Genomic DNA, 121,896 nt, shown 5'->3' on the forward strand with positions numbered 1-121,896 from the left:
TCGGCGCACGTTAAAGATCCCCAGGTGGTCAAAAATATTCCGGAGCCCTCCACTACGGCGCGCCTCATCGCCTGCGTTGCGTTCGCGCGTTATACCCTACAATCAATGAGCAGTACGTATATATGACATGTGAATCGGATGTAAAATACGCGCACTAAGTCTTTGTATGAAACACGTCCGTATTACGCAATAGTTATGTATGCGCAGTACGTATACATCACATATGACTTGAATGCAAAATGCGCGTACTAAATCTTCGTATGAAACACGGCCGTCTTACGCACTTGTCATGTATGTGCAGTACGTATATATGACATATGACTTGGATGTAAAATACGCGTACTAAATTTTTGTATAAACATGTCCGTCTTACGCACTTGTTATGCATTTGCAGGACATATGACGCGGATGTAAAATACACGTACGAAATCTTAGTACAGTGCACCAAGCTTGTTGACGTCAGTGCATTCAATGCTTGGAGGACTCGTCCAACCGGTTGCTATGCAACTTTCCGAAGCCAACCATTCTGCAGGTAGAGCCGCAACAGTTACACTAATTGCTGGTGTGCAGGAGAGGTTTTAAAGCACTGCGATTTTGCACGTACACAAATTCCCGCTAGGTTTGAGAACACATGCGCTCACAAAGCTTGCGAGTATAGCCGTCTTAAATATGTTCTATCTAACGCTTACTCTTCTCCAGGAAAGGTACCTCTGTCCTTGCATCTAGCGTGGCATGGAACTTACAGTGAGCAACCTGGGATGACGTGTCACGTCATTACGCGCCGCTATCTTCCATTGATCCGAACTGCAAATTCAAAATTACACCTGTACTTTTTAAGCGGGTAGAAGCAATTCTACATCGCATGCGGTTGAATGTCGCATGCATGCGCAACTTCCTCCAAAGATGAAACGAACTACGTCACCACTCTGTTCACACTGCGATGTGCGAGAAACCCTCTAGCACCTGCTCTGTGAATGTGCTCCATTTGGTGCTCAAGCAGTGCCCCTCGCAGTGCATCGGGTACTGCCGCTTTCCGTGGGCATTCAACTAAAGGACGTTTTAGGTCCGTGGGCATGTCCCAAACGTGCTTTACGGGCTACCAAAGCGCTTATAGAATACCTAGAACACACAGGTAAAGACCAGACTCTGTAAATAACTCAACGCTCTGTGCGCATCAAGTTCCTCAACACCATCACCATCATTTTCATCAAGTCATCAACTGGCGTAGCAAGTTGGGCATTTTCATAATAGTTGAACTACAAGTTAGGCTTCATCAAATATTGTTCTCTTTCTCTATATGTGCCCATGTTCTAATGAACACTGAAAATTCGCCAGGGCACTGAAGGCGTTTTATGGTTATGCACTCGCTACGGAATTTGGCAATGAAGGCGTCTTTGCGTTTGTGCTAGAACACCAGGTTAAGATACATTTTCAGTCCGTAGACGTCTTCCGGCATGGAGCTGCGCAACAGAAAATTCCTGCTGTGCTTTCAGCGGGCACTGATTTTATGGACATCCTGTAAGTACTTCGGCACAAAGCTGTTTTCAGCTTGTCTTGATATACCTTCTATGCTTTTCTGCGTAAACTTCATATCATCGTCATCCCCATCTGGCGTACCTGCTGCCAGATAGACCTGTCAGCTCATTAAAACATTCTTTCATTTTCTCCCATCGCAAGCGGTGTGATAAAGGGGCAATGAAGACAAAATACAAGTTCGGTTCATTAAAAAAGCTGTTTTTATCTCGATAACAATATACTAATTTTGTGACTATGTTTAAGCAAGTTCTAGAGATACTGAAGAAAACATAATCAACAGTGGCGACTCCCTCGTCACTTTCCTACGCTTTTTCTATGCTGTCACAGAATCTTGTTTGTGTGATTGGCGGCCTCCGATCTTAGTCACGCTGAAAAAAAGAAAAGACTGCAGGCCTCTAGTTCTGTTTGATTTGATAGCTTATAGATGCTATAGCGCGCAGTTAACACACTGATAAGCATTCTTTTAGCGCCGGTCTATAACATGTCACTCCTACCCATACTATCCAATCTACCCATACTACATTACTATAGCGCGAAATTTGAAAGTTGTTCAATATTTTTTTTTAGTTGATTCAGTTAAAAACGTATTTCGCTGCCGGAATGGAGCAGAGTGAGCTACAAAAGTCTGTTTCTTTCAAATGGAAAAAAGTTGTACTTTTTATATGACAGCCCCTACCATGTCGGTAAGGCATTTCGTAATGCCTGTGCAAAACAACAATGCAGAAGAAAACAACATTGGTGAGATTGAGCAGAAGAAGGTTTAAGCGGGCGCTCCGAGCGATACGTCGCGTGTAACTCAGACGGAAAACAGAAAAAAAAATTATGTCGCAGAACAGGAATATCTGCTGTAAAACAGGAAACTCTGTTGAAACAACAGGATGGTCTGTTGTGCCACGGGAACATCTGTAGTTGGTTTTCAGAATGTCTGTAGCAAAAGAAATATTTCTGTTGTTGTGACGACAGAATGGCACATTCCCTTACAGGATGATCCTGTCGTATTTTATATCGTATTTTTCGACTGGGATACGCCACAGTAAAATGTTAATTTTCACGTTTCGCTCGTAACACCGTAAAGAAATGCTCCAGGTCTTCACTACGCCGTGAGCTTACCCATTTTGGCTTGTTTATGCGATGGTGTTCAACAACCAGCGGCCGTTTTTTTTTCTTTTGAATATGATCTGCACTTCCGTGTACTTATGCCAGCAATGCTTTCTCGCGTTTTTTTTTTTTTTTGCCGGACTTTGTTCGCCTGACTGCAAGATCGAAGCAATGCCTTCTCGTGAAGTCAGACCAAACAGCGGAAGGGCCCAGGCGCCCGCACTTGCAGGCATTCGCGAAGTGAAGGAAGAAGGTGCGCGTTCGACGCGGCTACCGTGCATGCATCCGCAGAATGTCGTCCGCGGATGGGAAGAGATGACAACGCCCAGGACATCCGCTAAGGACGCCGCCGAGGCTGCCGTCTGTCTCTATCGGGAGCCGCTCCCTTCCCCCATGCCGGCTTCCTTCGCGATGAACACGGTCGCCGCTGGCTTCGCACTTCTCGCGCGACCGGTGCGGCTTCGCTGAGATGTACGTGCCACAGCTCGCTTCAGGTACGGTACCATTATTCTATTGATTTTGCAAATTTCTAGGGAAACTTTAAAGAAAAATTTCGCCTCTTCATCCTTGATAAAATAGGGACATGTTCTGAATTGCGTTGCGCGGGCGCAGTTAGTTAACTTTGCCGAGAATGCCAATTGGAGTGCCGCTAGCATTTTTCACAGAAACTATGGCTGCTACCAGAAGGATAAGTTTGAAATGTTTATATTTCGCGCTTTTGTGCAGTTTTAGGACATTCACTGCTCCTTTTGCAACTCCCTGGCGATGACCGGTGCCCTGTAGCAAAACCGTCGCCCACGATGCCACGCCATTTTCTTAACAGTATTCGGGGCGAAATATTTACGTCTGCAACGTCAGTAGTTGTGCTGCTATTAACCAAGCCGGCGAGCGGAACGTAGTTAAATCTCAGTTTTCGTAGCACCCTTTGCGATCTCTTGCAGCCACTTCAGTATGGCAATTATCAACTAAGCCTAACGCAAACAAATCTGTTGCTGTGATCAAATTTCTGTATAGTTTAGTTGGGATCAGTTTCGGGATTCCAGGACAATCAAATCAGTATTTTTTTTTCACCTCCATGCACATTTTGCCTATTTCAGATGTATTGTGGGTTGTTGGTGGAAGGCGGGCACGTCTGTGTTCGCGGAGTATGAATTTCATGAAAAAATTTGGTTTTCTGCTGCCCATAGCACGATGACCACCTATAACTTCACCTTCGACAGGGCGGATCTTGTTTTTAGAGCACATCTAGAAATTGTTCACATTTCAATTACGTAACTTTCACGGAATATATATTGAAGCGCGAGCTATAACCGCAACCGTGAATTCCAACCCTCTCAAAAAACCCATGCATTTGAAAGAAGCGAGCGGCGGAGCTTTTTTTAACCTATTTCCAACGCCACTCTGAACTCACGATTACCAAGAAAACGCGCGTGGGTCGCGTCCTAGCGGGAAAACGTGGCATAATTCGTTTGACGAAATCTCAAAACGTGCCTTTCATAAGTTGTATATTTTAGCCTCTGAGTAGAAAATGTGCATGCGGGCGCGCACATCAGCTTAGATCCATGTTTCCGCCGAAATCGTTTAATGTGTGGAAAAGCGAGAATAGAGCGCGTGATGTCGCGGACGATTCGTGCTTTGTAGAAACCTTCAAGACGACGACGTACAGCCTTGAGGAATTTAGAGGGCTCATCTTGGTGCGGCGGGGTCGGCATTGCTATGAAAAGAACGCGTGGTGGCGCTTCCAGGAAATTAGGGCACGCATCGTGAAGGGGGAGCCTCGGTGCTCCAAAGACACATTTTCGTCATTGTCGTTACTTGTCTCAGCTTCGGTAAACCTTCTCTCTCGCACCTCCCCCTCTTCTTTGCATTCTTGGCGTTATTTTACGGGGCAATCTTGAAAAAAATCACGGTGTACGGAGAACAGGATACGCAGGAAGAGGAGAGAGAAAGAAATCAGAATGAATAATATCAGAAAGAAAAAGCCACAGACACAGCAGTTAAAACAAGCAAACGCCAGCAACAGCGGAGTCGGCGGAAAGCCGTCTGTTCGTACACTTTATCTACACTTATTTTTTACTTGTGCCAAATTCTACGCGCGCACGCCTTACATATGCCGCGCGTATACGCGCTGGAAAGAGGAGCGAATATTAAACTCCTCCCCATTTTTTGCGCACAACCGCCAGACCCCACCTCCGAAAAACACGACTCTAAAGAGAAAGGGAGACGCGAGAAAAGGACTGCGAAGCTAAGAGAGGAGAAAAAAGTAAAAAGAAATAGAACGCGTTTTCTTTTCTTCCGCGCCTCCTCTCCCACAAATCAGCGTTCCTCCATTGCTCTCACTCGCGCCGAAACGTCGGCGGGAGCAGTCCTCTCCTGCGCGCCAAGCACGCACGCGGAGGGGAGGAGGTTACCGCGTCGTTGCGACAGCGCAACGTGCAAAATCACGACTGAAACGCCGGGGGTGAAACACGTAAGCTGGGCATGCCGTTTTCGGTTGTTGGGACGGAGGAGGTCGGGACGGAGCATACGGGGGTGCGTCCGTGTTGTTACTTAGGGTCTCTAAAGTGGAGAGGGTGGCGTTGTAAATTGAGAGAGGGGGAATAAAAGCGGGTGTGTTGGTATCAAAATGCGGGCGTGGAGAGGGGAACCGAGCAGCCGAATGAACTGAAATAAACGATATTCTCCCTCGGCTCCTCTCTCACTCGGAACTAAAAAAAAAAGTAAAACGAGCCTAGAGAAGCTGAATCGTCGGGATGCTGTAAAATTAAGCCAAGTGAAGGATACACGTATAAGGGAGAGAACGAAAACAAACTAAACATCAGGAAAGAAATAGGAACGCCGTGTGGCGTCTCCCGGTTGGTCGCCCGTCGGTTTTCGGGGCTGGATCTCTAGCCGAGGCTTGAATCCGGCATTCCATTTTGAACTCAGGATTGAAGCGGGCAGGAAGGAGCCTCTGGCGTCGTTGGACCCCAACCAAGGCGTTGGTCTAGCTCCGACTCTGTTCATCGGCTGCACCGAGTTACCATGGCGCCAGGAGGGACTTTGATGTTTTTCTAGTAGTTGTGGCTCTGAACTTGACCCCAAGAAAGTCACCATCGCCAGCGGCGGTTGCGTCTCAAAGTGAACAATTATTGAATCACCGGAAGAGACCAGATGTCGCAACACTGCACCAACGGTTCCAAGGATTCTACCACGCCGAAATTCAGGCCAAAGAACATCGCAAGTTGAGACATAACCGAAGACTCCTTTGTTTGAAGACTGACACGCGGGAAGAATGACTTGCTTGGATTGTGACATTGCGAAAAACTTTGACCCACAGGATTGGTTACTGCCCAGAGACATGAGTCTTTGACGGAACCCTAAGATTTTCCCCCGGTCGCCGGTCTATAGGAGTCATTGAGGTGAGATCACACGGCGTTTCTTCGATGACGTCAGCGATGTTCCACGTGCTGCGTTGAGAATTGTCAAGGTAAGCCTTATGGCCAGCGTATTCGCTGGGAAGCACTATATCATCATTTTCAGGCTTCGCAAACTGGCTGACTTAGCGGATCCTGAGCGTCATACTTTCTTGCACCGCCCTGTTTAGGAAATAGTGCTCATTAATTGTTCTCATGATCCAGTACTGCTGCCGGAATTGATCGTTTGTGGTCTGCGCAGAAGCGTCTGAGATGCATTCTTGTATTCATGTTTACCTGTAATGCATACAAGATGGCCGAACTTTGTGGATAGCATATGAGAGTTTCAAAAGTGGTCTATGCACCTTCGCGCCCTTTCTGGGGTAGCCGTACTCGGTTACAAGTGTCTGCCTTACGAGCGCATTAGCTAGTTAGAAAGTTTAGTGATTTCGTGTGCAAACGTGTTTCCTGGTTAACAACAACGGGGATTGAGGCCATGGTTGACATCTTTTGAATGGCGAACGAGCAAATTAGCAGAAACAGCAATCACACTGCTACTATTCTTTCGTAAACTGTTGGTATTGCACGCACAATGCGTGCAGGTAGTAAAACTTCAGTACGGCTTGCCGCACTTGAGTTGTTAGAACGACGAAGTTTTGTAGAAAATATCCATGTAAAAATCGCTCCACTGTACGAATAAGTGGCGTTATACGGTCATCATCTCAACAAGAATTTTAATGCCATAGAAGTTTCCGGGGGTACGACATACGACTTTATGTTGGCGAGCTGATACCCTTATCCAAGCAAACATTGATCCGATTTTCTGGGTATCATTGCTCTCTTTGCTTTCCTTCTCTACGCCGACTAAATTTCTGACAGTGCCCTACACATTTCAATCGCATTCAACTATGCTAATGGTCCTACGGTAAAACTTTAGTACGAGAAACGTCGCTGTGCAATCCCTGTCAAAGGGACAGACAACCGATTTTTGTGAAGCGCACGTCCTCTAGCTCATCTGAATGCCAGCCTTTTGTATACTAGGGTAACTGCAAGGTATTTCTAAATAAACAGGCCGAAATAACTAATTTTGCAATGAATTTTCTGAAGTCCGAAAGGTGGCGACGCGTAGTGTCTGAATGTGACGCTTCTGTACGTGTCCGAACAATTCCGTCGAATTCAACACGCGATTCAAAAACCGCATGAAGGAACATAGGAAAAGTTGCACATCATTGTTATTTTAGCCGTTGACAATGTTTTAAGTACCTCTTTTAATCTCACGTGCAGTTAAAAGTATGTTGCAGCACTGCTCGCTGACATTGTTGCCAGCATTACGTTTGGCGGGAAACTTATGGCTGGTAGATCTAAAAATAGCGATTTCAAAAGTTGTAGGGCTCTATCAGCAAAATCGTTTCGCGTTAAGGTGTTTTAAGTGATGCCCTTTCGTTCGGAATAAATGAATAAATAAAATATACCCGACCAAATTCGGTTGTCTGCGCTTTAAATTTACTTTGCTACAATCTGTGATTTATACGCTGCTACCGTGTTCTTCTTATTAAGTGTTGGAGGGTTCGCTTCGAACGAGAAGCCGATAACAGAAGGTCTGTTTTGTGAAGAGGATTTAATGTCCGCTGTGCTTGGGGTAACTTTCATATAGGCGAGCACTCTTTTTTGTGTGCTCCTGAAATTGTTTGAAGTCAAGTTTCACTCCATGTCTGGCGCTTTTTTTTTTTGCCGCAAGATATCATTGCTAACGTTGATACGTATCAGCGTTCTTTTTGTCAGTCAGCGAGCCGTGAGTTGGCGTAAAATGAAGAAAAATAAAAAACCACGGCGCCGAGTATCCTTATGTTAACAATAAACATCCGGGATTTAACGCAGAGAACATTTCAAAAAAAAAAAAAAAAACAGACATTGACGCAAGTATAAACATGGTTGTTAAGCCTAACATTGCCATTCCTCAGTTGGCAACGTTACGGACATAACTTCAAAAGTGCGCACGTGCTAAGCGAAGATCCTGTTTTTAAAAGATACGGCGTGGTTAAAAACGTAGGTGTTATATATGTTCGGACTTCTGTAAAGATTGCGACCTCAAGCAATGCACTGTACAACACACTGGCTTTTGACATTATTTTTGTCAATCACGTGTTTCCGTTTCACAATCAATTGTTCAGCCCGGAACAACACCTTCGATAGCAGCGCCCCTCTGTGTTAATTTAGGTCACGTGGTACGAGAGGGGTGTTTGTGAAAAACCAAGCTATACCAGCACAAATTCGATAGAAAATATTGGAGATACTCCCAAGCGCGAATTGTTCAAAGGAATACTCAAGCAGATCAGCTAAACAATGAGCCTCTGTAAAGTCGGCTTCGCTACTGCCCACATGCACTGCTGGGGAGACATCTGTTCAGGCGCCATTTAAGCAGTCTCATTAGAAATGAGGATAGCGTCTTTTATTACATGCCCCCATACGAACAATAGAATTCTTAAAAGCGCTAATACCGAGCTCTTTTAAGGTGTCTTCACTATAATAAAGAAATGCTACGCTAGAAAGACATTTTGTTTTTTCACAGAAAATATAACCTGTCTTTCGAGAAGATATGAAGGTACCAGGGCGTTTTATTAACTTAATCTACAGGTCTCCTTCTATCTTTTGAAGCGATTCACGCCACGTCCCGTTAGAGTAGGTTTTAGTACTGTACTCGCGTGTATTGCCAGGAAGACATTCGCTTCAGGCAAAGTTACGCCACTTGTAGCGTTACAGAGGGACAGACGGGTTTCTTCGCTGAGGCCCCTTTGAAATGCTTACGCGTTTAAACTTTTTGACCCCACACAAAGATAAGCCCAACGGTGGAAGCCAAATTGCGCACTTTCGTTGGTAGCCATAAAACATTTCAGCAACTACCAGAAAGAAAGACCAACGGGAAGAATGTAAACCGACGTTGAGTGTCTATTTATTTATTTATTTAAAAATACCTTACAGGCTTCACTACGGAAGGTTGCGTAAAGGGGGTGGGTACACAAGAAATAGGCAATGCTAATGAGGGAACCCAGTGCCACATTGCAGAACAACACGCTGGAAGAACTAAGACTGTTCAAAAGGCGAAATAGGGGGAATAAACAAGAGCAACCATAATACAGCAGCAAGTTGAAACCGAGAGAAACAGTAAAAACAAATTTAGGAGCAAATTTAACAAGTTCAGGGAGAAGACGGAATGCAGGGGCGGCATCTCTTTCCTGACGGTACTTGCCACCGACAGCAGACGGAGTCTCGTTACCAGAAACGCGGGCGTGGTCGGTAGCCTCGTCGGTTAGCGTGCGAAAGATGAATTTCCTATGCGTTGCGAACGAGGAGAGCCGCCGGACGGGAAGCGAGGTAAATTGCATTCCCGCCCCTTTCGGCGCTAATGGAGTGGGCGGTTGCTGAAGCGTTGCACTAAGGCAACAGGTGTTAACGCTGCTCCTGTTGTGTTTGTTTGCTCTTTAACAGTGAATAGGCTCTGCTGGATGAATGAGCTAGAACAACCGTCGTTCTACCGTACAAACTCTAAGGCTAGGAATAAAAACAGAACACTGAGGTAGACCGGCTGAAGGTCATGTGATGTTTGCTTGCACTACCGCTTTTACAATGATAAACTACAACAGTACTGATTTCTAGCCCTTCGTTCCGAAGCACTACCAGCTGTTCGTGAGTTGGTCACGGCATCCAGGAGCGGTCTATGGCTGATACGCACCAGTGAAGAGGGAAAAAAACAAAGAAGGTTTGGCGGACCGTCTGCCCCTTTAATTGTTCAGTAGGCGTTGTAAACGAGCCCTTTACGTGGAATGAAATAATACTACAAGGGCTATTGGTTGAGACCCTGTGTCTCAAATAGACATGTATTCAATGCCGTGGCGCTGTTTATTCTAACAAACGTGAGTGGTATTGGTGTTTTGATTCCCTTATAAGCGATAGAGCCTGAAGGAGACTTCAGATGCGGCTGCGGGCACGTAACAATAATTTGCAGTAGAAGTTACATGGTTTTTCTTAGAGGCCCTACAAAAGCGCAAGTAGGTACTTCCACACACGTATTGTAATACACTGTGCAAAACAGCCAACCTAACCCACCATAGCACAGAGCTCTCATGAAAAAATGAAACCATATCCCCCTTTTTGGCAGTTAGGCTTAACAAAAGCCTAACATGACTTGGCCATAAGAGGCGCGCTTATTGTCTTTAACCTTAGAAACAAACAAACGGAGACACTAAGCAAAAAGGAAGAGATGGTGACAATGTGTTTCGATTTTCTGTTTCCTAGTACACCACGCTGCTAGCGTAAACGTTTTCTGAACGGTTGAATCGTAGCATTTAGCCATATTTGGACGACCTTCGTCAATTGTAACAACTCCAATGCGTGCTTATATCCTTGCCCGACTCCATGTTGGGCTGGTGATTAGGTTCCGGCCAATGCAGCGTCGCATGTACCAAAATACGTAACAGAATTAGAAGGGAATAACAACTGCAATGCGTGGTTATATCCTTGCCCGACTCCATGTTGGGCTGGTGTTTAGGTTCCGGCCAATGCAGCGTCGCATGTACCAAAATACGTAACAGAATTAGAAGGGATTTTCTCGCTGCCTCAAACGGTTGATCTCTTGTTTCGTTGGCTATTTTGTTCCAGGGCGTTCGTTCTTGACTAATTTAGGCCCTACGAGACGTTATGGTACTTCCTTGGGTTTAGGATCGTCATAACCAGAAAACTATCTTGTAACATTGCCCTTGACGTAAAGTTACCTTTAGTAGATGATGGCAATTACGAGACTGGAGGGGCTGCATACTTTTTAAGGTTGAAAAATGTTTCCTAAAAATTAGTAGCTACTTTATGGTGGTTCCAATCACATGGATCGAAAAGAACAGTACACTTTATGCTATGTTAACACAACCGACGCAAAAGCCTCATCGCGATCTATGGACGTAAAAAAATGGCAGCATCTCCACACCGTGGATGATGGCGAGAGAGCGGAGTACGGGGACTCGAAATGACATCCAAGTTGCGCCTGGAGTGACATCCGATTTGCGCCCCGACCGTCATTCGATTTGAGCCGTGAGTGGCAGCTTGATTATTCGCTACATGAAACTGCAAATCTCGGCTCAAATCGCATTGCGCTTGATTTTCGCTTGGTGGTGGTGTGCGCACGGATGGACGCCGACGGACATTGGGAGGTCCTAACGTACTCCGCACCGTTACAGGCGAGGGAGTAAGCCGTTTGACTCTCGGGTACTAACTCACGGTCGTAGACCAATGGGTTAGACGACTGACCCTAACTCTGTCTGGTCTACCAGACGTAGGCTCGAATCCTCCCGGTGCCTGCGTGATTTTTTGCGAATGTAACTTCTATGCGCACGGACGCGGACGAACATTGTGCGGTCCTAAGGCACTTCGCACCTAAAAAACGGCGTGTCACGCAGTTCGGTTGGCTAAGACGTGAAATACCGTCATTCTTTGTAGTTATTACGGTTGCGGTAACAGCCTGAACCCGGCCTTAGACGGGCAAAAGGTTTTTGTTGACGCCCCCCAAGCGGTCACTCAGCCGCTACGGGCCTGTACTTCTGAGTACGATGATGACAGGGGTGAAACTTAGGTGGCGGCCATCTGACTGACGGAGGTTCAAAACGGAAATGCCCGTGGTTCGAGAGTTCTGCAAGGCTCAGGAGTACAAATTAAACCGCAATCCTCCACAACTGCTCCCATCAGAGCCCAAGCACCGGCTCACTGGGTAATACCCCCATTATTTAAAGATTTAATTGACCCGGTATACGAAGGTAGGTATTCTTTTGCATTCACGTATGCGATCATGCATTGGCGCATGTGTTTGAAGTTGTACACGTGCTCCAGTTGAACAGATTGCACGAAAATGTTCTTTCTGACGAACCAACTGGCGAACACATGCGACAACATATAACTTTCGCCCATCCCTGCGTCTGGCATTCCGTGTGCGGACGTGAATTACGACGGCATGGCTGCGCATTCTACGCCTCTGCGTGCATGAAGCTGTAAAACAATGAGCACAGAAGTGCATGCTGGCACGCTAACACAGCTTTCGCACACGGATGCCCTTAATCTCACTTACAGATGTGTTGTGCGGGCTGTATCAGGGGAAACGTAACCGGTAAACGACGGAAACAGTTCGAAGAATGGCAGAGAAAAAGGAATGAGTGTGGAGGGAAGCCAGCGTGGCTGTTTTATTCCGAAACAGATGGTTCGCGAATCGTGGTTGCAGCAGCCATCGGCGGCGCGCTGCTCGGCGACCCGTGACGGAATCAGTTCATCTTCGTTTCTCTCGTGTTCGCGCCGATTTTCGCGCGGCTCCGACCCACGGTTGTTTCCTGCTCTCGCTGTTTTCCGCACCGTAAGTGTTGGGGAGGTGAGACGGGAGGTGTGTGTGCTTTGCTTCCGCCTGTCATTAGGCGTCCCGAGCTTGCGTGTGCCTTGTTTATTCGCTAGCGCTCACAGTGACCAGACCCAAGGCATGGTGATGGTCTGTTCTTTTACCTGTACATGATTATGTGGCGCCGAACCAATGCGTTCAAGGTCGCTATACAAGTATTTTATTGTTTTTATTTTTTGTGATGTTTATCGGCCTTCTCAAAGGTACTGTCATGCTGTATCCCTCGTTTTAATCGCATTGTACAGTCGTCATTGAGCTGCCGCTTTGGCTCCCTGGCCCCGTCAAGCTGTAGAAACAGCTTTCTTGCCAGGGAGACCATCGACATTGTATTATATTGAGAGAAAAAATAAATTTGAATTTGAATTTGAACGCAGCTGATATGATCTGCGTCTTATACTGTATGGAATGCATTTTACCTTAGCGAGAATATTCATAAAATAAAACAAGCAGAATGCCTCAAGCGGGAGTTGCCGGATAATGCGTACGCGGTCACCACTCAGCTGTAAACATACATGGAACCGCTTAAAGTCGCCTTCACAATTATAGGCAAACGCATTGCTAGGAAGACATTTTTTCGAGGCGTGATGTAAGCAGTCTGATATTAAAGCACGAAAGCCCAGGGACCTGTCATTAAATACAATCGTCAAACCCAACGTATCCCTATTCAGCCCTCTAAATTCGGCGTAACTATTGACTATACACAAGTGTATTGCTGATAATATATTTTTCCAGAGGCAATGTAAGCGGTATTGAATGAAGATCGAGGGCTCTATGGCCCTTTTATTAATAGAATTTTTCTACACAGCGAACATGTTGCGCATCAAGCGTTGCAACCGGTTGAACTGTTTCCTCCTTGAATACATATAGAAATGCTTATGCACTCAAAAAAGGAGCTTTTTTCCCCCGTGGTGTTGTGGCTATGGCAGTCGCAATGAATACTATATGCTTAGCGTCTACCTCCTAGAAGCTTTCGCAGATAATAAAGGTTTCGCGCTTTCGAGCTTACAGGCTAACAGAAAAATCCAAGGCTTGCGTTTGCCCGTGAAATGCTCAATCGTCAGGTGACGCTGGATAAAACTGCGATAAATAGCGCGGTCGCTGCGCTGTTTTCAAACCTGCGAGCCGCGTGTGAAAGAATGCTTTTATTCTGTGCTCTTCGAACACAAACTTGCACATACTGTCAGTCTCAACACAACTCTCGATAGCAGTCCCCGCAGTCGAAGTAGCAGTATCTGCAAACTTTTGCTCATGCCCCGATGTCTCAATGGTACTATACTCGGTGACAACTTAAGAACGGCACCGGAAGTTGCCGCTGTGGCTTATCACCGTAGCCGGATGTTTCTCCACGCGGCGCAAGTAGGGCGTTACTGGGAATATTTTGAACATGGCGTGAGCCGTTCCCGTAATTTTTTGGACTTGTTATGCTTATAAACGACTCCAGTGACGACAAACAAACTGCGTGAGCCAAGGCAGACGATATCACGCACTCATAGCAAACCCCTTTCAGAACGCGCGCGCACTGACGTCAAGGGTCCAGCGCTTTGGCGGAGTGATACACTACATGAGGTGGTGCCGTTCGTGAGTTGTAACCGAGTATGCCTGGACCCATGGGCTTCCCCAATAAAAGAAGAAAAAAAAAGAAGTGAAATCGCCGCGTGTTCTTATGCTATTCTCGGCCGATCTCTCAAGCACGGTTGAAATACTTAATTTTTCGATTCACCAAATAGAACTTATAGGGGCTGCTGGGCGCGTGGCCCTAGTTCGATAATTGAAACCAATAGATGGAGGTTAAATTTATTCTCGAATTATTCATGCTTGCGGAAAATAGTCTTCGATAGCAAGCTGCACGAACGTTCAATGAACGCTCCCAGCGTAACGCCCCTTTTGGCGGATCGGTACAGTTGCGCGTGTGAGTTCTCTCAGGCCTTCGATGCAAGCTTGGCTAGACGCTTGTGGACAAAACCGCGCCAGCTCCAAAAAGATGATTGCACACAAAAAACAGTGGCATGAATGCGTTAACTCTGTAACAGTACGCAAGCAATGTTTGCGCTACCCAAGCATTTCCATAAAGCTTATCGTTATGCAGTAAAAGCTCGCTAATTCGAACTCGAAGGGGACCATAAAATTACCCGAATTAAGCGGAGTTCGAATTAGCGGGTGGACACTACTATGATTGGAAATCGCTCCGAACTGCTCGGGCGGAACACAAAGAAGCCTTTTTTGGAGTCATTATCGTGAATTAGATGCTACTAAACGTTTGTGGCCGGTTATTTCGTAAAAAATGTTTCGTAAACGATAATGGCATGCGCAGGAGCACTGGAGCCGGTGGCGCGGCGCCCTCTGTAGGAGCGAAATAAGCTGTTGCAGGAACGCAGCGAGCTCACCACGCTGTTGTTTTTCTGTTTCGTTGTTTTCCATCTCGTAAGTCTGGTTTTTTTTTTTTTTTTTGATTTGCAACACATTGTAATCGCTCATGGCCGACTTCTTCTGCGAGGAGCGATGGAAACCAGGGGATCATAGTTTGAATTAACCGTTCTGGGTACCGACGCGTTCGAATTATAGGGAGTTTTCCCCCCTGTGAAATATACAGGGCTGTGCCGGGACAAAGGCGTGAGTTCGAATTAACCGGAAGTCTGAATTAACCGAGTTCGAATTAACGAGCTTTTACTGTACTACATTAAAACACGTCGTCTCCCAGCTTTCGGTCATGACGAGAATAAATGAACGATCGGAAGAATTTTGAACTGCAAACGTCGCTCATCGCCATCGGGCGTTCGGTTCCCTAACGGGTGTGACCCGACGCAACTTGAAAACAATAAAAGAGAAAGGGGAATACTTGTAGTAGTAAGCAGGCACAGCCGGTCGACGCACCGTACAAATACATCACCTGCGATGTCGCCGTGCGCTGAAAGAACGTCACTGGGTACACGAAAAAGACGTCACTCGAAAGCGAAACCGAAGATGACGGAGTGGCCGCTAATTCGCGCCTGAATGCCCGTGAACGAGCCAAACGACACCGTCGCGTTGCATGACTTGCATAATCTGACGTCGATCCAAATCCGCGTGGCCAAAAAAAGGTCCGCATCACGCTGTACTCTTTTATACGGGCGCAGCACTTCGCGAAGCGAACGGGGCGCGTCTGTCCGACGGCTAAATGGCCTGTCCACGCAGCGAATCAGCTGGGCGGTAGAAATACAAAAACACGACCTCTCCTCCCTGGACACGGCGCGTCAGTGGCGGCTTTGAGCTTGAAAGGACGCGGCGGTGGCAGACAGGAACAGGCGAATGGCCCCCTTGTCGCCACTGCCCTCGGGACATGAGGGGTTTGTCCGGGGTCTTCGTGCGGGGGCGGTAGGTGTTGAATGGGCGGACAATGCCCGCGGGGGTCAGAGTAGAAAGGGCCGAGCCTGCAGTTTCGGCTTTCGTCCACTGCTTTCCCTTGTTGCCCTTGTCACCAAAGTACGAGACGCGTGGGCGGGGGCGCCGTCTCTTAGCCGATCACTCATTCACCTGTTATTCATTCATAGTCTCTTCGCGTAAGATCGTTCTTTCATGAATGGACGCACGTTTTGCCCTTTTTGTTTACCGCTGAAGACCTGTGAGACAGCATACCTGAATACATGCGAGATCTTTAAGCAATCGGGTGGGAGGGAACTTTGCAATTTCCTTGAAGCCCTCCGCAGTGGCATCTAACCTGCGCCGTTTCTCATTGCTCCTCTTTAGACCCGCCGCGGGTCGCATTTAATTGCGCTAGTGACTAGGCCTTTCTTGCAGAACAGTGTTAGCCCTCATTCACACAGCCGTTTTTCACCCCCTCACGTCACCGTCACGTCACCGTCTTTCGTCATGGGCGACGGTTTCTCGGGCGATTTTCTCGCCGAAAACGGTGCGATGGTGATGGGAAGCAGAGCTCTATACGCTTCCGTTCCGTCAACGTGACGGTACCAGGCCCCGCGCTAAACCGACCAATCAAAAGACAATTTTTTTTCGGCTAAGTTTAGCGAAAAGTGAGCACACGTAAAGATCTAAGCCATGTTATTTACTTTTCAGATTGAGCACGCTGAATTCTATAGGGGAAACTGATCATCAGGCAGACGACCCTGTACTCTGACGGAGAGCTCCAGTACGAACGCTACTCCGTTTACGTCTCCGTCGCAGTTTCTTGAAGTGACGGTGCCGTGACGGAGAAGGTGACGGCTGTGTGAATGAGGGCTTGCCCGTATCCACGTGACCAACGTTGCTGTGAAGCGCCTCTTCGAATGGAGAATGCGCGCCGCTCGCTGCCGCACGTTCCTACGAAGGGCAATGAAAACCCAATTGTCAGAAGCTCCGTTCATGATAAAATGAGGCCGTGGTTCCACCAGGTTCGTCGCAACTTGTAAGCGGCTATACTAGAAACTGTACTTGCTTGCTTGGCTTCAACCTAACATAGGAGAATGTTTTTTTCCCTTTGTGCCGGGCCGGAGGTAGCTAATTATCGTTCAGGTAAAGTCATCCGCATCAATTATGGATGCTGTTCGAAAAGTTATCGGCAGTGTTTAGTTATCGAAAAGTTATCGGCAGAACAAGTTTTACGACGCGCAGAAGGACGGGTGGTGTGGCTATTTAGGTCGCGCTCACATATACAAGAGCAGCAGGGGTCAAAACGGCAGACACAACACAAAGGACCACCCAATCCTTTACCGACAAAGAAAACAGTTCACCAAAATAACTCTGATGAAATACAAGAAAAAAAATTGCGCCCACCTCCCCGCGAGGGGAACCCTGTGTAGATGCGACGCATCGTGGGGTTCACTTGGTGTTTCCGTTGGATTCATTCTGAAATCGCGTGAAACGTGTCGGGAACGCGTATGATTATTATGTTTTATGATTATTATTATGTTTTATTGGTCAATCTTGGTCAATATCTCTCAGTGGTATGCTTGGGGCTTCGCTGTCGCAACGACCTTTACTCATCATTTGTTTCTGTAAGTGGGAGCTTCTTTTCTTTTATTGCAAGTGTTAATCATTGCCCCATCATGCGTTGTATCATCTTGACGTAGTTTGAATGAGTCAAGGATATAAGGCGCGTTCGTAGCATTTCATTCTGTCTCGGTTTTGTGGCGCAGTGGGAAGAGCACCATGTACCTCGCGTTCCGCCCACAGGGTCGTGGGATCGAAACCGGGCGCCGCTAACTATTATTTTTTTTTATAGTGTAGGGGGAGGGATGTGGACGGACAACAACGCTGTATGGAGGGACAAGGCGAGTGAATGAGATGAAGTCGCATCTAAAAGATTGCAGTAGGCATCATTAAGGTTGGATCACCCATACAAAACAACAACACCATGGGGAATTGCCGTATCCGTTTTCTCGTCCTATACGACGCCGTGTTGATGCTGTGGTGGTAACATTCGTAAGCTCTGGTGCGGAGCTTTCGTGATGTGGTTTAGCTACTGGAGAATGACTCCAGCCATGTAGTCAACTCCAAATGTTTATAGGAGGTTGCGTGTCGACGTCGTGCCTTGTTGGGGACGGCCAAACTTTCTGCTTATATATATATATATATATATATATATATATATATATATATATATATATATATATATATATATATATATATATATATATATATATATATATATATATATATATATATATATATATATATATAGCGACCGCTCGAAGAAGTCCACAAAATTTGCCGCAGAATCTCGTTACGCACGGTATAGAGACCGCGGCCTTCATCGTGATCCATATGCGCGCCACAATGCGAGGTGGGACAAGCCGCGGGCCAAGTCATCCATCATCTTCGTTATACCGATCAGGCGCCGCCTTTCATGCGGGAGGAGCAGAGGTCGGCTGCCATATCGGGGATCCGAGGCAGCCGCGGCTGACTACTACGCCGTAGACACGGTCTCCACCGCGTAGCTCGCCGCAACAAGTCGGCCGTTCGCGGCGTTGTTAGCGCCCCGCGATGAAGCGGGCCTAAATTTGGTTATGTCGGCGGCCTTGCCGGGCGACCTAGAAACGTCGGCCAGATCTGCCCCCGACTCCCCGCTCCTGCGTCCTGCCTCCACGTTGTCGTCAGTGTTGTTCTCCCAGTCACTTCTGATCGTTTGAGCTCGGTGCACTCTGAACTCTGTATTCTAGTTTTGCGTTTGAGCTGATTCATGTGGCAGAAAGAGAGACAGAGATAGAGAAATAGAGAGAGAGAGAGAGAGAGAGAGAGAGAGAGAGAGAGAGAGAGAGAGAGAGAGAGAGAGAGAGAGAGAGAGAGAGAGAGAGAGAGAGAGAGAGAGAGAGAGAGAGAGAGATGGACAGGCAGACGAAAAAAAAAGTGGCTCCAAACCACGCAGGAAGGGTGTTGGACTGCGAAGCTGTAAACGACACACGCAGCGATTGCCTATGCGGCGTCACTTCAATTCACACACGTGGCTCTACAAGCAGTGAAATTAGAGACAAGTGAAATGTACTTAACCACACTTTCTATTACTGCACAACGACATTGACGATCGCTTTATGTTCTTCTTCTGCAGTTGTTCTTTTGGCGTCTTTACTTTCTGTGGCCCTACCCAAGGTAGCCTGGAATGAACTGAAGGAACGGCTATACCGGGCTCCGGTTTTATATATAAAAGCGTTGTGGCCTCACTACGGGATTTGCATGCTGTTGAATACTTTGGCCCTCGGAGTACCTTACGCGACCGTAATCTTTACCAATATGGCCAGTTCCCCTGGGTAGGTATGTGACGCCTTCTAATGATGATAGTTTCCTGCTGACATCGCCACGAAAATTTGCTCCGGGGGTAGACGTATACTGCTTCTCTTTAAACGAAAGAATTGATCTGATGAAGTAGGGCCTATTCTGTGGACCAGTGGATGATGATGATCATGAGCACAGGATAATGTGCAGCATTATTCTCTGGACCCGACCGTAGGGTAGTTTTCAGGTTTTATCCTGTGGCCGGTACCACGGTATAGTTGACCTTATTCGTCTAAAGCAATCTAAAAGATGCCAATCCAAACTTATTTACGTAAATAATGAGTAGAATCGACTTAAGAGAACATGTTACAGCAAGAAGTTCGCTTGAAAGAAAAACTACATAATTGCTCGGACTCGAACCCAAGGCGTTAGCGCCAGAAACCAAGACTCTAGCACTGCGCCACGGAAGCCGACGAGCGCAGCCCCTTTATAGCAGTAGCTCAAAATGGAACATAACCCTGTGGTCTGGAGCACGGAATAAAGCCGAACATTATTCTGTGGTCTGGTCCACAAAATAGGCAGTACGACCTTTTGAAGGGGTAGAAACGCTGTTGCACAATTCCCTAGCGCCGCTCTACCGCCGCCGCTATACTGCTATACCCCCGTGGTGGCTCAGTGGCTAAGGCGTGGTCGCGTGCTCAATTCCCAGCCACGGCAGCTGTTTTCCTGTTGAAGGTGGAAACTGCCAACACCCGTGTGTCGACTTCGGCGCACATAAAGAGGATCCTTAGCTGGTCTAAAAGAATCCGTAGTTCTCCACACGGGCGCCCCTCATAGTCCACGCATTACATCGGCGCGTCTATTGAAATTAGAGTTTGATGCTGTGCCCTCTTAGGCCATGAGCAGAACATCGTTTGGGAGACTATTGAGTGTGGCAAGAAGATACGAGAACGGGCGAGCAGAATGTGTGACAATGGTCTGATGTGTGGAATTTTCAATAAACCATTTCATGGCCAATAGTTACTTTTTAGCACTTCGGTGCATGTTCAGCGTAACGGGATGCGAACTACGGTTCACCAAAACACAAAGCGAACTTTCTTCGCGCTGACTTCGCAACTTTGTTTGTGATTATTTGCAGGCAAACGTGACAGCGACCCCGTACGCAGCCTCAGCGTGGCGTGGACGTGTACAGCATCCTAGCCCGTGGACAGCGGTGTCCAGAATGGCCGTTCCTCCTTCTCAGCTTTTGATTGTTGCTCAGAAGGCGTGGTCATTGGCAAGCCTTCGAGTAACGATCAAATTTTGTGAAGTCGCAAATTCATCCGGCTACTCTCCCGCCCTTTCGGCGCTGTGCCACCACGAAGCTGAAGGGGTGTTTTCCAGAACATTACCAGCAAGTACTTCTTCAGCGCCAAAGATTCCGTTCTGGTGAAGGTATGTTTGTCCTGCTGGCGAAAGTTTCAGGAATAAAAATTCGTTTCCTGCATGGCGATTTCTTAGAGAAGGTAATGCAGAAATGGCCCCGCCAGTAAATCAGACAATTGTAAAGTATAGTAGACTCTCGATAAACGGAACTTCAAGGGACCAAAAAAATTAGTTCCGTTTAACAGGAGTCCCGTTTACTGAGAGAGATGTGCAAAAGTGCAAATTTATGTGCGTACACACTCTGAGGTGCATTTCGTGGAACTCTAAGCGCTGGAAGGTGAATGTAGCTGATGGATTTTTTTTTCAGAAAGCGAGAAAACATTCACAAGGTTTATTTGTCAACAATTAGTCACCGTGCCCTAAACTTGCATGAAAATGCATCACAGAGCCGCTTTCGAAGTCAAGAACAATGTCCTATTTTTTCTGACGTAAGCGCATGGTGTGCGCGCCCCAGGCCTCGACTTAGCGAGGGCTTATGAGCCACCCAACGTAAGACGGAAACGCGTTAATGAAGCGCGAATAGCACCACGACGGCACGAACGAGCCGGCAGGAGGTAAACCCTGTAACCTCGGCGACTTGAATCGAGACCGGACGACTAGAACAAGAATTTTCGTCGCGCTAACACGACTGACTCCTAACGAGAGGAGGCTTAAAGGGGCCATGAAGACAAAATACAAGTTTGGTTCATTAGAAAGACTGCTCTGTCGTGATAACAATGATACCGATTTCATCGCTAACTTCGGGAAAATAACGGAGATATTAAAGAAAACGCGTGGAGGAGTGGCGACTCGCTAGCCAGTTTCCGGCAACTTTTCTATGACGTCAGAGAATCTTGTTTGGGCGATTGATGGCGTCCGAACTGATCAATCCAGAGGACACACGACAGGACGATTGTAGTGGCACTAGTTCCGTTTGATCGAATCACTTGAGTGCTAACCTGCAGTTAAGACACTGAAAATTATGTTTTTAGTGATGCCCCATATGACGTCACTCGTGCCGATAACACGCCACTGTGGCGCGAAATTTGAAAGTTCTTAAATATTTCTTGCGTTTTTATCGTTAAAAAACGTTTGTTCGTTGCCGGAATGGAGCTGAGTGAGGTACTGAAGCCTAACTCTTTCAAGTTAACCAAAGTTGTATTTTGTCTTTATGGACCTTTTAAGAGGCTAACGAGGATGAAAAAAGAAAAAAAAGACTAAACAGCCGGAACCTAAAAACGCTGATGCTATTTATTGCCCATGGGTTTAACAACAAGTTCCATTTTCAGTTCCGTTTACACAGTGAGGCGGAAATTTTAGTTCGGATTGCCGAAAGTTTCTTTTTACTTTATTTAAATACAAAACCTACCAACCTACAGGCTACAGTTCCGTTTGAGTGGCTATTTCGTTTAAGCGATTTCCGTTTACCGAGATTCAACTGTAGGTTGTTGCGTGCTCTCGCCAATTAGGCAAAAATGTGTTTCGCATAATTTGTTAGGATATTTTTTATTGCTGCTTGAATGAGCGAAAGGACGCGCTGCTTTGCTCCCGATTACTTGCTTTATTCTAAGCAAAAAAGAAATAAAACAGGTCATTAGAGACCAGCTACCGCCGCTTTGTTGATATGCTACCTGATGAAGTAGTTTTGTTTGGCGTTGAACCAGCCTAGAAAAGGTTTAGTTCGCCAAGTAATATAAACAGTTTAAATAACACGCCGAAGCCGTTTATTGGATTCATGTTGGTAACTTTGGTAACTATGGTCACTTTGGCGGTGAAAAACAAAACAAAAAGGCGGCACAAACGCCAGCGTCACTTTTTGTTTTCTGTCTCTGTGTAGTGTGCGCAAAAATTACCACTATGAATAGTAATTTATGCAACGTCTGGTGTCCGTTTAAACGTAGGTCAGCTACTCCGAAGCATAAAGGCACGACCCCCAGCTGTGATTAGCGATAAACATACAATCTACCAGGGTGTGCATTGTACGGATCCTGAGTAGGACTTTGATTGCTTGGGAGAGCCCGCTCAGCTCCACGGCCGGCTTGTTTCAGAAACATATTATTGTAATAATTCTTAGCAAGGGAAATTGAAATGTAGCGTGTATGCATTGTGCTGTCGACCTCGCGGCGGCGCCACCTGCGCGGTGGCGCATACGCCATTCGTATACGATTGCATTCTTCCGCGCGGGCGGCGTGTTTCCCGTCGCGAAAAGCAGTTTGCGCCGTGCTGTTGGCAGGAACGTTTGTGTGGTTGGTGTTTTTTCTGCGTGATTCGTGGGTTTGAGAGCGCCTTGTTGTAAGGAGTAGCCAGCATTGCTTTCCTTTCGAAATTCCGGAATGCTTTGTTCGCGCTTCATGCAACCGTAGACAAGAAACAGGCCCCACAACGAAAGCAAGCGTGTCAGTTTTTTTTTTTGCTGTTTTGAAGCGAAGGCTAGGACAGTGCTTGAAGATGGTCGAATTCGCAAAGAAGTTATCGATGATGGGGCGAATCAGTGCCTAATCTGCGGTGCCTTGTTTCACTCCAGGTGCACGGGGATGGTGCGGCGTTGAAGCTTCCACCACACACCTCGTCGCAGGCTTCAAACACTGCGTATGGCTTGAAATTTTCTCTCAGTACGCTAGCCAGCGTACTCTATGGATGAGACGAGCCCGTATAGGCGTCCGGGCTCAACCTGGGCAACTTTGAGTGTTTTGAGGTGAATGCGGGTACAGGCAATGTCACTTGTAAGGTAATTGTGGGCATCCAACTCTTTGTCGCCTTCGGGTGTTCTCAGATGACGAAGCGTTCCCTGATACGAAATCTTGAAAGAGAGAGAGAGAGCGAGCGAGCGAGAGAGAGAGAGAGAGAGAGAGAGAGAGAGAGAGAGAGAGAGAGAGAGAGAGAGAGAGAGAGAGAGAGAGAGAGAGAGAGAGAGAGAGAGAGAGTAAACTTTGGTCTAGTTGGGTTCCCCAATATGACTACTTCGAAAACAGCGTAGAGACCAAGGCGCATGGAGTGACAAACAAAAGCGCTGATGTTTGTAACTTGCCTCTGCACTGTTTTTGCATTAGTCAAAGCGTGTTCCGTGATCGTGTTCTGCCAATAATTTCCGGTTCATCCCCACACATACACAAAAAACACTTGAAAGTCATCGGTGGAATCTTTCTCGCCCCAGGTAGACTCTGTCCTCACCGCCGCCCCTAATTTTATCCCGAACATACCTCGCCATCGTTTCCACCCAGACCCTTTGCGAAATCTCTCACCTTCAATGACAGCTCAGGTGGAGGATGGTCACGCGTTCAACTCATCAGAACACTGTCGACTGAGAACCTCCGTGTCTCTCGTACTCCTCAAGGAGCGCGTAGTAGGCCTGGGCGTCAACGTGAAACCAGCGCCTCGTCTCACACGCCACCACCACATAAAATATCGGGGCAGCCCTGGGTGCAGAAATTTTCCTAACTCGAGCCGCGGTCGTTTGAGGCAACGCAAGAAATAAGGAAATCAGCGCACGGGAAGGACACCGAGAGAAGGCGAATAGATTCGCGTTACCCGCGCCGCTGTCCGCGCCTGTCCAACCGTACAAATGGAGTCGGCGCCGCCGCGCAGGTAGCGCCGCCGTGCGGTGAAGTAGCCAGTGCATACAACCTATACAGCAAAAAGGAGCTCGGATAAACGGCAGCTTTTTTATTTATCAGGTAAGTGCTTAAAAGAGAGCGGTGAGATAAAGAAGAGAGAAGTCAAGGGAAGGGTACTCAGAAGTTAGCGCGAACAGGTGACACACAAGAGAGAGAGAAAGAGAACTGCACTGTCGTTTCTTCGTTTGTTATCTTATAAATACCATGAGGGCAAAACACAAGTTTAGACAATTGAAAAGATTACCATGTCCCAGAACAATGATGCAGATTTTAACGCATAGAAGAAATATTCTTGGTAAAACAAGAACAGATGATAGTAATGCCTCACGTGACTTTCTTTCCTTCCCCACGTGCTGGCACCTATTTTGGAGCACTTTGGAGCACCTCTTTTGGAGCACTTAGCACTTTTGGAGCAAAGCTAAGAAATTGCCCAATACTACAGAATACCGCTTTCTGTGAGGATGCGGAGCCAAGGAGTAAGGAATGTGCTGACATTTAGCGTGATAAGGGTGAAGCTAGGAACCCTTCCAAAGTACTTAGTGTTCCGCGCTCGGTGGGATGATAAATTCGACTGTCTCCGAAAAAAAAACACTTGGTCTAGTTTTCTGGAGGTCCGTAAAGAGCTTAGTTGGGAAGTGTTGAGTATAAGTCGCATAGGAAGGCTAGACGTGGTTAAGGCTCCCGAAGAGCAGCTTGCTTACGAAGAGCTACGGCGATCTCGAAATGTTCATGGCTACTCACTTTGCGTGGGTTACTTGCAGGGGCCCGTAGCGTTTCATACTAATATATACTAGAGGGAAATCTGGCGCTGCAATCTCGGGCCATCGTGAGCGCTGCCATTGCAGGTGGCGACGGTCCTTAACAAAAAAAAAAAAAAACGAAAGGTTGACATTTTTGTAGCATGAGCTACACTGGCCGAGGTTGAGCAGTTTCGCGCATGCGTGAGGAGCAGTGACGTCACACGGCGCACAGAACGTTGCTCGCTGCCCGGCGTCTCTCAGACACCCCACGCGCCCACCGTCTTCGCCGACCTCCGTTCCGCACGTGGCGGCCCGGTACACTTGATGATCACGCGAGGGGTGGCCGGGGAGTGGAACCAGCTTAGCTCTGGGGCGATTGGTGACGCTGCGTCGGAACCGCTTGATAAATATACCTGTGTCACATAATGCGTATACCGTGTGTGTGTGTTATTGAAGCAGCCGTAAGCACGATAATCAAGCTACTCCTAGACAACCAGGCAAGCTAAGCATAACCAGCTGAACCTTAGCTCACGCTACGTACATCCTGGCATAGCCGAGCTAAGCCACTGGCAATTTTTTCTTGTTCCTCTTGCATAAAGCTTCTCATTAATCACTGACAAATAAATCTTTTTGAAGCTTCAATTTTAAAGCAAGTGCACACATTTGAATAACCCTTTACAGTTAGATTGTTGCTTTTTTTGCAGCCAGAGGTAACTATTATGCTTGTTCCTGAGCCATGCCAAGGACAAGTGGAACGTGCCTGCCCGGTACATGAGCGAACGCTCGCTGAAGCGCGGCTAAAGTTGTTTCTCTCTCTCTCTCCCCCAAGCAGTGGCGGCAGATTTCCCTGTATTATATTTAGTATGAAACTCTATGATTGGGAGCACCCATGTGGCAGCAGTTAGTGATTTCAATATGAATGAGTCGGTACTGAAGAGGGAGTGGTTTACATGCGTCTCGTTCAAAACTGTTGGCCTGCAACGCCACAACAACTCGGTCCAACCGATTAGGAAGCGGCGTAGGTGATCCAATTCGATATTCATCAATAATTTGTCAACAGTTTCGAATATGCCGATCAGTGTATAGCATAGCCAACACAAGGCCATTGTGAACGTCGTTACTGAGTGAGAAAGGTTGATACAATGAAGACTTCACAAATGTTGCGGAGCGCACGCACGTGTGCGCGGGCCTCGCGGCGACCACCCGACAGTGAAAAAAAACAAGACAATGCCGAGCGACCGTGTGTGCGCGCCTCGCGGCGACCGCCCATCGTCCCCTGCGCATGTTCGTCAAGCCAAGCAAGCATACCCGCTAGGGAGATCGGCAAAGATTGCGGCGACCGCCTGGCAGTTAAAAAAAAAGAAGAAAATGCCGCGCGACCGTGTGTGCGCGCCTCGCGACAACCGCCCAGCGTCCCCACCGCACGTTTTTGAAAGTGCGCATAAACACTTGGGGAAATTGACCATGATTGGCCAGAAAAAACTCCAGCGTTCGTCGTAATCGTGAAAAGACTGGCTCGGAACGGGAAAGACCCCAGCATTCGCCGTAATCGTGGGAAGTCTTGCTCGGAACGAGAAAGACACTTCATAGTGTACGCACCTCCAAGCTGATGTCCAATGATTATCGCTTCAAAAAAAAAACAAAAACAAAAAAAAAACAAGAAAAACGCTCACACTTATAGCAACAATGATGTAAAGGTCGTTGCGGCAGCGAAGAAGAAGCAAATCGGCTGCAATTATGGACTTAGACGTTCGGGATGGGCGTGAAGGTTGTGTACAATTTCGCCACCTTCAAGTCTTGTGCGTTAGTGTGAGCTTCCTTCATTTCTTTTTACAACGACATATTCAGCTCAGCTGGTCAGGTCATCCATCTTCGAAGGGCAGAGTGACCGTGAATGTGTGCGTCTATGTGACGGTACTTATTCGCCACGGGCGTCTGAAGTCATTTCTACGCCACTGTGGCTATGATCTGGCGACAAAAACAAGCAAATAAAGAAACCCCTGCCCTCAAAGTGACTGCATTTTCTCTTTTCTAATATCCCATTTTAAAGACACAAACAATATTTCTACACACATATACAAAACGGCTTTTTGTAAGTGGAAATAAGTATTCGAACCCAAGTACTAATACACTTGTGCAACAATGCTTTTAATAACACATGATTACCAGCCTTGCTTAAGGAGTTTTTAGGCTACTAAGGAAGTGCACAAATTTTTGCGGGAGGTATTTCCAAGTTCAAATATTAAGAACGTATCGTCATGTCCTAGACTCTTCTGCACATGCGCAGCTTTAGCATCTTGTCAACTGGGCCGATTCAATCTGCGCTTGCGGAGATCAGGAATAAAATTGTTTCTCCCTGGAAAAATAAGTTGGAAAGGCCTCATCTCGTACGAAATTTGCCTCATTCGTGGCCATTGACGTTTTTACCCCTCCGACTTGTGTCACTAGATAATGTTACAGAGTGTCGGCACTCTTTTCTCCTATTGTTCCGTACCGCCGCCCTGATCATTGGTCAATTCGCATCACGTGACATTTGTTTACACTGCGACGGTTCATGGGCACCGCCATTTTGTTGCTTATGCGTTTTCTGTCGGTCAACTGTGGAAGTCTCAGCTTGTCCTCCTAGCTCTGCGGCTGCGCACGACTGGCGTCGTTCCGAACGTGATTCAAAAATACGCGCTTCGAAGCATTTCAGCTGTAGAAGTGCGTCCGAAGATGCCGTGTTGCTGCGTTTTCGGCACTGTTGTTTACAAATGACCTCGTCAAAGTGAGCGTCGAGGCCGCAGAAGCGGCAATTTGGCAACACTGATTAAAATGGCCGCCGTTGCTCACTTGCGTACATCAGGGACGGTACTCTGTAACTTATCTAGTGACACTACCCCCCCACCCCCCCAACCAAAAGGAGAAAAGAAAATTTAAACCCACACTACGCATCGGCTCAAGAATCATTAGGTTCGCCAGTCGTGGGGAACTAAGAGGCCAAATTTGGATGATCACAAAATCTTGTATGGACGCAACCACCAGCCCTTGATGTCTGCGCAGTGTGCGGCCGCGGTGCACTGTAGTACGCGAAGCGAAATAAGGGAGAGAAGGAATCAGCCGGGAACAGCCGCCGCTGTCTGCTTTGAAGGAGGGCGCCGCTGGGAGGGGAGTAGCCCTCCGGGGTCGGAGGTCACCAGGGTTCAAGATGTGGGCTGACTTCGTCGTGTCCGCTCCTCAACCGTGGTTCGCCGATCCCCCTCCGGAACCTGCCCCCGAAGCGTTTTCTTTCACACGAAAGGCAGAGCGGCGCACCGCCCTCCCTACAAGCCTGGAGGGGCTGCCAAAGCACAAAACAAAGCGACAAAAAGAGCGCGAGACGCAAAATTAGCACGGGGCGACCGTGGCAGTGGTCCCGGCGAGGCCCGTCCTAAATACGAAAACGAAGAATAAATATGAAGGAAGCTCGCGTTTAGCGCCTCAAGATGATCTCCCTCCCCGTGTCTTTCCCAACAAATGATTGTTAGTCTTGTTTTTTTTTTTTCTCATTCTGTGGACTTCTTTCGTCTTGAATTCTCGGTTCCCCCTCTTTGAGATCGCTCCACGATGACGTCGCCGTTTGGATGCGTTATCATTTATTAACGCTTTGTATGTGGCTGAGATGAAGCAAATATTAAGTAGAAGAGTAGCGAGGGGTGGAGAAGATTGAAAGTTCGGGGGGGGGGAAGCCCCGCGGGGGGGGGGGGGGGGGTGTCAAGAGAGGGGCAAAGGAACGGTGACCCCGCTTTTCCGTACGACCTTTATTCCGCGTTTAACGTTTTGTAAGTAGGGCACTAATGTTGATTCCGATTTAGCATCTCAGCTTGCGCCCCCCCTCCTCCCTTCCTTCCTCCCCTCACGCGGGCTCCGAAGACGCCACTCCCCGCGCCGTTTTGTTGCTTCGCGTTTCTTACAAGGCGCCCTTCTCCAGATTGCGATGGCGGCGGACGAAAAGTAGGGGTGGGGAGGAAAGGCAAAAATAAAGTATGAGCGTCTGTTGGCCGGCGGGAAGCGGTGGTGGGACCCAAGGAAAAGAGCGAAAGTTCCTTTGATCGCGCGGTGCGGTGTGGGCCCGGCTGCGTATCACATGCGAACGGGCATAAAACGAAGCGTGGGAAAGAAAAGGCGCCTAGCGGTACCTCGCTTCCTCCTGCTCGTGGGTCTCTTCTTTATTCTTATATTTTATTAATCTCCCATCTCGCCGCAACGTGCACCATCTTAACCGTAGCATCCTCTCAAGTTGGAAGGGAGGTAAAGCTAGAGATTTTCTCGTGGTATCCCGTTTTCGGCCCAGGGCTGCGTGCTGGCTCCGATGCTTTTTGTTTGCTCCGAATATATTTCTCGTTTTCTTTTTTTTTTTACTTATCGTGTACTTGCGAGTTGGCTTTTTGAAGCGTATTTTTCAGTCGCCCCCAATCGGCTGTCTCCGGTTGACAGGCCCGTCGCTGAGGCGGTAGAGGTGCGGCGGTGTCGAAGCCATTGTGCGGAGGGTGACAACGACGCGTTACGTGAACGCTTTTACGCAAGCGCCCACTGCGGGCGACGTGGTCGCTGAAAATCCATCGATCACGGGGCCGTCAGCCGCTCGTATAAGGATGGTCGATGGACGACGAGCTTATTTTTGAAAAGCTGGCGTCTGGCCGGACGTGCGACCGGCAAAAGGTCGAATAGGTTCACGGAGGTCAAACGAGGGTTCAACTTCACTGGTACTTTTAACTTTTGAGCTGCAAAGTCCGAGATTTTCAATACAAGTGACGGCTCACCCTTGGTCGTGTTACCGTTTTAAACCATATGGTGCACTGGAGATGGTGGGGGGGGGGGGGGGGGTGCGGGCAGGTTGGCACTACGAACTAGAAAGCTTGCGTATTAAACAGCGGAATTCCTACATGAATAGTGGCAACTAGGCCACTAGTTTAGCGGAAATGTTCGAGAAGGAGGAAGTTTCTGCAAAGCAAACATTGACATATACATAAAATGCAGCCACGCGGCTAGAAAGAAGCTACACAACTACCTTAGAAAACTTCAGAGTTGGAGTAAAGTTAGTCGTGGTCTAGGAGGTTTTCCCGCAGACGCATGGCTCAATTTCAGATAGATGCCAACTTTTATTTTCGCAGATACGGGCGACCAAAATCGCGAAATGTATTCCTTTACCGTCGTCATGGCGGCATGAAATTCCTATCGCGCTACCCAACACAATTTTCACATTTTTGTTCCAGCGGCCCCCTGCAATGCGAAAAAATAGAATACTGCTCCGCACCAACAATATCAGGTGCAGGATTGACTTTGATTGAATAAAGGTTCTATGCAACATAACAATATTGCCTTCCTTGATTGCTTACTTTGTCGGCGACTTTGCTGCTGGCTTTATCAGTCATCTGCTTCATACACATTGAAAAACCAGCAACAGCTACCATGTTTCATCACCTGAGGAAGTAGTTCATTTGTAACTTCGCCCTAACAATACAGAGCAGTTAGACGTCAACTCCCGGCGCCAAAATGTATCCTAAGGTGACAATAGCAGAACCAATTACAACAAGCACTGGCCGGAACACTCGAGACGCCAGCTAGGATACATATCCTTACATGTGTTCATAACTAATCACAGCGCGGAAGACGGGACAGAGAGAAGAATTACCACAGGACAGGCGCTGACTCTCAACTGAATTTATTGAAAACCCGCCACAAACATTTATACCGAAGGCAAACACGCCGAAGGCAAACACGCCGAAGACAAACACGCCGCACGTGTGAAAGTAGGGTACAAAAAACAAAGAAAAACAGATAAAAGAAGAAAATAGGGGAACATGAATTATTTGTCGTTATTCATGAACTGGACCTTTTTATGAGAAAGCACCGCTGAAGGATGGCTCACGCACTCTTCTGGGATTAGTTATGAACCGATACCTGCTCGCCCAACCTCCCACGGCCCTTACATGCGGTGTAAATACAGCTCTACTGTTACCTTCCCAACGCAAAACCATCAGTAACGAACCACGCATACATTGGGAGGGCCCCCAATGCACCAGATTCAGAAAACAACCCACTGGGAACTGGCAGACGTCAACTGGAAGAGGATAAGAGCAACGCGAGCTGACGAACTTCGCTCAGGAAGTCTTCAGCAGATATGCATAAAACGGGGCCTGTGAACGTCGCAGTGCTCCCGACGAACCTCGACTTACCCATCCTATCATTCAACAAAATGTTCTCTCCCTCTGACTCTCGACGTCTTTGCCAGAGAAAGTTCAATTGATTACTTTTTCAGAAGCGTGCGGACGCGTCAATCTTCGAGTATTTCGCAAATAGTGTTTGCTATTGGCTTTATTCGCAACTCCATTTTAACGTTCGGAGCGTTCAGAATTTATAAAAGTGTAAATTTACGTATAAGAAAAAAATTAGATTTGGTTCTTACGCAGGGATGCAAATTCTTAAGCTTTACCCCGTGGCTTTTTTCATTCGTTTGCTGTTTTCTCAGCAGAAGACCTATTAAAAAATAGCACGTGTGTCCTACGCTAGCTGAAGTGAAACGCCACCTGTATAACATTTGTAAGCCGAAAAACATGTTTTCTATCAACGCAGCGACAAGAGCGAGGGATGAAGAGTTACCGTATTTTCGCGCCTATAACTCGCGCCAAGAATGCGAAAATTTCAGTGGCAAAGTAAATGTGTGGATAATACGCCGGGTTTTTCTTTTAGTGCAGCTTCACGGCAATGCGTATTGTGCTGTGAAGATGACCACGTGTACAACAGTGATAACTGCGTCTCAAGTGATAGCTCTAGCGAGAGCAGTGACACTGAGTGAATTGTGACTTTCGCCTCGCAGTCAGTGCATGCTACTCGGTAAATATACGCGTTTTGTGTCTGCATAGTATGTGATGGGTTGCTTGAGCAGTAGCTTTGGTGCAGCCTTTCCTGTATCAAATGTGCGTGTAATACGCAAGGATATTTTTTTTTGTTTTCCGATGGGCTGAAATTCGGGGTGCGGATTGTATGAAATGCGGGTTATACGCGAGAAAATGCGGTATTACTCTTTGGCTAGCAGCAAAGATCATACCAGCCACTGCACGCCTAGCATCTTTTGTAGGTACTCGTCAAATATGCTTTTTCTATTCAGCGGATGCTGAGGGACCCACATTTCCTCAGGACAAATGGTGTTAGATGTTTCATCCGATACCTTGGTATCTTGTTCTAATCTTACTTTCAATTTCTTGTACCATTTTTTTTATCAAGCCTTAGCACAAACCCATTCAGCTGTATTAAGACTTGACTACCATTGCTATAGTTTTTGTAGTTACGTTTTAAAAATCATGCACAAACTACACGAAATGCATTCGCATTCGAAGATATTCGATTCTATTCTAGATGTGTTTCTACTATTCGTATTTGATTCGCAGTCCTAAAATTTCTTTATCGCACACCTCTTTATTTTCTTGTTTTACCTTTGAGGGATAATGCGCTTGGAAAATGGCGGTTCTGAAAGACAAAAGTAGAGGCCCTTTCTGATAGCCGCGCTGAACACTGCTCATTTGGACGGGACAGGAGAGATTGCATCCAAACCGCGATACAAGATCAACCGCGCACAACCGATAAGGAACTTCCGTGCTTTCAAGAGGCCGGTTCCTGCTTCGGCTACCTCTTACACACGTATCGGACGCTCCCTGTGATTGTTTATTGTTTATTGTTTATTGGGTGGTGCCCACCAACAGCACTAGGCCTTCTTGGGTGGTGCACACAAAAAGGACAGGGCGACACACAGATAAACAAACGGTAAAACATGGAGACTGGTTATGAAGTGCAGGGATCACAAAGTACATAGTACCACCGCACACGCGCGTGCTCGCAGGCACGCACACGCACTCACACACACGTAAGCACGCACGCATGCGCGCACGCGCACACGCATGCACGCACGCACGCACGCACGCACGCACGCACACACGCACACACGCACACACACACGCACACACACACACACACACACACGCACACACACACACGCACACACACACACACACACACACGCACACAATTTATACATTTAAGGAATTGAGATTACAGTCAGGTACATTAGCACGCGCTGAGACAGGGCTTGTGACAAGGTATACTACAAAGTACATTGGCATACACGCAAGTTCAGTACAATCCACCGTCGTAACTTACTGGGGAACGTGGATACTGGTAATAAGTACATATAAAGCAAAATTTATATGTATGCACGGCACATACGCTCGTGAGTGCAAACAAAACATACATACACGCATGCCCACGCGGGTGCATGTGAAGGTGAACAAGTGCAGGCAAATGCGCACGTGCATGCATGCACACACATCTGCGGACGCACATACATAGGTGCACGGGAGTATGTGTACGGCAAACGGTGCAAGTGTAGAAAATGGGAAGGGAACAGAAAACACCAACACGAGATAACTTCTATACCATACTGAATGGGCAACAGCGGCTTCAAATGCATGCATTTTTCAGGGCGCGTTTAAAAGAGTTAACATTGCCGGAAAAGACGTCCAAAGATGAACGAAAGTCATCATTGTACACACGTTGCACACGGCACACTGGAGACAGCATCTCTGAGGTGGTCACATCAAAGCAAAGGTGGGGGCGGAGAGCTCGAATTGGTGCCCTTAGCCGAACAGAGCTCACTAATTTCGGGCTGTCGAATCTGGAGTGGATACACTTGAACAAAAACACTAAATCGCGGTTTGTGCGTCTAGATTGCAGTTCTTCGAGCTTCAGCCGCTTGATTACATCCTTGTAAGCGTATTTCTCGTGTAGGGTGTAGCGGCGAGAGAAGATGCGCGTGAACCTTTTCTGAACCCTTTCCAAGCGCAAAGACGACGACGCACTCATGCAGTTCCAGACTGCCGATGCAAACTCCAGCTTTGGGAGTACAAGGGCTTTGTACAGAGCAAGGAAACACGAACCTCCTGAGAAGTCCCTTGTTGCACGAGAGATAGCGCCCAAAGTCCGAAGAGATGAGCGTGCGAGGTAGTTTACATGCGGTGTGAATCGTAGTTTCGAATCCATCAGAACGCCCAAATCACGTGTTTCGCTTACTCTTCTTATCGTCAGAGAGTCGAGGTGGTATGGGAAGGTTAAAGGAGAGGTTTTTCGAGTGTATGAAATTGTAACGGTCTTCAATGGATTCAAATCTAAGTAGTTAGTTTTTCACCAGAGGGAGATTGCTTGTACGTCGCGTTGAAGCTGGGCGCAGTCCGCCTGTGATCCCACTGCGCGATAGAGTTTCATGTCGTCTGCAAACTGCAATAGAGATGAATGCTTTATAATTAACTGCACATCATTCACAAATAAGTTAAACAATAAAGGACCGAGAATAGAGCCCTGGGGAACCCCGGACGGTACAGTGAAGCTGCGAGACTTAGCACCAGCGTACTGAACAAAGTTTGTTCTCTGTTTGAGGTAGGTTGCAAACCACTCGCAGAAAGCAGGAGCCAAGCCATAAGAAGACAGTTTGCGAAGGAGCAAATCATGGTTTACACGGTCGAAGGCCTTGCTGCAGTCGAAGTAGATGGCATCCATTTGTTGACGTGAAAGTATGTACTTGCTGGCGTCACTCAGAAAGCAGGCAAGGTTTGATTCGACGGACCGGGCAGGTATAAAACCGTGCTGATTACTATGAATGAGGGGCCGGATTTTGGACAAGAGATAACGGTGTACTACTTTTTCGAAAACTTTTGAGAAAGAACAAAGGAGAGATATTGGTCGGTAGTTCCCAGGCACCGACGCATTTCTGGACTTATGGAGAGGAAAAACAACGCCGGGTTTCCAATTTGTCGGAAAGTGCCGCTCTTCAAGCGAGAGACAAAAAATGTGGCAGAGCAACGGCGCGAAAATGGCAGAGCAGCCTTTTACAATGAAGCATGGGATGTTATCATGGCCTGAGGATTTCTTCGAAGGTAGGCTGCGGATAGCAGCCGTGACATCCTCAACGGTTATGTTGGGCGTGTGTATGACATCACCTATCTGCGCGAGCCGAAGCGGGAAGCCGCTGTCGCGTGACGAGGAGTACGCGGACGAGAAGTGTTTTGTGAATATTTCAACAATGCTGGCTGGGTCGGAAACGATGGTGTCGCCATCCTGCAGAGTAATCCGCTCAGGGGCCTTTCTTGTGCGCGTGCTAAAGATCCGCCAGAAGTCGCTCGGGGATCGGGTAAGCGAAGATTCTGTGAAGTCCGAAAAATGTTTTTTGTCGCGAGCGAGCAGCACTTTCACAAGTGAGCGCTGTTCTTTGAAGTTAGTGTCGGCGGACGTGTCGTTTTTAGCTTTCCTTAGTTTGTGGAATCGACGCTTACTGCGCAGCGCGCTGCGGAGTTCTTTGCTGAACCAGAAAGGGAATTGATGAGGGCGCTTAGACTTTTTTGGTATGTGCTCGTCCATTGCTTTTTGGACAATTTTTGTGAGCAGCTGCACCGCTGCGTGTGCATTATGCGATGTGTAGACTGGTTCCCAATTCGTCTCCTGGAGCGTTATGTAGAGGGCATTGTAATCGCACGGGGAAAATCAAAGAATGGGGTCTCCATGCGCCGCTCATAGGCAACCGGTAGTAAAGCCGTGACAGTGAATGGTTCATGCCACGGGTCGACCGGAACAAGGGCTTCTCGAGCGTGTTTAAGGTCTAAGGAGGTCAAGTTGGAGAAGACGATGTCAAGGACATTTCCTGCGGGGTTAGGAGGAAGTGCAGCATATGCCAATCCAGCGAATGAGAAAAAGTTAAACAAGTGAGCGGCTTTGGTAGAATTGCCAACATTTTCCCCGGGATTCCACCACCGGCCGGGCACGTTGAAATCACCGAATAAAGGAATGTTGTACTTTCCAGGGTCTATACTTTCTGAGAGGTGCTGAAAAACGGACGCGAATGCGGGGAAGTCTAGAGTTGGATGCATATAATACACGCCAATGAGCAGGTTTTTTCCGCGGTTTGTCTTTGTTTCGACCCAAACGCATTCATTTCCCAATTCGAGATCAGCTCGGCGAAACGCAACCATAGATTTTCGCAGGGCGATTAAAGCTCCTCCACCGTACTTTTGACCGGTGCGTTCGTAGTCTCTGTCATGGCGAAAGACAGCGTACTCGTCCGGGAAGTAATCTGTAGAAGCAATTTGGTCTGAGAGCCATGTCTCAGTAATGCAGTATACGTCGTGATCGAAAAGAACCACATTATCAAAGAACTGTTGCGCTTTTGTCCGTAGGCCTCGTGTGTTTTGGTAGTAAAAATCATTAGGGGTGGTGGCGTTATCTTGAGGAGGTTTCCATACCGGCGCTGTTGGGGTTCCCTGAAGACGAACACTCCAAATAAAAGGCCACACCATTGGTTATTTCAAATTACTTGCTTGCCACCACGTTGTGAAAGTTGTGTACCTGGAATCTAAATCACCACGCGATCAGTAATGGTATTTCGTAACGCCTTCTCAAACACTGTCATAAGCTCCGGTAAACTGACCAAACGTAACACAATAAAACATTAAAAATTGAAAAATGGCCGCGTATTCGCTTTCTTTACTGCAAGTGAAGTTGAAAAACGGAAGAGTTTCTGCAAAACCTCCTACAACACGCCTCGCCCCCTTCTCCATATTTACCGCCCTGATACCCTTTGCCTCCCGTACACGCGTCCTTCGCGCCTTTCACCAATACCCCTCTTTTTCTTTCCCTTCCCTATTCCATCCTTCTCGCCCTTCGTCCTCCTTCACCTCCTTCCCTTCACGCCATACGTCACCCTCTCCTTCCTCACCTACTTCCTCCTTACTCTCCTTATCCTCAGGCCTGATTTTTTGACCAACGAGTCGGCATCACGCGACTTTAATCTCGCTGCTGGCTTCCAAGGCTGACATGTTGGGGTATTATTAATACATTTTCCCTTTTCCCCCCATGCGGCCACTAACAAACAAAGTTTTTTTTCGATTTGACTCTCTCCTCCTCCTCCAAATTTCTTTATCCTCCTCCGGATCCCGGCCCCACTGCCGTTCCCATTTCACTGCTCTTCAAATCATCCCTATGTCTTCCCCTATTGCTAGATGCGCACTATCTAATGTTCCTATCCGTGCGCCTACTCATCGTGTCCTCCTCTTACTCTTCTTCTTTGCTCTCCCTTTATTCCACTTTCCTTCCACCCTTCTTCGAGTCCCGTGATCTACTTGTGTGTCCCGTAAGGCGCCGGTGATCCACTACTGATCCCAGGATATGTCACTAATTGGCCCCCCATGGGTCACGAGCATTTTGTGGTTCCTGAATTGCTGAAAAGTTGCGTTAAAAATCGAGACAGACTACTTGCTCTCGTGCAGGATGTACGGCGCATGCGCAGAGAGCAGTGGTGACCCGAACAACGGTTCAAGAAACCTCGCCCTCCGTCACCGCTTAATCATGTACGTCCGCAGGAAACGTTGAAGACAGATCACGGCAACCACAATAAGTGATACGCTATCGCGTTATCAGCACAATGGTGCACTTTAGCCACCCATTCATACTTTGTCAGTTAGCGCTAGCATTGTGTTTGCTTAACTTAGACTCCGCTATTCGGGCTGTTTTTCGCAACAAACCTTGAAACGGCTATAGTCAAGAGCCACGCCCAGCTGTCTACCACGTTTCCGTAGGCACGTAGCGCTGATGACCCCCGCCTCCCAAGCAGCCGCATCGTTTTAGACATCACGGCGGCGACTCTTTCCGCTCATCTGTCACGCTGTTTCATTCCCGTCCCGTTCCTCCCAAGATAACACGCTAGAGGTTTGCTCAAGTCAATTTAAACTTACCGCGTTCCACTGCGCCAAGTCAGGTGTCTCGATCCCAGCGCTGACTACGACGCTTATAGGACAACGTTGCCCTACTCCACGAGCGTTCCAAGCCGAAAGTGGATCCCATATAGTGGAGACTTTTGTTGCTACTGCCGTTTGATTTCTTAAATTGCGCCAGGAGGTAGCCCTCGCAACAGCAGGAGACGGTTTTCGCCGCTGATGTAGTATTTAACTTGCTGTCGCAAAAACAAGCACCCATGAATTTTATAATAAATTAACACTGCAAATATCACTTATGTATTGGCTTGTTGCTTATATTTGCGTAATGTCTTGTTCTTGTTCAACAATGTTGACAAGTATGAACACTGACACCAGATTTACATGTTTAGATTTGGCTGTGAGTATATAAGACTATTGTGCAGCTTTCGTTTCACTTTGGCCGGGTGGCTGAATAGAGTCACAGACAGACAGACATACGGACAGACCAAAATTTCTTCTTTTAAGTAGCCTAAGAAAGACTATCATCTTTAAAAAAGAAATATTTGTTTGAGCGACAGAGTTCCAAGACGTTTGTGGCGGATTTTGTGAACAGCCAATCAGGTAGTGAATAAAAGCAGGCAAGGTGATACCGATGTACACCCGCCCAATTTTTTACCAATATCACGGGAGCGTTGACCGTTCGGTCGATCAGCGCCGCGTGATGGAGTGATACGGTAAACTCGGTGAGAGTAGCCGCATGCGCACTAAGCAAAGGCCGCTGCTGCCGTCATCTGCTAGGCTGTTCCAAGAGCAGAGGGCCGCCCCGTATTTTGTTATTCGCTTATCAAACTTCCTGCCATACTCGAAATTTTTCTTGAAGGCCAGGCACGTGGCGCCAACTGAAAAGAGTAATCAGCGTTTTAGAACGCGAAGTTCGTTCAGCGCAACGTTCGTTCGGCAACGCTGATTCCTCTGTTTTCAATTGGCGCCACGTGCCTGGCCTTCAAGAAAAATTTCGAGTAGAGCCGGCTGTTTGATAAGCGAATAACAAAATACGGGGGTGGCCCTCTGCTCTTGGAACAGCCTTGCAGACGACGGCAGCAGCAGCCTTTGCTTAGTGCGCATGCGGCTACTCTCGCCGAGTTTGCCGTATCACTCCATCACGCGGCGCTGATCGACCGAACGGTCTGCGCTCCCGTGATATTGGTAAAAAATTGGGCGGGTGTACCTGTTGTGTTTACGTTTAGACTGAGCGTTTACCTTTGCTTTATTTGGTTTACCTGCCAGATTTTCTATCGCAGATTTACGGCGTCCACACCACGGCCTCCGCTCCGATTCCTTCAGCTATGCGGTACAGCAGATCTACATATTTATTTATACTTATGGGTACGGCGAACTTTAACAGAAAAAGGCACCGTTAAAGCGAAAGTTTTCATTTCCGCATATAGGAACGTCACGCTAATGCTTGCCTCGCAAGCAGCAGCGCCGTTTTTTATATTCTGTTGCTTCGGGGGGGTCATTTCTGTTGTGAAAGATGGCACGCATATCACGGGATCGGTTCGTAGCATTCATATTACGTAAGTGTCGGCGCTCTGTCCCAGACACCAACAGCCGAAATTATCACGAGTCACGCACGGACACCCACACTAAGAAGGCATCTAAGGTAACGTCATGATAAGAAGGCGGAGAATAACGAACAGCTTAAGTGGCGCAGGCGAGAGTACGTCAGTCGCTGCTATTGTATCCGACCAGTCAGATTGCAGATAATGCAAATGGCAGGGAGGAACCGATGCATTCATCATGGCCGTCTTTCTTTACACCGTGTCTCATTGTCAACCCCATAGATCGTCGCAAGGCATGCTGCAGGCAGTGGGTGATAATTGCTCGAGAAATCGCCGCTCCTTTATCGATGCCCTAGCGTGCGCTGCAGACAACTTTAGTAGGAAAAGTGCTGCGCTCACAGCGGCCTCTGTGCTGTGCAACGTGCCTATACCGGTTGGTCGACCGAAAAGCTCTGATATGATCATTGGACACACGGCACGTGCATGAAACCGGGATTCTATTGTGTCAAAACGGTTATCGCGAAAGAGGAACGCCTCTAGATAACACAACAAACGCACCTATTACGAAGGAGGAGTACAATGGTATACCTTTATCTCATAAACCACGTATCAGAAATGCGGTTAGATCGCTCGTAGAGGCGATTTCTGTTTTCGGTCTTCGTTTGCGATTTGGGTCTTCAAAGGTCTGATGCAATATTGACGCCGTTTTGAAGTGAGGAAGTTTTCGCGCTTTTCTCAACTTTCTTTAGGAAGGAATGGTGAAGCGTTTCTTTTTAGCGCAATCCGTCGAAACCTTTGCCGCAGCCCTGAAAGCCGCTGGGTGAAAACTCATTGAGAAATTCACTCGTTTTTTGAAGCCCTAGTGTGCATGCAGCCTTAATTTTAAAAATGCTGCCCTCACGGCTGCCTCAGCCCACTGCAGGGTGCCTATAGCCAACTACAGTTGAACCTCATAATAACGAACACTGATATAGCGAATTATCGGCTACAGCGAACTAAATACGAACTTTCTAGGTCACGCTTCATTTCAGTGACACCGATTCTCTTATACCAAAAGTGAAACTGTGATAGTCGGTTCAAATATCGGATGTAACGAAGAAATATTTGACCAGTAGGCTGAGAAGCTACTTGAAAAAACTCCCCGGTGTCCGAAACTGCAGAAGTAGAAAAGGCCCCTTTCTTCGTAGTCAGTGTGGACAACTTTATCCTGCTCAGTGCTGTGAAGAGCCACCAGGTAAAGATCACGTGCTTTCCGAAAAAATTGGAACGCAGGCCTGTTTTGTCAAATGAACTTTGTTTTGTTGTAATTTCCCGTTTCGTTGAGCTTGGAATGCCACAAGGAGGAACATAAGGGTTATCTTCTTTATAGCAGGTTCCAAGATTACAATTGTGCGTTTTTGTATCAAGGAACCAATTTCTAGCTCTACTCTTACAACGAATATCGGATATAACGAACTACATTACTGTCCCGATTGTACTTCTTTACGACGAGGTTCAAACAGTACTGTGAACGCAGCATTGCGAACACAATTCTCCGGCAAGCCACGACTTGGGACCTCTCCATATTTCCTCCATAACGCGAAAGCTCCAAATCGCCTAAAAAACAACGCGTCAAATGACGCCATCGCGTTATTGAAGCTTAAAATCTATGCTTGTCGTTTATTACTGCTAACAAGGAACCACACTTTCAAACCAAGTAGAATAAACCTGAGCGCTAGCAGCGCGGGAGTCTGAATGGATGGATTCAAGGGTTCCCGTGGTGTCGTACGGCTCGTGAAAGGTGAGTGGGCTTCGCAAATCATCCTTTTTAACCGCGGAACATGGATGACAGCTGTAGTGTGTGCGATATTCCCTTCCCTTGTGGGTAGCCGCCGCCATCTGCCCGGTTGCTTGAAACGCCCTTTCTGTTGTGTTGAGAAAATACTATACGAGCCCCGCTTTTAGGCATAGTTGCTCATTGTGTTTAGTTTTGTTTTCCATCTTGTAACCAACTGATGTATACGCAAAAGTAGCTGTAAATATTTGTTGTAAATATCATGTCATACATTTCCTATAGTGCAATAAATACCACGCGAAAAAAAAAAAACGTAGCTTAGAAGTACACTCACGGGCTGTGGCTCGAACTAGCTGGGTTCGCGTTGCAGCAGTGCCAAAGATTTTGAAAGACGCGCGATATTTTTTTAAGGACGATAGTTTTTCTTGAGATTCTTAAACCGGGAAAATTTGGTCGCAGGAGGTTACTAGTTGAGCGTCCACCATGGCTGAGGTAGTGCATTCGTGTGCCTTGGTGGCTTCGGCCATCTACCGGTAAAATAGGTACCAGTGACTCGCCGGCCTGGCGCTCGGTCCTCGTGTGGGACTGCAACGTTGGGGAAGTTGACCCGGCTTGCACGGGAAATCGACCCTATATATTGCGGCTGCTGCAAAAGTACATGCAACTTTTTTTTAGATGCGAAACATCTCATGCTCGGGGCTGTGTCCCTCCCTCCCTCGTTTTCGTTGTCCGCCGTCCGCACTCCTCTGCGCATGGGCGTCTCTTCAGCCCCGTCAGCGTTTGGGCTGACGTCAGCGCAGTCCACTCTAAAAAGAAATAGGCGGCGCCCGGCTTCGATACCACGACTCTCTGGCCGCAACGGGAGGTACGTGGCACTCTTCCCACTTCGCTATACAAACCGAGACGGGAGCATGTGCTACGAACGCGCCTTATGTACTTCAATCATTCAAACTACGTCAAGAATCTGCTAATACAACGAAGACACGCGAAGCTGAACTTCAACGGAAACGACGAACTGAAAACTAATGGGAACTTCAGTCGACCCCATGGCTGCTTCGCATACTACTCAGGGTTCCCTACGGGAAGATGGTGTAATTTTTCTCTGAATGTCCCTCCCTTCAGCCATACGGCCAAAAGTTAAAATATTCTTGAACGAGAAGTTTACACAGGGAAAACTTCTCCGAAACGCTAAATCTGTAAACACACTTCAGATTTGTCAACATTGTTGAGCGAAAAGAAAAAAATATAGGTGTATTTGGGGCGAAATATCACTGCACAACTGGTACTCCCACTTCTAGTAAGCTCCATCAGGACTGCTGGAACGAACACCCCGGATTCGAGTCCCAGTAATCTCAATATTTCATTGTAAAATGTTCTCTTACCTCAATTCTGCGCATTATTTACCAAAAAAGTGGTTTCGTGTCTCTTAGGTTGGTTTAGAGGCCGTCATCAGCCTGTGTACGCCAACTGCAGGGCAAAGGCCTCTCTCATATCGTTTAGTGGTAAAGTGCGGCATATTAACACGTTTAACTAACTATTTGAATTGCACCGGAAGAACCGGGATTGTGCCTATCTTGGAACGAAATGTCCCGTGGTCCGTGGAGGGCATGGTCACCATCATCATCAGTGAATCCCGTCATCATCGCCACCTCCTTTGCGGCGCGACCATCATTGTATCGTGCTGTGCCGTGCTCGAGTAAACATGCGATGTTCGGTGGGGTGCGCAGAGCGCGTTGGATGTACAGCCGGTAAAAGGCTTGTCTATAACACAGCGTTCGTACTCTCAGCCCTATCCTGCCTCGCCGGAGCGGGATTTGAATAAAACTACTGCGGAATTCTGAAGTCTTAGCCCTTCGCTTTTGCCTCCGACATGTTTGGAACGAGTATGTTTCGGCAGTTTTCGGATGTAGCCGGTTGAAGTTGAAATTGCTGTTATAGACAAGCGTTTTACCGGCTGTACCTATATGCGCTCATGAATAAACCACTAGTCAGTTGCTGTTCTTAAACCCAGCGTGTCAGACTGACCTTCTCCATCCAAGATGCCTTCCTGCAGCTAAAACATAACATACTAGGGAACAGTAACTGCAAAGATCAAATCATGTAGCATTCGATCTGAAAAGGGCTTTCTACAACCTGTCACATGAGGTGATACCCTAGGCAGCGGAGAAAATAGGATGCGGCGAGAAAGTATATGACTACATTTCAAACTTCCTTTCTAACAGGACAGCCACCATAGGAACTGGGAATACTAGATCCGGACCTTTCGAGATGCCTAACAGAGGGACATCACAGGGCTCTGTTGTTTCCCCATTGCTCTTCAACATGACCATGCTAGCAATAGGAAGAACGCTAGAAGAGAAAACACAGATTGGAAAGTCCGTCTACGTAGATGATATAACAATCTGGACCAAAGAAGGCACTCTAACCGAAAAGCTAAATACTCTACAAGAAGCCATAGACAGCATAAATGGTCCAACACAAGACAACGGCTTAAAATGCGCTCGAGAAAAGCCAGAATTAATTAGAATCAGCCCATTCAAGGAACCCATTCCCACAAGAAGCATCCAAATAGATGGCAAAAATGTTCAATTCAAACCGACGGTCAGAATGGTGGGCATGCACGTACAAAAAGACAGAAAAGCAACCACCACGCTGAGCAACCTAAGAAAAACAACTCAACAACTAGCCAAGGTCATCAGACGCATCACACGGACCAAAAAAGGTATGAGAGAAGAAAACACAATCAAACTCATCCAATCGCTCATAATGTGCAAGATCGCATATAGTCTACCGTTTCACCACCTGGACCGAAGACAAGAAGAAGGAGTAAACGCTATAATAAGAACGGCTTGCAGGATCACCCTCGGGTTACCCATCTACACCTCCAACTAGAAGTTCTGCAACCTCGGCATCTGCAATTCATTCCAAGAAGTCCAAGAAGCCACCCTCGAAACACAGAAAGAGGGGCTATTGAAAACTAGAACCGGAAGGGAAATTCCAAGAAGAACGGGACAGACCATTCACACCGAGTTCGTACAAAGAACAACAGAACTGCAACCAGAACAACGCAAAGGTCTTAAAATTTTCCCCTTTCCTAAGAAAATGAGCGGCATCTATAACAAAGGTAAAAGACTAGCAAGAAATAACTATATTAGGAGCACATATGGGAAAAATCCTGATGCAGTATACACGGATGCCGCCACCAACCACCACAGAATATCATCAGCCCCAGTTGTGGATGCACGGGGCAAACTCCTGGACTTGCTCATGAGCAGAAAACAAACACCTCAAGACGCTGGAACCACAGCCATACTACTCACTGTAAGATGGGGGAATATAACAACGAAAACTTCATCATGTTCACGTACTCTCCAAGAGCAATTAGAAAACTAATATAGCGGCCTTATTCCCACGGAAACCAGGAAGATCCTACCAGCCGAACCAAAAGGACAACCTAGAACATTATGGAGCCCAGCACACGAAGGCCTTGAAGGAAACGAGAGAGCCGACTCCCTAGCGAGGCAAACCACTAGCCGAAGGGAAACGGGCCACTCTTACACCCTCCCTTCCTTCATGTCGCTTAATGAAAGGCTTTTCACACAAAGGCAAGCGATAAAGACCATGCTCGCACCGCATCACAGGTTAGATGCCGAAAAAGCAAGAAAGATTAGGAAACTACAAACCAACTTTTTCCCACACAAATACAGACTGTCTCATGTTCCCAGAGAGATATAACGAAGAATGCCACAAATACAACTTAAAAGCAGACTTATTCCCCACAGAGTGGAACTGCCCTATAATTTGGCAACAGAACACTTACCAAACCTCTAGAGAATCGTGGGATTTAGCACTGTCCAGCTCGGACCTTTCGACACAGTGTGAGCTGCTAGAGAGAGCCAAGCTGGGATGCTTTGCTACTGGAAACAGGACGTCACCCATAACGCCTTCTACATTCATTTCTCTTTATTTTCAAATAACGTTTACTCTCTCTGTCAAGTTCTTATCAGCCGAATTGCGGCCTATACAACCATGAGCGGCCACCCTCATCATCATCATCGGTCTACTGGTGGGTCTCGGGTGGCTCTGGCAAATTGGTGCAGAAGATCGTGCGAGTGGGAGCGCGAAGTTCTGTGCTTTCGTCTTGCCTAATTGATTTGACTAAACCGAATCCTTGTTGGCTAATTTCCCCTTTAGGGTAATGCACCATTTATTGCAGATAATCATAACTGCCCTAATTACACTAATCCATATTATGATACTCATCATCAGCAGCTTCATCACCGACATCGCCATCATCGTCTTTTTCATCATTTGACCGTTTTCTCGGGAACTTCAGAAATTCCAGTGGAATGCCCGGGTGCTGGGTAGTCAGTGATCGGCTGACGCCCTCCAGCTGTTGCATTTCCTAACATCCAGTTACGGCCGCCAGAACCGCTACCGCGCCCAAGGTCGCCGACGATCTTACGCAGGGCATCGGCCGATACGCGACTAGGACGCACCACCGGCCTTGTCACGGCAGGCTACACCCCGCGTCGGGCACTGGCCGCGCGCAGCACTGGAGGATGTTGCGCAGCACAGCACAAAGACCAGACCGCCCCGTAGTGTTGTCTTGTATATCTAGCGACTACTCTTGTGACATGTTCAGTGAGCGCTAACGTGACTCACCCCATTATCAGAATGTGATTTGCCTCAGCCTCGGTTGGTTATCAGGGTGTGTATCTTTTGCGACACAAGAGGGCAGGTGTGGTTGGTTGGTTTACTGGCCAGCATTTGCACCACAATGTCGTTCGTTCTTTTCACCCTTCCACGTCGGACCATAAGCCTCGTTTAAGCTTCAGCGCTTGCCTGCAGAAACCAGCGGTTAGAAGACTTCCATCTCTCGATGCAGGAGTTATTTCTCGCACACGACACCGCATAGTATAAGTAAGGCGTTGAGACTCCGTCGCCGCAGTACCTACCAGGCTATAGCGCTAGTGTCCCTAGCTTATTTAGCGGCTATAGCTTGCGGTAATTCTGGAAACACACACACACAAAAAAAAAAAACTGGTGTAGCTGGCACTAGTGGTGCAAGGCTGGAGAAACAGCAGAGCCGGCGGCGCCTCTTCGTCGCAGAAACGGCTGTTATACCTCGAATGGATTTTCGAACTTCCCGCTGAAAGTTTTCCATGACTGCCAGGCCCAGATCGTTTCTTCCGCAGCCTTTCACATGTCTTCCAAAGTGGACCACGTTAGCCCGCGCTAGAACCGGCGGCAACCGGGTTCGCGAACTAGCGTCTGTGTAGCGCGAGCTGTCATGTGCACGCACGCACGTGAACTCGCGAAGAGGAGAGCAAGCGAGAGATCACGCCACGAATGGTGCGCAGGGTGTTCTGAAAGGTCGAGCTGGACGACGCCGGGTGCTCCTCACGAGGCGCACGCTTATGTGCGCTCGGTATTTTTTTCTCGGTATTTGTTTTGCGAACGCCATCAGCGGATCAAGTTCAAGCGTAAGCAGCTCTGCTGCTAGAAACCGGTTGCATCGAACTTTGTTGCATTTAACGTAGACCTTTCTGCTCCGAGCGAATAATTGAGGTGTGGTCTCCCGGCAGCTTGTTAGTCGAAAGCACCTTTCTCGGGTACCTTTATTTGCTAACACGTTTTTTAAAAGGCGGGATTAACCAATGTGCCAATTGGAGATCACGTTGGAGGTCGTTTTAGTAATTTTACAGAATGAATGTACCGAAATGTCAACATATGCTTGGAGCGAATCAGTAAATGCAGTGGTTAACAACAATAACACAGTTGGCGCCGCGGAAAAATGTTTGTTAAAATTTAAGAAGCGAGTCGATGCAGGATGCCTGCAGTTGTGCAAAGCGGAGCTAAATGCGACCATACAACCAAACATCAGACATTATGCAAACATCGGGGTTATCAACGTGCGTGATGGCATGTTAACGTTTCGGTGCTAATGGCAATGGAGCTGTACTTATAACGGCAAGTTCTTGCACAGAACTGCCGAACATTTAGGCAACCCAAAGTTATTTCTGAGAGCTCTCTTCCAGACGCGAGAAAAGCTTCCTGAATTCTCCATCTTGGCAGAAAGCGCTTTTATATGATTGAGAGAGAGAGAGAGAGAGAGAGAGAGATAGAGAGAGAGAGAGAGAGAGAGAGAGAGAGAGAGAGAGAGAGAGAGAGAGAGAGAGAGAGAGAGAGAGAGAGAGAGAGAGAGAGAGAATAAACATCTCTAAAGCAGTCTATTTCTAGAGACTGCTTTATTAGGACTTCATTAGGACTTTATTAGTTCGAAATGTAGCTCTACCTTCGGTATTATTGCCCCTTAGAGTCTACAAGCATGACAAGCCACATTACTTTTTATTGCGTTTGTCGTTGTGCAGTTTTTCCCTCCTCCATCCTGTACTGTATATCGTCACTTCTCTAGTGTGTGATTTGTTTGTGATCTTCTGTGTGATTTGTGATCTGTTGTTTTGTGTGAATTCCCCCTGACCCACATCAAGTGACTAGCATAATTACTGACTTCCATTCAGGGACACCGAGAACAAATTTGTGTTTGCAGTGTATTGTGTGTGGTCTACTTGACTCCATAAACTTTGCAAGAGCTCCCCGGAAGAGCTCACCTCACCGAACTGGGCAGTGAGTTTGAGACTTTTGAAATGTCTTCTACGAACAGTACCTTACGTGAGAAAGAGTACCCGGCGCTCCTATAAGGCGTCAACTTCTCCTATTTTTTCACCATGTAATAAAGAAAGAAGAACATCTTTAATTTCGAGCTTAATGGTGCAGGATGGTGAGAGCACCGGTGGGGCGCATAAGCTAGTCCGGGATGCCCTGGTCCTTGCTGGCTGCTCGTACCCTCTCTATCAGCATGCGCTGGGTCGAGAGGATCAAGCTGTACAGCCGGTCCACCCACTGCTCGCACGTGGGACGGGGATTGGGTGTGAGGGATGGGGATTGGGCGATTGTTGGCATTTTCAGAAGAGACGGTACAGGGTGCCTGGCCAGGGGCAACAGTGGGAGGTACTACAATATTGGGTTGGGTACATAAGGTGGAAGAGGGTACAGGGGTGGGGGGATGTATGAGTTCGTTTGTAGCCGGCGGAGTGTGGTCGCTTCGGCTCTGGAAAGGTGGGAGGGGGTAGAGCTTGGAGGGAACCGTTGGGTCTGACGTGAGAGAGGATGTCCACGTAGCTATCCAGTGTGTGTGGGGGGGATCTTCTCCGTGTCTTGGCTCTCTTCATAAATGAACCGGAGGTTGTGTACTCGAGCAGCGGCGTGTGCCGCCTCATTTCCGTTGAGGGACTCGTGTAATGGGCCCCAAACGATATAGATGTCGGGAAGCTGCAAGATAGTATTAAGGACTTTGAGGGCGAAGGGTGATATGCGGCCGAGCTGGTAGTTGCGGCATGCTACTTGCGAGTTTGTAATGACTGTGATGCATCCGCTGTTTGTTGGGGCTGCTAGGGCGATGGCGATTTCCTTAGCGGCGTTTGTAGAAGGAAGGAACTTTTATTGTCACACAGAGCGCGTTAAGCGCCCGATGGGGTGGCTCCCTCTTCACGGGTTCTATATGCATCCAGGGCCGCCTGGCCCCTGTGGATCAGTCGGAGCTGGTCTTCCAGGGCGGGGCTGGATAGCAAGATCTCCCATCGCTCGTCAACGGTGAGGATACTAGGGGGATTACTTATGGGTATAGGTGGGGGGCGATCTTTGGAGAAATTGCACTCTCCTATGACGTGCTGGAGAGTGCCTAGTACATTGCAGTGAGGGCATCTGTTCTCGTAGATTTCAGGGTACATTTTATTCTGGAGGCAGGGGTGAGGAAAGAAGCCTGCCTGTATTTGCCTGTATATCGCTTGTTCTGCTCTAGTCAAGGAGTGGTGGGGGTGTGGGAATGTCTTCCCACCGTCCCTGTAATATTTGACTATAGCTGTGCTATAACCGTGACTGCGTGGGCGGGTTTGCGGGTGTAGCATGTGGCGTCCATGCAGCGCGTAGTTGGGTTCCCTGCGCGCTTCTTCGTAACCGCATTGACCCGTGCTTTGCAGCGTGCTTTGCTGTAAAGGGGGTTTATAATTTATGATTTATGATTGACTCTGAATATTTTAACGCGATCAACTCATGTTAAACACCCGGAGGCAATTAACAAACGTTACTTTCAATCAGACCAAGTATCCAGTCCGATTGGAGAATTCACAAATTTTAGTGAAGTAGAGGGCCCTATAATAGGTGAGGCAACCTTACCCCTATCACATAGCACGTGGTTCAAGTCCTCGTGTACGCGGTATAGAGCCGACAGAACGTCCCTTTTAGTGTCCTTGGGTCTTCCGCTGTCTAGAGGCCTAACTCTCAGTGACGTGCTAGGCCCTTGGACGAACTCTAAACGAGCATCTCGAGCGACAAAAGCTCTACTGTCTTTCCTGCGAAGCACAGGACTTGATCAGACTTTTTAAACAGGACTCTCTTAATGAGCGCGTCATCTTCATCACAGTCATTATCATCACCTCTTCATCGATTTCATTTTTTTATACATCTGGTGTAGCAAGCTAGGCGCCTTGGCCAGGCTAACCTCACCAGTATCATTAAAGACTATTCTCTCTCTCTCTCTTACCCCTATAGTTGTTTAAGTATAGGCTGAGCGGCTTCAACGCGATCATAAACCGAACATGGGCGGCTGTTTTGGCCTTACAAAGCACCTTAAAATGCAGTAGAGGATGTCTTCATTGGCACCCTTTTTGTTCATTTCAAAACGCAGGGGACGGATTCTTTGCTTTGGTTGGCAGAAAGAAAATAGCGAAAAACTATCGAGACTCGAAATGAAATTTGCGAAAGGTCACATGGCTGCTATAGCCAGGCGAGATCACGTCACAAGACTGAGAGTCAGTGGTTGATCTTTAGGAATGCGTGAGCGCCACCCATCTCTCTTGGCAACATGAAGAGAGAGAGAGAAAAAAAGCTTTTATTAAATATATGCACGCAGGCCCGCTTAGTCTTCACGCTGCGTACATCAGGCAGCGGCTTGAAAACGTCACCAGAGGTCCTCTTGAATGTGAGGACTAAGCGGGCCTGCGTGCCTATATTTAACAAAAGCTTTCCTCTCTCTCTCTCTCTCTCTCTCTCTCTCTCTCTCTCTCTTCATGTTGCCGAGAGGGAAGGGTGGCGGTCACGAATTCCTAGCTCCGACCGGTGGCGCACGCACTGCGCCGGCTCTAAAATCCGCAACAAATCGCCCCTCGCCGGCCATGCCAATTGTACTTCGCGTTCTAATCGTTTCAGCGGTCATGGTTGCTCGCTTTAGGACAGGTAGCGGCATCGGCTACCTGTCGTTTCTTGTGTTGAACGCCAGTATAATAATTTAGTCTGCTTCGTTCCAATTCCGTCCTGTTTCGACGCCTACTCGGCCCTTCACTCGTTGAACTCCGTTTCACACTGCCTACAAGCGTTGAGACCAGGGATGTCAGTTTCTCGAAGAGATACCCGCAATTATTTGAGTCACATAGCCCAAAATTAGCCTATTTTCCACTAACGAAAATAGCCCAAATAGCCAAATCGGAAAAAGTTCACACAGTTTATTTGAAACGTTTATCCAGATGTCTGTTGCTAGTAGTTGGATATTTTTACAGAATGCAAGCAAGTTATAAAACGGAGGATCATTCGTTTCGAACAAAAACAGCTGAGCTTGACTACGTCGCGATGGAGGTCAGCAGCTCCAAAACGATCTTTGATGGTGTGAAGTCTTTACAACAGTAGCTGTTTCTCGTTGGTCCAAATTTTACACGCGGGTTGTTCGCCAACGTATCTAGGAACTTCTCTTGAGCAAATGGGCTTTCGTTAGAGTTACTTGACTCAAGCTCATTCCACCGCAGCATTTCAAACTGGCAGAGTGAGCAGTGAAATGGTTAGTTCCGACAGCAGCGGAAGCATTTGAACAGCAGTACTGTACGTTATTGGCACCCAGGGCGTTCTTCGAAAAAATGTTGACGGAGTCGTCAAGGAGGACATCAAGCCTGCATTGCAGTAAGCTGTATTCTGACACCATTTCATAAATATTTTATTTGATTGGTTGCAGGGCTTGACGCGCCGACGCAACGCAGGCGATGAGGCGCGCCGTAGTGGAAGGCTCCGGATGAATTTTGACCACGTGGGGATCTTAACGTGCGCCGAAATCTCGCACACACGGGCGTTTTTGTTTGTTGCCTCCATCAGAAAAGCGGCCGCTGCGGCCGGGAATCGAACCCGCGAACTCGTGCTCAGCAGCGCAACGCCTTAGCCACTGAGCTACCGTGGCGGGCATAAATATTTGAGGCCGGAATAAACTTCCCGAAAGCCTTGAACAGAGCATCGAAAGAGAATTCACTTATGTTGTTGCAATGAAAAAGTTGGAGGTCGCTTGACGGTTTAAGATTGGATTGGAAGGCGCTTCACGGCGCTTTTCACACCTGCGATAATAAATGAACGGCAGTGGTCAAGAATGACGGTCTTCTTCTACTCACTAGGGGAAGACCTTCCCTAGGCGTCACAGAAAACACTTCCCGGTTGGCAGGCTCAGACATGCATTGAGTGGCTCTGCTTATGCACTCTCGAAACGGCCCAGAAATAGCCAAATAGCCAACCAACAATTTTGTCCGCCAACCACAAGAACGAGTAGTCCAATTTGGCTGTTGATATAGCCCAACCTTGCAATTCTGGTCGAGACCAGAGTTCGGCTGACTCACTCATGAGTCCACTCACTCTGACTCACTTGGACTCAAGTTTACGCGTGAGTTTGAGTTTGAGTAAGCGCGAGGCTAGTGTGGCATGGTGAGTTTGAGCTTGAGTGAGATTGGGCCGAATGAGCCCGACTGAGTTTGAACTCGACTGAGTTTGAGTACGCCTGAAAGCGAATGAGTTCTGAGTGCATTCTGAGTTCTGAGTTCATTTTGAGTTTTGAGTACAGTTGATTTCTGAGCTCATTTTGATTTTTGAGTCCATTTGGAGTTCTGAGTACAAAGTGAGTTTAGAGTTTGAGTAAGTTTGAGTTGTGAGCTCATTTTGAGTTCTGAGTACATTTTGAGTTTTGAGTCCATTTGTAGTGCTGAGTAGGCATGAGTAATCCCAACTACATTTTGAGTTTTGAGTAGATATGAGTTCTATGTTCATTTTGAGTTCTGGATACATTTTATTGTTAAGACCGAGGGAGTTTTGAGTTCATTTGAGTTATGAGTTCGTTACGAGTTTCGAGCTCGAGTGGGTTCCGAGTTTTGCGCTCACTGGAGTTTAGGTTTGGAGCGCAGATGTGCTGCTCAGCAATGAGTGTGAGTTTGAGTGAGTGGTGATTTCAAAATAAATTTGTGAGTGAGTTTGAGTGAGCCTCGCCAACTTTGCCGAGGTATGGTCGAGACATCTTGTGACGAGCGCGTTGGCAGAGGAGGGGGTGAGCCGTGCTTCTACTTGAAAGTACCCTAGCAACTGAACATGGTCGGCAGTGGTGTGAGCGCGGCGATGCGTGTTTCCGTCTCCAAAACGCTGTACTGCAAAAACTTCCGGTGACGTCACACAAAAATAAAAAACAAAAAACAAATAAGCAGAAGCCGCCTATGCAGTAAGTAGTAATAAGGATAATCATAAAAAGTAAAAATATTGCTGTGGGTGTAAGCATTTGCATCGAAACGTTTCACGCATTAACGAAAGTGGGGCGGATGCGCCACGAACGCCTACTAGTGGCAGAAAGCACCCGTAAAAAAAAAAAACAATGGCGTCTTGTGATGTGTGCGATTTGTCATGGAGTTGTATACTCTAAGAAACTCTATGCGATTTGTCCACGAAGTTTGTGTAGGAACTGTTACGAATGTAGTGCATCGTAAGGCTCTAAAGTCGTCTGCGCAGCGCGATCATCGTACAGGAGGCTAGCGCGCTGCTTGTGTTTACATTCTCGAGTGACAATGGTTGTGATGGTTTTGATTGCATTCTTTTTCAGCAGTATGCCAAGCTTTTCACATGGACCATTTCAGTGCGGTTGCTTGCCCCGAGGCCCGTCGCCGAAGTTGTAATTATCGATGTAATTATTAAGAGTATTTACTAATTAACAGTGAGTGGTAGCGGTATGGTAAAAATGCACACAGACTGCCTTCACTGCGAGTTGTGAGCCGGGAACGCTGTTTGGCGTTCTGCCTGGACAGAACAATATAAGCAAGGGCTTTCTCGAAATCCCCGTCACCTTATCTACGCTTGATAAAGAGCGCATCCTGCACCTGTAGTAACTATGTTTAGTCAAGTTCACGAACAAAAACACAGCCACCGAAAAAGTTGTAGTTCTGGGTATTGTATTTCTGAAATGCAAGGGCGGAAAGTACATTGCACGATTTCTTTTCTTTCTCAGCCAGCTAACAAACGATGATATAATCGCAGGAACAATACTGCAGCATCTGAGTTGGGACCATTTTTGCAGGGGCCGTGCTCACATTTCTCGAAATTTCTATTTTCCCAGAACGCGTATGTGTCAAAATTGGAAGGTTAGCAGCAAAAGTAGATAAAGAGAGCATTAAAATTAAACTGCACCTGTTGACTGTCATTTGCGAACGGTTTTGTTTATTGTCCGTACCATCTAACAGTGGTTCAGAGACCAGAGTCACGTCACTTTGTTGGTACAGTGTAGGGTATGGGGCATCTCCTAGCACCATTCCCTAGTAGGCTGCATTGCAGGTGCTTAAAATATAAATTATAGACTACATCTGAGAATGTAATTCCCAAAACCTGTGTCATCGAAATCATGCAGGTGCCATTGATAAAACTTTTTTCATTTATTCTCTACAGCTCCAATGCCACTATCTACCACCAGCTCAGCTCCAATTTCTAAAGTTTCAGTAACTGGCGACAGTGCCAGGGTTTCAGTAAACTACTTATGTACTTTATTGCCGCTTTCCAGTTTTCGCTACAATTTGCGTAGACTTTTTGTCCCATTATTTGCAATTTTTTTAGGTGAAGATGTGCGCTAGCAGTCCCTTTTTCTTATATTGATTTGATCAATCGTGTGGGGACACAAACAAAAAAAAAATGGCACTTTCCAGCCACCTCATTGCATAGAGGTGATTTTGTGTACAAGCTGGGTCAACTTTTCAAGTGTAGTCACACGCCAGGAGCATCTTCTAGTGGTAACTAGAGCCGAACACCAAGCTTGTACCTATTTTCTCAATAGGTGCCCGGGACCACCAAGGCACACGAATTCACATGGTGACTTCCACAGCTACGCTGCACATACTCTACTCAGTAACCGCCTGTGGTAGGACATGCCGCCAGACTCTTCCTCCCTTCGGCAATGCGGTGTTGTAGAAGGCCGGCGCCCCACCAGATTGACAAAGGTCAGAAGCTCTGCGCAAGGGTAAAGGCAGCTTTTCAGGCGTGAGTTATCCTTTCAAAAGTCCGCACTCGACCAGGGACACCTGTACCCATTAAAGGAACCAGTGGGTGTCCGGCGGTGCGCAGATTCGAACCCAGTATTTCCCCCATATGAGGCGAGTGCAGTACCTGTTGAAGAACCGCGGCGGGGACCGCGGGACGTGGGTGATTCGTTTTAATGGCGGATGGAACTGTACAATGACGATGATAGTTGAAGGCAGCTGCGAATAGCCACCTCTTCCTCTTGTAATATTTTTAACATCCTCCCGGCCGGCCGATAAGTGGAGGAAGGTTCACTAAAAATTAGGAGTTAACTTTTGCAGCCAACCCCAAAAAACTATTGCCCTAGTTCACTAAACAGTCCGTTGTAATCAGAACCGACGTCATCTCCGTGTAAGCTGCACATTGATAGTTCATTCTTCTGCTTCCACGTATGTTTCCACCTTCTGTGGCACATGCGTTTTGTGGAGTTGGACCAGCGCACGCGGCTTGTCTTTACCGTGGTCTGTCCTGGATGACCTGGCAGTGTTCGTGCACGCTTCGTGTGGCATGAGCGTCCGATCGTTTGTCATGTCGAGGAATTCAAGCGCTGCCTGGCTCTTTCCATGCGTAGAACGATGCTCCTTCGTGAGGCTGCTCTTTTCTTTCTCGTTGTACCGATCAGTCGGCATTTGGTAACGTGCTTTGATGAAACCATGTTTGGGGAAGTTGCGCGTTCACATCGTAGGCCGTTCCAGTTTGGCCGTTTTCGCGGCATTCGTTTGGACATAGGGGTATTCAGGTCTTTCTCACGCTCTACCATGGTAAACGAAATTCTTCCTGAAGCCGTGCTGCTGTGACGGCATCTATCAGGCGTCTCCATGGGTGAGCCAGAGTTCCTTCTGTGGTTTCGATAGCTCTGCAGTGCTTCTGAACCTGTGGTTTGTGTGGTCCTTCATTAGGCCGCTTCTTGGGCATTGACCTTGTTGTCTTGTCACTAAAACTTTGCACACCAGACGGCTCGGCCGGCTCCTGCTCAGCGTTCTCATTGATCCGATTATTCGTCATTTTTGTGGTCGGTAAGCTAGCCATTTTATCTTTGGGGTCGCCGTCGTCTGAGCGGACAATGCCAACAGGTGCCTCCACTTGGCTATTCCATGAACTAATCTCTTTCTTGAAGGAAACAGCTTTTTCACTGATTTCTGGCTTATGATGAGGTTCTTTCAGAGGCGTCGTCAAATTTCTGTTATCGTTCAGAAGGTGACTGTTCTCCAAAGTCGATGCGTTGACGTTTACGATACAATCCTGCTTTTTCAGGGCTGTTGTAACAAAGTCATCGGTACAATACTTTTCCAATTCCGGGAACAATCGCTCCATTCTAAATTTCGTCAATAGGATAAGATCTTGGAATTCATAGGCGGCTTCATATTCTTTTTCTAAATCACCCAGTTCGACGAGCTGTTCAATTTCACTGTCCAGTTTCTTTAGTATTTGATATTTTTCCATCAGGCTCTTCTTGAGGAAAATTAGCTTACCGATTGATGGCGTCTCGGCATTCATCCGTGATTTTATGTCGTTGATCAGTGTGGTGGCGTCGTTCCGGATTAGGTTTCTTCGTTCGGACAGAGCCTCCATGTCGATGCTCGGCGTCGTTAATATCTGTAGGTCGCCGAGAAGAGTCATGGTAGGCGAGAAACCGAAGCCATTGATTTCGTTGGTCCCCGTAGGCGTCCGTTCGGTAGCGTTGGTGAGGGCGCCTGGTCGTTAGGTGTCTGGTGAGCCCTCAATGAATCCGTTGGTAGTTACGTCCGCCTGCGAGCCGTGGTCAGCGGTCACCGTTCAGTCCCATCGCAGCCGTGTCACTCGCGTCATCGTTGATGGCGGTCCGCACACTTCGTTCTCCAACTGTGTAGATCTTCCCATCCTGGTCACGGCACCATTTTGTTGAAGAACCGAGGCGGGGACCGCGGGACGTGGGTGATTCGTTTTAATGGCGGATGGAACTGTACAATGACGATGATAGTTGAAGGCAGCTGCGAATAGCCACCTCTTCCTATTGTAATATTTTTAACAGTACCTCTGAGCCATCGCTGATGAGGCATAGCCACATTACGTTTCTGCAGGGCACTGCAGAAAAGTTGTGTCCACGTAATCCAGGAACACATTGACCGCCAGACTCGTAGGGTTTTCTGCAGAGGGTTTTCTGACACCAGTGCTTAAGGCAGTAGCAGACTGCCTCCGTATCAAGTTTAAAAGTCAAAACGAATGTGCAAAGGCCCGATGAAAACAATGTGAAAGTGATGCCTTATCTTCATAAGCCGTCGCACAACATAAAGAAAATTATTTCATGGCGCAGTGTTCAAGTAGTGTTTTCCGCACCATGAAAGCTGTCCAGGCTGTGCACGCTTATTGAAAACGCCAATACTGGGAGAGCTGGCAAAGGCGATGGCGGAGGTGTGGGTCCTATACAAAAATTACACTGTTGTGTTCATGAGAAGCACCAACTTCACAGTCTCAAGGCCTGGAATGTTCTCTCACCGCGGCTTCATGGCTGTAAACAAGAGGTGTGCTTGAGAAGCAGCGGCTTTACAGCCAGAGGGCCTCAGATGAATCCATTCCAGCGTACTACATAAGTCTGCAATTCTTGCCGTAGCCTTCTAGTCAGAAGCAACAGCCCACCTCTGCAAAGGAGCAACATTAGCACCTCGAAGGACTGACATCAAACCATTGCAACCTGCTGGGCAACTGGTTCCTATTCTAACTGCAGCTGTACAGCCAGAATATTCTTGAAATGCAGCAACATGAAGCGCTAAGGTCCTGAACTATTCTGATATGCTGCATCATTTTCTATTCTTACCGCAGCTGCATAATCAGATGCAACTGTGCATGCTTGAAAATCAGTGACACAGCACTCTAAAGCCCCTCCAACTCGTCATAGTTGCTAGAACAATAATAACTTCCAAGTGTATGGAAGAGGTGTTGAATCTAAACAAACTAAAGATTTACCGGAAGTCTCTGAAAAAATTGTCCCACTTGGTAGAATAATGGCTCTGTCGTTGTAAGGGGACGCTGGACACCTGACTGTTTGCCAATAGACTTTGTAAACTCCTTTGGAAAAAATTATGCTCTACTGTTAAACTGCACAAGCACCAAAATGTAATCATGAAACTCCAGCCATCACTATGAAGCACAATTTCAAAAGCACATTTTTATTGCTCACGAAGGTCATTCTACAAACTCTGAAGAAAAATAAAGGAAAGATAAATTGCTGGGTTCATTCCTCAGAAATGCACTGCACAATTCCAAAATAACTGTAATAGCTGACGATACTTCAGACAGAATCCAACACTGCCAACAAAATAACGGCAATTTGAGATCAGTACACCCTTATTCGGCCGCTTTGATGCCACCTTCATTAGCAACGGGAACAACGAACCAGCAGCGTAGCAGGCATAATAAAACACTGCGTGTGTGTGGATTTTTAAAATCAATTTATCAAAAACACGTGAAGTAATGCCGCGGGGCCACATACTTTCAGATTTCTGCAATGACGTGGTCGAAATCCAGCAATGTCTTTGGTTCCTTTTTCATAACTTGCAAAGAATACTACTGTAGTGTCCTATGTAGTGGCTGTCATCCCGTACTCGAGAAACACAGCCGCGTGTAGAAATTGCGGCGCACAAAACTGACAACTGTCTACCTCCGTAGCCCGCGGTTGAACCTGCTTCACGTGTGGCCACCTCGAGGTCACTTTCAACAGTACTGTCGAAGTTTGCGTCACGGGCGTGAAAGAGGCTGGCCGCCGAATTGTTCCAGAGGAAGACGCTGAGAGTGTCACGGACATTCTTACTGTTCACACTGATAATTAAGCGTACGGGTGTCTACTTTGACGTCGGGGTTCAACCTGTTTCTCTGGCATCACCCCGGCGCATCATTAAATTTTTAGTGGACACTGGCTCAGCTGTATCGATAATGGGAGAACAAAGCTTTCAAAACCTATTCAGAGACCAAGTTGAGCTGAAGAAATCGCAACCAACATTACTGGATTTTTCACGTCGAAAAATTCCTGTGCGTGGACAGTTCCCTGCCCTCACTGTGCACAAATCGGAAGCAGCTGTAGTGACCTTCCACATTACCCAAGGTGGAACATCACTTCTGGGTATTGATGCCGTACAAGCTTTTGGTCTCCAGATTGTGGGCACAGAATTACACTGCCTTACTATGGCCAAACATTGACACAAACCAAGTAAAACGTTTACACAAGGCCCCAAAATGCATCCACAGCACTCAAACAAGTTGTCACCGCCCACCACGAAACCACGCGAGTCTGAAAAAATAGTGTCTCTGGTGACGTCTGTACATCAAGATGAACTGAGACAAGCGACAGTGGAGGATAACTCTCTCCGAGAAGTTTCCCGTTACGTGCAGACATCGTGGCCGCCCCGCAAGAATCGAGCACCTAAGCCGACTCCACACTATGAATTCCGAAAGGTGTTGGCAGTTGTTGAGGGCATACTCTTCCGTACTAAGCGCATCGTAGTTCCTGTCAAGCTCACAGCGACTTTTGTCCAGCTGGCACACAAATCCCACCCTCGTATCGTGAAAACCAAACAATGCCTACGAGAGAAGTATGATGGCCAGGGTTAGGCAAACATGATGAAACAGCTATCCGCAGTTCTATTTGTCAGCACGCGGAAAAAAGTGCCAAGATCTCACCCACACCACTTCAGCCAATTCCTCTTCCTGACAAACCTTGGGACAAGATAGCTATTGACGTTGTTGCTCCTTTTCAGCGTGCACCTGGAGACTACCGATTTGCCATTTCAGTAGTTGATTATTTTTCAAAATGGCCAGAAGTGGCTTTTTTGCACTGACGTTACCACTCACACGGTGACGAAGTTGCTTCTAGCACTCTTCGTACGTGAGGGTTACCCTACTGAAATAGTGTCTGTTCACAGTCGACTTCACATCAAGGAAATTTCAGTCCTTCCTTGAAGACCGTGAAATCAACCACATCTTTTCTGCCGTGTACAACCCACAGGCAAGTGGTCTCGTGGAGATTTGATCGTGTACTGAAGTCATACATTCAACTGGCTCTGCTGGAGCAGCGTCCAGTGAAGGAAACTGTGACTGAGTACTTGGGAGTATACAGAGCCACCCCTCGCAGCACCACCGGTCTCTCCCCCGGCCGTTCTTCTACATGGCCGACACATGAGAACTTCTTTGGACGTCATTGGTCAGCTGACAGCTCACTTCAGCACAAATCCTTCACAGGAGATCAGTCCGCTCGGAAAAAGAGTCGCAGAGTGGGAACGAAAAAGTAAGGCATACGCTGAACAACACCGAGCTGCAAGAGTCCCCTAGTTCCAAGTTGGCACCTACATACGAGTGAAGAAACCAGTTCCTGGACCAGTTCCTGGCTCCAAGTTATGGACCACTATTCAAGATCCTCAAAAAAATTGGCCGCTGGTCCTTCTATCTGGAAGACGGTTGAACTTGGAATGCTTCACAGCTATCAGCGGTACCAAAAGAGGCATCACCAGGGCAAGAAACTAAGGACAACTCTTGCACGTACAACATGCCCCCGTTGACGGACTACCAAAGTAGAGCTGCACCATCGAAGACTTGGATCACTGCACCTGGGGGTCCGCCACAAACACAATCTGCGAGTTCATCCGCAGATCAACCTGAGTCTTCACGCGCTGTACCACCACATGTTCCACCGAGCCCATCACAGCCGCAATGTTTGCAGCTACAAAGTCTGGCTCCAGGCTCTGGCACTGAGGAGTGCAGTGTACCGGTAGAGGGAAACGGACTCAATGCCAGGGCCACCACCTGACCGGCCCAGGAGAAATCGCAGACCTCCAGTGCACTTCCAAGATTACGTGCAGTGATTCGACAGCTGTCATTGCTCATACAGACAGTGACTGTATTGGTGATTTCTGCGCACAAACGGTGACCGTATTGGTGATTTGTGCAGACAGGACTGTCTAGTCTAATGATTGTTTGTTCTCCGGGAGGGAAAGATGTAGTGGCCCGCAGAAGCACCAGGTGCCGCCATATTATCCGTCGATGCCAACATGTGGTACCACCTCTGTAATATGCGTACGCACGCGCACATACACACACACACACACACACACGATGTGCAGTGCAGTGTATCTGTACAGCCGACATTACTTATGCTTACGAACCATAGTCCATAGCAGTCATGAAACACTCTATATAACGCCAGCGCATTTGATTACCTGAACAATATTCGCGCTCATTCATACTGCTTTGTTTGTAAGATACGCAGTCTCAGACGATTGTGTACAGGATAAAAACGCATCGTTGCTCCGATTGTACTACCACCCAGAGCAACCTGCGAAACCACTCCGTAAAGGATACCTTCCGTTGTCAGTAGAGTGAACTAGAATGTCAGTTGTAACACCAGCTACGTAGGCCTCACGTTTAACGTCGGGTGAGCCCATGTTCACAGCCAGAAAAAGAACCCTTGTAGCTTGTCACCACTGCTGTCGTAGAACAAAGCCACTCAAATTCCATCAGGGAGATTTTACACAGACACACAACACACCAACAACAAATAAAGCCAGGACGTTCTCGGCAGGAGATAGGTGACGACGCTACGAGTAAAAACAGCCCACCACGACTTCCTCACGTACAAATGACGATTCGGCAAGACACACACGGTGCAGACGACTTTATAGCCTTATGATGCACTACATTCGTAACAGTTCCTACACAAACTTCGTGGAGAAATCGCACACATGAGAAGACGCTTTTGTTTCTTTTTTTACGGGTGCTTTCTACCACTAGTAGCCGCTCGTGGCGCATCCGCCCCACTTTCGTTAATGCGTGAAACTTTTCAATGCAAATGCTTACACGCGCAGCAATATTTTTACTTTTTATGATTATCCTTATTACTACTTAATGCATAGACGGCTTCTGCGTATTTGTTTTTGTTTTTTTATTTTTGTGTTACGTCACCGGAAGTTTTTGCAGTACAGCGTTTTGGAGACGAACACGCTGCGGCGATACCGCAGCCAGTGCCACCGACTGCTCGGTGGACGTCACCCCTCTTCCTACGGGCTCCGTAGTTCTGTTGTTCTGCCGCTCTCTGACCGAGGATAGACGACGAAAATTTTGCCACATGCCTTCGCCACAGAATAAAATATTTTGGACCTCTTGTATTTTAAAACACCTGCCTTCACACAAAGGTGAGAAGAGGGCTCTCGCTTCCGCGATTAAGATAGGCGAGGTGAGCAAACCCCTATGACGAACGCAGAAATCACGGCCAATTACAGCGCGGCAAACAGATGCACAACGCGCCAGGGAAGGTGTTTTCGACATACTTTATCCGTTCCTGTTGGCGTGGCGTCGCTGTAGCAGCTGTGTATCACGTTCGCCAACGCTTTGCAATCGCTTTCCGCCTCGCCAGTGTTGAACGAGCCTTCACAAGTACTGCAGCGTTCCGTGTTGCATTGCTTTATGATGTGTGCTTAGTGGTCGTAAGCATGTGCCGCGTTAAATGGTTTCGTACGATTGGATTACTGAGTGCTTTGCACAAAACGCCGATTGCATAAAATCACACAAAATTCAGAAAACACATTTTGTCCTTGAAGTGCTCTGTCCACGATTGATCATGAGTAGAGGATGGTTTAAGGGCACTATTGTATGAACAAACTTTTCTTTAACCCATTACAAATAGGCTGTTGTGATTAAGCGTTACGGTGACATTTAAGCTTAACGGTGCGATGAATACAAAGGAAGGGTTTCAACGACAAATTCCGGTTCCCCATCCAGTTGGTTATAACTTGGTTTGGTTGACCTGGCGTAGGCATTTGTGTTTTGGAAATAGTCTTTATCAGGCCTATTTTTGTGTACGTCTAGCTTTCATTGCCCTCTTTCAATGGGTATCCAATTAATAGCCGAGAAAAGTCCGGCGTAGACGAGATAAGAGTATGCCAATTAGAGACAAACAATATCGTTTGGCGCGTTTGTTGCCACGCTGATCAAGAATGTCAACGGTATTTCGTTATTTGATCAAAGTGTTTTATCATCCGGCGAATGTGTAGCGCAGATACCAAAGATAAGCAAGCAAGAGGTATTTCTGGAAGTGTGTACAGGTGTCCATAAACGTGTACGACCGAAGAGCTTGTCAAAAAATAACGTAGGCATAATCTACCTCCGAAAGCTGTCGATCCTTCCGTAAAATATGGTGTTAGTCTACCTTGTGCATTGCAGTTCCAAAAAAAAAAAAAGCGCTAGAAATCTTGCTGAAAATGAGAGAATTGTCTACTAAGGCGCAGCATTCTTATGCCGTTTGTCTAGAATGCGAGTCCTTTACAGTCAAATTTTCTTGTTTTTCTGAATTCTGTTCGACCAACTGACTCCCTTCGCGCTATTATAACGACTACCGGTGGAACTTCCGCCAAACATCCATTTTTCTGGAAATGCACGCTGTTACACGGTTCGCCCCTATTCGCTATTTTTCATATTTCTTGGTTTCTCAAAATTCCGTTCGACGTCATCTCCATTTACGCTATTATAACGATTACCGGTGGAACTTCCACCAAATCTTCATTTTTCTGGAAATGCACGCTGTAACATGGTTCGCCCCTTTTCGATATTTTTTCCATTTTTCTTCTAGTTTGGTTTTTCGAAATTCCGTTCGATGCCATTTCCACTTACGCTATTACAACGATTACATACAGGAGAAACTCCAGCCAAATCTGTATTTTTGTCGAAATGCAGGGCGTTACAGAGTTTGCCACTTTTCGATATATGTTTCTATTTTCCTTATTTATTGTTTTTTTTTAAATGCCGTTCAACAAATGATCTCCATTTACCCTATTATAACGATTACGAGTGGAACTTCCGCCAAATCTGCGTTTTTGTGGAAATGCAGGGCGTACACAGTTCGCCACTTTCCGCTATTTTTTCTATTTCTGTTATTTTTTTTCCCGTTCAACCAATTACCCCTATTTACGCTAATATAAGGATTACAGGTGGAACTTCTGCCAAATATGCTTTTTTTGCGGAAATGCAGATTGTTACGCGGTGCGCCCATTTCGGCTATTTCTTTCTCTTTTTCTTATTTTTTAGTTTTTTTAAAATTGTGTTCGCCCAATCAGCGCTATTTGCGCTACTATAACGATTATAGGTGAAACTTCCGCCAAATCAGCATTTTTGTGGAAAAGCAGGACGTTGCGTTGTCCTGGATGGTGGAAGGGGGTGGGCACATGGAAAACGATGCTACGCAATAAAAAACAGGACACAGCAAGGAGTAATGACTTGAGAGTGCTCTACAATAATTTCCACAGCCTCGGGCTTAATAGGACAACGCCCTACCCACCGAGGCGGGCGACATCACATTTGGAGACCGAAAGTAGGCTATTGGAAGGCCACAGCCACCTGCTTATGATTGTACAGTGTTCCTGATATTCCTCACTAATTTCGGAAATCGAAAGACAGCAAACCTAACAGACAAACCTTTCGCTCGGGCACTTCTATTGGACTTTTGGTGGCTGGATTAGAAAGACACCCAATGATGCAGCAAAATGGCCCACGTCACCGTTTCGGCGATTACTGCATGAACATGGCATTGAAACTATGTTTATCTTCTCGCTCCCCTCAATTAATTTCATTTATTCTCCTTTCAAAGGATATCAGTATTTGATATCCGATCCTGTATCGAAAGCCCCTCCTCGATTCGGACGCGATATTTGCATCTCTGCTCTTAACTTACGCAGCCGCGAAGTTATCGTTGCCGTTCATATCCAAACCAAACAGGTTTCGCACAGAAAATTTAACCTTTGTTTTATCGCTGAACGTTTACTTCGTGCATGCGTAAGCCAACAACACATGACATTTGCGAATTGTCGACTCAGCAGAGCCGTCGCAGGTGGTGCGAACAAACTAATTAATGCTGCGCCCGAGTGCCGGCATCCGCCTTTAGAGTTTAATCAGCCACTTCACAGTATCCTGGCGATAATACCGGTTGTCTAAATGAAAGGGGTTCGTTTTGCTTTGTGCCGTTTTTAATATCTTCGCTGGTGTCCGTTGCAGCTGTCCTACCTTCGCGGTCACACCGCATTTCGTAATGAGAAAATCCTGCCTACGATGCTCGCTGATATAAAGCGCTTGCACTGACGAGCCTCGTCAGCGCATAGCACACAAGATTGGTGTACCGCCACATAAGGTCTCCGCGCACAGGCGACAACAGGCCCCCGAAGGTAAGGTGTGCCTATACAATGCACCAGAGTACCCTCTACTTTTCATTTCCCTGCTGAACGCGAGCGCCCCGGTTGGCTCCTGACTGCGGCAACCGTCTTTTTTTTAGGGGAAGCTGTATGGGGATAGGGTCCCGTACAATTTGCGCGTCCGTGGGCAAAAACTCTGAGCAGTATTCTAGGAAAAGCAGGCATTGTTATCGGGTTGCGCATTATCCGTCAGCAGGTTTAGACAGCTGTCAGCGTTACGCGTGCTCCGCAAAGATGGATGGGGTTCGTCCTAGGAAACAGAGGCCAGTTGCCATCGAGCTTCTAGTTGGTAGTGTAGGTGCAACTAGGTAAGAATATATAGTTCATACCACAAGCTACGTGCAGCCCTGTGGAGGCTAGATTGCTGTCAACAGCCCGCCCACTGAGGGCGCCTAACTCACCATGGAGGGGGCTTTGAAAGGACTCTCCCCTCTAGTCAGGTGGAACGGCAAGGCCCCTGCGCCTCTTGTCGCTTCCTTCGTGTTGAGTTTGGCGCCCTCAGTGGGCGGACTGTTGACAACATTGTTGCCTCCACAGTGCTGCACGTAGCCTGTGGTATGAACTATAGTTGTTGGTCAGTGTAGAGTATCTGTTGCGATCAGGAGGCCATGCAAATAAAAACCTTGATGTTTATTCAATGTTTTTATATCTAGAGTTTGCGGCCCGGCAGAGGCTGGTGGCACTTGGGATGAATGCCACCAGGCGGGTGTAGCAGCCATCATGGAGCGAAATTCCGCTATAATTGGCCTTCGAGATGGACTCTTTCCTTCGTCCACACGTCGTAAAATGGGGGCCACTTGTGTGTGTTTGAGGATGTTTCGGTTAATGGAGGTTGTGCGGGTTCGGGTGGGGCTTGGTTGGTTTGGTTGGTCGTTGTGTTCTGTGAGTACGGTCCCCCTACACCCCGCTCTCACCGAGTGAGAGTTTAGGCGGAGTAGTCGGTTGTGACGGTTTGTTGTTATAATTTCTTCCATGATATGGAGACTAGGGGAGAGACTTCGTTGTGCTGGCGCTACATGGCGTTCCTAAAGAAAGTTTTGTTGCTTCCTGGATAATGTGTTCAGCCTATTTTCCAGGGTATTGGCGAGGCTCGTTTAGGGTGTTCGATATCCCATGCTCGTGGAAATAGGGGCGTCTTTGGGGCGGAGTAAGTATGTCGTCTTGAGTCATTCATTTCTATTGGACATTCCTCTCCTGCTGAGGAAGGTTTGCTCCCACTTCCGGATGATTTGATTTGCAGCGTTGAGTCCTGCTTTTACACCCGTTATGTACGGTCCCAGAATTTTCATGGAGGGCTTGGTGTATATGTCGATTTTTTCATGGGTGAATTATGAGGCCGGACCTCTATCGAGGATTTTGCACTATACAGCTCCGACTTCTCTGCGGAGCATTCTAGTCCGATGTTGTAGGCTGCTTTTGCTACTGCGTTCAGTTCTAATTGCAGGGTGTCTTGGATGCCGCTTGTGTTTTGCTATTCATCCAAGAGGTTATATAGTCTGCATAGAGAGAGGGTTTTATGCCTTAAAGCGTGCATAGTTTTCTGTGGGCCTTGAGCATGGTAAGATTGAGCATGCAGTGATGGTGAAAGTGCTGACCCTTGAGGTATGCCTCTTCGGGGGTGGGAGTAGTGAGTGGTGGAATGATCGCCAATGCCGATGGCGAGCTGCCTTTACAGGACTAAGTTTTTTACATAGTTGTACACTCTTCCCCTTTCCGCCCTCCCCTCGAGCAGCGTGCGGAAAAGGGCCACGGTGCAAGAAATAGTTGAGAGCTGTTGACCCTGCGCAGGGCGAGGTGACTATGCATTTTGTTTGGCGTTCCGGCGCTTTTCGCTCGCGCTGGTAGATGACACTAGTGTATGGGGTCCAAACACGATGCTGCAAGTTGTGCACTCTTAAAAAAAAGGCCGTGACACTAACGGAACACTAATCAGTTACTTGTCACAGTACACACTATAGGTACTTAGTGCTTTTACCAACTTTTTACTTTTACTTAGTGTTTTTACTGACCATAGCCTAGTTAAAAGCTACGCGTGACAATGCGGATCGGCTGAGCATGCAGCACGACATAGACAAATTCAACAAGCACGTATCTCACTTAACAAGAAATAAATTGAGCAAGGAAACCAACGGCATGCACAAGAGCGAGTATAACTTAGTTACTTAAGAATACATCGGCTCTTAGTTTTAACGCCATCACTGGAAACCCCTCTGACAGAGTCGGTAGGGTTGTCGAAAAAATCAAATATATAAGCGGTAATTTTAGAATTATGCAGTGTAATGTGAGCTATACAAGTAGCATGTGGATTTGCAAAAACTTTTTAATCGGGATTCGGATTGGGAAAAGTGCTGTAGGCATTATACTCAATAATTCAAAGAATTTTGTTACTATCAGTGAATGTTAGTTACAAACAAGAAGCATTACTAAGTGCACGGTCTAGACCACTAACGATACCACTTAGGTTCAATACTTAGTGGCAGGACCTACGTACCGTTATGGGGATAGTAAAGTTCGTGAGGAATTAGTAAATACAACAGGTTACTATTTTTACTAGCCTTTTTATTAAGAGTGCACTCTTAAAAAAAGGTTGTGAGGTTGTGGCATTCACTAACGGAACACTAACAAGTTACTTGTCCCGGTATACACTAGGTACTTAGTAACTGGAGGTTGCAAATGCAGCACTTCACTCGGTTACAACTCAAGAACGGCACCACCTCATGTAGTGTATCACTCCGCCAAAGCGCCGGAAAGGGGTTTGCTATGAATGCGTGATATCGTCTGCCTTGTCTCACGCCGTTTGTTTGCCGTCACTGGATTCGTTTATAAGCATATTAAGTCTTAAAAATGACGGGATCGGCTCACACCATGTTCAAAATATTCCCAGTAACGCCCTACTTGCGCCGCGCGGAGAAACATCGATGATAAGGCAAAGCGGCAACTTCCGGTGCCGTTCTTAAGTTGCCACCGAGTATAGTCATGGTTACTAACTGAAGCAGGCAGTAAGCACCACTACCTTCACCAGTAGAGCCCTAGCGACCACACCCTTCTAAGCTGCGTGCGTTTAATAACTAACCATGCATAACGTGGTCATAAGAACAATTTTGAATCTAGTGTATAATAATACTTCCTACACTCAGTTAATTTTCTAACCATGTAGTTGCTAGTGGCAGAGCCTACGTACCGTACCGCGGGGTAGTAACGTTCGGAAGGAGTTAGTAAATACCGTCGGTACAACTCTTTTACAACCTTTTTTTTTTATTAAGAGTGTGTGCCTGCTTGCACGTGTTTTGTCGGAACGTGTAGGAGGAGCCCGCAGGTGTCCTAATTGCAACACACAGCTTTATTGGCCTTGGTATAAAAATCTTGCCGGTACGTTAAAAATTCACTCGCCGCTCCAAACTTAGTGAACCCAAACGATAGGCCGGGATACCATAGATGATGGGCAACGTTAAAAGCAAATCCCCCGTCACTAAGTTCGGCTAGCTTTGTTGTATCCTGTTATTATGTTTTATTACTTTTATTATTTATTGACTGCGCGTAAATGTCGTGGAGGCATTCTAATCGCTCATCTCGTGCGTAGTGCGGGCGCACGCCGGTTCCAAAGCGGTCAGGCATTATGCGTTCTGCGGGCTCGAAGGCATCGGAATACCTGTGCGCCGCAGATATGTTTGTATAAAAAGGCTTATGCAATTCTGCTTAACGCAGACCTGAAATTTGGTCCGAAATGAGCAAATTTGTTGTGGCAGTTTTCCAGGAATTGCATACTGAAACGGATGGGAAAGTCTATAGTCATATTTGGCGTGCGGCGGAGAGAAGTAGATTTTTTAGAATATTTTTCTTCGTGGTGCTTTACTTGTATATGCGGTATAATTCAGTCTAATACAAAGCATTAAGGAATGCAAGTGGTTGCCAGTGCTATTGAATATTCCTGTTTCATCGGTGCACTAAGTTTAGGATAATGTAATTACTATCTTCACTAATGCTGTGCCTTTTAGGTGCTTGTACAATTTTTATCTCTGTGTTTTGTTTCTCCGGGTAACAAATGTTTTTTTATCCTGAGGGACAGTAAATAAATAAAATTGATTCATTCTGGGGTTTAGCGCGCCGACGCAACGCAGGTGATCAGGCGCGCCGTAGTGGGGGCCTCCGGATTAATTTTAACCACCTGGGTATCTTTAACGTGCGCCGAAAGCTCGAACACAAGGGCATTTTTGAGATTTGATTTACTGGGGACAGCTCATCAAGAGACGTACTGGGTATACCATGAAATATAAAAAAGGGGGAGTTATTGGGCGGATACATATCAGTGTGCGTGCGCGTGCGTGCGTGCGTGTGTGCGTGTGTGTGTTTCTGGGTCCATATCTATATATACACCCATCTATTAGTGCACCGAACACATTCAAAACGCCATTATATATATACGATATTGAAATATTTTGTGATGCGCCTGCTACAATATCAGTGAAACGTTGCACATGCGAACACCTTGTGGTCTCTACCTCACAATATGCACCACCCTAGCATTGCATAAGGCATGCACTCATGCACATTGCGAGGAGCCACCGCGGGTTCGAGCTATTTGAGAACGCTCACGGAACTGAGACGCCGTCGCGCCAGCTCAACACCGCCTCTGTTGGGCAGGTGGAGTAGAGGGCGACAAAGGAATAAGCCCAGTGTAGTACATCAGAAGGCGTTTATTCGCGCCAACCCCTTCAGTTACAGTTCAACATCCCCGTGGGTGGAAGGGGACGATGGGCGATCTGGCGCCACGCGCAAGTGTGCGCGTCCTCGGCGCGCTGAACCGGTGGGCTCAGCAATAAGGGCAAAATCTGGGGTGCTGGCCGATGGGCTCGCAATAGAAAGACACTGTCCTTCCGTTCCCAGGCGCGTACCGCACGGCGCGATCGTTGAGTGTCAGGTACGGCTAATATGTGAGTGAACGGACTGAGGATCAACCGAAGGCACGGGCCGGCAGCCGGAAGGGCTAGCGGCTTAGAGCCGGCGCAAAAGAGCTGCGACCGGGCGGTGAGGAAATAGTTACGCACCTTCGGCTGTCCTCCTGAGCGTCTCCCCGAACGGACCCCCGCGCAGGGCGCGCGTTCGCCTCCCGGCGAGAGTCGGGTTCGGGCATCGTTCAAACGGGCCAATGAGGTGAGGTTAGCTCCGCTACCAGGGCGGAGCGCCCGCTGCGTGACAGTGTTTTATCGCCGCAACGGTTGCAGGAGTTTTAGAAGACGGCTCGGCTCTACACAGTGGCGCCGAGACGAGCCGGCAACTCGAAGGAGAGAGGGGGAAAAACGCCGCGCCATGACAGAAACCTAGCGATCGCGCAATGGCTCGGGCGCCCGGATCCCCACAACCTTTATTCAAATACCGATAGCCAAGTACCTGGGAAAAATCTCAACAAACTATATGATCATTAAGCAAAACCCAGTTGCAAATCGGTGCTCGGAGAATGTGCAAAAATGTGCACACATATAACTAAATCTTTGTAAACAATAAACGAAACCTTCCTTACACTGTGCTTACCAACAATGGACTTCACATATGCCAATTGCTGGATACCTATGATGAGCACAGAATTGCTAGCTACTGCTTCTGTGACTACATATTCAAAGCCATGATGACCTGCTGACAACGATGCCTCAATCGCATGCTTACATAATAATACAGCAGTTGCGCCATCACTTGTTCGGGCTCAGGGGATGGAATACATGTTATTGTGTACTTGTCGAGCACGTATTGAAAAGAAAAACGTGTGAAGAGTGGCACTGGTTCTTCTTATCTTCCCCTGCCAAAATTTTAGTTCCGAACAAAGTACTTTTACCCTTGCCGGAATCATTCAGTACCGCAGATCAATTTAACACATCACGCTGATATCAGTGGCCACAGCACGACAGCGCTACACATCACCAGCCCTTGCGCCAAGCCGCGCTCGCCGCTCGGTTAGGGCCCCATGCCATCGCGCCCTCTACAATTGCGCAATCGCCGCCGTCGCTAGCTTTGAAAACGATCTGGCGCGGTATTTTCGTGTTTGTCCGTTTTGAAAACGTGGGTTTTGCGTCCGTTTTATTGGGACGTACTTCCGGTTGAAGGCGGGCTTTGGGTTGACGTTTGCGCAACTGTTCTTGTAAACGCATTGATTGATTGATTGTAGGGTTTAACGCGCCGACGCAACGCAGGCGATGAGGCGCGCCGTAGTGGAGGGCTCCGGATTAATTTTGACCACCTGGGGATCTTTAACGTGCGCCGAAATCTCGTACACACGGGCGTTTTTGCTTTTCGCCTCCATCAGAAAAGCGGCCGCCGCGGCCAGGAATCGAACCCGCGACCTTGTGCTCAGCAGCGCAACGCCTTAGCCACTGAGCCACCGCGGCGGGTGTGTAAACGCATTTCAAGCGACTAAACATATTTTAAACTATCTTTTATGTGTTTATTGTTCCGCCAGCGAACCAACAACAAGGCGACTAAAAATCGTCTGCTCTAAATCGTCTGCTCTGAGAAGACGCCTCTATAGCTCTGCCGTGCTTACATGGCGTCACATCCGGGTTATCGCTTTTAGCCAATCAGGGCTTGCTCAAAACGGACACTTTCGAAACGGACACAAAGCGAACAAAACACGAGAATACCACCCCTGGTCACTGCGGCTTCCGACGCGACGGCGGAATGTCATCGCCTAAACTGTTTCATACACCGTGACAAGGACCAACGGGGGGATCAGCGGAGGAAGGTCATAAGTGACAGTGCGCGGCGAAAAATAACAACGTCAAAAATTGTGTCAGACAACCCGGTATTGAGCGGCAGGACTAGCTGGATGAAACGGGATGAAGGGTGAAAACAAGACGCGAAGAGGAAAACGGGATGAAGAGACGCAATTGTCACGCTACCAAGGCGGAACAGCTCTAAAGGATCGTACGGGAAAGTCAAGAGAGGCTTCCTGGGTAGGCAATTCGAATGTAATTAAATTGGGTGTGCTGGTACACACTTCAATGATGGCAGCGAAAAATAGAAGCCACGGACGGACACAGGACGACCAAGGTGGCGCTAAACTTCGAACTCAGTTGGAAGTTCACCGCAGTGCTTGTGGTCCCGTTTTAACAGTGCAGCCAGTGATGTTCCGTGCGTGGAATTTTTCCTTTTTTGGGAACTTTCCAGCTGTCATTTCTGCCAAAAGGGAAAAAGGGAGCCTTTAATGGATTCGGGGAATTTTAAGGGTGGTTGAATAAAAGGAAAAATAGTGTCAGTAAACCGACCTCCTATCATTTATTACTTTGTTTCGTTTTAAAAAGTCCCCGTAACATTTCGTTGAATTGATGTTCAAATATCCGCAGTCGTGTTTCCGCCAGCCACAAGAATCCAAGGTCACTTCCAATCTAGTTCAGGAAACAGGAGGGCATATAGAGGAAAGAATATTCCATTAAAAACAGCTAATAAAATGTGAAGCGGCGGTGGCTCAAGAGCTATAGGCACGTTCACGTGAATTCCTGCGCAATATGCAAAAACTTATTTTGGGTGAACCTTAGGGTGCTGTCAAAAACAGATACCGCCAGCAGCTCCTGAGCTCAGATAAAATTATCTCTCTTACTCAACAATGTTTGTTCTTTTTTATACGGGCAGTTCTAACTTAGAGGTTTAGCATGCGAACTAAGCATGCATTTTGGTACAAAACGTGAAATGCCAAGTCAAATGCTACAGAGCGGCCAATGCGCTGTGATTTATTTTACAGTAGAACGGTTATTCTCTGAACGACGTATGCGTCCTGAAGCCCAGGGCTCCGCGAAGTTATTCGCTTTGGCTAACACACAAACCCGACGACGAATCCACGTTAAGATGTTTCAGCTGCAAAATTAGAGCGGAGGGAAATTTTCACGGAATTCTTGAGAAACCTGCTGGGAAAAATAATAAAAACTGGGAATTTTTGAAACTAGAAACGAGAACTTTTTTCCCCAGTACGGAAAATCCCTGAGTGCAGCTGTTTTACAAGTCGTGAGGTTGCCGTTGTAGGAAAAAAATACACATGAAATGCTGAGCGCTGGTGAGCACGTGCCGCGCGGCGACCACGTGGACCCGGCTGGCGCCGTTGCTATAGTAAAAAAAAAACAACTCCAGCGCTAATGCTGAAGATGAAAAGAAACCCTGCTTTAGAGAGGTCCCCGCGGCCGCCGAATTCTCTAGAGGCCATTATTGATAACTGGAGACGTGGCTACAAGTGCGCCACTCTTTCGAGAGACGACTTGTAGATCCCGCCACCGCTGCCTCGAGTCGATGACGAAGAGCTGGTTGAAGACTACGATGCTGAGGATGACTTTGCCTCCACCATACGCCGCGAAGGAGAAGAAGACCTTTTGGATTCATAATTATATCACAGCGGTTACTAGCCCCCCAACTATGCAAATAAACAATGTTACTGAAACCAAACTATATGTCCAGCAGTGCTGACTTACAAGAGCTTCGCCATGCAAGTCTTGCGTGTGAGGGCAAGCTTACCTGTATTTTTTGTCCATGGCCTTTTTTTGCAGTGATATATCTATTCCAAGGGGAGTAGGGGAGAGGGTGACAGGGAGAAAGAGTAAAGGCACGTGACAACAAAAAATGATACAAGGAGGCGCTGGACGAATCCATGTTCACTGTACGTCCACGCCTACAGCGCCGACTGCGCCGAGCAGCGTCTGTGTCTTCTCTTGCGGTGCTGTTGCGGGCGCGCTCACTGCGCAGAAACTGACCTATCGCTCGACAAAACTTGTTTAATTGCGTTGAATAACGACCATGTACTGACGGCATTAGGTTACGTCACTCGCGTATTCCTAAAGCAATTTACGTTTCTTAACTTTCTTGCCGAGACACATCGTCGACTCCCTTCGCCCTCCCTCTAACTTGTATACACCAAATTTTAACACGGAAGTATTTAATTTCCGGAAACACAAAGATTTCAATGACGTCATATCCGTCACGGAAATGACGCCAGTTCAACGAACGAATCGGCCTGTAAAGGGTGCACCCCTGCACACCGGGTCGTCTTGCGGGGAAGCAAGCTTTAGTTCTAAAGATCCCGTTATTCTTAGGGTTTTTCGTTTTAAGGTTTTATATTTTAACACGAAGATGTTCTATGCCGGGATACACCAAGTTTTCACTGACGCTATATCTGTCACGGAAATGACGCCTGTACACCATTGCCGAAGCGATCCGCCAGCAGGACGTCGCTCATTAAGCACACCCACAAGGCAGCCACCGACCCGCAAATCATGCTCAGCTACAGATTTCACAGCACATTTCAAATTTGTGTTTTACCGATTCCTATGACAGAGGAATCAGCCAAAGTTTTTTCCAAGCGTCATGTAGCGTGACTCCATAGAACAAAGCAAACTGGTCTTCTAGATGTTAGAAATGGCCAAAGATGCAGGGTAAGCAGTGAATGGTTCGACTACATTTTGAGGAGGTTTGACCAACGCATTTTTTTTGCAACCGACTTGACTTCTCCCCCACGCACACTACTACAGCTTTGTCCAACAAATCGAAAATTGTTCCCGCTTCCCTTGAAGCAAGCCGCTCTTAATTGATTAGAAGTGCCAAGTGAGCAGTTTCCATTCTTTAACGTAATAAAAAGATTCTCCTGGCGATAAATTGATTGTAGGGTTTAACGCGCCGACGCGACGCAGGCGATGAGGCGCGCCGTAGTGGGGGGCCTCGAACTAATTCTGGTTTCCTGGGGATCTTCAACGTTCGCCGAAATCTCGAGCATACGGTCGTTTTCGCTCTTCGCCTCCCCAAGAGAAGCGGCCGCCGCGGCCGTGAATCGAATCCGTGTCCTTCGGCTCAGCAGCACAACGCCTTAGCCACTGAGCCACTGCGGCGGGTCTCCTGACAGCAAAACAACTTCTTTCTTATGCTGACACAGTTTCACCTGATTTGAAGCTGAGCACGTGCGTTGTTGCTTGCCTATATTCTCCTGCAGGCCAAAGCATGACAGCGCTACTAGGGATGGCGGCTGGCCTTCTTGTCCTGTTCGGCACAAGGGCGGCGGCGCTCGACGTGGACCCCTCTGACGGCGGCTACACGGGCTTGTCGGTGTCCATTCACCGGAACGTCCCGTACAACGAGACTATCGTGGAGAACATAAAGGCATGCAGTTTGAGTGCTTTGCAAGTTTTCGCATCTCAGGTCGGTCGTGGACCGACTGGTTGCAACGGCGTACGAAAGGGGGTGCTGAGGAAGCCGTGGCCCTTTCGGAATTTCGGAGCAGAGGAAAAGGTTGGAAGGGTGGGGGGGGGGGGGGGGTGAATGCACGATGACACTAAATCTGCGTGTCATGAAATTACGCCGAGCGATAAACCATTTTTCTATATCAAGCTACTCACCAACCTAACGAGGCTTCGATAGTTCCTCTCACGACGACCATCAGCCATTTTCGAATACCCCTGAAAGATAACACAAATTAGCACAACAATCAGAGAGAGAGAGAGAGAGAGAGAGAGAGAGAGAGAGACAGAGAGAGAGAAAACTTTAGTGACATAGCTATCGGAAGGTTGCGTATTGTACGCCTGCTGCCGGCGTTTTGAATTTCTATTTCAAAGAGATTTTTGTAGGGAATGTTTTGTTCTTTGTTCGCTTTCTCCCCCCCTCACCGCAATGAAATCCTGAACACGCCGCTTACACGTGTGCACAGACGTGTGCTCTTGGCTAAATAGCAAGATTCAGAACACGCAAAACAGTCTACAGAGCTATTTGCAGTCCAATTCACGTCAATGTAATATTTGTTAGCTTCGCATGAATAAAAGCACTCCTCCTGTCACTGGATCAAGCGGCTCGGGTCAGCGCTATATTCCGTAGGGTCATTACCAAGGTGTAGTAAAACACTCCATACAATAAATCACACCACTGGGTCAAGTGCACCGAACAAAAATTCAATAAATTAATAAATCTATGAAGAACTAGTTTGTTTTCCCACAGCTTCAGAGAATAAATTAACCTGATGCTAAAACCTACCAACGAAGAGAGGTTAGAGAAGGCTAGAAAAAAGGTCAATCAAATCAACAATATAATCTATACCTATAAAAAGAAGTACCCGACTGACTGACTGACTGACTGACTCATCAACGCCAAGCCAAAACTGTTAGAACTAGAGACTTGAAATTTCGCGAGTTTATTTGCGTCATTGAGTAGGTGGTCACTAAGGCGGGTTTTTCAGAAATTGCACTCCTTACCGAGGAAAAGGGCGAAATTGTGGTTTCCCGAATTCGTGATTTTCTCGGTCGCCCATTCACACATCGAAGCGCTTTTTGCTGATATAAGTAGCCCTTAAGAATACCTAAAAAGTAGTTTTTGGATTTCGCCCTAACCTACACTAGCGAGGTGATTCCGCATTCCGGAAATAAAATGGTGTTACTAAAGAGCATCCTTCATATATTCTGAGATAGCACTTTCTACGACGAAGAATACCCCTCACCTAGCCTGCCTCAATCATGTGTTCCCAGCGCAATCTCCTGCCGAATTAAAGTTGTGTTTCAACCTGGCGCTCTTCCTCATATTATAATAAGAGTGCAAGCAAACCAAGCTCCTCCTTCTTCCATCCACTTTTCCCAACCTTGAGCTGTGGGTGAACCTGGTGACTAACAGCAATCTGGATGTCCCGAAAATTCTTCCTCCACAGCGAAGGCTGCCCACTCATCACATGGCTTTCTGAAATTCGGAACCACTCCCACTTCGCCGGCTCAATAAAACTTTTCACTCACTGACTCACTCGCTTGCGCGTGCCATACTGGTGCAATTTGTTTAGCGAGAGTTGGAGTAAAACACAAGTCGTTTCACACGAGTCGTTTTACATTACCACGTCACGCCTGCAGTTGGAGGGCATGTACTGACAGTAGGCAGGCGTTCCCGAGTGTGTGCCACTTCCCAATGAAGTAGCCTAATAAGGCGACTAACAAAAAAAAACGAACTTGTGTTATACTCATTGCTGTCCTTAATATAGTGGCCCACCCGGGCACCGCCGGGCACTACTTGTAGTCCTAAATATAGTAGTCAAGAACCTAAATCAACCATTCAATCCATCAAGCAATCCGTCTGTTGATAAACCAATCAACAATTTTCTTGAAAAATATTCTGAAATCGATATCAATCAATCAATCAATCAATCAATCAATCAATCAATCAATCAATCAATCAATCAATCAATCAATCAATCAATCAATCAATCAATCAATCAATCAATATTAATTAGTCAGTCAATCAATCAATAAAAATGATCCATCAAATAAGCAATAAATAATTAATAATTCAATTATGATAACAAATCTCAATTATAACTTTCCCTGGCGCTGAATTCGCAGCCCTCCTGTGTCTGACTTTCTAAATTTTTGTTTTGTTCACCCCTTTCCCCGTTCCCAAATCCCGATGCACGCAGGCCCTGTTCCAGTCCTCGTCCGAGTTCCTGCACAGGGCCACCAACGGCCGCGTCTACTTCAAGCAGGTGACCATCAACTTGCCGGAAACGTGGCCCAAGAGGCCCAAAGCGCGCCGATCCCGTGCGGGGTCATTCGACAAGAGTGACGTGCGCGTGGACTTCTCCACCACCGCCAGCAGCATCGTCAACAGCAGCAGCGACTTCGACGCCGACCAGCCCTTCACGAAGCAGATCATGCGCTGCGGCCGCCCTGGGGACTTCATTCAGCTGACGCCCACGTTTCTGCTCGAACTGAACGCTTCCACCGCGCAGAAATTCGGGAATCCAGGTATGCACATGAGGCTTGCAAGTCCAGGTCTTAGTTTCGGTAAGGAATGACAGAGGGATAAACAGCTTTACGTAACAGCTTCACACTGAAGGGTTCGGCAAAATGAATCGAGCTCTAAGCTTATACGCGAAGTTGAAGATGCCGCTGGTCATCTTCGCTGGTCATCCAAAATACGACTTCGCACAATGCCTGAGAAAGTGTCGCCACTTATTCTGAGATCTGGGACGGGCGGGATTTTTGTGTGCCTTGAGAGGGAAGGCAGTTGCCGCAGTGAATTCATAGATAACGATTGTACTTACGATCGCCAGCAAAGTATTTCTATTTCCGCCATGCCTCAGAAAAGAAAGGAGCACGCAGAAAAGACTATGGATCAGATTCAATGACCCCTTGAATGCAACTGTAAACGCCATGTCAGATAAACCTCCGAGGTCTACGAGCGGCGTTTCGACATTTCAGGGAGGACACATAAAGACAGCTTACGGCGAAAGACCGAATACAACAAACGCAATACGAGTGAAAATTCCAAGGCTGTCGGAGACAGCGATGCAGGCAGGAATGAGCGGAGCTGGCTTCTCTGGTTTCCAGACGAAGCTGCGATTCGCGAAGTCGCGCACGCTCTTTGAAGAACGTGCAAGGTGACATTTGAAACTGTATGAGGGGTGCTATAGGTGACCGACTATATTTCGAGAGTACCCCTATATAGCAGGTGTGGAAAGGGCCTATCCGTAATCCACGTGCTCATTAAATGCTGGGCACTCGATACAACACGAACTAATCTCTTCAGAGAACTTTACCGACAACATATTCCACAACATCCGTCACTCTTTTGAGCTGAACATTCCATGATTCCTTTTAAGCGCACTTCTGAGTTTACCACGATATCAAAATTTTTACAGCTAATTTTTTAACACGCATAGACACAACCTGGCGCTCAGCACCAGCCATCTTCATTGCCTGTAATTGATTTCCCTTTTTCTCTTTCTGACCGGTTTCTGTATTTCCTTTTAACCTCTCTTATGCAAACCTCTCTTTTGTGGCTGTTTACCCTAGTTCGCCTTGGGCCATTATACCCCAATAATAATATTATAAGTCATCATCCTCATCATCCTCATCTGCATCGTGTTCTGAGAGTGGCATGCAGATGGCCAATCATGAGCTCTGTGCACTCCTATCCTGCACCTTCTTTAACGAGGGTGTTAAGCGGGCTAGATGGAACGTCAACTTTATGGTGGGTAATCACGTGGCGCCTTCAGCTGTCCGGTATATGACTCGGAGAGCTTTGGCTGCAACTTAGCTCAGTTGATTTGATTTGATTGATTGTAGGGTTTAATGCGCCGACGCAACTCAGGCGATGAGGCGCGCCGTAGTGGAGGGCTCCGGATTAATTTTGACCACCTGGGGATCTTTAACGTGCGCCGAAATCTCGTACACACGGGCGTTTTTGCTTTTCGCCTCCATAAGAAAAGCGACCGCCGCGGCCGGGAATCGAACCCGCGACCTCGTGCTGAGTAGCGCAAAACTTAGCTCAGTGCTATGGCGCTTTCACTGATGGGTTATTCCGGAGATTTGTCAATTTTGGGTGACCTGCTACTTTCCTTGTGGTTCAGATATGCCACTAATTGTCTGGAAAAACTTGCATGTAATGCGTAAATATTTCAGTTGCTTTCAGTTTTAATCGCAGCGTATATTAACCTCCTTGTCTGCCTAATAATAGTTCACATTTATTCTTTGTAGTTTTGAACCACTCTAGTTTATATTACTGATGGGTCGTTTAATACCTGTGCTACCTACACGAGTGTTTGAAAGAACATTGCAGTCGAATGGCCTTCGAAATTTCAAATACCGTTTGAACTGGAAAAAGCACTGCCGATATGCACAATTCTCAAAGACAGCTGAAAGTTTCCGTGTTCGCCCGCCATGTTTTGGTGTCTCCCCTGCTGCCTTGCTTACTTCATGACAAAAATTTAATTTTGGAGTTAAAATGGGCAAAAGAAACAATTATTAAAGATCAAATTAATAACAAAATACAGGAGCGCACAAAACATGCGGTAAGCGACAGCCTTTTTTTTCTTTTTAGATGCGGCGCATTTCTTGCTCTGAGGCATGTCCCTCTTGCGTCGTCGGCGTCCGTCCGCACGCCACCTGCGCATGCGCGACTCTCTTCCGTTAGTCTCTCCCACAGCTGTGCGCAACACTCTCACTCCAGCGCATTAGCATAACGACAGCTGGCGCGCTTGGTTGGCGCGCGCTTCGCTGCGTTAACGCTGCGTTAACAGCTGCTCCGGTGCGCATGTGCGCGCATGCGCGACTCTCTCCGGCGGTCTCCTCTCCTTCAAGCGCTGTGAATATAAAGCGGGTGTCGCTCCGCGGCGGTTCAGTCAGCGCTCGCTCTCGTTCTTCTCGAACATCGACGATGAAACCAAGATTCGACCACTGCTGCGGCAACCGCTCACTGTGCACTTTACTGACCATAAAGTCATCATTCTTAAATGCAATAAAGAGCTGGGTGGTGGTCGATAAAACACGTGTACTCTCTCATTTCGCGTATGCATGCGGCGCATCACACCAGGGTTCCCTCGCGGGGAGATGGGGGCAATTTTTTCGCGCCTCCGGTGTTAAGAGCACCGGGTCACCTTGTAATTGTACAGCGAGTGACAGAAAAGAAAAACAAGTGAAAAACCACGAAGATCGTGCAACTTAAACGTCAAGTTTTGCTCGTAATTAAATATTTGTTTTTCTAATAACGGTATGCAGACATTGCTCCCGAAATTGCGACCGTTCACGTTTCAAAGATTTTTGAGAACCCCAAAGTACGTTAGCGGTTCTCCTTTGACTCAAATGGAACACCAACCAAAGGACTTTGAAAAACATCGGGTAGCAGCTCAAAGGTGCCATTTGAGTCAAATGACATTGGACTCAAAGGCCTTTGAAACACACTTGTAGAACAGGTATATTACAGTTTTTTCTTTTCGTCAGCCACGATGTATGATTGCTGCTAAGCCTCTAATCTCACGAAAGGTTTTCTGGAAGGAGCTTCTGGTCGCGAAAATTTGCAATTCAAGTTATGTCTTCTGCAAATAAGGTTTGTGTAGTACTGTGGTCAATCCCTCATTGTAATGCTTAACATAATGAGAAATCGTGGGGCTCGTATTTCAACTTCTACAGAAAGGGAGAGAATAAACCTTATTACGAGCATCGTAATATGGGGAGGAGTCTTCAGTGCAAGACTCCGTGGCCGATACTTTCAGCGTAGTAAATGGAAGTAGTCGGCAAGTATTCCGGCTGATAGAAAGAGACTGATATGTCTGATGCGAAATGAATTACATAGAAATGTTATGTGCTTACCTTATCCGTCTCGACACGTGCAAAATCGTTTCATTTGGTCAAGCAATTCCTGATGGTATTAGTCTATTAAGGACTACAGTTCATAAATTCAGGTCTCCCAGACATTGAATTTTCTCCATGCTATGTTAGCTTCTGCAGCCGAAGCTTAAAGATAGCTATCGCGCGCTGAAGACAACAGTTCCAGTACACTGCGTATGGTGTGCAGAGAGCGTACAATCGCTTTAAGACTTTGTGCGCAGGCGCAGTCGTGCCGGAACATACGTTGTATATTGAACCGGGACCGGTTCGCCGTTTTGCGATAACTCTGTATACGCAGACTAAACTTCACCTCCCTTAACAGTGAGCTGGACCGATTTTGTCTTTTGAAACAGCGTACGTCTTTGTGCACGAGTGGGCCCACTTTCGGTACGGCGTGTTCGACGAGCACGGATATCTGAACGACGACACCTATCCAATCACTTACTGCCACCAAGGGAAGGTAAGTGCCGGAGCTTTATTCCTACGTCACGCGTTTTTAGTTGGTGTCGAAGAGCCCCGCTTATACGTTGCGGCACTCCCCAATGGCCAAATTTCAATTACGGCACCGAGCAAAAGTCTGTAGCTAGTGGCAAGCAAATGCCCAGGAAGTGTTTGTGACGCTCGCCGTAGGTGGAACTGACTTCGCATGAATTTTTTTCTGCGCCATACGTAATGCTTAAGGATTTTTAAGCAACCTCCTACCAAAATCTGTCCGTCCGTCCGTTTGTATACATATATTGCGCGTGACACGATGAGCTGAAGTTAACAAAGGCTTGTTTAGGGGCTAGTGTGTATAGTCTTGAATTCGATATTAACGTGAGCTGCATATTTGGACGAGGGACAGGGACAGTGAAAAAGACAAAGTGTTAATTCTTTTTCACTGTCCCTGTACCTCGTCCAAATATGCAGCGCACGTTAATATCGAATTTAACGATGAGCTGACATGAAGTGTGCGTTGCTCTTGGCTTTCTATTGTATCGGACTAACTGAAAAAAACGCGGGTCAGCCATTTTAGTAGGATCCAATACGGCATGTTATTAGCTGTGGTGGGATATTCAAATTTCTAGCTTTTTATGTAAAAATGACAGCTATAAAAAAGGAAAATCTCTTCTTTTGCTCATTGTAGCACTCCCTTTTAGCGATAGCTACAATCAAGTACCCTCTACGGGGCCATTTGTGAACGGAATATTGTCATGAAGTGCTACAGTGAGCCAACGTGCATATCTTCCAGGTGAGGCTTAACTCATGCTCGTCAAAGATTGCCTTCACGGCCAAGACCCCGAGTGGAGGGAAGTGTGAGATCGACGCGAGCTGCAGAGTGTTGTCCAAGGACTGCGTCTTCGGCTTCTACCAGAACGCCGAGAAATCTGTTGAATCATCCGTCATGTTCATGCCCTATGTCCACAACGTAAGTGTGTACCGGGCTGTTTGTACAATTGCTGCGCTGTCTAATGCGTTGTTGGGCTCGCCACCTAGATTTCAGTTGCCACGGTTGGTCGTTGCCGCATTTGTTGCAACTGCCCTCAATGCCCGTTGTCATGCAACCCTGATGATCTTGCATCTGCCACTCGCTTTGTTTCCTTCTTACAACCCTGCACTTCCTCTAGACGCATGAAGTCGTTCATTCAATCACAGCAGAGAAGTTGACACCATAGAAAATAAATAACAGCGAACGCACAAACAGATTTCGGCGCTTAACAAAATGAAGGAAGCTCATACTAACGCGTAAGACTTGGAAATAGCGTAGCTGCATGCAACCTTCACGACGATCACGAAGGTTGAAGTCCATGATTGCAACCAATTTGCTTCCTCTTCACTGCCGCAACGACCTTTACTCCGTCATTGCTGCTGTAAGCGTAAGATTGTTTCATTTTTTTTGAAGTGACAATCATTGGACATCACCCTGGAGGGGCGTACGGTATGACGCGTCTTTCTCGTTAGTCGCAAGAGCTGCCACAATTACGGCGAACGCTGGAGTTTTTCTCGTTCCGAGCAAGCGTTCTTTATTCTTTATTCAGAGATTACCCCGCATTTCCCGAAGGCGCTATAGCAGGGGGGTTACAGCATGGACATCAACAAATCTTAATTTTTGCAGCACACTTGCGCTTCAGACAACCTGTTCCACTCTTTAATGTTTTTTACAAAAAAAAAATGACTTAGCGAGTAGGTCCGTCCTGGTACGCCATTCCCTTATTTTGAAAACGTGAACGGTAATGAGGTTCTTTGAAGTATTTTTTCTCGTTAATTCTTGTTTTATTGTGAAATATCTGAAAAAGAACTTTAACCGTAATTTTCGTCGTTGCGAGGAAAGCAGCTCTCACCCAAGTTCGTTTTTCATCCGAGTGCAACTATCTCCCTCTTGTACGATTGCATGATTACGGCAAACGCTGGAGTTCTTTTGGCCGATCTTGGCCAATCTCACAAAGTGGATATGCTTCGCTTGACAAACGTGAGCTGGGGGCGCTGGGCGGTCGCCTCGAGGAACGCACATACAAGGGTTGGGCACTTTCTGGTTTTTTGTTTAACTGCCGAGCGGTCACCGCAAGGCCCGCGCTCACGTGTGCGCGCTCGGCAATTTCTTTAACTGCAGACACGATAAAAAATACGCTTTTCTAAGCAGATTCGCTCTTAAAACGCGCCCCTTTGTGGTTTAGAGTGTAGAAATTACTGCCAGACAAACGAACAACTAATAGTGTTAATTCGCGTATCTTTGGTTTAAACGATAGCACTGGCATTTCAAAGCTCCTGTTTACGTTGTCTACATTTACGCCTGCTAATAAACTGCGAAAGATGCGCGGAACTTAACTTGCCTTTCCATTTATGAATTGGTCCATTTTGCGTTGAGGCGCATCTATAGGGTATGAAACTGTAAGTCGGTCGTCAACAGGAAGCCTATGATCATTAGCAGAGAAAGTCACTTAGATATGAGTAGGGATCGTTAAGAGCTAAGGCTTTAAAAGCCCGTTATTTACCCTTCGTGTCGAACTGGCTTTGGGGACACACCACCGGGGGAGCCAAAGTAGTGAACCAGTCTTTTTTAACTCGGAATTTCTATTTTCGTAGCTCTGGTGCTTTTTAAACTTTTAGTAATAAGGGGTGCCTATTTTATGCGCCATGCATGCACCCGAGCGGTTCATTATCTATTCTGACGGCTAATTCCCAGAGAAATCAGAGATAACGGACTTATCCTATGGGAAAATAGCCAGCGTTATTAGCTGCAAAGGTTGATGCGTCAGCTGATGACGACTTGGACAAAAAAATATGAAGTTGACATGCTGCTACCTTGAGAAATGTTGATAAACCCCCCAAATAACAAAAATAACTTTCAGTGAGAAAAAAACCCGTAAAAACGAAAACAAAGATTCTCAACAAGATGGCGAAATAATAAGAGAGTTAACTTCAGATCGCTTTAAGAAAAGAAGATGCGGCCTTCGCGTTATGCCAACGCCAAATCACGAGGAAAATATTTTTGTTTACGTTAATACCACGCCCGTGCGAAATCACTGTCATTATTCCTCAGAGTATTATTCCTATTTCTGATAAAAAAAAACAAAAAACACAACGACCTGTTTAAAGGCGCACTAAACTGTCGAAATAAGTTTGAGTCGTGAGAAAACAGTGCCGTGAATTGAAATACACCGCTCGCAGCAACGCAAGTTGTTTGTTAACTCAAAAAATGCCGAAAGCGTCGAAAAGGTACCACCCCCTGCATTCACTTTCACGCAACACGATTTGTGAAGTCGCCAATCTGTAATGCTGAAGCGCAGATCGGTGCAGTTTGCCTGAGCAGTTTTCTGAAACAAACACTTCGAATTAAACGAACTAACTTTCTGAGACGTGGCCTAAGTGTTTGTTTCAGAGAAACGCTTTGGCAAGCTGCACCAATCGGGTGCATCAATATCCAAGACTCGTGACCTCACAAATAGTGCAGCCGCAAAGTGACTGCAAGGGGGCGATACCTGTTCCGACACTTTCGGCATTTTCTGAGGTAACAAGCAACTGCTGTTGCTGTGAGTGGTATATTTGCAACCAAAGCGCTGTTTTATACCTATGGGGACAAACTTGCTTCTACACTTACCTCTACCTTCAAAGGTACGTTTGAGTGGATTGGTTGAAGTATTACCTATGTGCGGCTGCATTGGGGAGGATAAACCATACAGTTCATTATTTGACTATTCGCTATAAACCTGGACCAGTACTTCCTCCTTATTGGGTGACAGAAGACAAAAATAGTTTGCCGCGGTTGAACACCTTAGAAGTTCAGAAACGGCCCGTTCCTCCTAGCGTCAATCTGACCTTCACGTCTAATCGATCATTCGTTACCAGTGGAGGGCTGCAGAGAGGGAAATATTGGGAAAGAGTAAGGGTGACTCCTGCCATCTCAAAACGATACAAGCAGGTGCTGCCTGAAGCCAAGTTCACTGCTCGTTCACGCCTACAGCGCCTTCGGGCTGAGCAGTGTCTGTGTTGTCCTTCCGCGCAATTGTGTGCGCTTTTAATGCGCACTGTAGGCGCGAAAACAAAGCTATGGCTTGACGAACTTGCTTCAAACGCGTTCGCCCACGGCAGAGTTTTTCTCCCTAATGACCTTGCACTTATGAAGTGGCCGTGTATGCATACGTCCTCGTCACTATCCGCCCCTGCTTCGTGGCACAAGACATTGTGGCGGTGAGCTGAAAGGGGCCCTGCAACACTTCCGAGTACCGCTTTCCCCTTTTTATTTCACGTTTGGAAGCATTGTCAAAGGTACGGATATAAACAGCACTCAGTGGGCTGCGAGATTTGTCCGTCGGAGCAGATGGGCTATACATTTGCTTTGTGGCTTTTTTGTCAAGTGGCTATCGAGTGCGTTTGTTGCTGCGGCTGCAAGAATGTCGGCCACTAGCCGGTACGTCGCGGCAATGACGTAATTTGAGCGCTAGAAAAACGCCAAGAGTAGGAAAAGAGAGGGAAATCTTTTGAGCAAGTGTCTAAGTTATCTGATTGCATAGAGCAGCAATCTTTAGGAAATACGAAAATTTCGCTGAATAGACAAACAGAGGAAGGCAGACAATGAGCAACTCACAACTATTGTCTGCGAGAGTCACAACTATTGTCTCGCAACAGTATGCGCATTGTCTATCTTTCTTCCTCTGTTTGTCTATTCAGCGCAATTTTCGTAATTAATAATGCACCAATTAGCCCAACAGCACATTTTGCTGCAGCAATCTTTAGCTGAGGTACCTTGTGAACGCCTATTCTAAATATTGGATGTTTTTGTTGATTACGCTCTGAAAGCATTTAAGATTTAAATAAAATTAAAAAAAAGTGTTGCAGGGTCCCTCTAAACTTCGGCGTAGTGTGGGCTGGACAGCCATTTTCCAGAGAAAATCCAGAAGGTGTTTCTCTCACAAACACGAGCTTCACATAGATTTGGTAACTTTGAAATTTCTCCCGCCACAGGTGAGCCAGTTCTGCAACGACACAGAGGCAGGAAGCCGGCAGCATAATCCTCGGGCCCCTAATAAGCAGAACGCCATCTGCAACAGCCGGCCGACCTGGGAGGTGATCAGCAGCAACAACGACTTTAAGAAGTGAGCACTTGCTGAAAAATATTTAATATGTGTGGCCTGATATTTAAAACGTCATTCTTGACCGAGTACCCTTCAGGCGTCACCGTTTAACGCCCTGAATACGTGCAAAAACGCACAATCGGCGATGTTAACGCATCGCGAAGCGTTAGCGAGTGTCCCCGTGTTTTAGTACAGTGACTACATGAAACGATGATTACGAAGACGACGATGACAGGAGACGCCAACAGCCCCAGCCCCTGAGGGGCTTCGCGCCTAAAAAATGCCGAGGCAACGATGTAGCTGTAGAATCCCAATCATATAGGGCTACTTCCGGATGTTGAAGGCGCGAGGTTCTGTGCCGCAAGCTTTGAAGTCTCTGCAGAAGGACGCGTGCTGAATTTTTATGCCGTTTGCTGTGAACTTTCCTGAAGTAAACCTGTTATTCCGTTATCAGATTGTGGATGGTTAAGAGGAAGGTAAAGATGATGCGCCAAGATATGATGCTTTCGCATCTTAAAGGTGCGTTCATTCACAAGATAGCAGCTGCAAATAAACAGGATATTTGAGCCCACTTCAGATTATCTCTACCTTGACACCGCAGCAAGGAGAGAGCCAAACTATGTCTTCAGTTTGCGCCGGCGGCTCTCCAGAAAGACGCGTCTATAGTCTAAAGCTTTTGGACTTGTCTTCAAAACATATTTTTCCGGATTTTATTATAAAGAAAGCTCGGTTATTCTTGCGATGCGTCAACTGCTGGAAAATATCTCAGAAAAGTTAGGGATTAATAAGTAGCATGAAATTGTGGTACGCTTATTAATAACAACTACTACTCAAATCTTTTCCCCAAAATTGAGCACTGATAGTGCTGCACATAATATATTTATTGAATTAAATTTTTGTGGAGTTATAGCTTGCAGGGCCCGTTTTTTAAATGAATGTGTACGTTAATTTTTAAGCTTTAGTGCCCATTATAGCCCTTTCTCGGTCAGTTCCTAATTAGTGGTAAAATGTAGGATGTTTCGCTTTTATGCGTGGAACGCGATAGCGTTATCGGTCCCCGTTCGCACAGCATTATCATTGGTTTGTCATGCTTTTGAGTCACACAATGGTGTAATTATCATGACACAACATTCTTTTATTTTTACGGCGCTCGCGAGTGCTGAGAATTTTCCGATTCTGAGCGCACGCGATCTATTGGGCCAGTGTTTGATGTTCCTGGGCGTTTCGGTGAAGACCGCAAGGTGGCGCTACGGAATTTCTCGCTCGCGATCAAAGCTGCCGGCGACACCAGCTTTTCTGCGATACGGGCTCTTAAAACGCATTTCAAAGGAACCCTCATACAGTTTTTTTCAACTCTTTTTTTCTATGCTGAAATGCTTTCAGGACATAGTCAACAAGGGCGTCCAACAGGTAGTCACCGAATGGCCATAAGATATCTTATGGCCACTGCTCAGTGGCCATAAGATAACTTAGAAAGTCGTCCAAAAGATTTTAAGGGCACAGCGGTCTCGCCTTGTCGTAGTAGCTCGCTGTAACGGCCGATGTCAAACGACTGCCGGAATTAGGCGGTGCCGCGATATAACGGACCTAAGTAGAGCCCGGAGTTCTGTCGTAGGGCGTCCCGCCGAGGCTTCCAAAACCAAGAGATTGAAACAGTCATAACAGTTCGAAACTCGTGAAACGCTGGCGCTTGTCATACATCTCCCAGTTGTTTAGCGCAAAGAAAAAAGAACTGCAGGTACATTTGACGCAAAATATATGTAATTAACCGGCAGCACCGCATTCATTTAGTTTTAGTTCGGAAGGTTCGTTGGGTTGGTTTTTGCGATAGTAAGCCAGAAAAAGTAACAGTGAATCGCCAGCGCTTGCGGGAGGATTTTAAGCAAGCACAAAAAGAACAGAACTCCCAGTGGCGCTGTTTCAGGCAGGGGGCGCGCGAGCACTGGAGGCGGGAAATTTGAATTGCTTTGGGCGGTAGCACTGAGCGGATAACGGCGCTACAGCCCATTATGGCGAATCACTGCTGTGCACTTCCAACAGCCTTCACGTTGGGTGGAACGGATTTAATTTGTTCTTTTTTCTCGGGGTGGCACTGTTTGCGAGCTTCAGTGATGGAACTCAAGCGATATCGCGGGTAGTAGACGACCTCATTTCAGTTGAAGGAGCGAGGGCATCCGTTAGAAGAGAAAGATCGGCTGGGACGACCGAATCACGCAGAACCCCTCTTTGTTGTCGATAGCAGACAGGGAGGAAAAAAATGCAAGTTATCGGCAGTGCTGCAGTGTCGCTTTAAGTACCCTTCAGGAAAAGCGTGCACAAGGATTGCACTTGTAACCATCTTGTTCCCCTAGAATGACCCGGCTGTGCAATTCACTTAGGAATCCCGTATTTGCACGATTCTAACGCACACCATTATTTTGATGAAAACAGGCGTTCAAAAATACGTGCACATTACTATCGGTCTCTAAAATTGAGAAACTTTAAAACCGAAACCACCAAAGTGGACCTGTAACAAGAAGGATGAAGGGATAATGAGTGCTTTGTTTCAACACAAAGTAACAATGTTGGCAGAAACTGGAAGGGAGTCGGTCCGCGTCCCGTGCTTAAGACCTTCCGAATTCTCGCATTCGTGATTGCCAAAAACAAAGCACCACATTTTTAAGCTCAAATCTTCACGAAAGGGGTTCAGCTGCACCCAGCGTGTGATGATTTGTGCTCAATTATGTTTTGTGCAATTCCGAGGGGTCTGTTGTTAAGGGCCTTATTTCGTGTGTGCGGTAGAATCGGTGCCAAGTTATTTCTGCGGTTTCCGGTTGTTGAATTTTACTGCGCGTTTCAATCGGCGGCAAGTTAGAATCATGCAGATATATGACTCGCTGACAATATTTGAAAAAAAAAGTGAAAGGGAACGCCATGGTTGCATTATGGCCCAAGGTATATTATTGGTCGTTGCCCGATGGATAACTCTTTGGTTTAAACACTAGAGGTCTGCAAATTTGTCGCAGATATTTTTGTTTGGATCGATGCAATGCATTATTACGAGAAAAGCGTCGCAGCTAGATAGTTACTTGCTTTTAAAGCGACACTGAAATGAATTTTTTTGAAGGCTTATTTGTTGCTGTATTGCGTAGACGAACTTGTTTCTGCGAGAATGTACACAATTTCTACAAAAGGCAAATACATGATCTGATTTTCCAATCGGAGTCACCTGCCTTTCGTCTGCCGCATTTGAATGTGGTATACTTGACGAATGCTTCAGGAAGCCTAGTTCGTTTCCAGTGTGCCATTTTTTTCTAGCTTTTTCTTAAGCTCTCATGTATACTGCTGTTTCGTGACAGCTTTTAACCAGATTTTTTCAATGTATTTCTTTTTGCTAAGCCTTCGGAAGCCCGATCTCTCCAAACCCATTCAGGTCACTTTCAAGGAAACACAAGAAATCAAGGATGTACCAAAACGAGTGGTTATGCTTCTAGACGTCTCAAACAGCATGGAGGTGAGTCCTCTGCCAATGAATCAAATCAGCCAAGCTATAACATAATCAACGAGACTAATATCATCACTTTCTGTATTAATTTTAGCGCAGTTGAAATCACTGGTCGTAATGTTATGAAAAAAAACAAACTAACCGGATGCATTTCACGTGAACATTAGGAACTGAACGTATGCTTTTTTTTACCTCGTTGGTTAGTTACTTAGCTCTAACCGCCCATAAACTGAAAATTATAAACAAATAGGAAAATGAGCGCGTGAAAATGCTTTACTGAGTTGACGAGGACAGCATATAAGCTAGCGAGCTTGGCTTCCCTCTTGAAAATAGAAGCAGTACAGGTCAAAGCATCAAACCTTTGGTCGAAAAAATACAGTGATCGATGTGGAGGTAGAAAACTCCAATCCACTTTGAAGTAATGTCCTTAGGAAAGTCCACTATTTTCTCATCGCTCTCAGGATTCTTGGACACACTTGAAAACTTGCCATATGGAATGACGGCCAGCCAGGGCACCGCAGTCCAGCGGATGTCTCCTCTTGACTTGAATCAAGTTCCTTTCCACGGAATTAAAGCTCGAAAAATAGCCTTAAGTTTCCCCGAGCACTGTCGCCGAGAGTAAAAGGGAGCCTGACGTACCACAGAAATGTAGTTTGGCAAAGCTGTTCTGAATCAGATGCGCACTATTGTGGCTCCGTTGTGACGATAAAACTGCCAAGTTGTTTCTGCCAACATGTTCGATCATTAGCATTTCGCTGTATCCAGAAGGCGCCGGATTACATCCTTGTAGTATTACTTTCTAATAGGTTTTGTGGTGCGTAAGTAAAAAAAGAAAAGAACTCTCACCATGGCCTTGACATTGCTGCATACCTAGGGGCATTTTTGGTCACTGGAAGGATGGATGTTTCTGCTCTGAGGAATACATTTTGGTTGTGGGGTCGCAACCTTAAACTCCCAACATATCACCTGTCATAACGTTGGAGAGAAAGTTGGGAGCAACTGCTTACATTGCACAGCTGGCGTTATGGTACTAGCCGATGTCATTAGTTCTGTTGTTTTCTTCTCAACTTTGCCGCTACGAATTTTGTGGACACCCTTCTCACGGCCTTATCCTCGGTCAGAATTGTAATTACCCATTCAATACTTACCGCTATCTCGTTCGAAATTTATAGGACTGTGAAACGACGGCCCGTCGTTACCAAATTACGCTTTTCCCCCATGACATCCTCATTTCGGCTTGTCTGCCTGAACGCAGTTCGCCGGCCACTAACGTGCTCGAAGTGCACGTTAGTGGCCATCTTTGAAGTGCACGATTTCACCGCTCCTTTAATTGTCAGTTGCTAATGGCGTCGTCCCAAAAATCAGTCGAATCATGTGAATGGTTTCTGACTTGTCTTTCGCCAAGATATTGTGGCGATATCACTGGTCATGTTCTTTCGTAATTTTATAACTTACTGGAAGCGCACGAGAAATCACAACACGTCCTCACTGATACGCTGACTGCCAGTGACTGAGTCCTTCTTGCACCCGGAAAAACTTTCACGCATGCGCATGAACGTCCTCTTCACATTTTCACGCAACCTCCGCACGCATTTCATGAGTTTGCGCGGGGAAGCAGAAGGCGCAATTGTTTTAGAACACAGAGCGGGCGGGCGAAAAAAAAAAAAAAAAAAACACTAGAGCTTTATTGCTTTTTTTTTCCAAAGCAGCCGGGATTTTAAAGAACACTTCTTAAGCCGGTGTTTTTGCTCTTCTAAGCCATCTTAGACTTCAGCCACCATCTAATTAGGTTGGCGCACTTGAAAAACGCAAAATTTTATGCCCACATGAATATTACGGACCAGTGATTGGAACGTGATGGATAAAAATATTGTTTTGCGGCCGAAATAGAGTTCCAGTTATAGACTTGTACGAAGAAACTTCAGTCCACTACAATTTTTTAGTTGTATCCGCACTCTGATTTGTTAGCTTTTACCTTATCATTTTCCCTTTTTTTCCCCTCACTATGTTCGTGTACCTCAATCTGAAGTAGCAAGCACTGCCGTTAGTGGTGCTTACCTGTAGGGCTAATTTCTTCAGTATTCATTAAACCCGATGATGATGATGATTGCTATTGGTTTCCCCTTTGAAGCCGGGTGATGACATGTCATCTTACCAAAAAGGACTAATACAACCATGTTTTACAATGTTGGTTTAATGCTAGCGCTGCTTAGGGCAGGCACTAAAGCTTATTGGGACCGAAATACTTTTTTTTTCCTGTTACAGGTGGTAACTGTCCTAGGCAATATTCCCCTCTCTGTTTTCGTCCACCAGCATTCTAATCTTCTTTTCGTCCCCTCGACAGCTTTGAAGTTAACTTCCTCTCTGATACCCTTAAATCCTAGGGCTTCTGGAAGCCCAATATTCCCTTCATGTAGATTTGGATGGATACCCTCATATTCTAACACTATGTGCCGCATAGTTTCTGTTTCTTTTCCGCAGACCACGCATACCCCATCATTTTGTGAATACTTCCCCACAAAATGATGGAAAATACTCCCTCCCTCCCTCCCTCCCTCCCTCTGTCTCTCTCTGTCTGTGATACACTTGTTCCACGCCCGAGGATACGGCAATGCAAACTTCCGCCGCGTCGACATATGCTTATGCTAAACAGAAAGTTTTTTTTTTGCTGTTTCAGACGAACAACCGCATGAAGTTGGTGAAAGAGGCCCTCTTGCGGTACGTAATTCATGCTGCCGAAGGCTCGCAGCAGCTTGCTGTCGTGACGTTCGCTGGCGTGACCAGTGTGGCGCAACCGCTCACCCTACTGGGAAACGCGACGCGAGCGGGTTTTCTCAAGGCCATACAAAAGCTCCGGCCCCTCGACAGCACCTGCATCGGTTGTGGCCTCAAAGAGGCTCTCAAGGTATCCCTTTTCTCACAAAATGGGGCGTACGATTCGCTCCAAAGAAAATAATTTGTCTGCACACACCGTAAACGCCTTAGGGGTCGACCAAAGTCTGGATGGAAGCATGAACTAAGAAAATTTGATGGGGAAAGTTGCATTCAGCTAGCACTCGATAGACGCGGCTGAAGATCTCTGGGAGAGGTCTTCGTCCAGTAGTGGGCACAACGAGATGATGATGATGATGATGATGATGATGATGATGACACAGGCATTTACGTCCCCAAGTGCCCGCGCCTCAACTTTTCCGGTCGCGTGCTGTTGTGGCTTAGTCAAAAAGGTATAACAGGCACCCTTCATAGCTATACACAAGATTGGTACGAATCACTCTCATGGCGATGCAAAGTATACACGTTCTTGAGGGGAAACATTGCAACACACTCATCGCGTTCCGTGTTTTGCCGAGGTGTTCCCGCATGAGGAATGAACGACACATTTTTCCGCTTCTCCGGCAGGGCACCTTAATATTATGTTTAATTTCGGGGCGCTGCGTATTCATTATGCAGTAGTCACTCCGTTAATTGTAGAGAGCAGAGCGCACTAGAATCAATCAATCAATCAATCAATCAATCAATCAATCAATCAATCAATCAATCAATCAATCAATCAATCAATCAATCAATCAATCAATCAATCAATCAATCAATCAATCAATCAATCAATCAATCAATCAATCAATCAATCAATCAATCAATAGATAAATAAAACGTAAGACAAAGCAATTCTTAAGCGGGAACTAAGGTGTACATAAAATGTACTCATTCTTAATTATTTGTAAAGTATTGGCAGCTTGAAGGCCAAGCAGGGAAAACCGAATTTCGTGATTTCTTGAGGTTATACACTGTTTCTGAATTTGGTTTGTTGAATTTTTTTTTTTTCAATATTGCCTACGTCCCAATTTCGCCGCAGCTTTGGCGCAGTAACCAATGTCGTGGCTTATTTTGGCTCCTTTCAGAGCTTGCTGTTCACTGCCTACGGCACCTCCGCACAAGCCCAAACCCGAGATTATAATACGAATAATGTTTACCTGCTAATCCTCTGCTTCAAAGGCGTGGCCGCCTGGCTGGCCCTGTGGCTGCCTATCAGAATCGTGCTTGGCCACCCTAGCAGCGACCTTCATAGTTTCTCCTATAAAAGTTAACAATTGTGACAGTTCTCGGAAGCAATCCTCCAACGCAATTACATCAAATTCAGAGAAAATCCGAGTACTGCCATATAATCTCTATTGCATGTAATTACAATATATTACAAGACATTTCATGTAATACCAAGGAGGTAAAACTAAATTCACAGTGATCAGCGATTTTCCCCGGAAAACACCGCTTCTTATTTACAGGTACAGGTAATGAATTCCACCTGCATTTTTTTCCCTCGTTTTAAATCGGCAACTCATGGACGCAGCATGTCAGATATTGTTTTTCGGCGATCATCGTAGTGGAATAGCCGCAAGATAAGACCTGTCGCGGTACGTTGTGTCGCAATACGTTAAAGGGGCACTGACACAAAATTTTGAAGGCGAGATAACTTCGGAGATAGATTGGTGGGAACACATATACATCATCTGCAAAATATCAGCGGCGAATACAGCCTAGAACATATTTAAAATCAATTTTAAAATGTGCGAAACGCAACCGAGCAGCCAGCAGAGGACCACGCGCAATCGACATCCCGAGGATATCGTTTAAATAAACAACATGCAACACGTCACGAGTTTGTGTTTGCCGCTTCCGCACTGCCGGCGTTTTTCGCCTGCTCGCCCGGCTCGCCGCTCCAATCGGAGGGCCGGAGGGCGGAGCTTCTGCTCTCTAGAACGAACGACCCGATCGTTGGCGGCAGAGGCGCCGTGATTTCGTCAGCTCATGGGGCAGCTGGCCGCTACCAAAGTTTTACAGCGATTCCAGGCACTCTGTTTCTATTACTGTTTATTACCATTGGCTGCGAAAACGCGCCGGAGGCACGAAAAGCCCACTGAGCTAGCCGCACGGTCGCTGTGCAGGCGGCGGCCACGGCCGCGAAGTGGCCCAGGCCGGCGCAGGTAGCTCGAGCGATAGCTTGTTACCGCTGCACGAAATTGTCCCCAAGTCCTGACCATGGTGGCTTACATGAGAAAGGAGTTAGTGATGCGATGGCGGGTTGCATTAAAAATTGTCATCTGCACCGCTTACGAGAGCGGCACTGGAATATCCGCCGCAGTGCTAAGCCGAACACATCTGTAGGCGGACTTGTAGGCAGACCGGCCGGCTGCTCCCAGCGCGCGTCTTGCCACCCACCGTCTCGAGCGTCGCGCGTCGTTTTTTAGCCGCGGTAGCATTTGCACTCGCAGCGCCTGGGTCACATCCACGGTCGCTTTTTAATAAAGCGCCTCACGAGATCAGTACGTGGGGGCATTCGCAGAAACTGCCGTCTATGCGGATTCGACAGTGCTACGGCGGCTCTGCTCTGTGATAACCCTCCGACGGTCACGTGGTCAGCTTTGTTCACACAAAATCCACAAAATCCATCGTTTCGCGGCACTCGCTGAAACCGAAACTGCGACTGGCCGCATTTAAAATGCCTCTAATTAAACAACCGTCGCACGCTGAAGCAAATTAGGTTTCTAGAGGTTATAAGTAGGTCACTAGTTACTTATCCCAACAAAAAAAAACAAGATGCAAAATTTTTGTGTCAGTGCCCCTTTAATGATCCGTGAATTTTCTTACTTGATCTTTGGTGTCTGCTTCAAAAGGCGGCGGTAAGCCTCAAAAACCAACCACGGTGTCGCTGTATCCAACTTGTACAGGCATTGGGAAAAAAAGTTAATGACCGGGAGGGTGGAATCATCACTCTCGTGAGCGACGGAGAGGAGAACGCGAGACCTGCGGTAGCGGAGGTGCTGCACGACGTCCTGAGGGCCAAGGTCATCGTCAACACGGTGGCCCTTGGAGGAGAGGCTGACCCCAAACTGGAGACACTGGCAGCCGTGACCAAGGGAAAGGCGTACTTCTTCCAGGACGGGCAAGGAAGTATGCTCCTGGACCTGGAGGATGCTTTCAGAGAGGCCGCTGCCAGAGCTGAGGACGCTGCCCGCCTGCCGGTTACGGTACGTCCAAGTTGCTGCCTGTGACCTTGCTGCACAAGTGTTTGTAATAATTGTAAATTGGGCTAGTTGGATTCTGTTCATTATTGAAACGACAGCGGATAAACTGGACAGGACGAGAACAATAAAAAAGGCACAACCAGCGCTTGTTGTGCCTTTTTAGTGCGCAACGCTTTGGCGCCCGGTGCCTTGGTTCCGCGGCGGCGGCGGTGTAGACGTCCGTCGATGTCCTCGTAACCGAGTGAGCGAATGAACACTCTTAATAAAAATGTCATAAAAAGGTAGTAACGGCCGTATTTACTAACTGCTTAAGAACCTTACTACTCCGCGGTCTGCCACTAGCAACTGCAGGGTTAAGAAATTAACTGGGTGTAGGAAGTAGTATACAAGAGATTTTGGTCGTGCTTATGACTCGGTTACGCGTGGCCAGTTAGTAAACGCATGTAGCTAAGGCGGTTGCTATGGCTAGGACTTTACTAGTGAAGGTTGCGGTGCTTACTGCCTGCTTCACCCTGAGTAGTACTGCATTTACTACCTCCAGTTACCAAGCACCTAGTGTACACTGGGACAAGTAACTTGTTAGTGTTCCATTAGTGAAAGTCCCAACCTTTTTTTTTAAAGTGAGGCAGTGAAGGCAGAAAAAAAGGGAGAGGAGTGGCTGGCGAAAATGTAAGGGCGAGGGCGGCACGTGCGGCTATGGCGTCATCTCTCTCTACCTCCACCTCACACTTTCGCCATGCGTCGCCGCCCAGCAGCAACGCCACCTACAAGGAGCGCCCTCCCCTCACACTTTCCGTGGCGCTGCTCCGTTCGCCACTCATCCGAACCACGTGACATGTGCGCGGCAGGTTCAAACACAATTTGCAGCAACATGCTCGCTGCTTCTCCGTGCGTGGCTCATCCGAACCACGCGACATTCGCGCGGGAGGTTCAAACAAGATTCGCACCAACATACTCGCCGGTGGAGGCCAGCGCGCTGCGAGATTAACGGCAGAGTAGCGCGCGCCGCCGTGTGTTCGCTAATCACGCGACCACTTCCCGAGACGCAGCAGATATGCGCCGTGGTCGAGAAGACTGCAGTTCTCGCTGCACAGAAGTTTCTCCTTAGCAAGTATAGTAATCCTCAGTGCATTTTAACAGCGGAGCTGTTTAACAAATCGTAATTTTTCGTGTCCGCAGTTAAAAATACCAAGAAATTGCCGAGCGCGCGCAGGTGAGCGCGGGCCTCGCTGACGAGCTCTGTGTGCGTGCCTCGCGACGACCGTCCAGCGTCCACTGCGCACATTAGTCAATCCATGCACACCCACTTAAGGAGGTTGGCCAATGTTGAAAAAAAAGCTCCAGCGTTCGCCGTAAATGTGTCAACACTTGCTCAGTACGAGAAAGACTCCAGAATTTGCCGTAATCGTGGCAACACGTGCTGGGAACAAGAAAGACACGTCATAGCGTACGCCTCTCCAAGGTAATGTCCAATGGTTATCGCTAGATAGATAGATAGATAGATAGATAGATAGATAGATAGTTAGATAGATAGATAGATAGATAGATAGATAGATAGATAGATAGATAGATAGATAGATAGAGAGAGAGAGAGAGAGAGAGAGAGAGAGAGAGAGAGAGAGAGAGAGAGAGAGAGAAACCTTATTCGACTTGCGGTCATTGAAAGTTGGTGGAAGGTCAGCCGTGACTTCGGTATCGCTGCGTACCGAAGGACCCCCTGAATCACCTGGCTACAGCTACCCAACGAGGCTCCACTGCTAGCTGCTGGATATTTCAGGCACATCTAAACCCTCACAGTAAGCGAATAAAGAAACGCATAGAATATCCTGCACCAGAGAAACTTGTGCTAGTCGCTGCGCTTTTGCCTTCAAAGCACGTAAGCGAGCTTAATTTCCCGAGGAATTTTGATCCCGTTTTATATTAAAAACTTTTATCTAAACATAGATAGGTGGTCCACATGTTAGCTGTGAAAAAATAGTAAAGAATTAAAGTAGCTGTGTTTATACCGAGGTCAGGTTTATTCTAAACGTCGCTGTATTCGAGGTGTTTCATGGTCGTTGTCACAGCCCGTAAAGCACGTTTGGGACAAGTCCATGGTATAAGACGTCATTTAGCTGAATGCAACCTCGTGAGTGATGGCTTAAATTTCTGCATTAATTGTGCTCTTTTTCAACAGCTCCTTGATACGGAGGCGTCATTTTCGGGCAACCACAAGCATGATTTCTTCATAGACGACAGCGTGGGAAAGAACACTGTTGTCTACATTCACACCAAACAGTCCGGCGAAACAAGTATTCTATACGCCTGGTTGGCCGACCCTACAGGGAGCCGCTGCACAACAGCGTGCCGTACTAGCACTACTGGACCAGACATTGCTATAAAACTGACGTCGGAGTCGGCAATGGTATGATTAATAACACATTCCTTCGTTCTCATTTTAGTGCATGTCATTCTTTGAAAACGATTAAACTAAGTGGTATAATTGAAAAAAGAAAAACAGAGAACGTGAATACTTTTACCCATTCCCCAATTGTAGGTCAGGGTTTGTGAAATGTATAAAAGATTGTAGCGAATAAATTAATACAAGAAGGACAGCGGATGAGACGAAATTTGTCACCTCGTGTTTTTGCATTGGGGGTTAGGCCCGCTGCTGTTATCGGGTGTTATACATCATCAGGGGAAGCCGAAAGAAATAATTCCTTGCAGATATCAGGTCAGAGGATATGCATTCGGCGAAAACCCGCTACGACGTCTGTTTGTAGTTTAAACGAATGCCATATTCTGCAATAAATTCCATGGAACATAACGAAAACATTCTTACACTTAGAAAAATTCACGAGGTATTCCACTCGATGAAGGCAAATGACCAGCGATGCTTGAGTCCGGGCTGCACATTGCGTCCCCATTACGACGATAGAAGAGAAGTGAAATTAACAGTGGAGAACGGCAACATTGTCCGTCAATTTCGCTCGACCAGGCAATGTTCTTGTGTGGTAGCTAATTCAGAATAAAGCACGCCTAGCCAGTAAGGTGCCAGCGCGTATAGTGTTAAAAAATCCCTCTTGCTGGGAAAAGTTTAAAGTTGCGTCATTGCGAACAACGAAATAAAAATGTGGTTGATCCGCCTTCCATCAGAAGCTATAAAACGCGAAAGTGAAATGTGCCTTCACAGGAGCAGTTGAATGTTTATTGCGCATCAATAGGAACTTGCACATGGCCATTTATATTACGTCGGTATGGCACCGTTATAGGCGTCAACGTTAGACACTGGGTTGCACGCACCGGAGCATCGCGCAAATGTGACTGAAACCACAGGCACTCGCAAACCGTCCGTGCGATCGAAGCCAAGCGGTATGTCAGCGAATAATTTGGTTAATACACGGTCCGCTGCAGCGAAAAAAGCAGCGGGCCGTGCCACGAGCGGCTTTCGCAAGTCTGCGTCGATCTTACTCCGTGGTCGTTGCCTTACAGGCTTCTGCGCAGGTTACGCTACGCGCCCCGCGTACACGTAGGCGCTGACATCGAGGCGCGAACTGTCGGCGCTCATTAGCGCCATGATGCACTACTTCGCTTCGCCTCTCCTAGACGACAGCACCATCTGATGCAAAGGGTATAAGGCGCATTTGTCGTCCTGTTTGCGCGTCTGTTCATGGCACAGTAGGGGGCGTGTTTTGTACCTCCCGTTATACCGAAAGAGTTCGTGGTTAAATTCCGGCGCAGCCGCGTCAATCGAAGCTTTTCTCTCGATGTCATTTTTGTGACGGATATGACGTCAGTCAGATCTTGGTAGACCCGCAATAAAACACTTTCGTGTTAAAATTACTCCTGAAAACGGGAATCAGAATAAACGAAAGTATAGGGCACACGCTACGGTATATCTAAATTGTGAATGCCGTAACCATGTGTAATTCCATGTTCTTTCTTTTGTAAAGCCTGGGAAGTGGTCCCTTCACCTTTCTACAAAAGTTGACAACAAAGTGGATGTCTACATACAAGTCAAGTCCTACGTCAGAAATGAAACCGTCAAGCCAGTACAGGTCAACTGTAGGGTCGCCAACCTGATAGTCAACAAGCCAGAAGAGGCCATTGTGTACGCTGAAGTCACCAAAGGGAAGAAATTCATCCTCGACGCAGCCGTAGCAGCGCAGGTCATAGGAGCAAACAACACCCAGAGTGCATTGTTCGCGCTCAGGGACGATGGGAAAGGTGAATTTACTCGTTTCTACAGAAAATTAAATGAGGTAACAATATATTTTTGTTATTAAACGGAGGAACAAGAAAGGTGTAACAAGAGAAACTACCAGAAGTCTTCCCACATACAAGGCGTTGGTGCCATCAAATAAGTGATAACTTTCGACTCCGTGTGCGAAGCTAACATGCAGCAGCTTATTCTGCACTGCTGCCCTTTAAACCGCTTTGACAGAGCCATAGCGTTTTTTTTACATTCCGATATAGAAGCTGTGCATATGGAGATTTAGAGGGTGCCTACCTTTTTCCCTATCCCTGTCTTCTAACACCAGTGACTTCCGCTCCTCCTATTATAAATAAAACCATTTATCATTCGATCAATTGACCAACAGAAAAGCTAAGGAAACAGCATTCTCTTTTATCTCCCCAGCCCCAACGGCGGTCTTTAAGTTAGACTTAACGCAAATTTTATTTAAGAACTGACTGGAAATTTTCAAACACGGGGCATGAGGAATAAATCACAACTGCTGAACTCGCTGATGAAACGTTTGGTCGCTGCATGCCGATTTGAACGCTCTAACGTCGTTCAAATAACCCGCCTTGTCTATATATCTCGAACATGAGTGCAGCTTGATTCTCTGTTTCTTGCCAACAGATCCCGACAACCACGCTGGTGATGGCACATATAGCGGTTACGTCACCGAGTTCACCGGGAGAGGAAGATATGCTGTCACGGCTCTTGTTTCAAGTCATAACGCCACTCGGCTCGCGGACCGAAGGCTGGGATACGGGCAGTTTTTTAACGCAGCCTCACTCCACAGTTCCAAACCAGGTAAGTGTGGACGTTTACTTTAACTCTCGCGTGGCTACAATACAGACGCGTGATATTGGGAGAAATAAAACTGATGTCTGTGCGATAATCCTAGAATGCGTTTAATATCACGGGTCACTCATTACTGAGGTTTATGCAGGCATATTTCAAGTCGGTTTTGTATGTCTTTACTTACATTACTGTTACGTTTGTCATGCCACATTTACTTGCAGCTCTCCTTATTTTCTTACGCTGCATTAGGCGAGTCCCATTGCGACTTTTCTGGCCAGGTTGGCAGGTCAGTGCAAACAACATAGAACTGGGGTGATAAGGGCTCTTCGAATATCGAGACGCGTCTAAAGGAAAATTTGGTGTCCTTTCGGCACTTCAGGTTGCTTATTTACGCAGCCTATCACGCGTTTGTTACAAAGATACGAACAACGCCTGTAGAAAAGGAAAAAGACTGGAAGTGGGCAGAGGCACGGGGCTCGAGATCATCATTAGTTATTTCTCATTAGATCGAGGAGAATAAAGAAGCACGGGTGCTCTGTCTAGGCCTGTTGGTCCTTGACTCACTATAGCTCTTGCGACATCTTTGGTGCCGGTCCACCCGGAAAATCGCCCTTGAGAGCATAGGCGGGAAAGTTTCCAGTTTCCCAGAGGGGGGAAGGCTCTCCCCCAACCTCCCTCTCTCTCTTTCTCTCTCCCTCTCCCTCTCTCTCTCTCTCTCTCTCTCTCTCTATATATATATATATATATATATATATATATATATATATATATATATATATATAATATATATCAATATATCATCATCGGCCTATCTACGCCCACTGCAGGGCAAAGGCCTCTCCCATTATTCTCCAATTACCTCGGTCCTGAGCCAGCTGTGACCAATTTATCCCCGCAAACTTCTTAATCTCATCTGCCCATCTAACTTTCTGCCGCCCCCTGCAACGCTTGCCTTCTCTAGGGATCCACTCTGTTACCCTTAATGACCAGCGGTTATCTTTCCTTCGCATTACATGCCATGCCCACGTCCATTTCTTCTTCTTAATCTCTACTAATATGTCCTTAACACGTGTTTGTTCCCTGACCCACTCCGCCCTCCTCTTGTCCCTTAATGTTACACCTATCATTTTACGCTCCATTGCCCGCTCAGTCGTTCTCAATTTAAGTTGAACCCTCTTAGTTAGCCTCCAAGTTTCTGCCCCGTAGGTGAGTACCGGTTAGATGCAGCTGTCATACACTTTCTTCTTCAGTGACAATGGTAGGCTGCTATTCATTATCTGAGAATGCCTGCCATATGCACCCCACGTAGGTGACTTCCTTTGCGTAGGTGACGCAAGGAAGGAAGGTAGGAAGGAAGGAAGGAAGGAAGGAAGGAAGGAAGGAAGGAAGGAAGGAAGGAATACATTTTTCGTCCATCGGGATCAGCTGTTAAGGGGGGAGGAGGCCCGCAGGGCCACAGCGACCGCCAGGGCCCGGGAGGTGGTCAAGACTTGGCCTGACTTCCCCGGGTCCCGCAACATTAGCTTCCACAGGTGAGGGGAGGGAACGGGGAGGTACGGGTCGGCGGGGCATTCGCAGAGGGAATGGTAGTGAGTGTCGAGTGCCCCGCAGGCTGGACAGGTAGGGTCAGTAAAGAGGTGTGGATGACTGTGAATCAATTGTGTTGTGTGTGGGAAGGTGTGTGTTGGTAGGATGCGCTGTATGTGGCCGGCCACCAGAGAGAGGTGTGGGTGCGGGGGTGGGTATCGGCGGCGGCGGAGAAGACGGTAGTGTAGGGCAATATCCCTCTATTGCAGGAGGGAGGTTAGCTTGCCTGCAGAGGCATCGCGTGTAGGCGTAGCGAAACTGGCGACCCGGGGCATTAATTCGCGAGCACGTACGTGCACCACTTCATTAGTGCCTACTCCTGTGTACGCTGGTGTCCACAGCAGGGTCACGATGTCGTATGGAGGATTTTTGGAGAGCATTTGCAATGCCATGGGAGAGATGTTACCACGAATAAAATTGCGGATGGCCTGCTGACAGTCAGAGAGGACCAATTCGGGGGTGGGGCGCTGCGTGAACGCGAGGACAATGGCTGCCTCCTCCGCCGGGGTCGTATTGCTAGTTAGGATGGTAGCCACCGCGACGTTTGGTGATGTATGTTGGCCAACAACAGCTACGCAGTGTGCAGGTTTGGGGGGGGTAGGGGGTGACATCAGTGTATAGTGTGCATGGTGATGGTGGGTATAGTTTTGTGTGGGCGCTGGCTCGTGCTGTCGCCGGGCTGCATGGAAAGTTGGGTGCACGTGGCCAGGAGTTGGGCAGATTCGGATGCTGTTACGGATGTAAGGTGGAATGGGGAGGGGGGTGGGATTGGGATGGTGTGTGGTAGTGTGGTTATTGAGTTGAGAGTGTAGTGCCCTCTAGGGGAGGCGCGAGGCGTGTGAGTTGGGAGATGTGGTAGGCGTCTAGGTGCTCCCGTATGGTGTTGCGTATGCCGAGGTGGAGTAAGCGATGCGTTGGTGCGTATGGGGGGAGCAGGAGGCATGCATATACGCCTTCCGGAGGAGGGCATCAAGGGAATCGAGTTGGGTGGATGTAAGGTTAAGGTATGGTAGGTCGTACAAGATACGGTTGAGTAGAAAACTGTGTACGAGACGGAGGCGGTCCTGTTCCGTAATGGCATGGTGTTTGCTGGCGGTCCGTCAATCGAGATGCGTGGTTTGGGTAAGGTATTTCTGTACGTGCTGGAGGGTGAGTGCGGGTGATCGTTTGTGTGTTAGAGTGAGGCCTAAGGCAGAAAGTTGCTGTGTGTGGGGTATTAAGTCAGAGCGTATAAAAAGTTGGATGGGTGGGTTTGAGGGGGTTTGCTGCCAGGGGGCGTGGAAGTTAAGAGATGAGACTGGATTTTTGTGGAGAGCACTGGAGCGCCAAAGGTTCGATGTGGTCTAAGACTTGGTTGAGGCGGTGTTGGAGTGTTGTTTCAATGTGTTGGTCAAAGCCAGAGTGAACCCACAGGGCAATGCCATCTGCGTTCAGTGTGCTGCGTAGCGTGGGTAAGGTGAGGAGAGAGCGGGCAAGGGGGATTAGGGCGAGGTTAAAGAGCGTGGGCGAGAGGACCGCTCCTTGTGCCTTTCCGCGGTCTGGCATGTGTAAAAGATCAGACTGGACATTGCCAAAGCGAATGGTAGCAGTACAGCCTCATGGGTAGGCAGCTGGGCTGGTTCTCTTCCCGTCCGCCAGGCCCCAAGCTGCAGGTGCCTTGGGGAGTAGTTCGAATTCTCCGTGACCGACGCCCCCCGCGTTTGAATTAACGGGCTTTTCATAACATAGGGTTCTATGGACACTTGGCCGGACCAAATCGTACAGTTCGAATTGTTCGTAAATTCGTGAGAGAGAGTGAAATCAGAAGGAGCGGTCCTCTCGCCCACGCTCTTTAACCTCGCCCTAATCCCCCTTGCCCGCTCTCTCCTCACCTTACCCACGCTACGCAGCACACTGAACGCAGATGGCATTGCCCTGTGGGTTCCCTCTGGCTTTGACCAACGCATTGAAACAACACTCCAACACGGCCTCAACCAAGTCTTAGACCAGATCGAACCTTTGGCGCTCCAGTGCTCTCCACAAAAATCCAGTCTCATCTCTTAACTTCCACGCCCCCTGGCAGCAAACCTCCTCAAACCCACCCATCCAACGTTTTATACGCTCTGACTTAATACCCCACACACAGCAACTTTCTGCGTTAGGCCTCACTCTAACCCACAACCGATCACCCGCACTCACCCTCCAGCACGTACAGAAATACCTTACCCAAACCACGCATCTCGATTGACGGACCAACAGCAAACACCATGTCATTACGGAACAGGACCGCCTCCGTCTCGTACACAGTTTTCTATTCAACCGTATCTTGTACGACCTACCATACCTTAACCTTACATCCACCCAACTCGATTTCCTTGATGCCCTCCTCCGGAAGGCGTATATGCATGCCTCCTGCTCCCCCCATACGCACCAACGCATCGCTTACTCCACCTCGGCATACTCAACACCATACGGAAGCACCTAGACGCCTACCACATCTCCCAACTCACACGCCTCGCGCCTCCCCTAGAGGGCACTACACTCTCAACTCAATAACCGCACTACCACACACCATCCCAATCCCACCCCCCTCCCCATTCCACCTTACATCCGTAACAGCATCCGAATCTGCCCAACTCCTGGCCACATGCACCCAACTTTCCATGCAGCCCGGCGACAGCACGAGACAGCGCCCACGCAAAACTATACCCACCATCACCATGCACACTATACACTGATGTCACCCCCTACCCCCCCAAACCTGCACACTGCGTAGCTGTTGTTGGCCAACATACATCACCAAACGTCGCGGTGGCTACCATCCTAACTAGCAATATGACCCCGGCGGAGGAGGCAGCCATTGCCCTCGCGTTCACGCAGCGCCCCACCCCCGAATTCGTCCTCTCTGACTGTCAGCAGGCCATCCGCAATTTTATTCGTGGTAACATCTCTCCCATGGCATTGCAAATGCTCTCCAAAAATCCTCCATCCGACATCATGACCTTGCTGTGGACACCAGCCTACACAGGCGTAGGCGCTAATGAAGTGGTGCACGTACGTGCTCGCGAACTAATTCACCGGGTCACCAGTTTCACTACGCCTACACGCGATGGCCCTGCAGGCAAGCTAACCTCCCTCCTGCAATAGAGGGATATTGCCCTACACTACCGCCTTCTCCGCCGCCACCGATACCCACCCCCGCACCCACACCTCTCTCCGGTGGCAGGCCACATACTGCGCATCCTACCAACACACACCTTCCCACACACAACACAATTGATACACAGTCATCCACACCTCTTTACTGACCCTACCTTACCAGCCTGCGGGGCACTCGACACTCACTACCATTCCCTGTGCGAATTCCCCGCAGACCCGTACCTCCCCGTTCCCTCCCCTCACCTGTGGGAGCTAACGCTGCGGGACCCGGGGAAGTCAGGCCAAGTCCTGACCACCTCCCGGGCCCTGGCGGTCGCGGCGGCCCTGCGGGCCTCCTTCACCTCGAATACCTGATCCCGATGGACGGAAAATGTATTCCTTCCTTCCTTCCTTGCGTCGCCAACGCAAAGGAGAGGAAACAGAGTAGCTAAATATGGTAAAAACAACAATAAAAAACCCATAGCGGAGGTTTTGGAAGCACCTTCTTTGCGGCCTACATCAATGTGGACACGAGTTCAGGGTGTAGGGCGGGCTGACAGATGGCATCATTTCTGAGGCCGGAGGCGTAGAACCTGTAGCTGCCGGTGACCACGGGGGAAGGGGGGGGGGGGGGGAACGAAGCACCAGTGCGGGCATCGCTTGGAAACAATGAACGGCTGGAATGCTATCAGTCTCTTCTCCAGTCTTGGAGTAGGTGAAAAGCAGGCTTTGCGCTATATGCACTCGTTAGAGAAAGAAGTTTGAGGTTTCGTCTTCAAGCATAAAAGGCCGGCTGAAATCGCGGCCTTTTTCAAGCATTCAATTGATAACATGCTCTAGTGCCCCACAACTTCATTGTACAGATTTTGGACTTCATTTTCGTTAGTTCGAGCTTTCGTTAATTCTAACTGAGGTGGCGCGCCCTTGGAGTTGAAATTAACGAGGTATACTGTTATATATATCATTTTACTTGCATCCCATGGTGATGATAAGTTTATGATGTGATGATGATGAAATGTACCCATTATTGTCATCATCATCTGTGTATAACATAGTATGACGAGATTTTGGCGCACGTTAAAGGGACCCCGAAAAGCTTTGTGAAGGTGGCAATCAAATGCATTCAGGTGGTAGAACACATAACGGGGGATTTTTGAGCCAAGTGTGAGCCCCATACGTTGTACAGATACTTTGTAAACAATTTTTGAAGATCGCCTTTCTCAGCCGATGAGCGCGACGCCGCAGCGAGCCGACCGCGGCTGACGCAACGGCAACCGCGGGTGACGCAACGGCGATCGCTGCTGACGCAACGGCGAAGGCGCCCCCTGATTCGCCCAATCGCCGGCAAGGTCGGCCGCCGGCGGCGTCACTGCCATTGGCTTCCGGCTGCTCTTCCTCCTTCCTGCGCGATACCGAGGCAAAGGCGGCAAAGGCGGGTCCGCAGTGATTGACGCGAGCCTAGGCGCAGGAATGTAGCTAGCTGCTTTTGAAGGAGGCAGAGAGGGAGGAGGAGTCGATCGGTAAGTGGGGAGAGGTGCATTTAATTGCTTCTGGCGCAGCTAATACTGAATGTAGATCAATAATTCCAACGGCATTGCATCGCTATATTGGTGCTACGTGACAATACAGGCCTTTTGTAACTTTTACAGAAGGCTTTTCTGGGTCCCTTTAATGATTCCCACATGATCAACATTATTCCAGAGCCCTTCCCTACAGCGCACCTCAAGCCTAGGGCAGAATTCAGCGCATGGATGATAATCTGAATGGGATTCTGATTTTGTGTGAATCAGGCTTGGCCATATATTCAGTACTGAATGAATTATATAAATTAAGGACCTCCCCCTGCAGGCGACGATGTCTTCTTCCCTAAGAAATGTAAATTATTAAAAGAGCTTCTTTATTCATTAGTCGCCAGGATTGCGGATTGGAAAGATCATCACTGCTGAGAAACAGAACACTCATGTGCATATGACAAGCCGGTGATCGCTGACTTCTTTTCGATGTGGTGGGCCTCCACTTAAGTGGTATTTATATAGGGCGAATCTGATAACGTCCCCATTGTGCCACGTTTGCCTAGAAATTGAATCCCAAGAACATTTCTTTCTCTTTGCCGCCGATTTTCTAACCATCGGAAAAGGCTGTTGGATATTCCCCTGCTGCATCTTGGACTGCCTTTGACTGTACCGGTGCTTTTGTCGTCTGGGGGGGGGGGCTAGGCTGGGCCGGTGCCGTAGGGACGCGTGCAACGCCATCCAGTCTTTCATTTTGGAGACAGCTCGTCTGCAGTGTTAAAAATATTTCGATTAAGCATACTTTTACCTAGTTTTCCTACTCCTACTGTGTGCTCTGTTGTTTTTTCGTGTTCTTTCTCTGTCTCTTAAAATTTACCAAAATTTACAATAGAAACAACCCTTCTTGGCCAATTGTCCTAAGTGGGTATGCGCTATTTTTCGGGCCACCACCACCAGCACTTTCAGTAACCGACGCCTATGCTTTGGAGCATCACCCACATGGCTTCGCCGATCATCCGCCTTCGGAAGACTCGTGACGTCGTCAGGAGCAGCGTCATGCGAGCGCTCATCCAACTGAATGACCTGCTGCAGCAGCCCTCCCCCGACGCGGCGACCTTGAGCCCCCGCGTCGATTATATTGTGCAGCAAGGCGCCGAGCTGACTGCATCAATTGGGAGATTGCCACGGCAATGGAGGATGACGCGCTGGAGCAAGAGCTCGGGAAAGCGGCAGAGTACACCCGCAAGGTTTCGTACGCCATCTCTCGGGCACGGTTTCTGCTTAGAAATACCCAGCCGAACACTCTTGTACCCGGCGAAAGCGGTGGGGCAACTGCTCCAGCCCCTGGTCCAACGGGTACGTCACCACGCCTCGCGCCTGCGTCACGGCATCGGAGAGTCGCGCTTTCCAAGCTTCAGGTTCCAGCGTTCTCGCGGAATCTACATGAGTTGCAAGCTTTCAGGATCACTGTAGCGTGACCATTCATGACAACGTCAAACTGCCGAAGACAGAGAAGTTCAAGTATCTGTACAGGTACTTGGTGGGCGAGGCTGGGAAAGCCATGAGGGGAATCCGGCTTGCGGACGTGAACTACGACCTTGCTATGAGAACCCTTGTCCAACGATTTGGCGCGTCCAGAGTTGCTCATTAACGAGATACCGACCAACTACTGGCATCCAAACCGATACGTATCCCAACGGATAACGGCATGCTGCGCGTGTTGTACCACAATGTACATTTTAGCGGCAGCACCCTAGGAGCCCTCAGAGTTCCGCGAGAGCAATATGTCATTACCCTTAACTTTGTAACCCTGCGATGCCTGCCTGATGACATAATCTTGATGTACCGACAGAGGGCTAAGGAGATGGGCCAAGGGTCGACGACTACGCCAACTACGACTACGACGACTAGGGTCGACGACTATGACCACACTACGCCAAAATCAAAGCCTCAGGTGAAGATGCATCCACTGTTGCTGGAGAAGATGCACCCACTGTTTTGACGGCTTCGAGCGGACACTCCGGGGCAACGTCCGTATTACTGCAGACGGCCCGAGCATGAGCAGATGGTGCAGGGCGGTGTTTCATTGTACGAGTTCTTCGGTACACCGGAAGCCAACGGATGTTCATTCGTCAGGATGTGTCTAAAGCCCTCAAATGCACTGTGGTCGGCACAAAAGAGCTAGCGTTGGTCACATTCGGCAGGGAGAAGGCTCCCAAGATTTTACAGTGCCGATGAGTTAAGGTGACCCTACCTGGGCAAGATCGGGGAGACCCGGTCACTATGGAAGCCTTCTAGGTCCCTGATATTTGCTTCGGGACGAGTTCGCAACTTCACATTGCATTTGTAAATATCCTGAATGAAAAGCGGTACGACATTGCCGACGCCTTCCAAACTCATACATAGAAAGCACGAAAGATCATCATACTGGTCGGTTCCGACGCCTGCTGGAAGATCGCCCCGGGCAAAATAGACAGGATCAACAAAGAGCTGAGAGCTGTGGAAACGGTTCTTGGGGTGACGGTCCATTGAATGCTCGATTCTCAGGCGTGCAGGTTAGCTAGTGCAATGTGTCTGTCAGGGGGCACACGCAGCCATTTGGACTTCGCTGAAACTGCTGTTTGGCGGCGGCAGAACTGCTATTCTAGCTCATGGCATGGGACTGAAAACCCCAAGGCCCGTCCGAGCACTCGTAAGAAGGTAAGCTCCAAGCAAAGAGTTAAAGATGTCATGACGAACGAAGAGGCGCAGGTAATATGTAGTGCTAGCCAGCCGACATCCGATCGCGCAGCTGCCGAGAAGACAGCCAAGTCAAAGTTCGCATCGGGGCAACGACAATGCACGGAGAACATCACTGAAAAGGCAACAAGTGAACGTCAACGCAAGCGACATGAATCGGCATTCAGTTCATGCAAAAGTGAAGCGCCTGAGAAGCGTCAGACAGCTGCTGGCACTAAGGAGTCAACGAAAGAAATTAAGAGAAGCCGAGCCGATAAAAGGGCCGAGAAAATATTCACCTAAAGATGTGAGGCCGAACCAGACCGCAGAATACAAAGAAACGACGATCAAAGCCTACTCGGGATGTGTCAGTCCTGGGAGGCCAGCAGGAGGCAGGCGAAGAGAGAATGTATGTCCCAAGCGCGTTCAGCAACCCGAAAGAGTGCCCAAGTTGAGAACAGCAAGAAACTTTGTTTTGGTGGCACCAGCGAAGGCATTACCAGACACGTCAAACCGCCCATAAGCGGTTCCTCAAGATCTCCAAGACAAATCAAGAGCGCGCACAGACACTTGCGCCAGCGAGAAAGCCGAAACGTCAGCCTCCGCACAGTTACTGCGAAGCTCCTATGCTGGGATGTATACGGAAAGTTCTCGCACCGTTGAATCTATCGCCGAGCAAAGAAAGAAACTCGGTGGAGCGCAACCACATGAAATCGGAAGGCCTGGGGGAAGGCTTAAGGTCTTGCAGTTTATCTAGCGCAGCAGAGAAGTAACTTGTACACCGCACTGCCAGAAGGTAGGCGCAATATCGCAAGAGAATCCAGCCAGTCAACGCAATTACACGAATCCGAAAGAAAGTATCCGCAAACAGAGACTCGAACGGCCTAAAGTTTACCAATGAATTAAAAATAACCCTTATACGCCTTTGAAGTTGAGGGACGTAGGCAAGATCTGCCGATCTGCTCTGTCGACAAGCACAGGATCGAAAACGTCGAACATCCCAGATGATGATCGGGAACATCGCAGATCGTGCTCGACGAAAACGGCCCGCCGATGCAATGGGGACATTGACAAAAGTCAATGCTGCATGACAAGCGTCATATATAAATCGCCCTGTGTAAAAACTATATCTGTTTTGAATTCGCCGCCTGAGAATCTTGGGCCCGCGAAAGGACATTGATAAGGAAGAAGACGGGGAAGCAAGCAGGGGCATGGGTTGCTATGTCATCATTAGTTAGTTGTCAGTAGATCGAGAATAAAGACGCACAGGTGCTCTATCTAGAGCTATGGGTACTTGACTCGCCATAGCTTTCGCAACCATGCTCATTCTGCCCTTTTTCCGATTTGACGGCTCACACCCACACCTAATGCACATGTGAATAGACAGGCATAGGCACGCGCACACGTACACGCGCACGGACGCAAAACTCACGCTGCTTCGTGCCAGCCCTTCTTCCCTTGATCCCTTCCTCTTTACGTCCCTCCGCCCAACCTCGCCCTTAATTCTCTACATCCTCTGCCTTTCCTACCCCTTGTGTCTTTCTCTTTCCTTCTCTTGGCTTGTGGTCTTCGCATCTCATCTCCTCCCAATCAACTTCACGCTCTTCTATATTCATTCCTTCTTCCACCTCCTTACCATCAGGTCCACATGTTACCGCCACCGTTCCCCCTCTAATCCCTACCTCCCATTCTTTTCCTCTACATCCTCCATCCCCTCTCTCATACCTTTTATAAAACCATTACCACAGTACACCACCGCCACACCAGTCCCCTCTCCAACCCCACTATGTTCGTTACATTTTTTCCTCCTCTCTTACCTCCCGGCTTCCCCCTATCTCCCACTCTTCCCCCTTCAGTCATCTCTTCGTGTTGCACGCCTCTTCCTCTCCCCCATCTCCCTCATTTGTTCCTACACCATCACGAACCTCCTTCCATAGTAGCCGCCTTTTCTGCTCGTATTGCCCACAGCGATTGCAATCTCCCTCTAATTCATGTCCTCCTTAGTCCTGTTCGCCGCCTTGCCGTCTTACTTTTTTAACAGCGATGCCGTTTAAGCTGGTGGTTGGGCCTGCGAATGTGCGCAAGAAAGCCCCGCCGAGCGATGACGTCATCGTGCGTGCCGACACCGCTGCTTTACCGTATTTTGCCTGGCTGCGCTTCGGGCGACTCGAACGGGACTCGTATCGCCACCTGTAGGAGGCGCGATACAACTAGTGGAAGCACGGATTTGGAAACACGTTGCGGGGTGGCTCGCTGTATCGCTTGTTGCGACGAGTCGTGCAGTTTTGACGGTGCAATTATTGCCAAAATGAAAGAAGCCAAAAGGCTGAGAAGCGCAAGGTTAATCAACTTCTTAAGTAGCGTCCCACACGCCAGACCACCCAAACCAAAGTGTGGCCACCGAAAGAGTTCAGGAAGTTTGAGCAAATGCTCGTTCCGCTGTGCCCTCCGCTAGTCTTGGAGGTTCACCCCAAAGGCTGTGGGCACGCGCACAGTGCATATACTTTAGTGACCGGGGTATAATTGCTTTTTGTAGGGGCTAACGATGGCACCACACCACCAACTTGGCTGAGTCCCCAAGCATACCCATGCATAAATATAGCCGAACCAAGAATAAGCTTGGCTAGGTCGCCGGCTTCGTTGTTTGCCCCTTTCTTCGCTCCACTAGTGTGAAGCTGCCACAATATTTTCTATCCTCGTCTCTCTGCCTGACGATACCCTCTTCCGCTACACCTTTATTTCCTCCTAATTGCTCACCACCTATCCAGGTGGTGAGACATTGCCACCACCTGTACCTCAACAACGTTATTCCTCCTCAACAACGTTAAAGGGCCTTTACACGTGCACTGGATCCCTGGTCAAGCAGGCGTTGCAGGGAACGAACGCGCTCATCAGCTTGCCTGTGAAGCTCTCCTCCGGGCCGCTGGCGACGCTCGCGACACAAATCCTTGTCCTCCCCCACCGCTCCGCATCTCAGCAGACCTTGTATGCGTACGTTGCATGTCCCCTCTCTTCCACTCCAGTTTTACCCGTTGCGAGCAAGTAGTTTTTCGGCAGGCGCAAACACATACACTGCCCACATCCACTCGGCTCCATCTATTCCAACGGACGCCAGACACCCCTGTCCGGCTCTTTCCACTGCCTTATTCCCGCTACCCAAGACCGTATTCTGAATGAGTGCCCTTACAACCCTACCCAGCCACATAATTACGCCGGAGCATGGCTGGCTGTTGCGGCGAGTCTACAAGAGCAACGGAAACAGGCGGCCCACATCATCAGTGTCCTCAGTGGCTGCCTGGACCGAGGCGGCTGATTAGCCCCAACCATCCCATGACCAATAAAGTTTGTCTATGTATCTACCACTACCTGTCCCATTGTTCTTCCTCCCTTCCGCTTCCTCTACACTATTCTTTCCTTTTTCCCCTTTCTGTTATCCCATCGCCATGCCAGTTCTCCAACTGCCCCTCCTATTCTCCACTCGAATTGCGCTGTTCCATTTCAACTTTACAATCTTCTTCCACGACTCCTTTCACCTTTCCCTTCCCCTTAAGCTCGTTCTCACGCCCTCTTCCCCATCTCGTTGTATCCCTTATTCATCATATTCTCCCTTCTCTACAGTTCCCTTCGCCATACCAATCATTTACACACCGAATTATTTACAAACTGGTGAGTTTTCTTGCCGGTAAGGAACTCAGCATTAAACAGGCTCACCAGCACATTTCAGGCTTATTCGACAGATAGACAGGCAGATCAAAATTTTTGAGTGTAGGGAGAGAGAGAGAGAGAGAGAAATATATTTTTTTTTAGTTTGGCAGAAGGACTCAAGGTCAACTGGGGGAAGTGGGAATAGACGGTAAGGTTTTTTCTTGCTTTGGACATTTTCAACGTGGACAGTTCGAGCACAAGCAGATCCCTTGAGAAAGGGGAGAGGCCGCGTGCAGGGAAGAGAACAGACTCACGACTCTAGACGGCGCACGCTAGACCGCTTTCTACGAAAGAGTGTGCAATTAAAGTGGGCCTGGAGCTTTGCAATGCATGACGGTCGATCTGTGAGCAGGAGGCGTTTGGAGGAGGGTTGAAGGTTCTATAGCGCCTGAATTTCTAACGCTGCCAAATTAGTTTCTGGAGATTTGCGGGGGGGGGGGGGCACAGAAGGGACAGGGAGGCGGGAGAGATGGGGTGTATCCTTTACGGAATGTCTCTGTGGTTTGGCTAGCATTGGCGAAATATTTGCTTATGAAAATTCAGCTGATCTTGGGAGAGGGGGCAGAGGTGTTTTTTTTTCTTTGTTGTACCGTAGGATCTTAATTGCTGTCGATGGCGGCTCAAAAGGTGGAGGAGCCAAGTCGGGTAGCAGGAGAGGTCTAGAGGTTACGCACTCCCGCGCAGCCGAGTTGGCTGCCTGGTTCCGCGGGGATGACTGCTCGTGTCCAAGCGACGAGTCCATGCCAGGATAAATGTCGCTAAATTTTAAGATGGTAATCTGACCAAGGATTTTGTAGGGGATGGTATTACTCGATATGGGAACTTTTGTAATCTGTAGGTTTTTGAACGGGTCCGTCAGCATACGTATCTAAGAAGGGGCAGACGAGCGAAAGTCGAACATGAGGAAATCTATGGCTTGGAGGATTGTACGGAGTTCCGCTTCCAGGATGGTAGCCCATGGAATATTAAAGGTTTGTTTGCCTTGTATGGAGGTGAGATCAGGTGAAGCCATGCGATGCCAACTAGTGAAGGAGGGATGCTTGCGTCATTGTAAATGTCGATTCGATGGGGGCGTTTTCTGGGGAGCGCGTACGGAGCGGGCGTTACGCGGACGGGATTGGTGGCCATAGAGTAAGTGACAGAAGGGCGGCTCCAAGGAGGCAGAGGCGGTGGAGTGTCGTGGGGTTGTAAAAGTTTGAGATTTTCCCAGGCGATGATGGAGACACCTTGACGAGTTAATGGGCGTTTATGAAGGGATTGATTTATTTGCTCTTGAATGGTATTTTCCAAGGGATGAAGACACCTCGAAGGTTTTGCATGAAAGTATGTTTGGTAGCCCACTGATTGGAGAGTGTGGCTCGGTGCAGGTGTTGAATTTTTTTCATGTGCGTTTTGTTAAGGTCTTAGTATTGGCTGTGTGAGTTATGGTACCTACGGCGGGAGCGTGTGGTAAAGTTTTGGTTGCCTTCTGGCTTGCTGCACCAGACTTGTTACATTTGTTGGAGAGGCGATGTATTGCATGCTGATTGGTTTGGCCATCTACTTTGCAGTAGATGTAGCCATACTGAAGGACTATTTTTATGTACGATTGGGATTCTGAGTAATCGCATGGAAGGAAACCGTCTGCAAGAAGCATTTTACGCAGGAGAAAGCAAGGAGGTACCTTCGTCGGAATATTCGCTCGATTACTTCGTCGTCGCAAATACGACCAGGGAGGCGGAGAACTCGAGGGGCGAGCCTGTGGTGCATCATTTCCAGCGAGTCGTCTCTGGAGGTTCGTTCCAAGTGAACATGACGAAGAAGACAACTCCGGTCCAACCTAAGGCGATACGGCGCCTGCGGGTATTCTGTGAAAGACCCTTGTGGAAACAGATCAGCGACGGAAGACCACTGCTGAAGCTGTCGTGGTCGTGGGAAGGACCGAAGAACGACCCATTTGAGCGTAAGAACATTTTCTGCCCTGCGCTTTCAGTGCTTTCAGTAGAGACACGAGTATAAGTAACTGTACTTATATACTTTTTCGGTAATAGGGGTATAATGACGAGTATATTTTAAGAGAGGAAAAACAGAACAGAAATTTGTGCTTTTATTGTACTTGTCAATATAGCAGCAGTAAAAATGTTTGTTGATTCCAGAAACGTTCCGCCTTTAGCGTACACTGATTGGAGATCAATAAGCGACGTGGGAATCAGGACAGGGCAGGATTGGAAGGAGGGTGATAATAAGAATTCACGGGGTTCTGTTTAATCATCACGGGAGCCACGAAAGTGTTCTATGAGTTAGCACAAAGATGATGTCAGGCAAAGGACGGGCCAACTTGTTTGGTTGGGCCCACTTTTATTTTGCAGACGCAAATGGCTCAAGTCAAACGATATTAATTTGGTACCTGACACTTTCTGTAGCGTTCTCAGAGTGCATGTACATAATCTTATTTGCAATAGATAAGATAACCAAATCTAACCTTTAGTGGCATCAGAGTCATTCAATGCTTTACTGGTCGCGAAACTGCTCCGTAACTCAATGGGGGAGCTTCATATGCTCTCTCACTGAGGTCACTCCTCGGGCGGCGTTGCGCTGGCTCGAACGGCGGAGCCGCGGCGAGTTGTGTTTGTTTTGTGCGGGGAAAAAATGTAACGTGCATATCTTAAGTAGTGCAACGACGATGCCGAACTTGTGTTGCGTCCCGGGATGTCGTTCCTTGTACAACGATACCATAGAAAATGTTTCCTTGTTCCGAGCGACGGGCAGCTGCGTGAGAATTGGAGGCGCGTCATTCCAAGGCAAGCAACGGGAGATTTCAGCTTCGATAATAAGTGTGCGGCAGTGCGTGGAAATGCACTGTGTGTGAGAATGGAAAAAGCAATGTACCATTTTGAGAGAATCGTGGGCCTAAAATTGTACAAGGCTAACTTAAAGCCGGATTTTTGTCATATAAGTCAGGTTGTAGCGGTGCTCCATTTCCTGTTTGTAAACTTGTATTACCTTGCGCTCAGGCTCGCGTGTAAAAAAGCTTTGTGACGTCCTTAGGCTTTTATTTTTCATATTTCCGCGAATTATCCCTTAGGGTTCGTTTTGTTTGTTCTGTAACCGCGCGTGGGCGATTCCGGTTTCTTATCTCGCGTTTCAATCGCAGCGCCCGTTTGCTCTGTTTGTCGTACGTCCCGTCGGGCAATATTGTTTGATATGGAAAGGGTGCCACCTTGTCGCTAACTTGATTTTTTGTTTCTTCCACAATGTTCTCGATCCTATTTCCATGGATCTGAAATTAACAACGTTCCGAGAGTAATGCATGCATAGCAAACGCCGCGCAACTCACTTTATCGACGTTCATCTGTGCACGTCACACTGCGGACTGCTTCTTCGACGTTTGTGTTTCATTCTAGTATTTTGTGGTGCAGGAGATCGCTAGCTCGCTGCGTTCAGAAAAGCTTTGCTTCGTTCTTGGCTACGTGAAAATATTCTGTTTCCTCCGTGTGCTGCACATCGCAGCGCGAAAACATAAATTTTTGTACGCTGGACCACGCTCTTTTGTCTCCCTTCGTAACACTGATTTTTTTTGTTGCGTGTGATAAAATTAGTTTTATTCTTTTTTCGCTTCCTGTTTTTGCAAGTGCAAAGCGTGGATGCAGAAAGACACATGGTGCAACATATATCTCTTCGTGTTTTGATCCTTCGCGTTTCTGCAGTGTTTTTAGATGTTCTCAAGTATGTACCCACTCATCAAAACGACGGTACTATTGGGCTATCTCTTTTATCCTTCTGTGCATACCAGAGCAATCGACGGATTCATTAAGCGTAGTCTGAACGACGCGTACTTGGTTTCTTTCAGTTTTTTTTTTATTGTATTATCGATAGGCCCGCAGCAGTCCGTGACTACACAGCTACCGCAGATGTGGTAATTACAACTTTGCTTTAAGAAAAGACGCAAAATAGATTTAAAAATCCGTAAACACGACGACGCAGCGCTTGTGCCAGAGCACACAGAAGCCATTGCCGTTCGCGGCCGAAGTCTACGATAATTTACTTCGAAAAATAAAACCCCATTGAAGGCAGCTGATATACACAATGACTGGACTATTCATCGCTAACTACTACAAAAAAAAACACACTTAATCAGCGCGCAGACACCAAAAGCAGCAAGCGTTTGCACGCCAAGAGCTGGCCAATACGCCGCACGCGCGGCGGCTGGATGACCTTCGTGCGGCGGTGGCGCCTGTAGTGGCGCGCGCGGTCCCTATATGAAACGAGCGCCGAAGTTTCGTGACCAGTAAAGCATTGAAGGACTCTGGTGGCATGCATAAACATGGCGTAAACCTGTGGCACGAAATGGAATTAAAAAGATTTCAGACAATGGTATTGGAGGGACAAAACTTAAGTGCTTTAATTTTATTGCAGTATTTTTCCATCGCCTTCTCACCGTGCCATAGTTTAGAGGTTATTTTATAAAGTGCCATGCTTGACTCATAACTATAGTTAGTTGCTGCATTAATGCGACCCAGATCATCTTTCACGGACGAGAGACCAAAAACTAGTTGACCTAAAACCGCTGACTGAAGCACCTCAGACAAAGCTATTTTTAATTTTTGATACTGCCAGCCTCAAGCTACCCCTTACCAGGTGGGTATTCATACAGTTCCACCAGGAAGAGCAGGAATGGGCCTCATACTGGTCCAAAAAACAAAAGAAAAACTGTAAAATAGAAAGGTTCCACACGTTGACACTCCACATGCAGTTCCGTTCAACAACTTTGCACACAAAACCGCGTAATCTATTTATTGGGTTGACCACAGAAATGCAGAATAAAAATAAAACCGAACACACAAATGTACCACTGTCAGGCATGCCACTTTGAAAACTAAGACAGTTTGTATGTGAAACAATTAGTAGTTGTGCGTAATGCGTACAGCGATGAAATGCACTAACCCTGTTTAAGGTTCACCATTATGATCGCTTTTGACCTTATCCAGTAATTTACAGCAAATTAAAAAAACAAGCTGTGTTAGGAATATATAGTTGGGTCCCGTTCATTTCATTCTTTCACTGCGAGCGGAAAAACCGAGTATTGGAACGTATCGTTATGGAACGCGTACTCTGTTTGTGTGTGCGAGAGTCTGCTGTGCGAGAAGCGAGATTTGGAAAGTGATAAATATTGGGAAGAATGTATTTCCAACCGATTGTGGAGAACGCAGTGTAAGAATTTGAAACGCGCTAGTTTTGTTGTGGTATTTTTTTCAGTCCCATACTAGCGTGGCCCTGCATCCGTGATATGGCTAACAGCTATTTAGTAGTTATTTCGTTCGTTATGACGTGCAGTTGGGACGATTACGTTTGGTGCGATTAAGAACGATTACTCCAAAATAATCTCACATCTTTAAATCTATGAAGACTAGTACATGCAGGTGGTCTTGTACTTGTAGACGTGAAACACCGTGTTTTCACAGAATAACGTGCCTGATTTGATTGTTCAGCTGAAGGATTAAGGTTATGCCGGTCTTTATTTCAGTTTCATTTATAGACATTATTTTTCTTGTGTTACAGAAGCAGCTTTGAGACGTGCTGTGGACCATTTTTTTGTGTGAATGTGTACGGTAATATCCTCTATTGCGAGCGATACAACGGATGTATTCTGTCACGGTAACCAACGAATTATATTGGTACCCCCCCCCCCCCCCCTTTCTTGCCCACATAGGTTTTAGGGCGATAATCAGAGGGAGCCTGGACCACAATAAGCTGAAGACAGATTTTGGACACCAAACTCCAATCAACAATACAGATATCGTTGACGGAAGTACTGCAATTTCTCCGACGAAAGCAGAATACACAATTCACGCGTCAATGCCAGATGAAATCTCCGCACAGCTTCAGAGTAACCCCACCAAAACCGTGTATTTTGCTGCTCGTGTAATAGGCCCTGGTGGCCTGCGTTCCGATGTGTCCAACATTGCGTCGGTCTCCTGTCGGCCGCCAGTGATTGTTGCCACTTCAAGCGACCCTGCAACAACTCCACTAGATATGACTGAACCGACGCCCACCAGGAAGGAGGAAATCGACACGACACCGGCATCTTCCATTTCTACTTCTACATTAACCACAGATGGCACCAGTTCTTATACTGAATCAGGGACCGACACCGTTACCACTGTCGCCTTGGTCGCAAGCACCACCAGTGACATTAACGCGGGCATGACTGCGCCGGTTACAGCATCAACTGCAGCAAGCACCAAAAAGAAAACGACTGAAAAGACTACCACCTCCAGGACTACCACCCATGATACCCTTAGTTCCACGGCTGCTATTAGCACGACGACAGAGGCGAGGAGTACGAATTCTGAGATAACGATCGCAGTAGGTACCTTCGCTACTTATAACGAAACTACCACTGCGGAAGCTTTCACCACTGCTGGGGAGAATACGTCCCTCAGTAGTGTTGATCAGACCACAGCCGGCGTCACCGAAGTGTCTACAGGCAGCCAAGCAGTAACGTCCACGCTTATCACTACTGAAGGGACGCCCTTTGATACCCTTAGTTCCACGCCTGGTATTAGCACGTCGACAGAGGCGAGGAGTACAAACACTGAGATAATGATCGCAGTAGGTACCTTCTCTACTTATAACGAAACTACCACTGCGGAAGCTTTTACCACTGCTGGGGAGAATACGTCTCTCAGTAGTGTTGATCAGACCACAGCCGGCGTCACCGAAGTGTCTACAGGCAGCCAAGCAGTAACGTCCACGCTTATCACTACTGAAGGGACGCCCCTTGATACCCTTAGTTCCACGGCTGGTGTTAGCACGTCGACAGAGGGGAGGAATACAAACGCTGACATAACGATCGCAGTAGGCACCTTCGCTACTTATAACGAAACTACCACTTCGGAAGCTTTTACCACTGCTGGGGAGAATACGTCTCTCAGTAGTGTTGATCAGACCACAGCCGGCGTCACCGAAGTCTCTACAGGCGGCCAAGCAGTAACTTACGAGCTTAGCACTACTGAAGGGACGCCCCCAGATGTTGTCACGGGTGGTTCGCCAGTTGTGGCGGATGTTCGACAGCAAAAGACGACTGTTGGAGGCCTATCGATAGGAATGTACGCTTTGACTGGCGGTATTGCAGTAGTGGTTATTATTGCCGCTTTTGTTGCCACGCTTATTGTGCGACGCCGAAAGGAGGAGGACTACATCGTGATGTTCACGAAATCTGGATAAGAGGAGACCCCCGCGTAGTGTTAGAGACGAACTTTCAACGCTGTTGAAGTGGGCTGCTTGGTGCGTCCTTGCGCAGTAGAAACAGTGCGAGGACGTGACTGAACAAGTGGGAACGAGGATAGTACACTTGTTATGGAGTGTTGTAATCGTACTGAGTAGCACTACTCACAGGCAAAACTGTTGCTTCCTCGATCATCTGTTCAGCTTCATACTCAAGAAGCCACACGGTGCAATAAACATCAACTTTGTTACAGTTGAAACAGCTACGTCCCGCGTTTTATGTCCTTATTTATTCAGTTCACTCTTACAGTCGTCTCGTACGCAAGACACTGTGCACAGCGATAAAAGTCAATAACGCAGAGTTACTGCCCTCAAAAGGGGTTGTTTGGCCATAAGTAATTCGTCTTCGCTGGTGTTCTCAAGAATAATACAAAGCAAATAAACGAGTAAAATGTCCCAAGAAAAAATACAGTACCGAGCGCTTAAACGAACACATAGGGATATGGAAATCAGTTCGTTATATGCGTTTTTCGCTATATCTGGACATAAAATCAATGTAGACAAACAGTAAAGGGAAACGGAGGTTTGTTCGGTATACCCGGGATTTCGATAAAACCGGGTTCACTATAAGTGGGCTATACTGTACTATAAAATTGCAGTTTACGTACACCGTATTTGCCGCACTGTTTTGGTTTGATTGAAAGGCTGCGGCATAAAGGTGATTTCAATGTAAATTAATCAGGTTAAGCACTTGAAGCTTAATTATCACGAGCGAAATTAAATATATTCACATAGTGTTTCGTGAACGTTTGCCTTTGCTTGAGATTTCGCAGCCTTCCGCATATCTATCTACATCGACGGGGAGGTTGAATCCTGGCTGTCGCTTACGCTGAAGCACAAAACACCACCGGCCCAGCCGACACTGAGCGATCAGGCGTAGGTGAAGCAGCGGCTTCACCCTCGCCTAGATATCAAGTAACTCTGTCGGCTAGTCACACTGTCCCACACAGCTCCGATCGAGCGAGCGAGAAAGCGAAGCAATGAGAAAGAAAGGCGCCTATTGTGCTGCGGGCGCTGAAGGTCACTGAAAACAAGATGAAATGACCTTGAAAGAGGTAGCGTATAGGTGGTTTTCCTTTAAAATTGATTTGAAGCATGACAGAAAAAGAACGCGCTTTGTCAGCGTTTCTTTAAAAAAAAGCGACGCAATGCAGGACACCCTGGTTACGTCGCACTCGGTGTTTGGAATGAACAACGATTCGTTGATTGATTGATTGATTGTAGGGTTTAACGCGCCGACGC

General features: G+C 47.5%; 1 protein-coding gene across 1 annotated transcript; it reads left to right on the forward strand.

Annotated features, from left to right (window-relative positions):
- The first annotated feature begins 64,416 nt into the window (after positions 1–64,416).
- LOC144159149 (calcium-activated chloride channel regulator 4-like) lies at positions 64,417–120,860 on the forward strand. The gene is made up of 14 exons (XM_077690455.1): positions 64,417–64,565; positions 74,545–74,711; positions 76,993–77,320; positions 81,037–81,143; positions 81,915–82,091; positions 86,126–86,256; positions 89,614–89,728; positions 92,397–92,624; positions 95,443–95,742; positions 97,916–98,143; positions 99,672–99,945; positions 100,583–100,759; positions 115,034–115,330; positions 119,078–120,860. Exons 2-14 carry the CDS (start codon positions 74,553–74,555, stop codon positions 120,592–120,594), a joined length of 4,038 nt encoding a protein of 1,345 aa, XP_077546581.1. The 5' UTR covers positions 64,417–64,565; positions 74,545–74,552; the 3' UTR covers positions 120,595–120,860.
- Positions 120,861–121,896: the final 1,036 nt, after the last annotated feature.

The sequence above is a fragment of the Haemaphysalis longicornis genome, unplaced genomic scaffold, assembly GCF_048455015.1.
Source record: "Haemaphysalis longicornis isolate Haplotype H1 unplaced genomic scaffold, Haemaphysalis longicornis Haplotype H1 scaffold_10, whole genome shotgun sequence".
Classification (NCBI taxonomy): Eukaryota; Metazoa; Arthropoda; class Arachnida; order Ixodida; family Ixodidae; genus Haemaphysalis; species Haemaphysalis longicornis.

Coding starts and splice junctions, on each gene's coding strand:
- LOC144159149 (XM_077690455.1), top strand. CDS start 74,553: ATGACAGCGCTACTAGGGATGGCGGCTGGCCTTCTTGTCCTGTTCGGC. Junction 74,712..76,992: donor CTATCGTGGAGAACATAAAG/GCATGCAGTTTG, acceptor CGATGCACGCAG/GCCCTGTTCCAGTCCTCGTC. Junction 98,144..99,671: donor TGACGTCGGAGTCGGCAATG/GTATGATTAATA, acceptor TCTTTTGTAAAG/CCTGGGAAGTGGTCCCTTCA.